The sequence below is a fragment of the Gavia stellata genome, chromosome 14, assembly GCF_030936135.1.
Source record: "Gavia stellata isolate bGavSte3 chromosome 14, bGavSte3.hap2, whole genome shotgun sequence".
Taxonomy (NCBI): domain Eukaryota; kingdom Metazoa; phylum Chordata; class Aves; order Gaviiformes; family Gaviidae; genus Gavia; species Gavia stellata.
Window position 1 is genome coordinate 4,033,587 of NC_082607.1, and position 144,179 is coordinate 4,177,765.

Below are 144,179 nucleotides of genomic sequence, written 5' to 3' on the forward strand. Positions count from 1 at the left end.
CATAGGGCTTCTTTCAGGTACATTTTGCTGTAAGTACAAGTTGTTCTGGAAATTAATAGATGATTAAAGTAGCACATTACCTACGTACAAGAATTTGAACTATTTTGCGTTATCTTTTCAAGGCAGTTAAGTGTATAACATGTACTCAGTACCTGCAATTCATTTCCTTTTCCTAATACTCCCTATACTGTCAGACAGCCTTAATAAAATCAAGGTCTCGTCAGGTAAATTACATACATATGCTGGGTAATCTGTTTTGGTTCTCCTTAACATTTAAAATGATTGGCTATTTCAATCACAGAGCCCTTATTGCAGTACTTTTCCTTTTTATTATTAAAAGTTTAATTCCAAGTCTTTAAGCAACCTAAACTGGTAGACAAGGATATTGTTACCATTTAGAAGTTTTCCAGTTTTCTTTCATAAAAATGCTTATGGCTTCACTAAGCAAATAGAAAAAAAACTCACTTAGGAATTTGTTTCTCTTTTCCAGAAACACAGTGTGAGATAATTAGCAAGCTACCCTTAATGTCTCTTAAAAGAAAAATAGTTTTTTAATCAAAAGAGATTGCTTCTTTGTGACCATTTCCATGACATCACACACATTTGCACTTCCATGTTTATGACAGCCTCACTAGCATGATATGCAAGAATCCTTCAAGGTATCCAATATATTTTAAAGCATATAGAGGAAAGAAAGGACATCTCTCAAAATAAAAATTTCAACATTTATGATCTCATCTTTGACCTTTGTATGATACTGAGATGAATTCAGTATGATGGTGTTACTATGAAGTTCTACCAATGTATTTCTGAACACTTATAAAAGAGAAGGAAAAAAACCCAAACCCCCAAACCACTTTCCTAGAGCCTGGATATGGTAAGCAAGCCATGCACCGGGCATGGTAATCAAAGACCCCCTAGAAGACAGGGGAAGGACACGACTCCTTCCTGAGACCAAGACCTGGAGGAAAGAGGGACGAAACTTTCATAGCTGGGAAGTAAGAGGGACTGGTGCATTCCAGGTCAGGGCAGCTTGAAAGAAGGGTCATTACTTTTGCTGCACACATGTCTCTGCTTTCCTGTGAAAGAAGGAAGCAGCCGCTACTTTGAACGCTACAAATCTGAGAGAAGATTTAAGTTTAACCTGCAGTAAGGTGAGTACAAATAAACTGAGATGTGAAAGCAGCCACAGGGCGTCTTTCAGTCTAGCCTGTTAATGCATTTTCTCTTCTGTTATATTGTTTCATTATTGTAACCCCCCATTTTAAATAAATCTATACCTTCAATCTTAAAACTTGCCAGGTGATAGAAATGAGCATGAATTATTCTAGCATGCAACAAAGCACTCAGTTCTTACACAGGGGGGCATCCTTAAAACGTGGTTATAGGACTGCCTAACAGGTTTCTAGGCTTATGTTTTTAAAAACTGCATACTGGGTAAAACAAGACACGCTTCCAGAAGATTTGCAAAGGCCATTTAGGCAACATGTATCAAAGGGCTCCAAAGAGGAATAAGAATTTTCAGCAAACACCCTGTCACCTTTTGGCATGTTGCAATGGAGCTGGGGAGCACGCCTGAACTCTGAGACTCCCAACAGAGGGATGACACATGACAACAACTGAACAAATACTCGTTCTGCTCTGCTAAGCAATCTATTCCTTCACGCTGTGAGCCCCTCTAAGGATTCTGAGCATTTCGTGCTTTCTTTCTGTCTAGAGTTTCCCCAGGAGCAAAAATGCAGTATAAAAGAAAACCAAAATCTTCATGGAATGTTCCTTTATATTTATAGCACAGTTTTGATCACATTCTTTACTTACTTAGAAATTCATTAGCAGCATTTCAAGGTTGTTTGCCTAACTTGCCTGGTAAATCACTTCATGTCAGTAACAGCCAATGAAAGAAAACAAAATAAAAAAGCCAGCTGTGGGCACCAAAAAATTAGTGTTTGGTACTTTTAAGTCTGAGATTTAGTCTGAATTTTAATCACTCTCAGTACAAGATATTGGTCCACAAGCAAGACCATCTTCTGACCTGTAATGTTTCTAATTCACAGCCTATACTATGATCTGAGAAGGGGAAAGGAAGTAGAAAAGGAGAGGAGTTTTTTGCAAGCAGTTAAACTCGCTGCCTGTGTTGATGCCCAGCCCTGCGAGAAGTGGCAGGCCAGTGAATTTCTGCTTCAATGACTTTGCCGTGAATAAGCAGGATCAGATGATGCTTCTGCACAGGATGTAAATAATGGCTTCTTTTAGGTCTGTATCATTTAACTGCCGGATGCCCTGACTGTCTTCCTTGAGGGCTGAAGATTAATTACAGAAGTTTTAGGAGAGCCATATATATTTACCCAAGGCTTCATTGGGATTAAGGCCAAGATGACAGCAAATGAAGGTATCAGGTAAACCAAGCCAGCAGAACTGGTCACTGGGCAGTCCTAGAGGCAAGGCAATGTTTCAAGAGTATCTGCCAGCTTTTAAACTCTCATACCTTTTATTGCTTCTTATAACGGTGCAAATTTCAGTCAACTGTGCTGCTATTCCAAATGATCCAACTAATCATTTGACGAAAGACTTCATTCTTCAAATTTGATCCTTTTAAACAGAAGGGCTTTGCAGACTGAGCCTACTTAATCAATTGCATACTTAAAACTTTAATTGTGTGAATACTACTAATTTAATTCCAAAATTACTAGTGAACAATTATCTTCTTATTGACTGTCACTTATATGCAAACCACCCACACATCCTGATCAACTTTACAGTGCAGTTTCCTGTCAAGGGTCGTTAACACTATTTCAATGTACTCTGTGATATCTCTATTTTTATTGTAGCCATAATGATTGCTTAAATTCATAGTAATGAAGCAAGGTTTTGGGTTTTTTTTCCAGTATACCTTGATGACTTTTTCCGAAAATATCCTTGGACTTGACCTAGTGATTAAAAAAACCTACAACCTTCTGTATTCTATATTTCATTTTCTTAGAAAGAAAGTTAAAAAAAAAAGAGACATTATTTTCAAGTCATGAATCAGTGAACAGTCTTTTTTTTAAAAAAAAACAAAAAACGCTGTACATGGGGCTGGCAGCTTTGTGCCTGTGAAAATGCCGTATCATAATCCACACCAGTAGATCAATGAGCTGTTGGACAGAACCACTCCAAATCACCTCCCTAACCATTATCATGCTTTCTGGTCTTCCAAGCACAAATTACCCATCAACCTCCTTGACCTAGTTCCAGAAACGCTGCCGTAAAGAGCACCTGTCAGAGTGATGCATGTGCAAGCCCGGTGCAATGACAAATAGGAAGCAATAGCAGTTATCACAAGGAATAACAATTTAGCTACAAATCGGGCTCAGCATCAGACTGGTTTGATTTCCCGCTGCAAAATCTCAAAATTGCTACAGGATAGGACGTTATCATGCCAAATCTTCGTGATTCACCATAGGACAAATTGCTAGCGAGGTGTGTGACTGCAGGAATATCCTCCAGTCCTTTAAACACCTGACACCAGGTTGTTTTCTCCCTCAGCAAAGCCTGCAAAACACAGCACAGAGGAAATACTGCCCCCCCCTTATCAGATCAACTTGTAGAGTCGAATTCACAGCCTGACATCCTAAGGGTACTCACCACTGCAGCCCTTAGTATTTTCTGTCTGTTAAAAAATAGTGCTTAATTAAAAGCATATGTGCTTCCAAATTGTAATTAGTCATATGTGAAATCTCTGGAGATGTAATGTTTGGCTTAGATTTTACGCTTATCTACTGATTCTAGGCTAGAGGGACAAAACCGAAGATTTTCCTACTTGACATTTAGTTTTGGCATTAGTAAAGCTACGCAAGGAGAAAGGAGAGACAGGAAATTAATTGGCTGTGTCCATTACCATGGAGCCCTGAAGTTATCGCTATAGAAACTATTATGGGGAGCCTGCCACAGTGATAACAGGCTTGTGCATTGCCGTCACTTTATAAATTGCCAGGGCACAGGCCAAGGGATGGAGCTGAGAGAGGCGAATGAGCTACTCATGCATAGTAGTGAATGGACTCTCACATACTCATTTGTGGTTTTCGCAATATGGAAATTTAAAGTCCGTAATAAAGGCTTCCATTTCCTTTAATGAATTACTGACTTAAGTTCAAGGGGGTCTTCTGAAGTCAGAGTGGTTCTGTCTACGGTGACAATTTAACCCACTCTTGAACTCAAATGAGTGCTGTAAAGTGGCTTACATCCTCCCATGTGAAAGGAAGGATTTGTTTCAAACTCAAGCCTGGAGCTTAAACTCTGAGCCTACAGGAATATCAGAGCCTACAGGAGAAATGTCCCAGGCTGTACACAGAGAGAAATAGTACCCAGGACTGGTGCCTGGGGAAAGAACATCCTCTGATCATGCTGAACCCATTAAAAGGTACGGCAGGATGGCAATTTTTACAGAGAAATTCCTGCCACAATTCCTACCTTATTCTGGCCAACACTTTAAAGTGACAAACTGCTTTGCTGGTGGAGATTTTCCAAAAGGCTGGTTACTGGTTTTGTTCTGCCTCTCCTTCTGTAAAAGGAAAGTCTGTCTCTGGAAGGGGGTGGAAAAGGAAAGGCAGTAACAACCAGAGCTGGGGAAGTCTCTCTAGGTAAGCGGTCGAAAGGATGAAGTGACATCACATCACAGGCACTTAGAGGCTTTGGGGTGGTGGGGGAGTGTGTGTGTGTGTATGTAAGCTTCAGAGCTCTCAAGAAATACATCCATACATCAGCAGAATTACCTAATTCCCTCCACAGTCATGCAGAACTCAGTACTGTATCATCCAATTTCTCACAGGCAGCGAGTGAAAATGATTGCCAAACCCAGAAATTCGTAGTAAGTGATTGTAAATTCTGCAGAAATTTGTCTAAAGTCTTGGCATTTTAAGATATACATTTTGGCACTTCCCTATTTCAATTTAGTGAAAAAACAGAAGGTGAGGGTAAAATAGATTGGTTTTTAGATGTGGCACATGCAGTATGTGAATTTATGCCAAGGAATAATAATTCTACGAATTATCAACTGAGCAAGTGCCACAGTGAACCTGCAATACATACTTAGGTCATTAATTAAAACTTTTAACATTTCCATCAAAGTTTCTACCAACAGGTGATGATTGCCAGCTCCCAAAGTGCATATGGAAATACTAGCGGCTGAAGTTTTCAAAAGCATCTGCCTGATCAAGGAACAATTTTTACCACAATACCCAGTTTTTGCTTTTATGCCAATGCAAAATGACACTTTAAAAATCTATTCCTAAAGCACAGGTCAAGAGCAGAAATCTCTGCAAAAACCTTATGGACTTTGTCGCATTGCTTAAAAGATTTTGAAGTTTTACTAGTGGATCTGTGGGAGAGGGAGATGAACACTTTCATCTGGTGTCCAGTAGATGGTGGCATAAGCTAAAAAACTAAAATATTTGGTAAGATGGCAACAGTGATAAAATGACAGCTTTTGTTTTTACTAAGACTTCAGATTTTTTATCTGGTACTGGGATTCTTTCTAATTGGTTCTCCTTATTCCAGTTGCTATCTTTGTTTAATTTTTTTTAAAGTTGGAGAAAAAGGTGTATTTCATTGTCTTCATTCAAAACTTAATTTTCATATTCTTTGATATCATGTTTTATGTTGCAATTCTACTGAATCAAAAGGCTTTCACTTTTACCACTCCTAATCATTCTGTTTGTTACTTATTTAAAGTATATAATGCAGAAATAATAATAAAAAAGAGCAATACCACTGCTAGCTTGATTCACCCAGAGTCATGCATGAGCAGAACGGGACATGATAGACCCGCAGACCATAGCAGCATCACCATTGCCTTAGCACAGGCCAAAGAAACAACAACAACAACAGCAACAACAACAGGACTTTTCTGCAGGTATTTGCTGCGGTTCATAAATCATTCCTCTTCTGATACCAAGAAATGGTGAGAGAAACAAAAGCAATTTACGGTTCTTCATTTCAGACTATTAGCAATTGGGTAGCAACTGACAGATTTGGTGAGACTGGAGCAACAGCAATGCTCAGTCAACACCCAGCCCAGCAGCTCTCTATTAGGTAAAAAGCACATATAATCCTTTAAGTTTTTTCCCAATATTAAGCCAAAATTGGCTCTTGAATTAAATAACTGCTGCCTAGGTGGATCAAGGCAAGATGAAAGTAGAGATAAAATGAGCTTTCAGAACTTGCCACCGTTACTCGGAGTATCTATCAGAAAGGAACAGAATGATCTAATAACTGGAGGGCCCCTTTGTGCTCTCTACTATTACTTGGTGGCCAGATAGGAACAGTAACAAAACCCATCCATTTTCTCTCTACTCAGAGTGAAGATAGTGCTCAAGCTTAACTATGTAGAGCATTGCAGCAAAAAGGCGAGATGAACAAGCACTAAAAAACTTGGCCCTTTCAGCAAGGCAAGGCACTGGGAAACTGCACAAGAAGGGCTTATTCTAACAGTATTTGGTTCAAGATTTCTTAATACCCAATATTTCCAAAGTTTCAAGCATCTCCAGTTCCTCTTTCCATAATGTTACCTACAAAATTTACCTACAACCAGGAAAGAAAGAAGTTTCACAGAGTCAGACCTACAGTACAGAATTCGCTTCCATGAAAGAGGTGATGACTGCAGAATTACTCAAATTCTGATTCAAAATTCTTTACTCAATTATGTCTATATACACAAATTAAGATATATGACACATACGCTCACAAACATAAATAAGTATCCCTATAGGCAAGGCTGCTTTACAGTTCCACAAAATAATCTCACAGGAGTATTTATAATGATTTTCAGGGTATAAAATCTGAACATGAGCTGTCATTGGCATTGTTCTTTGATGCTTCGTGCTACAAAGTTGATGCACACACACATGTTTCAAGTTTGCCCTTGTGATGCAGTCCCATTTTCATCGTCTCTAAACAGATACTTGCACAATTAGAGAATCTGACTTTGAACGTTGTGGTCTTCATTAAGAAATTAAGTTTCACAGTCTCTGTCATTGGGATGCAACAGGCAGAAAACACATATGTACAATGCGTTTAAGTCAGGAAGAAGGGTTAAAATAAATGGGGAAACTAAGATCTCTCATGGGTAGCAATTCACCTAAACAAACACATTTAAACAGAAGGTCTTCTTCTCTAAGGAATAAAACAGGCAAAGAAGATATAGGCAAATTAGGAAGAAACAAGCTAGGTGAAGAATCAAAATCCACTGAAATGAAATCAGACTGCTCTCAATGCTACTGTGCAGAACACCATTCCTACAGGTACCAAACTGGTTACCACTGAGGTAATCTGACAGACAACTAAGTAGCAATATGACTATTAATTTTTATTTGGAAAACTAACAATGGAAACATTTTCCCCAAATTGCCTCTATTTCCAGGGCTGAACTCTAAGTATTGTTACTACATAAGTATGTAATAAAAACATGAAAGGAAAGGTATGTCCATTCAGAAGGGACCAAATCAGTGATATTTATTTAGTTTTTAAAATTTCTTCCAAACACCCTCATTTACCAGTGTATACATGTAAATGAATGCAAGTCTGCATTTCTATTCTGATTAACAGCCTTGAGAGAAATAATTATAATGTCAATATTATAGAGAAGGATGATGGTGGATTTTTTTTTCAGTAGTCTTAAGGGAAATTTGTATTATGTATTTAAATAACTAAGTATCATACAGGGGAAAAATATGCTCTGGGAAGAACGGTAAAAAAATATGCTCTGGGAAGAACGGGAAAAAACATCATGAGGAAAGATCATCACAAAAGAAAGTACTGAACTCATTTAAAATGCTCAGCCAACAATGAATAAAGAGTGCAATAACAACAGCAGAAGTGTTCTGAAGTCTTTTCAAGCTGGGGAAGATTTATAGCCCATAGTTCATGTATTCGATGACATTAGACAAAAAGGGGACATTAGACTTTCTACACTGTGGAATTCTTCCTCAAAAGTCCATGAGGGAAAATGTTCCATTGAGTTATTTGAAGTTAGACCTAACAAAACTCTAGCAAGTTTCTGATGAAATACCTGGGTGTTGACAGGGAACTAGACATGGTTATTATCAATAATCATCTTTTACCATCCCCGAAGTTTGACTACTTCTTTGACTCTAATAAGAATCACAGATATTCACTCTGTATAACTTTAGGCAATGAGATTTCCTCAAAGCAAGTTGCTGAATAATGGCATAATTAAAGGATTTAATCTCTGTTTATTTTTAAATGATTAAAAAAAATGGAGATGGAATAGGTTAGTTTAGGCCATGCTTACAAGAGTTCAAAACTGCAAATTTTTTTCCTGTAATAGGTTTGCAGAAAAAGGCTTACCTTCAACTCCCTTCCTCAGCTCTCATTTGGATATTTAGACTGTTAATGTACTTCAGCACTTACACATTTCTATACAGTTTTGTCACCAGCAATGTTTTGTTGTTTAGTACAGAGAAATACTGCATCTACCATAGGACAGAAGCTATCTTGCTAAGATTGAAAAAAAAAAAAACCCAACCCATTTTTATCTGTGCCAGATTGGCTTCACACATCTTCCAGGTTAGAAGTGAAAGGTACCATCCCATAGTACCACCTGCAGTGGGGATGGCCATTTGGGTGGGAAGGTCAGCAGGAGGAAAGGTGGGGAAGGGAACGGGTCCCGACAAGAGCAGCATTTGACACTCAGCACATCCAACCGCACAAACTACAGCCCGCATTGGGTGGTGGCCGACACACAGAAGCCCAAAAAACCAGGAGTGGAAGCTAGTGGGGTAGCGAGGAGAAGGCCAAATCTGCCTTTGTTTCTCTGATAAAGCTATGCTAGAGAAGCTCATTTAAAAACAGCACATAACTACTGACCACAAGTACTTCTTCAACATACAAGTCCTTGTAACAAGCAGAGTAATGGAATAATTTCTCCAGTAGCAGCATCTGCTGCATAACAGATTATTTTTAATTGTGTCTGTGTGTTAATGGATGCACACGCACACAAACGAATGTCTATATTTCATTTTGCTACTTTGTCACTGGAAAAAACAGCTTTTTTTCTTTTTTTTTTCTTTATCTAGGATAGTTCTGCATTTCAGAAACCTGTCTCACAAAACAAAGCAGTGTGAATATTTGTCAGCTATAAGACCTTCCCAGGTAAGTCCCAAACCACTGAAGTTATCAAAAAGATTTAAAAAATGGAATGTTATTTGCCAGTGTCTTCTTTCGTTTTAAAGCTCTGCAGTACCTGGATTTATTTCTTCTTGTCCTGAAATCAGAAGCTTTTGCCTAGTTATATTTTGAGCAAGTAAGCCTTGCTATTTTACTCTTAAAACAACTAGATTCCTATCTTCAGTAAATGACTAATCTCATACTTCTATTTTGATATCTAATATTTCTCCAAGTTGAAAAAATACCATCTTTGTCTTCCCTGATGCTGCAGCTATTAAACTCTGCCGTTCCCGTTTAATTTTGCAGGGGATGCTGTTTCCCCCCCACCCCGCACTGGATGATGCTCTTTTCCCAGGTCAATCTGCACACTCTGCAGCATCTGTAGGAGTGCCAGCAAAAGTGCATAATCCGTCAACTTTACTTAAATGCTGATAGTTTATTATCCCTTAATGTTTTGACACAAGGGCTACAGTAAAATAAAAGGTGGCTACGTCTCCCTGTATATTCCAATGATCCTCTCCTCCTGAGCGAGTAACCACTGCCATTTTCTTTCTCCCTTTTTTTTTGTTGTTGTTAGTCATGGGATAATCACAGCAACCACTTTTCACCATTAATTCAAGTGGTACAACACAGTTTCTGGACAAAGAATGCACAATTCATTTTAAATGGCAATATTTCCATTTGACTACTTTAGAGCAAAAAAAATTTCTAATCTTTGGAAGCTACCTACTGGAAAGGATTACAAAAATTGCTAATGTAGAGCAATAGAGAAACAAGAGGTGATGACCATTAGAAATGAGGCAGCATGAAGCTAGTGCCTCTCTGTCATCCAGTGCACTCTTTTTAATACACGACTGAATTTCATACTATATATAAAATCATATAGTGAATATATAGAGGGTGTCGTGTTAAAAGCAACATGTAAATTTGAAACCACTAAAGCAAGAAAGAACTGCAAATGAGACAAAAGGCAACTAGGAGAACTGGTTATTCTAAATGGAATAGATAGTCCATCATCCCTTTTCTTAATCAGAATAAAATTGATTATTAAAATACTATTCAAATTTTTACTTGAGCTTCCTTTTCAATCTTGAATATGCTTTATGTTCATTAAATGTTTATTTAGGGCATAATTATACATTTTACTGAATCCTTGACACCAAAGCCTGCAAAGGAAGTAAGAATTATCTTCAGTCAAGACGCAGGAGGTAATTGGTGTCTGCTGTCAGAAAGGAGGAGGAGGCGGCAGGCCCTGAGGGTGCAGAGGGGACTAATCCTTGGGACTAGACAGACAATTCTTGGGGCAGAAGGAGCATCATTAGCATCTGAGAATCAAGGCACCGCATTTTGGGTAAAATAATTCACCACACAATCTGGTTAGGCTAAATGCCTCCATGATGCAAATCAGAGATGGCCTTTGACTACATCTGCAGTCTGGATCGCCACCAAAACTCCATCTGTTTCTGCTTGTATTACAATAGTCTTGATCAGAATGAAAATGCGATTCAGGATGGTATAAAAGCTACAAAATAATTAAAACCTGCTCACTGAATAGTTTTTGTTTGTTTGTTTTTCAAAAGGAGGTACTTTGTTTCTTTGTTTTATCCCATACTAGCATGCTTTTAACAAGCTTAAACATAACCAGCATGAGCGTAGGTGCTGGCCTTGAACTTTGGAGCCGTTGCCCAGAGTACCATTTGTGCAGCTGTAGGATGCCAATCGGGACTAGTAACCAGAACAAGAATGCAGGTCCAGAATCACTGCCACGATGCACAAGGTCGTATGGGACTCCATGATAAAACACAAGCAGGAAAACCACATCAGAGCAGAGTACCCTTTTTTTTGAGCAGTAGGGAGCCAGGGCAAGCAGCCAGCGCGCCATCCCTCCATGGTATAACTCTATCTGCTTGACTGATCCTTGTGTTTAATGTGTCAGCAGGTAAGAACATGTCTGTGCTACTGCAACCCGCAGCTGCAGGATGGAAATGAGCATCTGCATACAATGCTGTCAAATTTTACAGACTCACCAGCCGGCCTCCTACTTGTAGGAATCTTGTACATTCCAGTGCTGGCAGTAAATTACATGAAATCATTACGAAATGTTAGAGACCTATCAAATTAATGTAGATATAAGCTGGGTATGAATTGTTTTTCAGTGGTTGTCTCACTCCAAATCTCATCTGGCTCCCGTATTGCAGAGGTACTATGGATACAGAAAAGGAACGGAGCGATGATTACACTACATCGAGTCAGCAGTCACCATACTTGAGCCCAGGAAAAGACTGCAAGGGGCCAGAGGACAGAGTTGTTTAGGATTGCTGGTATTTTCATGTTTCTATAATTGAGTATATTATTCTAAATTCAGCCTTGTTTTTCCTTGTTGTTACCTTAGTTTCTTCCATGTGACCCAATTAGCATATAAAAAGAGAATGAATTTAAACGGTGATGTATATTGACCTAGCCTTAAGGTTGAACAGGAAGGCAGATGAAATCTCAACTAAATGAACATATTTTATTTCACAGTAATATGTTTAGTGATAATTTATTGCATCTGCGAAATACAGGATGTATCATGGAAGCCTACATGAGCTGGCCACAAAGTTGCAGTTTTCACAGATAATATCTAAAGGTTTCTAAGTATTGCCTGAAAAGCTCCAGAATTAATGATTTGAAGTTTTAGATATTCACATAGAGTAAATCACATTAAAAATGGAAAACTCCACTATCTAATCAAGAAAATCCACAAAAACAGGTGTTGAATGCTTATAAATAAATAAAACAAAATTCAGAGAAACTAATCACTATTTCTGATCTGCATTATAATTTCCTTTTCTTATTTAAACCTCCTTCTACAGCTAAGCAGTCATAAGTATTTAGTTGTTTTTCATTAGCGTACTTTAGGAGTTGAGATTTTTTTAATTTGAACATTAACACAATTTAACTGTTACATCTTTCAGTACTTGGTACCAAAGTAGATGTATGTAAGACGGAAGCTCTTTTAGCTGCTGTCAGTCATTGGCATCAGTTAGTTTGTTTTTCTAGTATCTTTCTCATTAGAAGCTTTTTCCAACTCCCATTCAAGTCACAGAATCTAGCTAATAGTGCTCATCAAAAGGTACTATGCTGTACTTTGTATTACAGGTATTTTTAAAAATAATCTTATGTAAATCTAAGTTCTAGTTGATTATAAGCCCTTCACAAAGATAAATTATTGCAAACCAATCTTCTGCAAATGAAAATGATTGCAAAGCTGATTTTATGCATACTACATATTCTACTACTAACTCTTACAGTCTAAAAGAAAATAACTTGTTCTTTTCCATTAAAATATAATTGAAAACATACGGCATTCTTTCCCAGTTAATTTACATAGAGCAACTAATGAAAGTACTGCAGTGAGGCTGGGCTTCACTTGGAAGTAATATCAGAGAAGTAATGTCATCGCAGCATGGGTCTAATTACTCAATTTTTAAACTAATTCTGAGGGTTTTTTAGTAAACGCTTAATTTAATAGTTTTAACATGCTTTGGTTAATATATGACTCCGATAAAAAAGAGCAATTGTTTTTAAACATTATAACAAAGACTCCCTCCAGAAATGTGTCCACCCAGTCATTTTGAGATGCTTTTCAGAGACAGTTCTCTTTCCTAAAGGATCTACATACAGGTCAGCTGCAGCCTAATCTGCAAGAGTTTTTGAAGAGAGGCTGGGCAAATACCGAGGTCTACATGATACTCTAAGAGTTTAGGCATAAATGATTCCCGAGGCTTCTCTCGGCCCTACGTTTCTATGGTTAAACAACCTCTACATTTCCACTTTCATTTTGAGAAAAGCACGTATCATAAATAGGATGTAATACAGCAGGTCCACAACAGTTAGACGCTAAATAAGGTTACCTGTTAATTACGCTGAAAGCATGACATGTTAGGAGATGACTGTTTTAAAACACATTAAAAAAAGAATTACATAAGGAAATTACATTTCACTTTGTAAATCTGTTTTTATGGAAGTGAGACTGCTATAAAGTAATGGATGTTGCAGCTCTTTGAAAGTGCTCTTATGGGGATTACTGCCTGCCCTTACTCTGTGAAGAAGTTTAATGTGCTTTAGCTTATACAATGACTTCATGCCTTTAGTTGAAATCCCCTGGATATACCATAACTCACTCTCACTTGGAGATAACAACCATATTTAAAAAGAGAATACTTTTTATTTCCTGGTCAGTATATGTCTTGCTCCCATGTGCAGATTTACGCATGGTTTCAAGCGACAATTAAACACTGGAATCAAGCTTTATTTCAGTGTAGTACGTTCCCTGATGGACACATTTACCACGTATACAAACTCTTCAGTTCATCGCATCTTTTTCTGACAACAAAGCTCTAAGTTTTCTGAAATTCTAGCAATAGGAATAGCTATAAAATCAAATATTTGCAACAGCCTCTGAACGTATCATCTCTCACCTTTCCCTCAACAAATTTAACTGATATCTGATGCCTATTTAGATTTTTCCTTGAGACAGAGTGTTCTCTAATTATTTAAATGTATATTCTATTAGTAAGCGATAAACAGGCTTATTCGAGACATTTTCTGCTAGAATGCTGTGTGGCAACAATCCTAGCTACCTTTAAGAGCAGGAAATTGATATTGTAATTTTCAATAATCTTGAATAGTCACAATCTCAAATGCCTACCCACATAACTGCTCCCGTTCCATTCCTCATGTCTCTGCACCTAAGCAGTTGCTTCCTCCGAATATATGCTTGTACATGAGTGTTTCCCTGTTTTCCTTTATCATATCTAATTTTCTTGCAATATTGTATAGAGGATAGGATTTCCCTGCTTTCTCTTTTAGCATTCTGAGGCAAAAAGCCCAGATAAAAATTCTTTAAAATAACTTCAGACTCGTTTTAGACAACTGTATAACAATTGCTGTAATATCAGTGCTGTTGGCATCATGACAAGCAGTAGAAGCTCTTTGGGATCTACCTACAAGGCCACTGACCTAGAATGAGAGTTCAGTGAATTGAGATGATCACGTATTCCGTGAGTAGATAACCGAGTCATTCACATTTACTCCTAATAAATTCAGATCACCTCCACGGTGGTCATAAATTGCTGAAGCTGCATTGAACAATGGATCAAGCCTTAAACTTTATATGCAGAACTTGCATATGAGATGCAGTTGGCATGTAAGCACCTTCCCAGGAGTCAGCTTTCCTCTTATACTGAATGTGCCAGAGTGATGTTAATTTCAGTCAAATGTAACAAATAACTAATTTAACCAAACATGCAGTAAGTTAATAAAAGCTGTAATCATGGTGATTTCAGTGACAGAAAATGCTTAGGATGCGCCTATTTCACATTCAGTAGGCAACCCAGAAGATAATTTCTAATTTGCTTAAGTCTGAAACTAGTTATCTTTAGGAAGTACTATGAAGAAATCATTATAGTGCTTTCTGAGCTATTATGGTTTCTCTCTGAATACACAGTGATTATCTATACAGACAGTGAAAACTGCAGACAATTTAAAATGGTTGAACTTTTCAAGTGCCTCTGGTAATTGCATAACAACTACAAAATCAAAAAGAATTGACAAATTAAAATCAAAACGTTGAAAATAATCTCTGGGAATTCTGGACATTATTCTTTGGTTCTAGCACTGCCTTTTCTTTCCACTCTTCCAGCACTAAAACACACAACAGCAATCCCTTTTCAGATGATTCCCTTGCCTATCCTTCTTTTCTCTTTATTGGGAACCAGTGATAAAACCTTGAAGCACAGCACAGGGACTATGCACCATAATCCTTCTAACAATCCTTTCTGGGAGATTTAGCAAAGAGAGACAGCTGCAGATTGTTACATCGGGGTTGGAAGAAGCAAAAAACCCAGCCTTGACTGTTTAAGCTGAAGTCCAAGAACTGTGGAAGCCCCAAATGAAGTGAATGGGGAAAGTCAGGAATCTCTGTCAGCAAAGCACCAGATCATAGATTATTCTCTGATCATGTTTTCAGTGTTGTCCGTGTAACCATACAGAACCAATGCCTCTCAGAAACCATAAGCCTGGGGTAAAAATAATAATAATAATCTTTCTAAAGTAGACATAAAAGCCCATTCTGAACCACAGTTTTGCTAGAGTAGCCATTTCTGCTGGATATGGAAGTTTCTTGTACCTATAGCTATCTTTTGCATGATGCCTTTGAAAAATGACTATAAATACACACTTTTTTTTCTTCAGAATGTATTTTCCCTGATGTTTAGACAGTGAATCTTCCCATTATCACACAATTTACTTCCTGACTAAAACATGTTTTTCCTCCACATTTTATAACATTTGCATTTATATGCACAGGGCTTCTGCCTATGAGTAGAATCCACTGTTGAAAGTTCTTCTGACCTTTTAAAATTACTATAGAAATACTGGCTTGTGCTTCTTTCTCTTCATTTCCTATAATACATTACTAATTCCTAGTACCTTTTACTGTCAATTACGTGATGGAATTAGAAAAATAAAACCCTAATTGTGGAGTGAAAGTTGATGCAGCTATAGCACTCCACAAATAACCACAGCTACTTGGAGTCTATTCACGCAGCAGAATACATTAAGCCGTGCTCTGTGCATGCTGGAGTGTACTACAATGCTTGCTGATTATGGTATAATCGACACGAGCCTTCCCCACACTCCACAGTCTCCAGTTAACATTTGAGTTTTATATCACATAAAATGGAACATGAGTACATTATGCATGTATAAAAGCAACTCAAATAATAGTAGTTGTTACAATTGTGTATCCCTCAGTGCCTTAAAACATTCCCTACCAAGAAATGTGCTGTGAAGAGATGTAATGCAGCCCATTTCTTCCTCCTTCCTCAACTGCCTTAATTATTGTAGAATCAGAATTGGAGGAAATATACTTGCATACCGTCTATTTCACCAAATATTTTTACTATCAAAAATAGCAAGCAAAGACTGAACTTGAGTAGAAAGTATGGGTAAATCAGAGGATTTTTTAAAAATTATTTTTTACAAATTTGGATTTCTACAAACTGTAGATTTCTTAAATTTAAAAGTTCAAATAAATAGCTTATATCCTTAGCAAATAATAAAGTTTCAAATGACTCACATCAAACTCTTCAGCACAGGGTGTTTTGATTGCATTATGCTTAAAGAAAGGCCTTGTTCCATGGATATGATAAAGAGTAAGTTTGTTAGTGAGCAAAAGCTCTTAAACTACTTCAAGAAATAAAGCATCAAAAATTCTATTATGCATCATAAAAATTTATCTATACATTCTATGATTTTCCCAAAACATGAGGAAATTGGTAGTCCTTATGTGTACCAATTTACAAATTAAACTTCATGCCAAAGAGCACCGGCCTATTGGTGACAATGCAGATCTAACAGTGTGAGCGTATGAGCCCTAACACATGCTGAAGTGTCAGCTCAAATAAAAATACAGATCTTTTTTTTTCCCCCTTCAGTAAACAAAGAACACTTATAAAGGGCAGCATTAACACAGAGGTAGAAGAATGTCTTCCTTTAATGGTGCTGTCAGAAAAAGGGAGAAGGGACTGATTAAAATCTAAACGCCAGGAACCCAGACATTCCCAGGACATGCAACAATTTGTAACAACTAGAAGAAAAGAATATTGAAGGAGAAAATAAGTCAGACCTGTCAGATAAAGTCAGTGAGTTCATGATTCAGCAATGGTTCATTGTTAGCCCAAAGGTCAAATATGCAAGAAAAGATATTGGAACACTTTATATTCCAGCAAAATGCTAAATACACATTCACAAAACCATTAAACTTAAAAGCCATAAATTAAAGCAAGATATCACAGCCTCCTTACATGTTGTTGCCTGAGTGCACTGTGACCAAAGGCAGAGGCTTTTTCTTTCTTTTTTCTTTTTTTCATTTTATAGCTAAACTGGCTATGAAAACCAGCCTGTAGCTCTCAGAGGCATCTGGGTATCCAAGTACCGATTCCCACTGCATCTTGACTTTTGTATGAGATGATTGTCAGTTGAAGATTCTTTCCGCTCCCTACCACAAAGAATATAAAATTACTTTATCATTTTCTCTCAGGATTTTGAAATTATTTCTGAATTATAAAGGGTTAAGGGTTTTATCCTCAAATTACAGTTTGCAGAAACAATCACCTTGATAAGAACCTAACAGTCAATACTAGTTTATACTGAGGTTCTCATAATCATGCCATTAAAAAAAAGAGTAAGCAAGATCCCGGCATTTGACTTGGCGACTTTATTGGCACGTTGTATTTTGTCATTCTGATGTAGACCTGATTTCCCTGTTAGTGAGTGGAAGGGTCACACTGAATTTCCAGCTGGTTGGTGAGGACCTTATGACTACTACAAGCAGCAGATAGCATTTGGCCCTGTGTCGAATACATATATGTATCGTATCTTACCTTACAGATACTGTAACATTTATAAATGAATTGAGACGCACAACAAACTGCAGCAGTATCTGGCAGCCCTGGACATAGGACATTACAAGTAAGCGGCCAATCAAGCATCTACTCATTTGAATACAACAATTTTTGATTAGAAAAGGATAAGTTCACCCAATGTAACTACTCAAATCAGTTTCTCTTTTGTAATCTTAAGTAGATGTATGCTTCACATAGTTGAATAATGTGAAGTTATAGAACTACAAATTATTTTATTGTGACTGGGTAAAAGATAGAAAAAGAAAAGAAACCAGAGGATAACCTACGCTTGCTTCTCAATGTTTGCGAAGAAAAATGAATCATGGCTTACATGGGGTAGTTAAGAGCTTTGCTACATAGCAGTCCAGACATTAAGCATTTTAATGTTAAGGGCATTAACAGCATAAACAGCCTAGTATATTGAAACTACTTATTTAAAAAATTAATCACCATACAGAAATGTAATTTGTGCAGGATAAACCAGAGAGGAAAGTTATAGGTACAGCAATAATCAGGATACGGCTGCAGCAGGTTTGGTTTTTTTCAGTTTGTTTTGTTTTGAACTAAACCATCTTGGTGCAGCATTCTCACTCAAAGCACGAGTAATTAAAAGCGGCAGCCTTTCAGAACTGCCATTTGAAATTGCCAAGTTGCTACAGACTAATAGTAGAGATCAATGTAAAAGTAAAAATAACAGTGTATTTCAGTGTCATTTGGTGACAGCAGGTCTTTTCAGGGAACCTATCAAGGCTGTAAATGATGTTGGAGTCAAACTAAGTTTTCTGAGCTGGATTCATATGGAAGAATTATTTTTTTTAATTTTAGACTAAACAAATTACATTTCTAAGGCAATAATAAGTGTCAACCATTTTTAAAATCTAGAGATCTAAAAAGACCTTTAAAATAGCTCCAGAAGTCATTTAGGTCATTAGTGAAATTTACTGGCTCGGTAGTGTGGAAGACAGTAGTTAAAAATAACTTTGCGTTTAAGTAAGCAACGGTTTTGGTGGACATTAGCACCCGTCCACCAACTTAATGGGAATTCTTTTGGTTTTATTTACTTATAAATACTTCAGGTTGGAAGGGGTCCTCTACGTGCTTAAGCAGTTAGATCCAAAGTCAGACCGTGTTTTTCAGGGTCATGTCCAGCTGAGTTTTGAATATCTCCAAGGATTTAGATTCTGATCGTACCTTCAATGATGTATATTTCTGTAATTGCTCCAGATATTACATTTTACTCTATGAATGACACAGCACTAGTTACAACAGAATGTAATTCATATAGTGAAAGTATTTTATCTAGTGCCAAACAATTGATATTTGTAAACTTCAAGTAATACTGCTTGACAGCTAAATGAAGAGCATGACTATAGGCAGTCCCACTGGTTATTGGTGAACCCATGCAGGGATCAGACTACCATATTTACAAAGTCTTCACCAAACTACATAAAAACTTCTAATCTTCTGCTTGATCACAGCTAATAATGTCATTCCTTTTGGTTTCACAATATAATCAGATGACATCCAGATGAGGCATGATCAAAAGCAAAGTAACATTAATTTAATTGGGAGACAGACTCACTTGAGTAGCCTCAGAACATTGAAAATAACATGTTTAAAAAGACTTGACTAATATTTGGTTGCAGAATTTAGCTGTAGGCTATGGGCTCAGAGATAATTATAATGGAACCGTAATAAAAATTCTGTGCAGTTCTGTTCTTTTTGTGCATTTTAAAATTTAAAATGCACTGCAAATGAATTAGTATGTGTAAGCACACATGGCAAAAATTGCACATTTTTTTCCTAATGTGGAATGTAAGTTCTTTCTTGTGGACAAAAGTAGTGTCTAGATTTAGGGCAATAAAGACAAACAGTTCCTCAACTACTATTCACAAAAAACTTATCATACGTTTGCTTCTATTTCAGAATTATGCATAATAACGATACTTCCATCATCTGTTGTAATAAAAGTTTTAACAAAACCTCAGTTATTTCTATCATTTTCAACATATCTCCTTGGTAAAGTGAATTGAAGAGCTGAATTCAGTCCTTACTTGCCGAAAAAGCCATATGATAGGGTAGCTTCAAAGAGAAATTTGTTTATCTAAAAATAGAAGTTGCTGAAATCCCCAATTTTGCAAAGCAGGTAATGGAACCCATATTTTGTACATGTTTACTTAGTATCTGATATAGAATGGGTTCTATTCCTAGATTTTTTATTAAAAGCAAACAAACAGCCCCCCCGGCCACAGCCCCAGCTCAGCTCACGCTGGTTTGTGACCGGATACACACAAGCTGAAGCTGAAATTAACCTAAATTGCATTTGGTTTTCACTGCTTTAATTAAAATGGGTTAAAACCAATTTTATTCTAAAATGAGCAGTGCTATGTTTATATTGGACATTAATAGAGGTTTTTCTAAAACTGACTATACTAAAAAAGTGCAAGGGTGCTTATCACTTTATTCCAGTTTAATGGTATCATAGAATCATTAAGGTTGAGAAAGACCTCGAAGATCATCAAGTCCAACCAAGTTGGTAGAGCACAACTAAATTGGACACATGTAAAGAGATGAGAGCTAAAGTATTCTAGCAAAGAAGCAGATCCATTCAGGGCTGAAACACAGAAACTATGGTTTGGGTTTTTATTTTCCTTTTGTAGATAGACCGTTGGACTGTATTTTTCCCAGGGTCAGGTAAACAGACACTGCGTCTTCTGAATTTCACAAAGGAAAAGAAGGAGTTGTTGTCTTCTTGTAGCTGTCAGAGGGAGGGCACAAAGATGATACTCTTACTTAGTTTTGGCCAAAGATAAATTATCATTCAGTTATTCACCACTTAAAACAGCTCTTCCAATGGTGTGACACATTTTTTAACTATATCATCATGAATAGCAACACTGTAATTACATATAGGAATTCACTGAAGTAAACATCTAATTTCTGAAGTGTCAGACAACAGGCAGTATCACGCAGACTACAGCTCCACATTTTAGTAGTAATCAACTCAGCTAACAAAAGAGCTGATTGACAGGAAGCTCTATGCTATTAAAAGCCAAACATAACAAAAACCAGATTTTGTCTAAGCAATGAAAAATGTATGGACCATCTACACTCTCTCCTCATGTTGTCTTCCTGCAGGAAAAAAATAGTAACACAGCTGAAAGCTGAAGCAGGCTTATTGCACCATCTTTAATTCACCTCCAAGGCTGAACTGCTGCACAAAAGAGAGTAACCATTAGCCAATTTCTATACTACATTTTCTGTGAGCCAATATTCCTGGGTCCAGGAGAAACTGCAAAGTAATCTCCACATCCAGAATTTCCTACTTGGTTAATACCAGCTAATAATTACTATTAGTTTGATTTCTAGAGTTAAGAAGCTAGCTGTAATCATCACCTAGGATGTGCAACTGTGAGAACAGCAGCAGAAACAGGCACTAATTGTTACTACCACCATAAATGCTGTTCTTTAAAAAAATACTTGTGGTTTGTTGTGATTCTGGTACACAAAGGCTAGGAAACAGCAAATAGACAAACTGCTATGGAAACACAGTTAAATTAAACCACAAACTCCTTTTCAAACCGAGTTGTGGGGTGTGTTTTTCCCTATTCACTATGTGTTCACACACTGCAAAGTACACCAGACAAAACCTGCTATGGCAGCATGAGGATCAGCTATAAAAAAACAATCGTAATAACCTGTAACTATTGTCTTCTCCTCTTGACCTTAAAGGTTCGCTGCCATTTCTCCATGCAGCAAGAATAACCTGAGACATTCCATCTTTCTATGACATGATGAATGAGCTTCGATTAAAAGTAGCTTAAAGAAGAAAAGCTACTAATGTGTTTTATACAGTCACTGATCAGTTCCTGACACGTAATATTTCATTTGCTTTAGGACATTAAGAAATGTTGTGTACCTAAAAACAACAGCTTGTATGATAGTACATCTATCATTACATGCATCATAAAAACAAGAAGGACATAAATTTGTTTCTGCCTGTTAAAGTCTAATTACCTGTAAAATCATTACTTGGCACTTTAACAAATTGACACAATCAACTTAATGATCCTTAACATATTAAAATTTGCAACGTGTTTCTGCTTGCTGCCTGTCCAAACCACAGTAAATGTTTGCTGGTTCAGATGACATCATAGCAAGGGTCAGATCTTAAATTTTTCTGCTAAGTAGAAGTAATTGGAATATTGTCACTTGCTATAGTACCTGTATTATCTCATCAGTCCTACAGCTCGGGATGATGCTATAGGGAGGACTCTGTAGCATTCTGTCTTTACAATTATACCAAATGCTATTGTCCTATGTAGTGTTCTTCCTTAATACTTGGAATGACATGTGACAATCATGTTCAGAATATGGCCTTCAGGTAATGCTATGTGACAGTATCATCCACAATAATTTACTATCACTTTTTTTTTTTAATACCTAAGTAAAGATATCCATGTTATAAAACTCATGTGGTGAGCAAGACTATTCCTTCTGACCACACACCTTTAGCTCTGTACACCGGTTTATTTTCTTCACAGCCTCTTTTAGCAGTCCAAGAAACATGACTAGACAAAGTTTATGTTTTTCCGCTGAAATCAAAATGTGAAAATTACAGTAGCCAGATGCATGGGAAAAAACCAAACCACCTTAGAACAAATATATAAGTTGAAAATCTTGTGAGTCAGCATACGCTATTGTACCTAGGAGATAGTAACTTTCTACAGCTGTTGATTTTAACTCTCAAAAGTCCTGTGTTCAATGCCGGAATATTTTCAGGCATGGAAGACTACTTAAAAGTAATGAAGTGACTTCAAATACAGTTTTCTACTCCAAAGTCACATAGAGATAAACTCATTAGATATTGAAGGAATGTAACTTTGCAGGTGCTCCACTGCTATTAATTTCATGCACCATCTCTTCGGAATTCCAAAAACTGTGCAGAGCCTTTAAGTAAAGTCTTAAAACTTTGGTATTGCCTGGGAAAAAAACCAAACCCAAGAACAGATAAATAGACTGTTTCTGTGAAAGAGATCAGGATACAATATCAGATGCTAATTCCTTGAAAAATAGGGCTTTTGTAAAGAATAGCCCTATCAGAAATAGGTACCAAGAATGACTATTCGATGTCGGTATTAATTACAAGTATGCTACCGTATGACCTTGTAAGTCTTCCCCTTCTTGGTATTATTATATTACAATTGACCACAGATGGTCACATTCTTCCATAAATACCTTTACAGAGTATTATAGTGTGTCATGTGTGAAATTAAAAATAAAATATTAATAAAAGATAAAGAAAAATCAGAATATATTTTAGTTAGCCTGTAACACGATGGATGTTTACTCTGTAGACAGACTAAACATCAAGAAGAGATTATGTATAAATTGGGACATACTAAGCAGTCATTCCCTCTTATTTTTCTATTGACTCTGAATAGGAAGAATTACCCCTTAAAAAGAAAAATGAACTAAGAAATGGAGGTTCATCACACACTCGTGTGCTCTCACCCAACACTTTCACTAACTGAACAGACTGCAGTTGTGTTAACAATGCTACTATAAAACATATGATATGGTACCATGTGTGAAAAGTGATGTGAAAATATGACCCGAAAGAGGCGTAAATGAATACAAACAATATCAAAACTATAAATTTAAAAATTGCTAGTAAATCAGCCTTTCTTGACAATTTGCACACTTCCTTTTCTCAGGTCTTAGATAAACAGACACTGAATGCATCTTTCTCATTCCTGTTCAGAATGGAAAACTTACATTTACAGTTCTGTGGATTATATCCTTCAAATCTATGCTTTCCTTCAGAAGAACTTAAGTCTCTGATTATTACCTGGGACCAGACTCTCAAGGAAAAAAGAAAAATCTCTAAGTTTTTTTGTGCATTCCTCGTCTTTCCAGAAATAACATGCCCCATGAGAGACCAGAACCGCCTTACTAGATAGGTGACAACTACACAGAGTAAACAATAGATTTCCAATAAAATACACTAGCTCTCACTAACCTCAACCTATGTGTTGAAATGCTTCCAGGGGAAATGACAAGGGCTATTTGCAGTACCTTCACTGTGCTGAACTCTTTAATAGGCATTAGCAATATCTCTTCAGGACTAACGTTGAAAACACCTGCAGGAAAACTAATTTCAGGCTGATACCCACCTCCAGTCTGACCAATCACACAAAAATTGTCTGCATTTCTTATCCCAGCATAAATTTCTAATTAGCTTGGAAAGATATACCTGAAGAAGCACCAGCATTTTATGGTTTTACAGTGTGGAATTGCAGCAGTCTTTCATACGTTACCTGTCAAAAGCATAACATGAAACTTGCAGGCAAAGGACAGTCCTCAGTCCCAGGCTATGTTGTAAGCAAGAGTTCTCTCAAGAAGAAAGGGTTAAAAGAAAGAAAATTAAGGAAAATCTACGAAAATATCCAGGTACCCAGTATTCCAAGACATCAATCCTCCCTTGGGCGCTACTACAGTTTGAAAGAAGGGGAGGAATAATGCCATGAACATGAGTGCAGGCACTTTTGTTTACAGTTTTCTGATTAGCAAAAAAGCTTCCTTGAAATTACAGACTAGTACCAGAACGACGGTACAGAGCAGACAGACTCTGAAATTCTATTTATTTAGTTTTCACGCTCCTTTCCAAGTGGCAGTGATTGCAGCTTTAAAAACAAGATTTGGATCCCCACAGCAGAGACCTTGATTCTGCTCCCAACTCCATCTTAAATGAGATACTGCACTGAGTCACAGTTTTGGAGACGGAAGATGCTTTCTAAATTAGGATAGTGTGATCATTGCTGATAAACAAACATGTCTTGAGAAAAAAAATCTTTGACTGTATTAGAGGATACACGCAGAGAACCAGTACTTCACTCCCGGGAAATTCTCTGCAGTAGTAAGTGATTACCGGCATAAGGATTATACAATTTAGCCATCCTTATTTAGCCCCCTTTCAAGAGTTCTAAAGCTACCTTCCCAATATTTTTATTCCACTTACATATGGTTTAAAATTATGATTTTTAGGGTACTTTAATGGTCCTTTTCCTCATATTTAGAAACTACAACAGAACACAAAACTTTATCATTTTCTTTTGTTTGTCTCTTTATAGTACTTCCTTGATTTCTCCCCATAGAAGAATTTTCTTTCCATTTTCATGACCATTCTCTGAATCTTATCTATTTCTAATATATATTTATATCAAAAGACATAATTAAAACCAAAATTAATGGAAGACACTGAAGATCAAATAGCTGCTTAATGAAGGCACCAGAGAAACCCCTTAACATTTCAAAAAAATGAAAGCTGACAATACAGCATATAACCTTCTAAGGTTTCTGTGATCTTTGTTTAGTCGTATACAAATGAAAGGGAGAGAAAAATTGTACTATATTAGCTTGAATAACTCTTCCTTTTTTTGAGTTATTTTGAAGTTACCACACGACAATAGTAATCTTCAAATTAGAAAAAGAAAAGTGAAATATTTTGAAAGACTGAGTTTAAGATAGTAATTCTGGTATTTAATCAGTCCTTCCACTGACATATTACCAACTTATCTTCCAATTAAAACAAGACAGTATCTTGATCAACAATTAATCACAGGCAGAAACATCAATACAAGAGGGTCATTATATGATTGGATTTGTAACCTTCATAATTTTTCATTTCTTCTTTATCTCTATAATAAAAGTCATCTATTAGATTATACAATTTGACTAAAATATTAAAATACTTTTACCCTTTCCATGCTAACTATATTCTTCCTACATCTGTAATACTGGAAATATCTCTACAAAATTCTACAGGTAAGAAAATTACCTATTTACCAAGTTCATCCTTAAAAGAACATCCCAGGTCAAAAAAAAAAATAGGTGTGCGTGCACGCTTCCCATGCCGTAGACTCGTCCGGAAGATGAACTAAACTGAGAGGTGCACTTCTACCACTAACTACATTATTCAGACTGGACTAGAGACAGACCAAAGTTCCCCAAAACATATATGAGGACATTTGCACTACCTGTTTTTCTCTAAAGATGTGCTCCTCTTAGGAAGCGCTGCTTGCTAACATAGACGTAAAAGTTCAGTCTGCTAATATCTTAGCCAAAGATGCTGTAGAATCCCTTTCCTAAAGGTCAACTATAACTCAAGGTAGCTTTTTTCCCCTCTCTATTTTTCTAGAAGACCGATCCGTCAGTCAGCCAAAACAAATATATTAATAGCCAGTTTACAGCCAGTTGTTCTTAACCTAACATCATACTTCATAAATCTCTTTCCTCCATTTCTACTAATTATCCTCATTGTATTATGACAGATATTTGGAGAGAATGATTTATATTTTTTTTGACAGAACAGCTTTTTCACATTTTGCTTTTTGTTCCATACGTCTAGCAGTTTGTATTGTGTTTTAGGAAGGATTATTTCTCACCTAATGTATTTCTAGACATGGTAGAGCATTTGTTCCTACGACTGTACACATTCATCTTAGAATTAGGACAAAATAATTTAAATTCGGAGAAGAGGCTGACATTTTTCTTGGAGCATTCTGCTTTAATCCTATTCGCGCTTTCATAAGAAGCCAGTTCCTGCTGAACAATGAGATGAGACTGGTACAGGGTCTCCTAAGGGGCTCTTTCTGTACCCGCTCACAGAAAAACTCACTCATGGGAAAGGCAAAATATTATAATGGATTTAAAACACTCAAAATAGGAAAGCAACAAATGTGCATGTAATGCTTAATGAAATAGTGTACTTTATGAAAATTTCAGAAAGAGAAGTAATTTGTCCTCATTCCTGCCTGAACTGTAAAAAACTGTATTGGAGGTGAATCCCAGGAGTAGTGCAAATTCTGGCAGTATTTCTTAAAATGCTGGGGAAAAGGAAGGAGGAACCTGGAGTCTGGAAGACTCAAACATGAGAGCAAGGAAGAGATTTTCTGACTGGGAATTCTCTTGCAGTTGAGAGAAGCTTTATCCTCTTTTATGCATAGACAGATCTTAATACAAGTACCCAAAAGAAACTCAGTAAATTTAAATTAAGTACTTGTTTATTAGTAAGAATTTAGTCATTACTTTTTAAATTGCAAACTACTAGGTAATTTGCAAAAGTCAAAATGTCCTCACCTATTTCTAAGAGGAAGTACTCTTTGGTACGTTAAGGAAGGATCATGAAATTAATTAGAGGTCTTTTCTCTAGATAAGTGCATGTGCCTCATTAACATTAACAAGAAACAGCCTTTCACAGTGATGGGAGAATAAATATACCCCATATGCAATTAGACATACATGGCTCAGAGACCAAACAAAACGAGTTGTTTGTTGCCTCAGTTAGGGTCAGTGATAGTTACAAGGAATAGGAGCGACAATTTACTTCCTAGAAAAATGTAGAGCCGGTAAAACTGCTGTCCAAGCACACAGGTACAGTTCCTTGCTATTTCATTTATATTTTGCTGTAACAATGAGTTCAGGCCTGCAGGCTTTAAAACATATAATAAAGAAGCTGAAATTTGCAAGTCACTGCTTTCTAGTGGGGAGTCTGACACAGAAGGCCACAAAGAAGCAAAATCAGGAGGTTGAGGATGAAGTCATACTAATAGTGCACTAAAAGCTAGAGGCAGACTATTTCCTCTTGCATTTCGAGTCAGAAAGGTCCCATTGCTATTATTTCTGTCATTACCCCTGTTTTTCTCTAGCAATTTAGAGCTAACACGATAGATTGATGCCTGGGTATTTTTCCTTCATTTCATTTCGTTCTCTTACTGTCCATTGTGTTTGAGCTCTCCTTCACTTGTCATTCACTGCTTTTTTCCCTATGTTTAGAATTATTCTCTACAGAGCATTTCACTAGATATTAATCCAATCATTGCTTCTCAAACACATATCCACAATCTTAAAACCAAAAGAGCATGCGTGCTACACTGGAAAAGCTGATCACAGGTACCTGCATTAATTCAGATAGGTAATACTTCGTCAGCAACTGTGCATTTAAACTTGCTTTCAGCTAGCTAGAATTTAAGACTAGAGATCCAAGGGGAACTTATACAACCAGTAGAGGCTGTGGCTCCTGAAACTAGAAATGTAAGCTTCAGGCTGCTTCTGGAAAAATATCAAAATGAACACACTGGGAAAAACACTTATCTTCAATGACCGATTTTCCTAATGCATCGAATGTTGCCACACTGCTGACTCTAGGACTATTACCAACGATGAAAAAGAACACAAAACAACAGTTCTGACCTTCATTGTATCTCAAACGCATGCTGCATTGCGCTATGTATCTCTTCTCACATTTTTCAGAAGAAAAAGTAGAAACCATATGTTAAAGGAAAAGGAAAGAGCTGTGTCGTCACAACCACTTTTAATACTTTGGAAGAACAATGTAAAGATCAGGAACTATCACAATACAGGAGAAAATAGAGGCTGAGAGGAAATCCACTCCAAAAGTGATAGCAAGATTGCACATGGCACTGAGGAAGGAGTATGGCACTAAGGAAAGAATATGACCCCTGCTTTATAGAAGTATTTCAGTGCATGCCAAATTTCAAAGTCTTTCTTTGATATCACTGCAGTGATTATCATAACCTGCATCCCTATCATAAGAGCTCCATATGTGACGTTTCTTAATTTGCATAAATTTACACTGAGATTTCAGCTTATATGTTTCCTCACAATTGGTTCAGTGTGGATCACCAAGACGGAGTGTTACAGAAGCTGTTTTAAGTGTAATAACTTTCATATTCATCTGTATTTCATTCACATCAAGTACTTCGTTTCTTCGCCGGATGCGAACTATCAGGCTTTTGGTCTTGCCACTGAAGGTTCATTAGATGCCTAAAGAAAAGCTCGAGCAGTATAAATGGTGTTGCATTTAATTTGACACCATCCCTGTTCACCATTGTTACTTGTTAGTAAGATAAACACATTTTATAGTTCTAGAACTGAGGAAGTTGCTCCGATTTCAAACACATGAGCAGGAATAACAGTAATAAAATCCTTTAACTAATTCACATCAGTAGCGGTTAAACTTATTAATCTTTATTTACAATGTTTTCGCTATTTTTTTCATATACGTTAGAAAAAAAGTATTAATTGGAATCTGAGGTACCCATATTCATTAAAAGTAGTAATACTATATATACATATGAATGTGTGTGTATATATTGTAATCATATCTTGACTACAAACCTCCATCTACGTGTGAAATACTATCTTCTTCCATGCTGGCTGCTCTGTGCTACTTCCCTGAGCTGAGTGCCCCAGAGCGAGTGCAGTAATTTTGTGTACTGCCAGGTTTGGAATGGCAACACGTAAAATGGCATATTGGCAATAGCCATATTGCTGTATTTCACATTGGCAATAGATAAACTGACAGCGGTAAGTCATCCCCTGACCTAATTGAAAATTACATTTGAATTTACACATTTAGAACTGTGTACTCAAAAAAGAACCATTGTTTCCCCTTAATTTGTTGTCTGTATAGATACAGTGACTTCCTGCACCCCGTTTTTCTTAGCTATCATTTTCTCAGTGAGGAACCAAGCAAAAGTTGCATACCTTTTGCTCTTCTTATCTTTGCCTTGGTATAGAAAGGCACAGAAGATATATGCAGCTCTACTAGAATTTGTAGATCAAGAAAAAAAAATCCATGCCTCCAACCTGTCAGATGTACTGTAGGTTTCACATTCACTAAAACGGTCATTATAGATTAAAAACCCCCAAAACTATGTGATGTCTTTCCCAAAAGAAATATCACTTCAGAAAACACTCATTTAAAATACAGATATGTATACATTAAGCAAATTATATTCTATCAGCTTTTTTTGATTAAATGTTCTTTTGAAGGAAAGACTGTATATAAAATAATTCATACTATCAGATACAATATTTAACATCATTTTATCAAGAAAAGCTGGACTTCCACGAGGAAGCTTCCTAGATTATACCACAGAAATTACACCAGACTTCTTTCAGAATTTGATTAGGCAAAGAGATAAATCATAATCAGTGCTTGTTATCACTGTAGTCTATTTTTATTAACAATAACCTTCCTGATATGAGCAGTAAGCCAGAAATCTGAATTTAAATTCAGTTATTTTTAATCTAACGAAAACACTGTCTTTTAAAGCATCATGACTCAACACAGCAGTTTTTCTATGTCTTTTTGGTTTAGACTGAAGTCATTACTTCTCAGAGGACAGATTCTTGTAACAATGCTTTATTCTGCAAAGTACTGCAGATGATGATGATCTGTACAAAATGTATTCTTGCTTTCCAACAAATAAAACCAACGGAATGGATTTTTGAATCCAGATGTTTAGTGTTACTCATAAACCACAAAGACCAGCATACATGTTAAATCCCAATCATTCCAGTTCAATGTAACCATTTTGGTGCCTACTACATGCTCCAAGAAACAACCAAGATTTGTTTTAGACCAATTTTCTCTTTATACACTACTACTAATAATGAATAGAATAATAAAACCCCCAACTCATTCAGCTGTTAAAATGAACCAGATTTCTAATACTGGAATTTGCTGAAAGTCTGTCCTTTCTACAAATACAGTTGAAAACTATTAAAAAAAGAAAAATCATATCTATTAAATTATAAAGAATTACCTAGCTAATGTAAATTTAATTAAGCATACGCTCCTAACACAATATTTTAATGTTCCACATTGTTTATTCCAGTGTAGAGAGACTTTGTTTTAATAAATTGACAGAGATTTCTCTTGTCATGAGTTCTGCTAGTCCTTAATTGGAAATCATTTATTATACTTACCAGAAGTTGCAGTTATAAAGAGGGGAACAACCAAGTAGCTCACTAATCATAATAACTAAGTAAACACAGGAGCACGGGGTTGTGGGGTTGGTTTTTTTTTTTTTTTTTTTTTTTTTAAGTGCCATTTTTACATTAATTTCTTTACATTAAAATAAAAGTTTTTGGAATTGTTTTAAAATAAGCAATGATAAAATAAAATATTGGGACAAAGATTCTATTCTATTACCCTTTTCAATACACATGTCCACGTCTTATTTCATGAAGAGAAAATAAAGTGTTTTCAGCAAGAGAAGCCAAATACCAGATTAATTTCAGATTTGTATTTCTCTAAATAGATCATTCAAGACAATACTCTTAAAACAATACTCCAGACCTCTGAGTATTCCTGTTGCCCTAGTCTGCCAGCATTTTCTTCCAGTCCTACCATCTCGAGACACAGACGTGTACTCTTAAGGATATCGGCAAGCCAGAATTCCTGCGGGGACACAGTATCTCAGTTACACTCTCAATTTCTGCTGGATATCTTTTTTTAGTTTGCTTTTCTGACTGCTGTTCAGCTTTGAGCTTATGTTCTTATTATCGTAACCGTAAGACTGCTCTCTACACTAAGAGGTTCATAAGTATTTTTCCTCTGTGCACCCTTTTGCATTCACTGACACCGTGTTCCTCTGCCATTGTTTTGCTTTGTCAGTGGGAAACTTGTAAAGTCCTTTTGTAGTTCCTCTCACCCGTCCCTTGGCGATGCTGTGCTGTGAAAGAGGGTGGAAAAGCTCTCGGTTGCACCAGGCTGCCACAAGCATGTTTGCATGTGGACACTGTTGCAGAGGTCAATTTGAATCAGATGCTTTATCTCTTTGGGAGAGCATTCCCGGTCTCCTTTCGTAAGCCAGGCTGTCCAGCCACTGCTTCCAGGCACAGAGTTATTCTATAATATTGTTTAATTTTTTTGGATGCTGTCTCTAATTACACAATCTATTTAGTCATGACTTTATGAGATTTAGAGAGTTTATTACTGAGTTACATTAAGGCCATGTATGTTGCTAATCAGAAAACAGAATACAACTAAATTAAGAAAAATAAAAAAGAATTGATCTGGAACTCTAATGTAGGTTTTTTTTTTTTAAATCTTTATCCACTTCAAAAAAAGCTCTTAACAGGTTGAGGATACGCTTCACTAATAATGAATATAGAACCTAAAACAACAGAAAGAACAAAAAGTTCACTATTAATTGCTGCATGCAGTATCTGCAGCATTAACTATGACAGATGCCGCTTTAATATTAAATAGCCATGTTTAAGCATCCAAATGCTTTTGTCCTTTTTTCCTCATAAACAAGCAAGCTACATGGGAAAAAATAGCACACAACTCTCAGCCTTACAGGGGGGAAAAAATCTTTCACATTTTTAGACACCTGTGTAGTGGCAAATATTATTATGAAAACATCACCAGTGGACAAAACGTAAAGATTAAGTATTCATGGAAACAAAGACAACACTAGGAAGAGCCAGTGGCTTGCCAAAGCCAAATGGATCAAGTGTTCTGAATTAGCACATGCCACTTAAGGGAACGTGCCTAGTTAACTCTTCCCGTACCGATCATCCTGGTAGCAGGTGGCTGCTCCCAAACAGTTTGTCCTTTGTGTTCAAAATAAATGGTCTGGGAACACCTGGAGTCTTGCGTCACCTCATAGCAGAATGAAGAATCTACTTTGGTTTTAGTTGTTGATCTACCTAAATTGATGCAACCTAAATAAACAAGCTGAATTTCCTGGCAGGGATATGGCCTTAATTGGTATTTTAGCTGCTACTAAAGCAGCATGCATTTCACTTTTTTTTTTGTAATTACAAATGAAAAATTCAAGTTTTAATTAGAAGTGAAAGAAGAAATGGAAAAAGCATCTCTAAAATTGATATTAAGGTGTCTTACACCTTGCGTATTCAAAGCCCACAGCTTGGTAGGCAGGAAACAGAACTGATACACAGATCTTGAGAACGCACCACCAACAAACATACAAGACACAAGGGAAACAGCTAATAATAAATGTCTGGTGGTTCCTACCATGGTCATCGTGCCACCACCTCACCCCCCACTGCGCCCCCAGTATTTAAACTATAAACACAAAGGGACAAAAGAGACATTTTCAGATATGAAACAAATTAACAAAGCAGAGCGGATCAAGAGAGAAGGAAAAAGATCAGACCTTCAATTGCTGGGTTTGGCTTACAGACCCAGGGCGTTGTCCGTGTGCTTGCTGCAAACAAGCTCTTCAAAAAGAAAAAACGATCTCTGTGCTCTCTCATTTCCTTAGACAGAAGGAATATGAAGATGAACACATTGTTTCTACTTTACTTTATGCATTTTACTGAGGAAATAAAATGTCACATCCAAATTAAAATCTGTAAGCAAATGCATTGGATTGCTGAGAAGATGTACAGAATTTACAAAGGTCTTTTTTCAGTTTTGCTTGGCTCTGTCTATGTTTAATCAGACTAGATACAAAGCAGCAAATCTATTGGTGCTAAGGACTTGATGTCCATACTACATGTAATTTGGGGGTTTTATTCTAGCATATTTCTGTGATATTCTGATTTAGATAGAATTTTATTTCCATTCTGTGATATTCTAATTTAGATAGACATTTTATTTCCATTCTATTGCAATACTCTATCCATCCTGTTGACTGAACACTGGAGTGCATCAGCTATGTCCCTGGACCATATCTTTAGTTTCATCCTAAAAAATCCAGTTAAGCACAGCAAGTGAGGATGATGGAGAAATTCACTGCCAAAACATATTTCCAATCCAGACTAAAGTGCACATATAGGGACTATAACTCTGTTAATAAATAGTGTGGAGCAATAAATGTGAATATGTGTAAGGAAACGGAGAAAAGGACCTGTGGATTTCACTTTGTGGATTTTAATTTACTTTGGACAAGCTCTAGTCCAGCTCCCATCAGCAGTTGGAGCACATTACCAGATCCTTGGGCATTTTTTTCCAGTCTAGTTTCAGGGAAGAGGAATTTAGGTTTTTTTTCCTGAGGCTACTCCATGATGGATGTCAAAGCACGGTACCTGGGAACACTCTGAAAGACTGCTTCAAAAGGGCAATCCTACTTGGAATGAAAATGGTAGGTAGATATGGCCTCGTATCATCTGTACTTGTAGCACGTGGCAGCAGCAATCAAACTGTAGTTTCAATTTATTAAGATTTTACATATCTGCATAAAAGAAAGAGCTGTAATAATTACTACAACCTTTGTAAAGGTCTTAAACAATGATAAAACCCCATGAATTTTATAAAACACTAAACCTTCTTTAGGTAATATCTTGATTTAAGGATATCTCTCTGATACTGGAGATATACACAGAAATGATCTTTGTTTTTCATGTCACTTTGAAACTTCAGTTGTCCTCTTGTGGTTTTGTGTGTCTTGGTTTTTTTGAGGGTTTTTTGTTTGTTTTTTCCCCCCAAAAATGCACAAAATAAAAATGACTGTAGCCATGCAGTTTTTTCAGAGTGTTATATTAAAAAATAAACCCAGAAGATCCTTTTTGCTCATCTTAAGGTGAAAGCAATTTGGATCATATACACATACAGTAATAACATCCTTATAGTCCAGTGTTTCTGCTCCAGCCTATTTTGCTGGTCATTAGGATTTCAATTTATTTGATATCCTAAAATAGCACACCAGTTTTGTTTCACACAGAAAATTCTACTGACGAAAAGCAATGATAAAAGTCACCAGTCCCACTACCTGAGTGGTCAGTGCTATTTTTATCTTTAAAGCAACAGCTCTTCATAACTTATTCAAATAGTTTTAATGGCTATTTCTAACTTCAAAGGAAAGATAGTTCTGATCGGGAGTGCATGTCTCCAGTTTAGCTTCTGAATGTGAACTCTTCATGGCCATGCCCAGCCCTCAGGGGGTGAACAGCAAGTTCACATCCAACTCCTGGCAAAAAGGTCATCCAGAACTCAGCTTACGTTAGGATGGAAACTGGCACCCAAAAGAGATCCGCTCTTCAAGGTACAACTCTTAAATCTGCCCCATTCATAAACTTGTCCTATTACATAACTGCCTGTTAGTTTTCAAAAAATGAAATGACCAGTTTGATAAATACTGCAGAGTGTAAGCTCAGCCTTGTCACGAAAAGATCCCTGGAGTTGAACTTGTGTATCAAATACAAAACAATTTTCCTCATTGTTCACACTCAGTCCATGCCACAAAACACAGATCACTGAACCAAGCCATAAGTTATTTGAAATTCCAGAACACAATTCAAATTGGAGAGAACAATAGCTAACATAATTCTTGCATTGATTCACTTCTATGGTAATTATATGAAATTCAGTATATTTTCCTTCAGCAGTACTCCATTTAATATATTTGCAACAAGTATTTTTCTTATTTATGAATGTAAGTGCATGGACTCAATATCTTGGCCGTCCTTTCAAAGAAGTCTCCAGAAAAGCATTAACTGCCGAGATTTAATACAGAACATGATTTATGTTAAGTCTGTTTGATAATTGCTCTGTCTGAATTAAAAGCTCAATTTCCTGTCTGTACTTTGAGAATTACTGGAGCGTTTTATATTGTACTGTTACACTATTTTTTTGCTGAAATTAGAAAAGATGACTGGACCATACCTTTGTTTCTTGTGTATGCTTCATTATGACTGTAGTCCATTTTTAATTTAAACGTGAGGATATATTGATTTTTCTCTTAATAAATTTTCTTCAAGATTACAGCCAAAGTTATACATTTTAGCATGAAGTACTTGTCTTGCACATAGAGTCTGGATCCAGCATACTGGGGTTAAAGCATGGGCCTGAGAAGGTGGGGCAAGATATAAGAAAAAGTGCTGAAAACCAAGATTTGTTAATGATGTACTTCAGGTAAATTAACACAAAGCTGTTTAATGGAAAAGTTAGGAAAGCAGGAGTGCCACTCAGTCCTCCTCTTCTGTTCATTTATTTGCTTTTCATTATTACCTTTCTATCTTGAGTATCTTTTAGTCACAGAAGTCTCTCTGTAGCTTTAATTACGAGTTTCTATAGCAAGTTATAGTGCAAATCTGCTGCCTTTGCTTGTGAACACAGAAAGTAACAGAAGTACTCTATTTTTGCTTGTAAGATCTCAGTCTTTGAGCTCTTTCTGTGAGAATTTGAAAGTGTAACTAAACAGGTAAACTCCAACCAAGTTTCCCAAATGGGGGATGCTTAAATTTAGCAGAGGAGGCACACAAAGAACTAGCATCTTCTCATGACCTTAAAACAAAAAGTTGGTAATTTCCTTTATTTGCATGTAAGTGTGAGAGATGTAAGAACTTAATCTTTGCTTTAAGGGAAAATATTCAACAAACCACTACCTGTGGAGCTGATGGGCCCTTTGTCGATTGGGTCAAGCTAACCTTGAAATACTGATTAGATAAAATTAATAATGTATTTCTTGTAATCCTAGTTTTTCATACTTCAGTGTAGGAAAGGCCATCTTCAGGGTTTTTATAGACTCACCAAGAACACGTATTAGCACAGCAGTATGTCTGGTTGCAGCAGAAATACAATTATGTAAATGAGATATGTGTTCCCTGAAGACTGCTAATAGAATGATTGACCTATATACCGTTTAATTTGTTCTCATGCTTTCTCTTTATTGTCTTCCAGCTGCACCAGAAATTAAAACTTGTTAAACTGCATCACTCCCCAATTATATATCAAAGGTGCTTGTGTCACTTTGTGTCAAAAACAATTAATAGTTTGCATGCTCTTTATCGCCAGGCAATACACCGAGGTTTTGTTAGGGTTTGGTTTTTTTTGTTTTGTTTTTGCTATAAAAATGAACAACCAGTGCCTCTATAGACCCTGTATATTAAATACCATGGAAACAATCTCAATTTATAGTTGCTGCTGTTAATAATAACCTAAATAAAATTGGTTTTAGAAATATACCAAGGAACAGGTAATAAGTTAAAAAGAGAAATTTTTCTTTAAAAAAAAAGTAGGAAAGTTTTTTGTAACTATTTCATGAACTGAGCTGGACAGTTGTTTTTCTTTAAGAACTAGGCTTCAAAAAATAGTCTCTGTTAATGCATTGGGGGCACTATAACATTATCTATCCAGGATATTGTCTGGAATCAAAGTCCAAGTAACACAAGAAAAAATTTTCAGCAGGTGTCAGTGGGCTGTAGGTTAAGCCCTCTCTAATTGCGAACAAGTCTTATTTTGCTACACCTTAGCAATTTGTCAAAACCAAGTTTTTTCAGTTGATCTCAAACATTTGCAGCCACGTAAAATGCAAGTGCTAAATGAAATACTAAATTAAACACACACTTTACACTAGCTCCTAGCCAGAAAATGGATTTTCCTTTAAAACAGGTCAAATTATCTCAGTAGTGGGGGTGTGCATATCCAGGGAAGAGGCGAGTTTCTTTAGGGATGCATTGGTATAGGTTTCAGCTGGAGCTTCTGTCAGTCTTAAGTGATAGAACAAAGCTTCTTCTAAAGGACAGGATGCTTCTAGTTTGTCTAAGAAAAAGTACAACAAAAAACATTTCCACAAAGCCAGCAGTTCTATGAAGATTGTACTACTAAGCGCAATCAGTATCTGACAGCTTTTTGATGTGCTTTGCACCACCTCCCAGAAGACCGGGGACAGTGAAGGATTACTTAGTGAAATAGACTCAGTGCTGAGCACACGCTAGATAGGGTTGTGAGTAATCAGACACGTTTATGCTGCTTACAACCGTAGACTCACCAAGAAGAGACAAGAGAGAAAGTAGAAATGCTATGCAAAGGTATTGCAATTTTTCTGTTAACTTTGCTTAGCATTAAATAACAAATTCTGGATAAAAATGAACAGAACAACCGTGCAAAGGTGATAAGGTATATGGTAGGATACATGACAACGTAAGGAGAGCAAAAGTGTATTTCTTTTACTTCATCATTTCCCATGTCTATAGCAGTAATGTTTAGGACCACATCTCTCTCGAGGGCTCTCAAACCTCATTCAGCCCTTCAGAATCCTAAATAAGGCTTCAAAAAGTTGCCTGCATTACACCTATCTTTTGAGGTTGAACAGGTCAAGAAATCAAAGCAGCAAAGTAGGTGCAAAATTCTTTTGTATTCTGGGGAGCTACAACAAAGAGCACCCAATTAGTTTTCAAAGGGTGTTTGCACTTTGACATTTTAAATCTGCTGTCACTGAAATTAGTGCCTAAGATCAATTGTCAGTTTCTGGACCACACTTTGTGGGATTATTTGCCGAAAGTATTTTTCAACCAGCTTTATTTTTGTGTGTTTGTTTATAGCAAATTTGCTTTTCTTAAGCTGTAAATATTTGATGGGGAACAAAGCAAAAAGTGAAAAGGACATGTAAACGCTTATACTAAGCTGGAACATTCAGCATACATCAGAAGGTGAAGAAACGTGGCACTGAGGTCTGACAGCAATGCAAACTGGTACACTGCAATGACAATATTCAAGTTAGATAATTACAAAAGTTTTCCAAGGACATCTACATGTGTGGGTTTTTTGTTTTTTTCCAAGCTATATTTTTTAATGCAACTCTGAGAGTCTTTTCTCTGCATCAGGCAATATAACAAACACAGCAGAGCCTCTGGAGCCTACAGGGAAACTCAATGTGCATGTAATAAGAAATGGAAGTGTTTCACCTTGATTGAGCTATGTTTTGCTGTAGATAGTCTTTAATTGAGTATGACAAGTTTCTCCCCAACTGCAAGTGCTTTGATTCATGTTTCAAAGCTGTTGTGCCAGGTGAGCTTTGTGATCTCTCACTGAAGTTTACTGAGACTCTTAGCTGAGGTCTTCTATTTATTTAAATTACATTATTCTCTTCCTAATTACGTTTAGAAGCAAAGATAGTGAAGAAGGCTTCCAGAGTCAGGACAGGGCTGGTGCAGAAAAGATAACACATTTCATGATCTCAGAAGAGTAGAGTCAGATGCAGGTTCTCAACAAAATACTTTTTTTTTTTTTTGGGGGTGGGGGGTGGGGGGGGTGCTTTTTATTGTTTCTGTGTTCATATTTGGACTAAACTTGTGCTCTATTACACAGCTATGACACTGATTGATAAATCTTAGTAAATACGAGTCATATGGGGTCAGGCTCATGACCTGACACATCCCGCTTTTCATTCTGTCTTTTGTTTACAGTTTAAAAACTAAACATTAATTTGAACTCAACCTCTCTATTTCTATCAAAGGAAAATATTTAATCTGCAAAGTAAAACGTAATCTGCTTGGATTCAGTCCTTAATTGCCTACTTCCAGGAAAACAGAAATACAATCAAGGAGAAAATACCAAGGTTCCCCCTCCCCGCCCAATATCTATGGGAAAAACAGGTATTATCCAGTCAGCTTCCTGCCATTTATTTTCCATAAGGTAAATAGAAGGTGTCTCCAGTTTCTTTCAGATGCAAGGATAGACATTCCTTCAATTAAAATTTTTACATTTAAATGCAGAAATATAAAATGTTGGTTCAAACTGTAGATGGTATACAACTGAGACTTACTTGTTAGATAAGGTCTCTTCCTATTCAGCCTGTGCTCTATGATCTGTCCCATTTATTTAACAGATTCTGAAGACTCAAATGGACATTGATTTAATTTGTAAACCTTTCCCAACACCTGCATACCCTACTGGCCATTCTGTGTGTTGCACATTCAGGGAAGAAACCTAAGTAATCTCAAAAGCGAATCACATTTGATACTGCAAGAGAAACTTGAGAGGTCTGAAAATTAAAAGTATACTGTCACAACTATAAGGTAAATAAAACGTCATACATTAAGCAAACTGTTTCATATGTCTTCAGTAGGTGTAGCAGAGAATCTGTTGTGAAGCAGTATTTTTCATCCATTTGAAATTCTAGTTTCTCTTTCCTATCTGATTGTACTTTTTATCTGCTTACTTACTACAACAAAACAATGAACAGTTCAAACATAGAACATAGTTGATAGAAAGGTGTATTTCCTCTTATTCTGAAATATTTAATGAAATGCAGCAGGTCTACAAAAAAAAAGAAGTATGCAAAATAGGTAAAGGAGATTTAACTTCAGAGGTCAGTGACAGATAGCCATGTGGAGATCTTAAACTATTAACTTTAGGTACTTCAGAGAGAACCTAGTATCCTAACCTTGCAGCCTTGGCAGTAGAGAGATGAGCTCCTCTGCTGGGCACCTATGTTTAGGACATCAACTTCAATTTACCCTCTAGAAGAGGCTGTTGCTTTCTCACATCTGAATTCCCCCACTGAACTATGACATTTATTTCTCTCTCATATGTATTGAAAAAACATTCTTGATATGAACTCCTAGCTCAGACTAAAAAGTATTTGTATTGGGAGAGAGTAATTTCAGATATTGAAATTGTAAATGGAGATAAACAGAGGAAAATGTCAGATGGATCTGAAAGAAAAAATCATTTGACAAGATAGATTCATTAACTCTTCATTCTTCTTCAATAAAATGATTTTCTGTCCTGTTTCTCAGGCATTCACACTTCTCAGTCTGGCAAAGATGTAGTTTTCAAATATTGACACTTTTTAGGTTTTTTTTTTTTTGGCCCCCCAAGAAAACAACATTGACAGAAATGCAGCTGTTAACTCACACGCTGGGTCTCAGGCATCCTGAGACACCTGGCACAAAAAGTATGTTCATATTAACATGTACTGAATAGTCAGCGACATGTTACCAGCAAATCACAGAAGCAAATACTGCAGGCATTTCTGCAAATGGTCATCTGCATGTAGAGATTTGTAATGGAAATATCAGAGCTGGTGTGAATGAAGCATGAGTGGAAATCCAGGTTTAAGCACCAGAAGAAAACAGCTGAATAAGGAGTTATAAGAACAGCTATTAATAATAATGAAGGACATGGCTCTTAGGACACCACTTCCGTGACACTGTTCTCAGAAATAACATTGCAGATATTTCTATGTCATGGCCTCCATTCTGTCAACACCAACGGAACGGAAGGCGCAGGAGGACCTCAAAAAGGCTCCTCAACAGGAAAGCAGATGATAGATGTATCATTCAAACAAGGGAAAGCCAGACAGTGCATAGCAGCCTGCCCTAAGATTCATGAAACGTGAAGTAAGCAAGCTTCTGAGGCAAAGGACCACCCATCACAAACGATGACTCCAACAATCTGTCCAAGCATTAGTTTGTTGTTGCCAGCGAAGAGGAACTGAAAAGACACAGGCAGTGCTTGCAAGCTGGTATCCCTTGTTCACTGTGTTGTGAACAAATTATCCTTGCTAGACTACTCATATGCATACACCACCCTGGAGCTTGTGGGTTCATACATGTAAGTATGGAGTGGGTAAAATCAACTTGCCTAAGGATTTTGTATAATAGGATCACCTTCCCCTTTCGTAAGATCTTGCATTTAATTTATCACAGTAATTTCCCTGCAAGGAAGTTCAAAATATGTTAATTTTTGCTGTATTTTCTCACTTCCTAAGCACACCGCAGCAATTGAGATTTGTTAGTGGCAATACTTGTAAAAAGTGAAATTTAGGCCAAATAGTTAAGTTTATTAACTGCGATGTCATATAGTGTAGTTACACAATTGTGTGAATTGTCAGTGTGGAATTCAGGCCATTCTCTTTATTACAGTATAAGTCTTCTTAAGAAAAAGCATCAATCCCACATGATTTATGCAACTCGTACTTAAAGTTTTGAATATTCATAACAATCCCCACAATCTGTAGGCAAAATATATCCATAATAATTCACAAATCACTTAAAATAATTAGTACATTGGAGGATTTTCATTCTGTGATCAATAATTGAACAGTTAAAGGGGTAAAATCTGTCAAATGAATTATTCATGGTAAATGTCTCACACAGTGCAAGCACGAACTTCAAAGAACACAGTCACGTTCTGCTCCTTCAGAAAAGGAACAGTGGATTAACAGCACCAGTGTTTCAGACCCCACAACAAGGAGCTCATATTTAGTGTGTTGTGGGAATCATATGGAAAGTAATATATGGTTCAGCATAAGCCACATAAGCCAGGGTTAAATTGACAATAGCAACTTTATCGATAAACCTGATTTTGATAGCTTCAGTGCTAATATTCTACATTTCCACTAATATAATCAAATCAGAGTCAAATCTAATAATACCACTTAACAGCAGGCATAGGTGATGCTACACAAACACTCAAACACGCAACATACAAACAGTCCACAAGATACAGATCAGCTTCTGATGCTCACTTCTAAAGGGAAAAAAAAAAGCATTTTTTAATACTTTGGCAAGCAATATAAAGTGCAATGCCTTCAGACAACAGAACTAAGGATATTTTCAGTAACAGACAGCCTCTCTTTCTCTTTTTTCAAAGGATCTTTTTGCTATAGAAATGTAGCAGAGTTTTTGAATCATTGCTTTTAAATCAATGAACTGGTTTATTCTCTCCCCCCCCCGCCTTTTTCCTCTTCCAAGTGCTATTAAGTATCATTATCTACTGATAAGATTAAGAGTACAGAAGTCTGGAACCCAATGCTAGGGGCTCCAGATTTTTTTTAAACTGATTTTGGCAATAGTTGCAAATATCACAATTTCTCAACTTAAAATTACATTTCAAAATAATATTATTAATAGAAAAAATAACTTGTCAATGAAGATTAATGGAATACCATTAGAAGACATGGATTTTCTAGCTTTATTAGATCAGTCTCCTAGGAGCAAATTGCGTTAGAAGAAGATCATCTCACAGAATATTCCTGTGCATGTGTTGAAGATTATTTTTTTTTATTAGCTCAATATATTAAGGCTACAGTAATACGCAAACATTACTATCCTGATTTCTTATCGCAAGTGGTACAGAGCACTCAAGCGCTACTCTTTAATGAGTGCTTTGCTAAGAAATATCTTATTCATGGTTTAGAGAAGAGGAAAGATTATTGCCATTTCTAAGTTGCTAAACTCATTTTAGAAAATAAGCAACACAGAACAGAAAGCAGAATTGAAAAATATGGAAGACCTGTACCTGTAGCACAAGCTACAAATAAATCACTACACCTCTGTAGCAGAGAAATTTCCCCTCACCTGACCTCCATCTAGTCACTCTGATGAGTAAGAGATAGAAGAAAATGATGGATCTTCTCTCATTCTTACTATTTTCTATTTCGTAGTCTGGAACTAAAAGATTAAAATCTCATGTGACGAGATTTTAATGTCATGAAATACAGTTAAGATAGGAATCCTGATCTTCTGAGTATCTGAAAACAGTAATGTACAGCACTATTCTCCAAAGCTTACTGTAATGTAAGATTTTAAAACATTTGTACGTAATTGGCACCTGTATTTTTGTTTTGGAGAGAATAGGGCTTACTCTTAGTTTAGTAAATTCACTTAAAGGGTAAAAGGAAGCACTAGAATGAGAAGTGTTAAAGGAGTATTGGGAATAGCTGCTTACAACAACATAGCTAAAATAAAAACACTGTGAGGTGCTGAAATGCAGACTATTTTCTCAGGGCTTAACCAATACTTAAGAGCTGGCATCTGTGACAAATTGGTTCTGGACTATTAGTCAGACTTCAGGCTATCGTTGAGGCATCAATCTTTCATTCCATGGCATCTGCTCATTCACTAACCTCTGTAACTTTGTGTCAGATAGTCAATTTTTGTCCAGGGATTTGATAGATGTTAATGCGATTGTTTCAGCTACCATCCTTTTGTTCTAGTGATGATGGTTCAAGTTTTACTTTTTGAATCTTTTAAGACTGAAGCTTGATTGGATAATAAGATGGAAGTTTTGAATTCATCTCCCCCTCTCTTCTGCCAAAGAACAGAATTCCCTGCTTAAGATATATTCAGTTTCTTTGGGTTTTTTTCCCTGAATTGTAATGTTTCCCTATGCCAAGCTAGAACATTCCAGTGTTGACTGGAGATGTTGCTCCAGGCTACAGAAGGAAAGCATCTTGATTCCATAACAGTAATACAGTGTCTGTATCATGACCAGAAGTAGGCTTTTACTAATCTCTCAAAATTAATGAAAAAAAGATTTATTTTTATCTTACTATTTATAGAATCATTTAGGTTGGAAAAGACCTTTAAGAACATCAAGTCCAACTGTAGAATGGTAGGTTCTAAACAGCCAGCCTTAATCAGAGCAGGTTGGGAAAGAGAGATAGGCAAAGCAGCTCTATCAAGCAACTTACAATCCGGGGGGGGTGGGGGGGGGGTGTGGGGTGGTGGAGAGGGGCAAGAATAAAAATACATAAAATCTCAAAGAAAAAAAACTCCCTCACTTGGGAAGGCAAATCTTGACAGATTGGTAGCTCTGTGAAATACAAGTATGCCAGACAGGCAGGCCATGTTCTTACGCCCATCCCTTTGGTAAAGGCTGAAAGGACTATTCAAAGCTAGTTGCACCCTTCATCTGACCTAGTATAACCATGCTTATATTCTCTCTCCATGCCTTTGAAAAACCCTTTTCCCATTAGCTAATTATGAATTAATTAATAAATTTAATTCTCTGTATTTGGTACCTGATGGCTGGATTGCTTGTTTGATTCTTATGCAACATTGGTGGATGCTAGCCTGACTTGCTTACCATAAAGCTCCAGATGAAACCTTAGCAAGTATTTAACCAGAGCTATTCCTTAGGTATGTAGTATGAGAAAGCGTTCTTAGTGTTCCTGTTAAAGTACCTGATGCAATTGAATAACCATTATAAAACCTACAAATACCATGGCTGAACAAACTCTAATCATTTCAGTAATGACATTTATTCATTCGGGTCTATAACATTCAGCACCCCTAAAATTAAGACACCTGAGCCAACCTAAAGGAAAAACAACCCAAAAAAGCTTCTGTATGGCAGTTGTAACTAAGCGCTTGCTAACAAATAGGCACAAGCACAGCTGTATGGCAAATCTACCGTACTATGAACTCGAAAAAATTTTCCATGCTAATTATCCTTAGAGTCAAAGCTATTTTCACTCTAAAAGATGATGGTATCCAAGGATACGAACGCTGAATGGCACTACCATCAATTCTTTGCCAGCTTCCCAAATCTGTTGTCCTATGGACATAGACAGTATTTTGTGATCACAGTCCCATAGTGCAATAACGTAACACAAAAACCTGAAAATTTGGATATTTGTTTTCAGTGTAGGTGTGTTGTATCATTTATCTCAAAAAAACCCACCAAACCCAATGCCTAAAGGAGACATTTCTCCTACACGTTATAGCTATTTAAAGGCCCAAAAGATTGTTTCTGGAAATCTTTAAATAGCACCAAACTCTACAGTCTTTGCATTCACCTATTGCCTTTTAGAGAGCAGAGACACCACTATTCCCTGAAACATGAGGCTGCTTTTAGATTTCCTTTGCCTTTCTCAAAACTCTGCCCCCATTAAAACGAACAAACGCACGCACGCCTGTTGTACTGGTCAATAGTATTCCTTTCATTTCCCAGTGGCTTCTTACATATTAGGTTTTTTTAGTGTCATAGTTTGGTGCCACAGGACTTTTAGGGCATCTGGCATGAAATACCCTGCAGACTACTACAGCACACAGAAGTTAGTTGTCCAACACAAGAAGATTAGAAGTAAAAGCATCTGGAAACAGAAGCGTCCAAGAAAAAGTACCTTTGGGTAGACGATGTAATTCCTGACTATGGCCAATTTCTCCTCCCACAGTCAGAAGAGAGAGATACTGTTTTATTGACTTAATATTCAAGGGTTGTTTTCTGACAACATATGCATAACTGTTTTGAAGTTTTGTTTGTAGAAAAGTGCTCCAAAACCATTTTCTTCTTCCTGAGATCAGATTGGGAAGCTTTAAGCTACCATGCCCAGCTAAGCTACCAGAGCCACTGACCAATTCTGCACCGAGCAGAACCTCCCAAAATGCAGAGGGACAGGGATAGCATCTCCTATGCACAGCCTTATCACAGAGGTACCAGCTCAAGGTAGAACCCTAATGTACTGGGAGTAAGGGTAAGGTGAGCTGGAGGCAGTGAAAAAATATGGATTTACTCTCATACACTGGAAGCCAAGTATCAGAATCTTACTTCATCTGGGCCACTGGCAAATAAACTAAAACAACATCAGAAACTGTGGATTCATGTTAGAAGTTCTTGTTGCAGTGCAGGGATTGGTACAAACATCAATCAGTCCATCATTTGTCTTTTATCTCAAGAAGAGTGCAGAGATTCATAAATCATTTATTATCAAACAGATGAAAACTACTGACCCTAAGATGAGTCCAGGCATTAAAAAACAAAACCAAAACCCTAGCCCCCACCACCATGCTTAATAACTAGTTAAAAGCTGCATATAGCTCCTATGTTAAAAGAACAGGGTGAAGGCAACTGACCTCAGAAGCTGAGAGTAAGACTATCTATGTGGAATTTAATCAACGATTGTAACTATTGCATGCGTGTTTGGTAGCGGAGCGTAAGGCTTACGGATCCCACCTTAACGTCTCCTGGTCTGAAATGAGCCTGTGATCCAGGACAGTGCCTGCTGACAATGCTTCTGGATTTAGATTTATTTTATTTTATTAAATATTGTGTTATCTTAACTTGGACAATTATAGTAAGAGGGATAATACAAGTTTTGGAAATGTTTTATTTTAAATAGGATTTACATGCTTTTACTTGGGCTTCCCTAACCATAACATAATTTTTCTTTTTAAACCATATTCTTATATTTCCCATTCTTTTCCATTGTCACTCAGTGAAGTAATTTCTGGTTTTAACTATAAATATCAGTTGACAGCTATTTGATTGAATGACTAACCAAGCATTAATGCCAATTTATATTACTATCAACAATTACCATATCAGATAAATTACATATTAATATAAGTTTGTTTAATCATACCTGATCCCCAGACCCTAACCAAATCATTTTTCAAACCAGTATCGTAAATAATAACTAATTTTAGTGATCGTATTCAGCATTGTGAAATAAAAATCAAAAATACATAATAGAAAAAGAAACCTCACCTAAAAGAAAGATTAGATTTGAACAGTTAGGTAAACTACGTGTCTGATGGAATCCTTTTCTAAAACCTAAGAACTGATCTTACATTTTTAAGGAGTTGAGACGTATTTCATGTAAAATGATGTTCAGTGTGAAACTATACCACATGGAATCTTTTTAGTTTGAAAACTATCTCAAACAGGGTTACGTGAGTCCTGTAGAAGTGTGTGGTGCAAAACTGTAGTTCCATAATAAGAACAAATATCTGTTTGGTGCTATGGTTTCTCTAATTAGTATTGCTGCTATTACATATCTGTCAAACATAGGATGGACCAACAAAACCTAATTAGCTGTTTAAACTCATTTATGTGCCACATTTAATCTTGTGCTTGTCACATTTAAATTTGTTTAAACCTTAATAATATTCAAGATCATGCACTTGTATTAAAGGCAACATGTGTTTGAGCCATAATGAATTGCTGATATTAAAATATTCATTATGGCTCTGACAACTTTTTTTCTGTATTTATCTAGGTGAGTCATTTATCTTTCCTATAAGATTTATGAGGTGGTTTTACTCAAACCAGTGAAAAGCAAAATCTAATAATTTGTTTTGCATTTCTTATGCTGTTAGTTCAGCCATATTCCTGATTAATAAGCCTCCATAATTTTAATATAGAACATGAATCCAGCTGAAAACAAGTGCTTAACTTAATACAGATACTTAATTCGTATTTCACATAAAGCATATATACTAGCTTTATTGTACTCAAAGATTCTAAAATATCTGGGAAACAACTTACTGGAGTTTCTTAACTTCTTTATAAATATTTTGCTAAGGATCTGTAAGAGATATGGAGCTACTTTAGCTGTCAATATCAACATATAATAATTTCCTGTGATAAAAAGATATGTTAAGAAATGCTATCATTTAACCTATGCATCTTTGAGTTCACATTCTGAAAAGCAGCAGCGTATGTTCACTATTCTGAGATGTTCTACCAGTCCTTTTTAGGCATTGGCAATTTAATATATATATGTTATTAGGAAGCAATAGAAAGTTATACCAAAAATAGAGCAGTGGTTACCATACGAGTATAATGCTTGCATTAAAGTTTTATACATAAAGAGGATGTAGGACTTCCTACAAGAGGTCAGTTAAGCAATTAATTTTTAAGGCTTCTTAATGCTTTTGTCAAACAAAGCCGGCTACAGGAAACAGGTAACAAGGGCCTTCCCAGAGCTTTCTGTAGGAAACTAATAACGAGCTATGACAGACATGTCTAACTCCGTATCTGACACAAGAACCAGTCTAGTGGATTTTCAGAGGCTTGGACCAGATCCCGAGAATAATTTCTGCGCATAACACCATTGATACATCCAAAAGCTTTTGAAGACCTGAGCCTTAGGCTAGATTCACAGAGGCAATGTTTGCGCATACTGACAAATGCCAAACTTCACTTCATAATGCCGCATTGCAAAAGGAGTTTACATGAAATGCAATCACGCTCCTAAGACTTGTCCTGGTAAGAAGCAGCAGTGGTAGGAGGCAATTGTCTTGTGCAAAACCTTGATGAATCCAAAAATCAAAGACTTCATACCCTGTCTCCTGACTCTTGGAAGAGTTTCATAACTACTGCCTACGGTCAGGGCAGGATCATTCATCAGAGCTGTTGTATTCACCTCTGTGTAGTCAAGAATGCAAAAAAAAAAAAAAAAAAGAATCTAAGTCAATGGTTAAATATCTCACCTGGAAAGAGAAGGAAATCCTCAATCCCATATTATAAGGACTGCTATAGTATTTTAAAATCAAAATATTCATTAGTTAAAATACAGTATTCTCAACTAAAGTGTTTTAAAAAAAACAAGACACTAACTTTACACAGTAGATCTGATCTACACGGCTTGGGTAAGCCTGTACTGACTCAATAGTTATCAACGTCTGGAATCAAAATACAGCCAAAACGTTTTTCTTACAATAATATTAAGGAGAAAAAAAAATAAGCCTCATCTTGGAAAGAGTAACAGGTTTTGAGTGCAATAGTTTCAGTGTGTACACTGTAATAACCTTGTACACTAGTGCTAGTAACAGGAAATTGTGCTAACATATTGTAAAAAGGCTATTTCCTCTTTTCCTAGACAGCTCCTAAATAAATATACAGCTGCAAAAATTTCAAGCTCCAAACAATAAATACCATTAGCACTTTTTGGGGAACTGCGCAAACAGAAATAAATTCTAGGTAAATATTTTTGTTTATCCACTAGCCTCACACACCTTCTGTCATCTGTCACATAAAGCCATTAAAAGACATGTGTAAGTGGCTGTCTAAAAGGGGATCTTTTTCTCCGTTTCTGGATAGGTAATATTATTGTACATCGTTCCGGACGAGGATATCTACAGGAAAGAAGTCAAATAATATTTGTGTCCCACACAGGGGCATGTATAATAAATTTTTGAGTACATGCATTGACAAGGGACGGTGAGAAAGTAGTAGTATTACACTAATTGCAATCAATTGGTAGAGGGTTTTGCCTTAATGAAATTACTTCATGCATCCTACTTCAAGATCTTCAAAGGAAAGAAAAATAATATGAAAATCAAAGATAAGCAAGGAGTATCTACTCACAGGAGGTGAGAGGCATGCAATAAGATTTCCTCTGATGAGCTAAGAATACATACTCAAAATGAAAAATCAGGGAATATATCTATCTTGGTGTGATATTATTAACTATTTGTTTTTGTTGATGTTTAATAAATAAGACAACAGTTTAAATATTTTTTTTTCTTCTTCAGTTCTCTGACATGAATGGGAATTTGCCACACAAAGTGTCCCCACAAAGCCTCTAAAATCCTAGACTGAGTTTTCCCCAATATATCTAATATTGTGAATTTGAACAACAGAAAATTACACTCAGTATTAGTGATATTCATGTTATGACAAAAGCCTAATTTTTGCTTTAGACACTACTAAACTTCTGTCAGGGAGGAAGACACTTACTTCCATGTCTGTGTTAACTACTTGTTTTTTTTCCCCTCTCCTTTTCATTATCGGCCCTGATTAAAGAGGTTGATTCTTATCCTACATTTGGTGCACAGAGAATAAACTCATAACTGGCCTTGTCAATACAATTCTTTGTAGGTGGCAAGTTGCAAGTCCTTTTGCACTGCTTTGCTGTCCAGACTAAAGTAGCCCAATTTATTCAGGTTATCACATTTTCTAAGCTGTTACCCCTCTGGCAGCTATCACTCTCCATCAGAATCATAGGCCTAAACCAGCAGCTTATTATTTCTACGTCTTTAGACAACAGTCCTGGTGATACGCTTGCTAATGAGATTCATTCCTTGCAACAGAAACCCAGCGTTGACTCATTCAACTTTATGGTCCTACAGGCAGCAGGAAACAGCTATCAGGTAGTCCCCATTTATTTTAACCTGGACTGACTAGGCTCAGGTCATGCCTCTCTTCACTGAATACAACAAATACCTGAGGTGAATAGGTTTCCTAGATTTGTGCCCCATTTAAATGCTTACAGGTAGATAAGATGAAGGCTTTAAGTACGGCTTTAAATGCAGTCTATGCTAAATATATTGAGACACTTCTCCAGTTTGCTTTTAAGATTTTTATATAGACTGTTTAAAAGTCTGATTAACATACAAAATAAAGTAATTGGAAAGTTTGTATCATGTCACATGCTGTCAAGTCTCCTCCTTTTAGTCAGGAACAGACTAAGTAACAACAATAATGTAACATTTTTCATAAATGTTTCTCTGAGCTTAAGTCCATTCACACATCTGCCTTCTGCCAGTTAAACTACAAAACTTGTATACTTAGTGTAAAAAGCCGTTATTCTGCTATATTTAGAACACAAAAAGTTATGAAATAGTCTGTTTCCCCCAAAGGTAGCGAGCTCATACCCACTGATGCTGAGCTGGATACTTGGCTGGTTTCACCAATAGAAATATTTTGGAGAAAGCAACCACAACGGTACCACATGCCTTGTGTTTACGGCTCGTGCAGCTGCTCCAAGGAGAATGCAGGTTTTTTCAGCTTATGTGTGATGCAGTTACTAACAGGTCAAAGAGGTGTTCCAGAAATACAACAAATCGGAAAATGAAGCAGAAACTAAAAAAAAAAAAAAAAAAAAAAAGAGAGAGCGAGCAAGTAGTCACAACTATGACTATGAGAGAAAGCGGCAAACAAGGGTGTATAATTTCTTTGGAGCCAGCATAACCATGACACTGTATGAGTTTCCTGCCTTAAATCAGATAAATCAGGCTTTCAGTGCACTCCCTCTATAAAAGAGCTTGCTGCATTTTTTTTTTTTTATGAACTATATATTCTTTCTCAGGTCATACTTATAAATCAAGTAGCAGAAACCTAATCGGAACACTTGTGATGATCACGTCATTTTGTCATCTAAGCCTTCTTGAACAGAGAGCTGGAAACACTAACCCATCTCCTAAAACATGCTATTGCAGTAATGCAGTTTTGAAAGTCATATGAATATTGCATCTCACATTTATCTTATCTGCGCAGACCAGTGGCATGATGATGCGCTGCATATGGAACAAAGAAACAGCGTAGTAAATCTGCATAGCAATGTTCTGTTCCCACATTTAGACTTCTAAAATTGTCACAAAATAAAATAGCACGAGCATTAGAATACACCATGCTTCTTAGACAATTTCATCATAATTTGTCATTCATTCTGAGATATTCATTTGTCTAAAAGCAATTAAAGCTTAATTGCTGCATAACCTGAATAATTTAGAAATGCAAATTAGGATAGCAGGCAAGCAAGTATGTGTTCATTAATTTCTTTGTTATCACCATCTGTTTAATTAAAAAAATGAGTTTTACTGAATGACAGCTTGCTAACTATATAAACGTTTTCCTTAATTGAAAATGTCTTTTGCAATTGAGGTCAGCATCTGACAAAAATTGTTTGAGCTTGTGCAAAAACATTTTATCTAAACAAATTGTAGTATTTTTAAATTCACATTAAAAAAACATTGCCAACATATGCAATGTAATTCAAGAAACTACATCTTCATTTCTTAGTGCAAAGTCATAATTTTAGAAAAAAATCATTGCTATGGAAAAGTGATGGTTATTACAGTTGATTTGTCTTTTCTCTCGATAAGTATATGCAATTTGTCATCTTTATTATAGATTATTTTGAAAATTTTTATAAAATCCAGACTCAAAATGTGAGTACTTCTGGGGAAAAGGAATCATCTTAAGAAAGAAGGAATGCTTGAAAATATGGATTATACGATGTGGTCTTTGTATTAGGGAACTAAGGTAGTTTTTCAAGTAGAATCTTCTTTATAAGGAAGCTAATTCTTTGCATAAATACACAACTCTTCATACCTGATATATATCAGACTCCCTTTATTCATTCGGAAAAAAAAAAAAAAAGTCATGCTACTACGTTAATGCACTTTTCAACATCCTAGGAATACCGGATCTTACATTTACCTTGTCTGTTTAGACCAACTCAAAACTGCATACCTGAAAGGCAGATCTATGAATAAATAATTAATGTGCCTGCAAGCCCACTATGTTTCAACCAAGATTTAAGCTAACAGTACCATACTTCCTAAGAGATCGGTAAAGTAATTATCTAGGACTGAAATCTTGGAGAAGTGAAGAAGGGCAATGTTATACTACTTACTACAAACTCGACAATTATTCACCTAATATTGTTTACACAATTAATTATATTACTTTGTTATACTTTAAGTTATACTTGGCTTTTACTTTCTCTTACTAGATTTAAGAGAAACTTTATATTAGGGCCTCTGCATCAGTACAAACATATTTACAGAGTGCAGCAAAAGGCCTTTCTCAATTGAAGGCAACAGTGGTTACAGAGGTAGGTGGTGATAAAGATGACAAAGCTTCAGTGATTTGCATTGAAAAAAGTCCCCAAGAATGCACTTTCTCTCATGCTAGTACTTGCTGCATCCCCTTTTGTAGTAAATTACTGGGGCAACTGTGAGCTATGTATTGCCTTTTTAATATTTTGTTACTGGACTAAAAAAAAACCCAACCAAAAATCATGTAAGATCAGGGCTGTATCCCTCCCCCCAAAAATAAAAAAGTTAACTGACCCATCTCACTGCGTAACAACATAAGAATACAAAATTAGGGCTAGACTGCATGCTCGGTCATGAGATTTGGCAATTCCCTTGCGTGTAGTCTCTCTACACTCAGTTAAATGATCTTTAGATTTTCTAAGTGTTGTATAAACATCATCTGACATTTGCAGGCTTTTCCTAACATATGGAAACAAACATTATGATTCTCACTGAATACTTTGGGTAACACACAAAGATTAAGCATCTTTTCCACAACAGAAGAACCCAATCGGCATGCACAGTAAGAACCCCAAACCTGTATCTGTTAGAGAGACGAACTTCCAAGGTGACTCAGGTGAACATTGTTATTGTGGGCAGATCCATAGCTTTATCAAACAAGCAAATTCATTATGAGTCAAAAGATTCCTGGTAAATAACTGCAAGACATTTTTATTTTCTTATGATTTGGAGCCCTTTTAAAATATGTGTGGAAATCTTTATGAATGTGTTCTCACGGAATTACAGTGAAACAACATTGAAGACTTAGCAGGTAACGCAATACAAACACCTATGCAGGAAATACAGGAGTGTGAAAAATAGTGGAGAAAAGAAACAGATAATCCTACTGAATAGGATTTGGGGAAAATTCATAGTTTTCCCTGGTTCTATAGGAGACCGGCACTGAACACCTATTTGGAAAACTAAGATCACCCCCCCTATCACAAGGGCATATTAAAGATAGGTACCTAAGGATGATGAAACACTTTGGCACTATAATTGAATTATAAAAATAATTTCCATAGAAACAGATAACGAAATATAGGAAAACATAGCTTAAAAATAGAAACCAGAGATGCTGGTTTGATTCTAAACCAGACACTTTTAATTTGCAATAAAAGATTAAAACTCAACAGTTGTTATAAATGTGTTATAAAACAGAACGTGACAGTACTAAAGCCGCATTAAATATTTGTAAATAACCAATGGGAACATAATACACCTTTACAGAAGAACATATTTTAAATCATCAACATTTGTTTGTCCAGCATACCTGACTATTAGGTGGCATCATTGGAGTTTTTCATTCCTCCTGTACCAGCCAGTACCAGGAATACAATCATGGGCCATGACACAAAAATCAGACATCTCAGCAATATAAGAGGCTATGCAAACAGAACAGTTTCACCTTGAATAACTTCTACTATCCCCCAGCCCCTGCTTCTATGGAAGATCTGTGGCAATATACACAGTAAATACCTTTAAAAAACAAAACAAAAAGCAAACAACAAAACCGAACCACAAGTTAAAAGTCCTTATCAGCATTGGTTTATCAAAGTTGCACACTCCCAATGTTCAGAAGTATTCATTTGTAAGTACCATGTTTATATTTTTATACATCAAAGGATCAAACAGTTTGGCTAGATATTTTTCATCCTTTCACTAGATGGCAATATTGCATTACATTCCAGTATATAAGTAATGTTTAAATAAACAAGGCACAAAGAAAGCCAAGTAAACTATATCAGGGTATTGAAAAAGAATTAAGGGATGATTTAATTAAAAATTAACTTCAATATCTTGTATTTCCACAAATTCTCTCACTAAGAATATGGCTTCATTATTCTCTTTGATAAAGCATGCCCCCGTTCTTTGACTGTATAGTGAGATTCTGCTTTTTTCCCCCCCTTGAATATGATAGCAATGCTACCTTTACTAGTTCCCATTGAGAAGGATTGTCAGTTCCTATTTCTATATACATGGTAACTAAAGGGAAACTGAAGTCTAAGTTAAAAAAAAACCCTTAATGTTATTATTCAAAATCTTTAGCACAGTTTCTTCATGACTCCTGCTTCTGTGGTGGCATTGCTTGGGATCTTTACCGTGTGACCTTTCTAACCCATATAGCTTGCTGAATTTCCCCCCTGCCCTCAACCATAAATCACATGGAACTAATTCTCTTGATCCTCAGTTTAAAAATGTGTTTGTTTGCACTCTCTTCTGTATCTTTACAGCAAGAAATAAGCGAAGCAGGAAATATTAGATGAGGCAGAGAACAATTTAATGGTTAAAGTGAAGGAAAAGGTATTTATAGAAGAAGAATGAGAAAGTTACAGTGACAGGACTTGCTTCTGAGGTGTGTTCTAAACATTGATTGTACCACGAAACAGAACCTCAGTCAAGCCTGCGTGCTCAGGTCATTAGGCAAAAGATTTATTTTTAGTTTTTTCAGATTCACTAGCTGTATAACCTCAACAGGAAAGATTGAAAGAGCTTGATCTCAGATGACTGAACACCCGTATGCTTCAGGCATATTTCCGGTTGGTAGGGAATAAGGTATTTAAGAATCAGTTTTCGAGAACTGATAGGAACTAGTGCTAGTGCACACCACCTGCAGAGCCTAGAGAAATTATTTTAATGATGAAAGGTGATTAAGAACCATTCCTGATGACAGTAGCTTTATTTTCCTTACACAAAGCTACTCCTCTCCACTGGAAAACTTTTACAGGTTGGCAAATCAAAGTGTGAAAAACAGTTTCCTACCTACTGGGCCACTGGCTATCAAAAGGACTCGATAATTCTCTCTTTGGCTTTTAAAAAGTCATCTTGTGTGATCCGGATAGGATTGAGTGCTAGGTGTTCCAGCTGTAGCATTTACTGTAATAAGATACCTAACTTTTTACAGGGAGAGGAAACACTTCCTCAGAATTAGCAGCAGCTTATTAGAAACCACAACCCAAGGTACATACATCTCCCTTGGGCATATTTAAAAGATAGCCAAACAGTTAATTCCAGTAGGCATCCAAGAACTTACAGTCCAGCATTGACTTACTAATGACTATGTATGTAACAGCTGTAAACCAAGGCAATAAACCATGTATTAGAGCTTATTGTAAGCTATTCGTTTCCTGACTGAACTAGAAGATCATTATGCTCTAACAGAGATGATAATTTCAGATGTGAATCTTTTAGGACTATAAGTAGCTCCTTCTAGGTACATATCATTGAAAGCAATCTGTCGTTGTAACAGGCAACCATACCATATAATCCATTTAATATCTTTTATTGACCTTTCCTCCTATTTGAGTCTTTACTTAGATCATCACTGCTTTCAACACGTTTACTCTAATTGATTTTAAAATTCTGATTTACAAGCTAAAAATTTTTTTCTTTTTAACTCTATGTTCTTCAGCAACACAGACGCATTAGTCCTTTTTCTTCTCCAGTGTTTAATTTCTGAATATATTTTGCACCAACAATTGAATCTACTCTAACTCAAGTTCTTTCTCTCCCTCTGTTTTTTTGGTGGATTTTTTGTGGGGGCAGGCAGGGGGAGCAACCCAAATTGTTTCCAAAGAAAACTCTTCCCCCCGAGCATCAGTCAGCTGCTGACTGATGTCGGTGAAAGTAAAATGGAATTTATCAGCATGACTTCTAATCATGTTGCTTGGGAATGATTTCCATATGGAAGAAGTAAGGAAGTATGAAGAATTATTAATTACCTTTACCACATATCGTATATGTAAGATATAAGCAAATTTTTTCACCTAGATAGGAAATAAAAAAATTTAGTATTCATGACCCCTCTAAGTATCCTTAACCATGGGGTGGTTTTGTTTGTTTGTTTTTGGAAAACTAGTTATGGCCAGTTTCAAATACGAGAGTCTACAAACTGTAATTTTTCTAATCCATGAACAATCACACCCGCCTTCATTATAATATCCAAAATACACCACCAAAATTATAACATATAGTCAAGCTCTTGGTTTGAGGAAAAATTTGCTATCCCAATAATTTAAAGATGTTTATACAACAACTACACTCCTCTAGGAAAACAGAGGACATTTTTGAAAGAGCTGTAATGCAATTTCATTTCAGTCAAAAAAGAAAATTCATGTTATTTGACATTCTTGATTTCCACATAGCCTTAGACTTGTATAGATCAATACAGAAAAAAAAATAAATCATTTAACAGTTAGTAGAAGAAGATTATACCTTCAAAGAAATCTTCTCTGAGTCATCCATCCTAGTTTTCAAACATCCCATCAAACATACACTCATCGCCTCCTCCGGGTAACCAACATAATTTCCTTTGGTTCACCCGTTCTTACTAGTTTTCTTTCAGGTGTGGCCTAGCAATTAGTCTCAGCTTACATTTAGCATTGGAATATGCTGTTTTAACTCCATTTAAAATCCAACAGAGAGCCGTTTATGCTGGAGATGTCTGCGTTTGGTTTTAGCATTTCTTTTTTCCCCTCTCCAATCGCATCGGGTGGCATAATAAAAGACATTAGCTCTGCCTGAAAACCTTGTCCTACTAAAGATCCTTTGTAACAGCAGAATACCACTGATATCTTTCCCTGGAAAGTGATATAGTGAAAATTCATGGAAAGACAATATATCTAATCTAGTTCCTTACTGCCTTATGCAATAACATCATCCATTTGACCACAGACAAACACAAAGGTAATGGGATTTTTACTCTCACTAATTCCAGTGAAAGGCGGTAGAACCTTACTACTAATCAATTAGAAACATCATTTGGCTTCTAGTGAGATATGGACAATCCAGTTATTTTTCTTATTTCATCAGTAACATTTTTTCTGAGCTTATGAGGTATTTGGAAAAAGCAGTCATATCCTACAAGGCTAAAGAAATTGTTGGTTTCTAGACTGTTTGCATAAGATTGCTCCATTCCATTTTATGTATGTTCTAGTTTGCATTCATCCGTATTGAGCATGGGAGACAAGTTATAAACTGTGTTCAAGGTCCTCTCTGCACTTACTGTGCAATGAAATCAATTCTTCCATATTTCTGGTAGGAATACTTTAACTAATATGGCTTCATATCTCCACAATACACTGAAGAAACAATGTTGAAATAAAGATTTTTAGGAACTACTCGTTTGCCTCAGAGACCTTGGGCATATTATCTACTACTGGATTGTACCTCTGTGACAAGCACCAAGAAAAAGCATAGCAAATAGTTGTACCATTCAAGAAATAGTTCAATGACTGTATTCCGGTTTTCGGTTCTAATGCATCATCACATCAGGTTCGGTTGTGGAGGCTTATTTCATTTTAACACATCTATTTTCCTCACTGCTTCCTATTTCCTTATGGGAGGGAGAGAGAAAAGAAAGAAAAAAAGTCTCATGAATTTAAAGGCTAAGAATATGTTTTGCTCTTTTGGAGAGGTTAGAAGAAGGTGAGGTTAAGAAGTAAGCTTAATGTATCATTTTTAGTATTCTATTTGAATAAAATTTAAATTAGATAAGATGTATGCCAGAGTATTTTTGAAGTGCAAGATGCAGGATACTATCGAACTTCTCCCTTTGCTTATTAAATTGGTAACAGAATAACAAAGGACAAATGCATCCTCATTTAAAACCATATTTAGTATGCAAATCACTAATAAGGAGGGTTTGCAAAAGCTCTGATGCAAATTGTGTATCAACTTAAAGGGTAAAGTAGTCAGAGGAAAAATGGTTTGGGTTTTAAGTACTTTAAAGCCTTTTACCAAACTTAGACATGCTATTTATTATAGCTATATAACATCATCTTTACACCTACAAGTGCTTTTAGTGAACACTGAAAAATGTTTTCTGCATATCAAACATTTACACATCAAATAGAAATGGTGAATGGGCATTCTGGTTGCAATATACATCAAGAGAGCACTGTGAAACTCCAGCGGCAGCCTCATTATTTCAGAATCCTGACTTGTGGCTCAGAAGACTAAAGGAACTGAGAATGCACCCGACAACTTATGTTGTTATATATGGATATTTGGTTTTAGAAAGTTACAGTAATTCAAAGCAGGCTCTAAGCAGAGTTCTCAAACATGTCATGTTAGCTGTAAATAAATAGAAGGTAATAGACCAAACAACATGCATCTTGTTGATGTAAAAGTAGTATGCTAATATTCTCTGGAGAGACCGTCATGACCAGATGGTTGAGCTACAATCTGAAAGCAATTCTCCTTCCTCTGCTCCAGAAGTAAGGAACAACCGCCCTTTTTCTTGACAGTGCCGCCACCAATTACACTGCAAGGTACAGTTTTATGCACACTCTTATAGGCAAATCAAAAAGAGAAATCTGAAAACTTCACATTTCAAAGAACAGTCAATCTACCATCTCAAGACTTAAATTTAACAATTACCTGGCAGAAAATAGTGAAAAAAGGACTGAATTTTTTATTATAGGTTGGATTTATAATGAATTCTTGAAAACTCTCTGTAATCCACAATAAGTGGGGGGAAAAAAAAAAATAATTAAAAAAATCACATTGCAGTCAGCTGATCCCATGACATTTCTTTCATTTAAGATCAAAACCTCATTATTTCAATATAATGAAATCTGAAACTAGACATTGGTTTCGATTTGCCTCTAGCCTAAAATTCAGCTTGGAACATAGAATGAAGTCACAGCTTCATAGCTGTACCTCATACAAACGCCAGAAAACATGGATGTCCAGGGAAGCAAATGCTATGTCTGATTTTTAGAATACTCAGAAAACATTGGTTAGATTCTGAACCGAGTTTGATTTATTCTAGTGAACTCTACACCGTTTCCTTATCAAACATCAGTTCCTTTACTACATTGATAACTGCTATTCACAATCTGTTCACAGGTTTTATGCATACACTGAACCTTCGAGGAGTTTTTCAGGACAGAAAATATTGTATCATAATTTTTTTCTCATTAGAGAAACAATTACAAAATTGCAATAAGAAGTAACTATTTAAGATGAGATTAATCAATCTTAGACCTCAAACTACATATTTGATTTCAATTGTATGTGACTGATCTGTAGAACTAGATCTATTTACTGCTTCCTTCCTGTATTTATCTGTCCCTGAATCAGGATACAAATTTATAATTTCTCGGACAATATGGACTATATATACACACAAATGTAAGAGAAACTTAGAGAGACAATAGTTATTAACCATTTCCAGAAATAGACACTTAATAGACATGATTGATTATTTAACTACTTCTAATAACAATGAAGTATAAACTAATGTTGTATTTCTTAATGTCATTTTACTCAGTTACTAACTTCCACTCAAGAGTGGCAACACATGAGATAACACATGAGCCTGATAGGACAGTGACAAAAGAAATACTTTGTTTTTCTGGCAACTGATCTAAGCATTTAGGAAGAACTCATGCAACTCTGATGCCATCTGAGAAATATGTATTATTAAAAAAAAAAAAAACAAACCCAAAAACCCAAAAAAAACCCCACACCACACAGCCCTACTTGTGGTAGTGGTTAGGTTTTTTTTTGTTTTTAAGGTAAGAATCCTTTTGGTGCAGCCAGTCAACATTTGCATTCTTTCCCATAGAGTAATAAGAATTTTTGGAGGAGGGTAATGAATACAATGTATCTGCTGATCTTTTAAAGCCTTTGTTGACAAAGAATATTTAAATAATGCTTCAAGCAGCAACTTTTTTGTGTGCTAAGAATGACTTCTCCAGCCTATGTATTCAATTATTTTACTAGCATCAAAGGGATGATTCAAGAAACCACCAGCTACTCTAACCAGCCCCCCAGAGCCCTCGCTGTTCCCTTACTCCTCAGTCTTTGGCTGATGGTGTCCCCCAAGCCCATGCTGTTTCTGCATTTGCAAGCCTCATAAAAAGGCTTCAGACAATCACTATGTTCCTGAGCTCCCTAGGAATGGTACAGGAGAGCAAATGGAGCCAAGGAGGCAGAGTTCACAAATTAAATTAACAGGTATTTTAAAGCAGCAATGTAATTATATATTATTGAACTTCAAAGCTCAATACTCAAGTAATCTTTCCCACTTTCCTATAAAACTTATTTAACATTAAAAAAAGTCAGGGAGATCTAATCCCAAGTCTGCTAGATTTTAAATAACCTATTGATATAGGATGACTAAGGCATTTCAGTGTCTGTAGTGACGTAGTGCAGAAGGGGATTGTATCAGCATGACCCAACCAAACACACACCCCTGCCTCATGCCGAGTTGCCCGTTCATGTCTGGTTCATCTTGGGCAGCTTTCATCATTGTTGAGGGAAAATTCTGCACACTCAAAGCTGCATTCCCCCTCTGCCCTCTCCAAATCACAGCACTTCTGTTACCTCTCTCAACTGCAACTCCTTCCGCATTAGAAATTAATGGGGCCAAGGTAATATGAAAATCAAAGATTTAACTATGTATTTAAGTGAGAACTCTTCATAGGAGGAGTTTGGGGTATGGGGTTTCATTTTTAGTATTCCTAGCAGTAGTTAGGTTTTACAGATGGAAAGATGGTGCTACAAAGTACAGCACATATTTGTCTCCATGTATTTCTGTTGTTACATCTCTGGCTGAATATTCATTATGAATTGATCAGCGTATTTTATTGGTATGTCTCATTTACACAGATTGGCTCTGGCTCTTACTGTCTATCAATATGTTGATTCACCAACTGGTAGATCATTTTATTTAACAGCTTTTTTCAGGGCTAATATATAGGAAAAAAATGCATAAAACATGAAAATAACTAAAAAAATTGAAATCAGGAAAATAAAAGAAAGCCCTTATCAAATATGGGATTCCATTCAATTCTATTCAGTAACTGTACAGAAGTGCATCGTTGTCCAAGCTCAGCCTAATTAGTACCCTGCAGTATTGGTATTTCCACATTACTGCAAACAGCTTCAACCCACCCAGGCAAAAGCTTACTGAGGCAGCACCTCCTATCTTCCTTCCCCAGACATGCGTAATGGGAACAATGCTTATTTGTTTCTAAAAAGTCTGTTAACTTAACATCCAAAGTGTCCTGCGCTATACGGGGAAGCTGCTGCCATATCACAGAATCGCACAGAATCACTAAGGTATGTCAGAACATACACTGGGCCAGAGCGATGAGGCTCAGCTCACTGAGTTTCAAGCATTACTGATGGCATTTTTGAATAAAACTGTATGTAACAGTATGTCTCAAAGTCCGTTTTTGAACCATTTTGATAACTGCCTTATTATTTTTACCTTGTTTCCTGCAAAGACAGAATAATACTGACTAGCAAAGGTATCGCTGTGTGTTACACTACTTTTCAGCCACTGATCTGTGGCCCTTTACCATTTTTCAGTGGCAAATTACAGTCACAGAATCATTAAAGTTGGAAAAGACCTACAAGATCATCAAGTCCAACCATCAACCCAACCCCACCATGCCCACTAAACCACGTCCCACAGTGCCACGTCCACACGTTCCTTGAACGCCTCCAGCGATGGTGACTCCACCACCTCCCTGGGCAGCCTCTTCCAGTGCTTCAGCATTATATAGAGATCATAGATCACTCGATATTTTGTTACATTTGTCTCTGATTCATACTAACACTTCCAAACCAATTCTTCAATATAGTCAAACAATTTGACATTAGGGGCCTCCCAAATGAACCTTGACTGGAAACCTGCAATTTCAACATACTTCAGATGTATTAACCTACCCCAGAATCAGACAGCAGATGAACAGCACTGAGTGTGTCAGACCAGTTGTTCAAGTGAAGCTGTTACAAGTCTGGTCAGAACTACAAAGTTCCATACAAATCTTCAAATTAATCTTTTCCAGATGGAAAAAGAAAATGTTTGGAAAAAAACTGGAGTGAGTTTAGCCCTGTGCCTAGTAAAGTTGGTATCTCCCTTTTTGTCGTAAACCCGTAAGACGTGTCTGGGGAGATACCTATTTGTATACTCCCATCTGACTGCACTTAACCTGGCTGACCTACATGAGCTCAGCAGCCAGCCCCAAATGTATTTGCTTGGGCATAATAAGACATAAAGAAGTGCTATACAGACTCACTATTCACATTCTTTGAATACAGACAATTCTCATTTTCACAGAATACAGTGAACATACATAGAGGGAATCTAGCTGCTCTTATAGTACCAGCGAAATACCATGGGCTGAACCCTGTTTTATCTAGGGATTAATTAGTGAGGTATTTAATTCATACTGGAGAGTCTTTTCGAATTTGAAGGAAGAGGGTAGAGGCCTTGCATAAACGAGAATGAGATACTTCAAACGAGTTGTGATGTGTCATTTAAGAACTTAAATTTTAGGGACCATTTTTTCTTTTTAGTGACACACACTGAAATTTATTATCACTTGCAATACGGATAACCTTCCACAAAAAGAATATGAGACTGATAAAGGGAAGATAAAGGCCACTCTCAAAAAACTGCCAGTCTTACTCTGATGAACTTTGTACTGCAGGATGTACAAACAGAATTATACAGGGAGAGTCAATACACTGTCACAATGATTAAAGGAAGTTTGAATGATAAATTAGAGGAACTGGAAAGCCACTTCCATGAGAAAATGAGCAGCTCTTTATTCAAATTTTACTAGTTTCCTGTTCTTCTCATGCACCACAGCCCATCAAGCACATTCTTAAAAGGCGGGTCATTTTCAGTACTGAAAACACTATGTCATTGTTTCAGACCAATTAAAAAAATAAATAATACTTAGATTATATTCACAGACATGCTACTTTAATGGCTCCTTAAAGAGCATATATTTTCACTCTTGGTGATAATAATTTGAAATTTTGTTTAATTTGTTTCAGCTTAGATCCATGTTTCATGTGAGAACTTTTATAACTGCTTTGCTGAAACATTTATATAAAATCAGCTTCATGGAACAATAACTAAGATTTTTTTAAAAATAAATGCTATGATTTGACATTTTATGAGCGAGCAGCACTTAAAGGGAGAGCAGTAGAAGTTTATGCCCAGAGTGCTAAAATTGCTTGCGTGTCCAGCATATAATTCAGGTTTAAGAATTGATTACTATAGCAAACGATGAAAATCCAATATTTAATTTACTTACAAGGAATAAGTCACAAAAGTTGATACACTCTGAAAGGACATGTCTCTTGCGCTCATAGACAAATCAACATTTTTGTATGGAAATAAGAACAACATTTATTCATCACACTAGTGAATGAAATCCTCAAAATACCTGATGGTTTAGTTCTCAAACATTTCACTGCTCCTAGTTCTATGTATTATCTTGCAATCAAAGTGAACACACTATGCATTTTGCTACGTCCGTCGCACACGTTCAGATCCACATGGTCATACGCTGTAGTCAGTCTAAATTGTATATGTAATTCAGCATATGTTAGCAATTGTTTCAACCTATTTTTTTAATTACTAAACCAGTAAAATTTGAAATAATAAAATAAGTATGATTATTTTTATTTAATACAGAACTGTTTCCACATTAAATGGGCAAAGGGGATGGAAAGATTTTGCTTTCCTTGAAGAAAGGCTAAGGGATAGAAGGCAAAGCTCAGACTTAGAGTGCTAGCACAGCAAATAACCCACATTCACCTGGAAAGTGGGCTTTAGTAATGCAGAAGTAACAGTCAGCCATTCACTTTCCAATAACTGAAATTTTATGAAGATCAGATTGCACACAGTGCAGTGACATTGTAGCATCAGCAATACTTCTGCCAGCAACATTTTGTCCTTCTGTTACAGCAGCATATTTTAGAAGTGTGTTTCACCAAGTGTCAAGATTACGAGGACTACTTCAAATCCCCATTGGGCATGTTATTTCAGCACAGAAGAGCTGTGAAATAAACGTCATATTGAAAGCTTTAACTAGGGAACCTGCTCAAATAGCATGCTCAAAGACAGCTTTTGGTTTCAAATCTTGGAATCTGGTCCTGATGATGTTCCTTTCATCAACAGTACTCAATAGCATAAAAATACACAGAGCAACTCAAACATTAAATGGAAATTCAGTGATTTTCCTGAAGTGAGTCTTGCAAATACTTTTAAGCTGTACCTCACATTCTGTACACACTCAATCTGCTCTGGAGGAGAACATACAGAATCACTATCAGAAGCCTCACTTGTTGCTTCAACATAAGTTCCAAGCAATGAGGTGTTCCCCAGGTAGTGAGAGACATGAATACCTGGTGTCAACTCAATTAGACATATGACAAACATTTAACGATGTTATGGAAAAAAGTTTTGACTGCTTTATTTATTTTTTGATTGGCAGAAATATTCAACATGCCAGCTGCACAAGTTACATTTTACCAATACTTCCATTATGCACCTGAAAATAAAATAAATTGTGCACAGCAATGTTTCAAAACTGGATGAACCCAATCACATCATTCTGGGAACATAATTTCTGGATAGTTGAGATGATTCTCACTAGATAAGTAGACATAAAAATTTAATACCTTGCAGCACTTGTTTCTGCACAGGAAAAAAATTCAGAATCTGCTGTAGCTAAATATGGGATACATTTGTAATAATATGACCACTATACCATCACTTTAAATGTCAGTATTGATATTCAGCATGATTTCCTATGTATGATGGCTCAAGTCAATTATAATGACAGATAGCATCCTACTGGCTTATCTGATTACCTCTGACCTTTTAACAGCTGCGGAAAGCCAAAACAGCCTGAAAGAACTCCTCATGCATATATGACACAAAGCTGGAATTTCATATCTGAGCCACAGTCAAGAACACACTGAATGTCAGCAGATTTCTGACAAAGCCTATAGCAAATAATTTCTTGGATGGTTTGGCACCACAACAGCCTGTCATCTATTATAGCCGAGTACTGACAGGAGACATAAACTTGATTAATTTTATATCAATACATGATATAAAAGTCATTACAACACATAGTTCATTTTAAAAACTTGGAATCCACTACCCAAAGTAACCATTCATTTTGATTATTATTTCTTTTATCAGAAGCTTGGTTAGATGATTTAAGGCTGCATGGACTTCACAGGGAAACAAAAGTCAATATTAAGTGCAATTGTGTATATTCAAAAATAAAGCACATACTTTTTGAACAACAGTTTACTAACCAATGACTCAGAGAGGTCTCTCACTGCTCCGGTGTCCTTGCTCATTCCTCAGAGATAACTAGTCAGGTGTTAGTCTGATAACTAATCAAAACCCATAACCATCCAACCCAAATCCTTTTACCTACAGGAATTAACAAACTAGATCTCAAATATTTTCCTCTGTTTTAACCAATAGTAGGTAGTAAAAAGGTAGAAGTAGAATGAAATAAAGTGTGTTTCATTTTGTATTTCCAGTGTAGTATTATCTTCAGTATCTTAGCACTTGGAAGTAGCAGCGGTATGTTGACATGTATATTTGTAACAGACCTTATCTTTACACCATAACATTGTATGACAAAAATCAGAGAATATATTCACTTCCTAAGGTAAGGAAGCTGTACAGCCCCAACGCATCCCCATCACCCATGCTCCCAGCCATTATTCTGAAAAAGCCATCCAAAATGAAGCTGCATCTGCTTTTGATAGTCAGCCGGTATTAATTTAAATTATTTTTGTAACCTTCAATTAATTTTCATGGAATTCTTCAAACTGGTAATATGGGTTAGGAACTGTTTTAAATCCTCTCTACAGAAACGCTCTTAACTCACCACCAGTAATAGAATGATAGAATAGCACTTCCACAGTTCTACAATTAAGATGAAATCTCAGTCGTACTTGAGCAAACACCACAATTGCCATTGTCTTTATCTGGACCACAGTTTCACCCTTAGAAATCAATGATACTATAAGTTACCTTTATTGGGAGTAACCTGAGAGAATGAACAGTACAATACAACTCAATGGTTACATTTATCGACAAACGAACTTTAAAGAACAAAAAATAAGATTAATTAACTTCTAAAATTTATGAACAACTACATTTGTAATATCCGGCTAACTGGAAACAATAAAGAGAAAAGTAAAATATCTACAGATTTTGGAAAGAGAATGTGTGTTTTATCTACACAGGAACTATTACAAAAGAAATTTAATGTAGACGGTTGCAAAGGTCAGACTAAGAGGGTAGAAACCTTTTGGGGCCTGTCAACACTTTTGGCAAATTTAGTTATCCCAAGAATAGAGACGTTTGTGATTCTATGGAAAAGTTAAGGAAGAGCACAAGGCTTATGTTGAATTTATGAGTGGGAGACAGAAGAGGGGAAAGGACAGATGCTGTGCTTCCCCATCATCTGTGGTAACAAGCCTCAGCGTGATGGACAGCATGTTTGATGTCTTTTGCCCAATGTGTATGTCTGTTCTAAGAGAGGGGAGTCAGTGCAAGAAGGTGGGGTTGCCTACAGCTTGAGGCAAAAGACTGTTGAAAGGAGGGAGCCTGAAAAGGCAAGAGGAAAGAAGGCCTCTTCCTTGGGCTCAGAGGGGGCTGTGCAGCGCAAGCCAGAAAGCCGTTGAACTGAGTCAACCTGAGCTGAGGGCAAGGGTCTTGTCAAGGACTGGGAAAAATCGGGATTCAAAAACCTTTTTACTTATATTTTGTTTTACCTATTGACTTCTAGTTGCCCCTAAAAACTAATTATGCTAGTTCATACTCTAAAATGAAAGCTGTTATTTCTTGGTTGCTTGCTTTAATTTAAAAACCTTTCTGATCTCTTTGGGAGCTCATTTCAAAAAGGGTCTGCCCAGGTCCTCTTAATGGTCCCATCACACCCACACATCATGATCTCACCCTCACTAGCACCAGCTGCATGTTTCCTAGGGCTCTGGCAACCCAAGTGCATAATCATTCCCTTACCCTGAGGACTCTGCCCTGGCCTACAATGTTCCCACAGTAAAAATAATGACACCTGATTCAATGGAATGGGGACCTTCTCTCCAATGAGTTTCAGAAAACTAAATATTTAAGAGATGAAAAAATGCAATTAGGATAGTAATACATATCAAACAATGTTAATAACCTTTATAAGCAGAGAGAATACCCAGTTTATTCAGCTATCATAAAACAAATATTAAACATACTCTGGGAAAAAGAAAAGACATGTTATTTCTGTACAGAAAAGTAATTAAAAAGTGAACGGAATGGCTTGGCAGCTGCACAATAATCCCCTCCAGTAACTCAAACAGCCCATACTGGTGCAAGATGCTCCACCCACCATCACCAGATAAGAATATTGCTGTAATCAATTAACCACATCCAATTTACTTGAGGTGTTTCTACTACAGAGGAATCAAAACGGTAATAACAAAATTTGCAAGTGAAAATTTGAAATATTCACGTATTACACCTAAAAACCTTGACTGAGAGGAACGTGCCAGAACCCATTGTTGTGTTCCTTCAATAAGCAACACAAGAACTTACTGATTCTGAGACCCAATGCAGTCAATACATGTCTGCAACAGTACGGCAGTCTCTGCTCTGAAATATGCTACAGGAAAGGACTGCTATTTGTAAAGCTCTGTATACATGCTGTAACATCTATTACAACAGAAAAGTCAATTAATGTGCCATCCAAACCTTGCTTTGGAGTATTATCTGCATGCAAAATAAAGTCAGTAGCAGTAAGAGCATGCTATTTCCTTGAACAGTGGAGAAAATGAGGATGGTTTAATCAATACTATGACAATTTAAATTTTGCTGTCCTACTAGTCAACTCAGTAAACATTTATTGTGCAGGAAGGTAATGTATTGGAAACAGGGTAGTCAGAGGAGAAAAGACCAGTTAGTGGCTTCCTAGGAAGCCCATCCTATTGCATATTCCAAGAGATGCTTTACAAAAGAAATGCTCCTTGAAAGCTTGGCTATCAGATAACCTATATAGCACAATTGTTATGCTTATGTTTACCTTTGAACTTTAATTTAAAACCCTCAAGCCTTTTCCCTTCCATTCTGTATGTGTTAACCCTCTCCTCAAGTAAACGCCTAACCAGTGGGTGTTTTACCAGTCTTTTATAAAAAAAGTTGAAGGTGGAGAGAAGAGAGAGAAGATCACAGCGCTATCACAGTGCAGCTGACTGCTTCTATACTTAATGCGAGGTGAAGCCAACTGACATGGTCTGATAACTAACTTGCCAGAGAAAGGAATGCTCTGTATTTGCTGTGGTGCAGCGCGCTTTGTACCAGTCAAATCCCACATGTTTCCCCTCCAGTTTAGAAACCAAAATTGTGTATTAGATAACTTCTATGAAAAATTTGGGATCCAGCTATTTTTTGAGGATAGCTGAAACAAGGAGTTGAGCATAAAAGTTTTGAACTGTAATGCTAAGGCCTGCCAGCTTCATTTTCACATCGAATGCTGAGGTGTTCGGAACAGGGGATAAATCCTAAAACTACGTCTAAGGTGGAAAACAGGAAATGGGTCCCAAAGTGCCTAAACTAACCTCATCCTCTTTAATAAACTGGTCTTAGCTGCCAATAACCTCTCTAAGCTTCCACAGAAGACACCTACTCTTGTGCTTTTAAAACAGAAACCACAAGCCAACTAATGCTTTGTGAAAAAGTTATTGTTAAGGTTGTTTTTCAAACTCAGATGGTGATACTTTACAGTAAGTGGACTTTATTTAATGCTCAATTAAATTTTAATTGCTTGGTGACACTATTCATAATCATCAAACTAGCTAATGTTTATTAATAGCCATTTCTGATAGAGTATAGCACCTCAGATTTCTATGTGCATTTGCGAAGACAAAAATAAAGTCAATACAGTTGCCAGCTGAACAATCACATTAAACACACCTCCTTTTCTTTAATGCTCAGGTGACTTTAAGGTATTTGATATTTTAGAACAAATAAAGTACATGTAATATACTGCAGAGGTTAGGATAGAAACAGCTCACAGAACTTGAAATCATTGACACAGCATTAGTAGGGCTGCAGACAGCTTCACGTTAGTTACTGCTATCTCAAGACAAAGACGTAAATCACCAGATACACAGGATTTCAGTTCTCTTACAGAGGAACAGAGATCAGCGTTCAGATACTATACTATTTCTTATTCAACCAGACACTTTTAACTTTTTTAATCAGATGTGTGGTTACTCCACTGATTCATTGCAACAGAAATGAAGGTTTGATCTTTACAGAGAGCTAGTTATTTCATCATACCTTTCCCCATTCTCATTCCTATCCTAATATAAGCATAGGGAAATTTAAGAAATAAGGGTCATAAAAATTGGTAATAAGGAAAAAATATTGGAATTCACTTCAGTGCAAATGCTATAAATCATCAAGCAATTACTACCTCACAGTAACTTCTTAATATTATCAGATGCTTATAACATCCTCATCTTAAATTAACAAAGTTATTCTGCGACAGCCAGACATTTTAATGCTCACCTCACTATCAGCAGCCTTTCCTCATACATTTCTCCTATAGCAAACCCAAATCCTCCACAGTAACTTCTTCTCTTGCTGTCCTCTGGGCATTAGGTTTTCACAGCAGCTGCTTCTAATCAGTAGTTTGATGCTAACTGGTGGAAGTAATTAAGCCCTTCATCATTCCCTCTTGACCTGCTGCTTTGTGGGTCATGCATTTCCCACTATGGAGATCAGGTATCACTAGACAACCAGAATATAGTGTATAAACATTTGAAAAGTGGATTTTGTATGTGGACATAACCAGCATCATAGAAAATTCAAGCTACTGCCACATAGAACAAGTTTTTAACTCTAGGCCGTAAGAGTGGGCTGAGTTTCTTTTTCATTTTTTCATTTTGGTCGGGGGGACTGAGATGATGACCTTCCTGTTTTCTACTATCAGAACCTCACAGAAAGCTAACTGTGGCTTTGAGCAATTCAGTTCCTCTAGGAGTGTTTATATTTATAATGGATAGGTATGAGAGGAGGTCATGAATTACTCTCTGGAGAGAAAACAAAGAACTCAACAGAGCAGCAAGAGGAAACCCTAGGGAAAGTCTTATTCTGTCACAGGTTTTTCAGGTTTACACAAACATCAGCTGCTCTATTCATTCTAATGCATAGCTTTGTCAAGAGCAGGGGTTTGTTTTTTTTTTCCATTCCTGTTTCACCACCCAGATGAGTAACAAGTCTAATACTTTCAGTCACCAAGAAGCTTGTTTTCTGACTGTGCTCTCCTCTGACTCTACTACACTTAGGAAGAGAGTCCCTGTAGAGACCACTGTGTGCAGTTGTTTTAAGTGACCCATGCATTTGCTTTCTTATTCTGATGACCCAAACAGTGTGTACCGCTAGTATCACCTGTAGCCAGTTCCCATGGGGGTTTCCAGGTGCAGATCAACAGGACTAAAACAATGCAGGGTAAGAAGGTACAAGTTAGATGGCCATAAAAGAATCTGTTTGGCAGATGAAAGGGAAAAGTCCATGCCTCTGCCCACAGCATATACGTGCTTTAGTGCATGAACAGTTACCATGATTGTACTTTTCATCTCTGTGGTATGGTACTATAGCAGCCTATGGCATTATAATGAGAATGAGAAGGATACATTTCCTGTTGGAATCCTTTTCTATGTCCTTTTCTGAGCCATGTTTTCTCTGGTCCTTCTAGTAATTAAAATAACCCCTCTTTCATGTTCTACTGTGAGCAACCTTTCTTCAGTTTCAATTACTGGCTTTAAATCGCTTCCAAAAGGCAAAATGAAATTTTATGCAATATTTTATGTAATAAATCAGTTATTTGATGAAATTCACATCTAACCCCATAAATCATCTTCAAACTTTTCCAGAATTCATTTGGTAAAGTTTACTTATGAAATTATATTCTCCTCTCTTTTTGGTATACATACTGTGAACACTTAATTTTACACACTTGAACAGTCTCACTTGTATCAAGTATACTTCTTATGCATTATTTATACCACCATGTAGATAAGTCTCAACATGAAATTATCATCTAAATGTTCATTCCCAAATGTATTTTCTTAATTGTTTAATATGTGCTAATTCTCCTAAAATTACCTCTTTAATCATTAAAAATAGTTAAAAAAACTTAATCTTTTCCAATCCTTGGCATACAATTTAAAGAAACCAAAACTTTTCTCTAGTCAATGATTTCTTGTCGCTAGTCAGAAGACTGGACTCCTTGTTGGGACGGGAATTAGAGAGGCACCATCCTCTCGGATGTAAACCCAGGTAAGAGCTCTGAAAGGTGCATTAGATTGGAGGTACAGAGGAAGGCACAGGACTGAATAATTCACCAGGAAGGCTACCTGCTGTACTGTCTAGATGTATCTTAAGGAGCTGTTGCATTATCTTGATTAAAACACACAAGTTGCAAGGGGAATGGAAATGCCTGAATCCTTATTTTCAGCTGACTTGACTGGGAGTTACCTCCCTGCCCCTGGAGTACATTAATACCTTAGATACTCTGATACCTAAGCTACTGTCACACGAACTCAACAGCACGTAACATAGTTCCCAGCTATATTTAATTAGCAAAGCAAGTGTATCTTTTTTTCCGTTCTGTTAATACATTACGATTGAATACTTGTCAACCTACAACACATTTCCAACAGTGACTAAAGGTTATTGTTGTAACAGAACAGCAAGTAATATGATAGTCTTCCATAGAGCTTGTTAACATTATCAGAATTACTGGTGAACAGGAAAAGTTATCCCTTGAGTATAGGATAAAGGAGTGTAAAATGCTATTACGTTACTTTTGGTAACTCTTTCAATAAAGCTCTTTTTAAATAAAGCCAAGAAAACAACATAGCTTTTTTCAGTTTTTCTGTGAAGTAATTACAGCTGTACATCCTTTACTTTCATGTAATTTCAAATGAAAATTAACCAGTATTAAATATTGATTGCTTCTCTCTATCATTAGACTTAATGAACTAAGCATTTATACTGTCAAAAATGGCATCTTTTTATTTTAAAAGATGCTGTCAGTAAGCATCATCAGTTATTACACAGGATATTTTATTACAATTTATGAAAAATGTAAATACCGGATTATTTTCAAACCCAGCATCTTTCTGTAACTTTTTAGAATGAAATAATGGCTCGCTCTTTTAAAAAATTAAGAATTGAGTCTGTAGGTGGCACTGTTTCTCTTCAGGAGAAAAGACAATCACGCACAATGAGATCAAGAGTCCAGCACATCCTGGTGAAACTGCTCAATTCATGCAAGGGACACATCTCTTAAGGAACGCAATTAAACTAAACATATGTATGATATACACTCTAAATCTACTAATATAGTCTCTCTATGTAGTATAGCATATGCCATACCGTTTCTATTTGGACTGCAAGTAATTAAGAACTTGAAGATCAAGAATCTTCAACAGATTTACATCGAATTAAGGTTTAATGAATTAATGAATTTAACAACCTTAACTGACAAAAATTAGTTTAAAAGGTACAAGAGAGTGTAGAATTCAGCAAACAATACTCACTAAATCCCATGCAAGGGTTCATGCAGGTAGCTTGATTTAGGGTACACCATATAATTCAGCATATTTCTATTGTCTTGGCATGTGATTCCAGTATGCGTTCATCTTTACCTCAGACCAGCTTTTGAATAGTCAAGATAACTGGAATTTTAATAGCATTTTTTGACTCTCATAATGCAGACATTGTAGATGTAACAAAGTATCTAATAAGGGAATTCTGATAATGTATTTAGTGTTGGTACTGGCAAGTGCATATCACGTATGTATGGATTTCCGGTTGGTGACAACACAAAGTGAAGGCCAAATAATCAGCTTTAATCTTCAATCTGCTGTGCATTTGAAATTGCAGAACTGTGCATTAATTTGCTGTTTAACAGCATTTAAATAGGACACAATCACCTTTTTGCAAAGGAACAGAACAGTTTAAGCTATCGTTACTTATAAAGTCCTTTTACGTATTCACAAGACCAGAAGATACTAAAAAAGACACACTTCTAACAACAGACCTGCTAATTACCCTGCAATGCAATAAAATATGAAGGACAGGAGTGAAATATACGCACCTTTATTTTGTCACTGCTCTGTGACAGCACTGAACGCTTAAGACACAGGTTGATCACAAGCCCCCTATTCCAAGAAGCAGCAGCCTCAGACACCCAAACTTTGATATTCTTCATGTTTTTGGTCTGAAATTTAAACTGTAGTCTTAGTCATGGCAATAAGTATCTCTTCAGAACAATACTATACATAAACATACTGTATATTAAATGGTTGAGCACCATCTCCTGCATATAAAACCCAAACATGCAATGTCTGACAATATGTATGAGGTCCTGAAAACATTTCCTAGAGATCTGTTGTCAGGAAACCTTCATTTCAATGCTAAATGTAAAAAGATTTATTGGAATCTAAATATAATACTCAGAAGCACATGGCTCTATGAGACGGGACTTACAAACCTGGAGGCGACATGGCAGGTCATTAGCTATGGTAGGTAAAAGGTGTTATCAACTAGTAGAATTATTATTTGCCTCAAAAGCAGTCAAAATCTCATCCACATTTCAAAAAAAAATAATAGTTACATAATATTTTTTGCTTCTCTATATTATGAAAGATGCCACATAAATGTGCCTGTATTGTAAAAGTCCATTTATTATAAGAATTCTGTATTAGAAGAATTATAACTTCATTATGTGGAAGAGCTCAACACACTTTATAACCTATCACTGAAACCTTACAGCATCGATATGAGTAATAAATTCACTACATTGTTTAATTTTGAAAATAGATAGGGCAATTTCTCTACCATCAGGCACCGGACAAGCTAAGTCCTAGGAGGTTTCATCTTCATTCCTATGCTCTGGCAACAAGACCCTCAGAACATAAATAATCATTTGTGTGTATAAATACAAATATTTTTACTTTCAGTTTCCCTCTCCATAGTTTTTCTGTTCCTTTCTCAAAGTATTTATATGTGGTTTACATGAAAGAATAAAGGTTTCTGCATATCAAAAATAGAGACTGACTATGGATTTGTACAACTTAAGCAGTTCAAATTTCAGGTGGAAACTTAAAAATGTGTTTTTAAAGTATCCAAAAGGAAACCATGTTCTTCTTGATGTCACAAGAGCATCACTGAGCAAATGCAAAATTAGATAAATAGACAGAGCAGCAGCAGAAGAAAAGGAGTGTTAGCCTCAGGGGAAATTAAAGGAGACGTGCTATTCTCTAGCTGCACGGATCCTCATTAAAGACACTGAAAAATGCATTTAAGGACATGTCTCAGTCTGTTACTTTTTCAATGTCTATCTCTTGCCTGCTGTTGCTGTTGTTGTTGTTTTTCTAGAGGCCCCAGTGAAAAATATCCTACAGTTTATGATGCTTTGGGGCCATTTCCTCCTTGGTTCCACTCCTGAGCGAGTACTTCTGTTTCAATAGCTGCTGAAATAAGATTCCATTTTACACATTTCACTTCCCTCATTTTGTAAGTAGCCACCAAAGAAAAGGAGAGCAGAGTAACAAAGGTAGGACAATGGGAACCTTCACTCTCATTGTTGAGAGTGGCTGAAGGGGCAGGGAAGGGGACAGAAACAAGTCCCAGCCACTCCAGCAAGAACCTACCGTTAGATCATTTACATCTTGTTACAGTTCCATGCTACGACAGTTTTTGTGATTAGAAAATCTGCAAAGGACCTTTCTCCAAATCTGGCATGCCATACTGAGACCTTGGTCCATTACGTAAACACTTCAGTCTGATCTAGGGCTGAAGGAGCTGACCTGACATCTGGTAGTGCATCACCTGCCGTTTCACAGCTGGACTCTCCCTTGTGTGGCCTTTGCGGGCTTAGACAGCGGCAAATCTGCCCCTCTGCACTTACTGGGCAATTTGCTAACCCCACACCTGTAAGGTAAAGTAAAAATAAAGATTATTTTCACTACACAAACACCACAGGTAAATATTTTGTGTAGATAGAATCAAAGGTTCATGCAAAAAAAAAAATTAGTTTCAAACTGAAAAAAAGGAAAGTAAAAACATTTCAATATTACCGTGCTTTCATCAAGTAGGAAAGGTCTCACACTTTCTTAACAGCTGTTTCAGTTGTGTTTCTTGCTGCAGTTTATTGAGCGAATGCATTCTGAGAGCTTTAAATTGAGATTTATTTGTCCTTTTGCTAATTATGAATCAACCTTCTTTTAGATCAATTAACTAAATCACTTTGGAGGCAGCTCAGTGCATTCTTTATGGATGAAAACCTTTGTTCTTTATTGCCCATAATATCTCTCCACCCCAATAAATACAATTAATAACGTACTTGTTCACTAGTGTTTGAAACTTCCAATGTTTCACAGCAATTCATTTCTTATGACTTGCTAACAAAAATAGATTTGAGTAAAACATCAATATTAATATGTGCTTACGTTCTCCCTTCTGTTCTTCAAAAGTACTTAGTTTTCACAAAGAACTTTATAAAGGTATTACTCATGTCACTATAAAACCTCAATGATTTTTTAAAAAACTCTTTACAAGTAAAAATATGTTACTACCGCAATACATACTAGTGGTTCTTTTTTTCATGTAGCATACATAAAACCCAAATAAATTTAAAGTTTCCACTCTGAAAATCCCAACTAGAAAACCTATTTAATTATGGTATTTATTAGCACAGGAAAGTATCTGGTCCTAATTTCTTCCGCAGTTTCAGCAGGACAGGGCCCTTGATATATTACATTTCCTGTAATAGTACCTATATCCTTCCTTTTGTTAAAAATCATCCTGAGATGATAATTATTCTAGCTGAGGGCCAGAGATTCAATAACAGCTGAGACAAACTGCGGCCTGCCAAGAATTGGACTGCTTTGCTCAGAGTGCATTTGAGTCAATTTACATTTAATGAAACAGGGCAAAGGCTCTCTGGCCATTTCGAAACGGGATCCAGCAGCCCCACGATCCGTGCTGTCATGTTAGCTCAGTTTTGAACTCGTGTGTGAGCCCAAATCCCTCATTGCACACACTGTGTTGATTTGTACTTGAGTTTGATTCTGGGAGGGAGCCAGCCCTGCCCCGGCAGCGAAGCTGTGGCTGTTAATGAGGCCAGCTCACTGTCCTGCCCCGTGAGCCTGCCTGACTGGCAGGTAACTCTGTAAGCCGTGGCCTCCCAAACCGCAGCTTCAGTGGTTCCCCCAGGCCCTGAGTCAACCTGCCCCACTCCATTCCTAGCATTTCTGCACGATGCCGGGCCCAGCAGAGCCCCTGGCCTGCTCCGGGGAGCCTTGCTGGCCTCAGCCACTCTGGCAGCTGCTTGGACGGGGCACTGGGCCTTGGCGGTGTCACACAGAGACGGGTCCTGCAGCTCTGTCAGGACTAATGTCTGCTGTGTGTACAGGCAGCACGCAGGCAGGGAGCCGAGGGTTGAGTTTCTTAGCTTGTCAAGGCTCTTGGCCTTCTTTTTGGAGGCTCGGTTTGAGGCGTGTTGGACGCGAAACTGCTGACGGCTGAAGATCCAGACGCGTTTCTCAGTGATGGGCACTCCAGAAAGCCTCACTCACCCTCTAACACCCACAGCAGAACTCCAGGCAGCAGGTGCTGACACTGTCAGGAGCACGTGCGAGGTCTGACCCCGATGTGGAAGGCGGTATTGGGTCTAGAGGTCCCGTTTTGGTAGGGTGGGAGCTGCAGGCTCCCCCCTGCAGGCGTCTGTGAGGAGCGGCTGGGGCTGCCCCGTGCCGGACGCAGCCGGTTCCAGCCGGCTCTGCAAGGGCGCCTCCGCACGCAGGCCGCAGCTGCCTCAGCAAAGGTGGCGCCTCTGCGAAAATGTATTTGGGGAAGGACGAAAGGCTGCCGGGCAGCGAGGTGCGAGGGGAAAATGTGTGACAAAGGGCCCTGGGAACAGCAAAGCTTGGGGACAAGGAGGTGCTCCATGCTCAGAGCAGAGTCCTCTGCAGCCCGTGGAGACACTGTGGAGGAGCAGATATTTCCCTGCACCCATGGAGGGGACTGGTGAAAGTCATTGAGAAGTGATTGCCTTGTCTTCATCTTGATGGTGTTTTCTCCCCCTGTGCTGTTGAGGAGGGGGAACATGAGAGAAGCTGGGTGGGCATCTGACAGCCAGCCAAGGACAACCCACTACAAAGGAGAATCTAAAAATTCACAATATGCCTGTTCCATCGTGGAGGATGATCAGGAGTCTAAGAGAGTACTACATGGCACAAAAGCCCCTCTGCCGTGACGTGACCAAGGCCTGCTGACTGGCGTGACACTGGTACCCTCTACATCATCACCAAACGGGGATAGTGGAGCATGTCTTCCTGGCACACGTGCCATTTTCCCCAGTGCAGGTGCCTCCCAGACACGAGTCACTCATCTTGCTCGTCAGCAAGAGACAGCACGCTTGTGCAGTAAACTCACGGCAGATCAAGAACAGCCAACGTATTTGGATTTGTTCTATAAACCTCATCGTAGAGGAATAGGCTGACTATGGTAGACTAGGTGACAGCTAGCAAGTCCAATTTATTTCATTCCTGCCAAAATGCCGCACAAATGTGGCTTGGCCTGTAAGCTACCGCAGGTAAAGGACCAGGCAAACAAGGTAGATCCAGTGCAGTATGAAAGAGAAAAGCTGCTCCCCTCAAATATTGCTAAAAATATTTTGCCAGGCTAAGTGTTCATATACGTTACTCCACATCATCATCACTGCCCAAATTCTTTCTTCATTTGAAGTTCAATGCCTTTCTTATGATCCTTACTAAGGCTGCACTGAAAACTGAAGTGAATGTGGATGGTTATTTGTTTTAGGAATAAAACTAATGTTTCCATTTCAAATAACCACACTCTGAGGGCCTAACAATATTTTTTATGTTAAGAATCTTCCAGGTTGGAAAAAGTTACGATTCTAATTCTCCATTCTACCAGTGAAATGAAAATAGAAAGTTATATGTTTGTTTTGCAAAATTTTATGGGATTTTTTAAATTCCTACAGCATTGGAAAACAAAATTATTCATCAAAATATATGTACAACACATTTTATTCCTTATAACAAAACAACCTGCTAAAAACATCAGCACATGTTAAACAGCAGCACTCAAAGATATTGGTAGGGTTCCACTCAAAATTGCCTACATACTCCTGGGAAGAACAGACTACAAGACTGTTCCTATGCATAATCTAACTGCATGTTAAAACTGCTGTGAATTAAAATCTGAACAAAAAAGTAGTTTAAAGTTTTTTCCTAAATAATAATAATAATAATAATAATAATAATAATAATAATAATAATAATAATAATAATAATAATAATAATAATAATAATATAGGGTAGTGTTGGAAAACCAGCCCAAACACAGAACTCTCTCTATTGGCTCTATTGAGACATCTGCATGAATAAAAAATTGTACTTTTTCAGCTATTCTTTGTCTTCTCCCTTTCCCAAAGCTATAGGGCTCTGGAGATTGCTAACTTTTCCAGTTAATTAACCTAATTCATCATGCAATTTTAATGTCAAATGTTACACTATTCTTAACTCCCATTTCAAAGACTCATCCAGGAATATATTAATTTTCTCATTTAACCTGTGTATTTTACTGTTTTACTATTTCTTGGTATTCTTAAGATTATTTTTTCATACGGCTAAAACATTAACTCTGTCTAAGAAATATCAAATAACAGAGATCACTTTACTGATTCCCATAGGAACAAAGAAGCTTGTATGCATTTATGCACTGGTCAATGCCCCAGATTGTATTTAATGTTGGCCTTTATTGTCTTGTTTATAGAGTTCTACCCAACACCAATGAAACATTTTCTTCAGGGTTTTTTTTAAATCAATAATGATAAAATCAGTCCATTTAATGTAAATATCCTACTCTAATAATCCCACTGTCATCAACAGAAATACAGTAGGATTATTACTTTTTTTAATTTTCAATTTGAATTTGTCTGTTTACTTCAGTGGCTTTGCTTGAAAATGGATCATATCTATTTATTTAAATCATTTGAAGAATCTTTTCTGCCTGAGATAGATTTTAGTGTTTTTATTATCATTAAGGGCATAATCTCAAGCTAACTGCACTGTGCACTGCTTAGCTGAGTAATACTGAAAGAAATACTGGAAAACAAAACATTCATCTCTTGCTTCATTGGTTTGTACAAACACTACAGAAAGAAATATCAAAGGTAACGTTAGATGGATTTCAAACTGATCGTGCAATTGGAAAGTTCAGGAATATTCTGTAAACTTCTAAGATGGCTCTGGGGCACCACTGCAGAACTAAGATAAAAGAACAGAGATGATTATCTATTCCCCTGAAAGAATACTCTACCTGTAAGATGTCAGAAGGTTTTTGATCATGATCAGTATTTTGCAGCTTAGATAGTAATTATCGATAGTAGATAAGACCTTTTTTTTCAAATGAAGCTCTCTTCTTTTGTTTTTCTTGTGGAATTCCTTTTTAACTCTATTGGTAGTTATACCATTAATAAAATTTGTAACGTATTTGCGTTCAGTAGTTGTTAATTTGTTTTGCTGAAAAACGCCAGGAAGTAGTCATTTATTGACTCCTCCTACCAAAAGCACTCATTTTGTAAATATTATTTTCTTTTTTCTACATCTCTTTTTTTCCTTCTTTAATAATTTCTCTAACATACAAAATAGGGAATCTCTGGGCAGATATTTCACTGAATAGACTGGACAGTAGTTGAAGCATGAATCTTTTATGAGTAAGAGCGATATATAGGTTCAGCTAGTGATGCAGTGGTATTAAACACTGTGGTACCACACGTTCAGTCCTAAGAGGGCTTTCCAGCTTATAAACTTGAGCATGATAAAAGGACAATGTTGTCAGACCCAAGGAGCAATTTGCTGCTTCTCTGAAGACCTACCTCCTAGTTAGGCAGTCTCGCGATACCTGTCTGCTGGAAAATTTGCCTTTTCACCCGCTTCTAATTGACTGCTGCATGCTGACCAGAAGCAGCAGGGAGCTCCCGAAGGGAGGTAAGGTGGGCAGTGCTGTCTGGCTGCTGATGGAGGCTAACAGAGAGCCGACATCGCTCTGCAGGCACCTTTCCTAGAATTGTTAATGCTGAGAGGAGATGGTTCTATTTGCAGGAAAATAGTTCTGGAGAGAGAGAAGCAGAGTTTAATCACCCTTTAATCTGTGAATCTCATAATTGTTTACAGTAAGTTTTCTTCTGTCTGTGACAAACCCCAAGAGTATGGCACTGTCACTTAAATTGTATTGAAAGCTGTGCACAAGGCTGTTTACAGGGATTTTTTTAATTCAGATCATTATGACCTAATGATCGAGCCATTACAGCAAAGTGCTAAAAGCAGAGACGTACCAACAGTAAATATAGCTTGCATCTATGCCAGATTTGGTTATCTCCTGCACTCTGTGTTATTGCTAGAGAGAGCAATAATGTGTATCATCTGATTAGAGCCACTAACAAAATTCTCAACATCAAAACTGATGAAGTCAATGAAAGCTGTGCCAGGATTTTACCTACTGTATTCAGCACATTGCATTTGCATTTTTACACAATGTAGCATGTAATAGCTGCTTTTTAACCTTATGTTTTTAAAAAGCAAGCAAGCCCCTTTTTAGCAAAATGTGTTTGGATTTACAGAAGTTTCAGACTGAGTCTCTTTTCTACTTGGGAAATATGTTTCCTGTTACGATTTCATAAAGCTCTATAAAAAGTTTGAACAACAGTTGTATCCCTTGAACTACACATTGATTCAATGTGTTTATAGTTAAAACTCCATTAGGGAACCAAGTACAGAAACACTAGGTGGAGCTTTTTATTTTTATTTGTTCTTATTATTTATTTCTATATTTTACAATTAAATTACTTGTTCAACCACATCAACAATTACAAAACATCAGATATCTGTGGTTTTATTGTCAGTCACCCACTGTTTTCCTGCTTGTGGAAGTCTCTTAGCTCTGGCACTGATAAATACCACAGAATAAACTGTTTCTATATTTAAATCTATAAGCACTACATGGTTAGCAATAACTGTTACAAGTATTGATTTTATCTTTCTCAGTTCAGGATAGTAATTCCATTTTCTGATTGCAACTTTGCTCAAACATTAAATTAGAAGATGTAGAAATGCAGCCCATTGTTGAAAAGTAATTTGGTATGTTTTTAGGCTTTTTTTTCATTTGAGAACTATTAGCAGTATAACAACTTCTTGCTTAGTGCTTGTAAATCAACAGCCACACTGAAAAGCAACATACTCCTGTGATGGAAACAAAACCAAGCGATTAAGGTTAAACTACTTCCATGTCGGCCCGCTAACTGAATTGAAATTGGAAAATATGTAGCAAAAGTTGCAAAGAAAAGCAAATAAACAAACAAATATGGGTTCAATTTGTTGCATAGCCTATGTGACAGCATTAGTGAAACCTACCCTGCAATTTTCAGGAGTATTTCTGTTTGCAGATCCTGTTTCCTTAGTGACCTATCTGCCTTATCAAAAAGCTTCTAAAAATTATTTACCATAATTGTATGTCGGAAGAACTTTGAGGTCTTTGAGTAAAAAATGCTCTAAAAGTGCACGTCTTGGAACCAATATAGAAAAGAGCTGTTGCAATAAATATCTTACAAGACACAAACAAATATCTCCAACTAACGGTGATGTATTGATAGATTTGGAAATATTTATGGTAATCTGAAAAAGCATTCTTCTAATCCTGATGTGAAGATAGTATTTCCAGTTTAAGTACCATAGACCACATTCATATATGCCCTTAAATGACAATAAGCAATCTAAAAGCTTATTACCCTACAGCAGTGATGTCTTTAATTTTAATAAAAATATAACTGTGACATGCCTGACCTTATAAATAATATTGATGTAATAATTTTAAATATTATTTGAATGTCATAGTGGTAATAGCAGCCTAACTGGACTCATAATTAATATAAACTATGAAATTCTGCTATTTTACACAGTGCCTGGAAGAACACTGAAGAAAGAGTAAGAAAGTGTCCTCTTTGACCCTAGCTTTGCACCAGCCTATGACAAATTAGGGTTGTAAAAGGTTTAAATAATGTATAGGGTACACAGAGTACTTCTCCAAAAATAACAGGGGAAAAATTAACTTTTCTGCATTGTGAATCCAGAATTATATGTTACGTTATGTTAAGGAATCAAGATGTGCTCCCATTGACTTTAGTAATACAGAATCTGTACTTCAGCCAAGTAATTTATAACTCTTTTTATTAATAATGACAACTGACAGTATATCAGCTCCATTGCAATAAGAATCACTGGTTGCTCACAGAAACTCAGTGCTTATAAAACCTCTGACAGAAATCCACTTATTCTGCTCACTACTACCTTCTGCTTGCTCCTTTCTCTCATTAACCATACTCCCTTCTCTGCTTCAAACATGATTCTTCTTTCAGGGGCTTGTCTTATTTGAATGCAAAAATGGTATAAAGAAAGAGAAAAAGACTCAAATATCCACTCCATCAAAATCTCTGTATGCAAATCTCCTATGTTGTAGGTTTTAGTAAGATGAAAAAACAAGAGGCTTCCTTAGTTTGCGTTCACTTTTCTTTAACCAGGTCCTAGACCATCCCTATTTGCAATAACCACATGTTCTGGAAACAAAAAAGCCACAAGCTGTCTGGTAGTGTTCATGGAACTCCATACTGGCTGTTATATTCACTGTAAAATCCAGATAACAACAGAATGAAAAAAAGAAGCAAATAAATAACATTTATGAGAAATAAAAAGGTAAAGGCATTCTACATTTGCAAACTTAGAAGAATGAAAGAGATACAGCCTGTCTGATACATTGCATTTTAAAGGCTATGGGAGAATGGCAGCAACGAAAAGAAATACATTAGGAAAGATGTATTTTCATTAGTGTTTGATACATACTTGTTGTTTGACAAAGAGTTTGACAATGTAACAGATTGTAAGGTTGTATGGTAAATGTGTCAATGAATCCAGGGTCCTTAGGAATCATATCCGACACACTTTGTCCCGCCCTTAAGGACATGATTTACTATGCTGCATTTGCAGATATGGTTTATAGCACAGGTCTACAGTCTCTTCCTCTTTCTTTTTGTTAATGTGGATAGTATTATCTAATAATAAACAGCTGCACATGTATTGACTATACTAGTGCAAATGAGACACTCAAATGTCTCCAAACATCCTCAATGTTCCTGACCCCGAATCTTGGTATATGGACATCCGACACAGCACTACATAAGGCTGATTTGGGTTTATCAGTGCAGGCTCTGAGCTGCAAAAATCCAGTTATATTAGTTCTGTACCGTAAAGTATTTTGGTCGTGCTTTATGAATAAATGCATAATAATTCCTCTGTACCTTCAATGTTTCCGAGTTCTAAAGAAACCAATACAGGTAGGGTCCAGAAGAGGGTAAGTAAGGACACTGTGGCTTTGTCTTTGCTGCTAATGAGATACTCACATGTTTTTCCCCCCAGTCATTTAACTAATACCTAACAGCATGTCACTGTCAAATCCTAGTGAAGACATCAGTATTTTTTGCCTCTGTACAGAGTCAAAGTCAGCATTGCCCTTGCTTAAGTTACCTCATGTTTAAGCTACTGTTTCTCCTTAATATTTACCTGTGCACTTTAAAGAACAGCTTTCTGTAAACAGTGACTACAAAGCTCACCTATCTAAAACCAGAAGATGAGATAGAAACTTACTTTACTCAAATCATCTTTAATATGAAGATATTTGAACACTGTTGATTTTCCCAAGTAAATTGCTTGAGAAGAGTTACATAAAAAAGTGCCAAAGGTGCTTTAAGTACTCAGGCTTAAAATTTGACTTTTCAATTAGCATGACAATAGTGTCAGTGTTAATAATCACTAACCAGTATTAAAGAGGACATCCTGAGGCTCTGGGAAAACAAAATGTCTTGATGCATAAGATTTTCAAGCATAGCACATACACATCTAAAAATATAAAAAATAAACAAAAAAATGCCTGGAACACACAAGGTTTTCTAAACACTTTGGTCTAGCTTTTCACATTGATTATCCACTTTTCTTTTTATTCTTTCTAAACCATTATCTATTGTCCTTCCATTACCTATTCTTCCTCCTTCCTCACTGACTTGGTGGCCTAACTCACCTATTCTTCCTCCTTCCTCACTGACTTGGTGGCCTAACTCACTTCTTTTTCATTCAATCACTATCCCTTGGTGTCCGTGTCTTTTTCACTTTAAGATTGTCCAAATGCAAGATCTTCTCCACCCTTCTCTAAATGTTTAAATAGATCTTCATTAGTAACTGTTTTAATTACTTTCTTCTGTATGAACTGCTTTCCTGTGGCCAACATTTGCCAGAATGTTATAAATGCCTCTTTCCCCTTTTCTCTCCCCAACAAAATCTCTGGTCTCTGCTTTTTTTATTGCTTCCGTACACTCAACTTGTTAATTCAATTGTTCTTCAGATTGCCAATATCTCAACCCAGCATACAACATAGCATCTTTGGGAAAAAACGAGTGCTTCTTAGTGTATTTGTTTAACTATTTTTATCTTATCTTCCTAAGAAAACAAGATAAGTGCATTTATCAGATCTATCCTCTAAATAATTTTGAAAATTTTCACCAATATCGAACAAATTAGAATTTGGAAAAGAAGATGTCTCAAGGACAAAAACGTCCTATGAGTTTTATAGAAATCAGTGGCTACAAGCAGTAGGAGATACAAATTAGTCTTTGCAATGAAGGAAGACAAGTGGATCTTAAACAATCAGCTCATCAGTCCACCTAAATATATTAGCCAGCCAGTTGCATGCAACCTCCATCCTTGTCATAGTGCATGCTGTCATTTTGCCAGTGAGAGTGCTGGGAAGTTGGAAAAACTGAGGCTATTTCAATGGGCAAAAAGGAAAAGATAAGACTTTCTTGGCACAGGTCACCTACTGTCTAGTGTTTCGTTTAGAAAGCTGTTTATACATGTGTATATATGTATCTGTCTAGCCATCAGTCTAACAAAAAATTATTCCCGGCAAAAAGATTCTCTGATCAAAACAAAATGAAATGAATTTTAAGAAGGTAACATACAAAAGACTGTGTGCAAAACTTATAAAGAATCCCTGAGTTAAGCCCAACAATTCCCAGCTGATAACTTCATTGATTTTAGGAGATGAAAGGCTTTTAATAAGGTGGAAAGAGAGAAAAAAAACATTTCACACAAAACCAATAGGGAGAGAGTAATAAATAGGCATTTTTCCCACAGCCATGACTGAATTAACTTGAACTGAGTCCAGGTACCTGAACTCATAGAGTGATAAACAAATTACTGAGAACTCCTTCTCCAATTAATTGCCTTGTTGTTTTAGGGGCAATGCTTGTTTTTGCTGTGCTGGAACTATTGTGAAATTAGGTATTTTTTTTCACTGACTCCATATAATTATAGTACTAATGTTCCTCTTATTTTGGGTTAAATGTCTTGGATGGATTTGCATGCAGAACTTCTCTGTAAAATATCATCTAACTGTACAAAGATACTTCTCTCTGGGGGATATGTGTCCTATTTAGACAAATAACCTATGTGTAAACACTGTGACTGTATTATAACTGCCTGCTTGGAATTATTAAGGATCGGAGAGGGTCAAGATATTTACTTCTGCCTCCAGAAGTCTAACTCCATTTCTCTCCATTCCAAAATTCAAAACGGAGCTACCAGCAGCCTTGGCTGCCCTATTTCCACTGCTTATCATAGACTTATACCAGTACAAATTCAAATCCCTTCACAAGAAGTCTACCTTTAAATATTCTTTCTTATGAAAAGGCTAGAAGAAGTGTAGCAGCACAGCATGAGGGGTAATTATTATAACAGAAGAAATTGCTAACTCACTCTTCTTGCAACAATTCTGCATTTTGTCTAGTGGCAGCAACGTACCTTGTCAAAAACTATGGAAGGCCGTGTTCCTATCTGTGTCTAGAAGAACTGTTTCATACCCAAATACCTGCTCTTGAATATCTTTTTTCCTCTAAAATTCCCACCAAAACATTCCCTCACTTAGATAATTCTGACTACAAATATTTAACTACTATCAGCAGCTGATATCAGCTCTCCCATCTATACGTTACCCGAAATTATTTATTTTTATGCAGTACTAGGTACGTTAGTCCTGACTTTACCCTGAGTGTCAGGATTGAGAAATACATTAATTTTGTTGCAAAGATTATTTTTCAAGTAACATCGATAATTGATAGACAGCTGGATCACTGAAACATTTAAGTCCCTTTTGGAACACAGAACAGCTGGAAGGAAAAGAAATTGCCAGTCTTGTAGGATCTTTGTTCAAAGCCAGCTACTCAGCTTGGTGACACTGCATAGCTAGAACGCTTTGCCTGAAAGCTGACATTTTGCTTGTGCCAGCTGAGAAGAAAAGAAGATTCTTGTTGAAAGGATATACAGAAAGGTCATACCTCAGTGTGAAAGAGTCATATGGAAACACCTGGTATGGCAGAGATATTGGAAAACTGAAACTTAACCAAGGGACATGTAAAATAGCTTTAAGGAAGGAATATGAAATTTGATGGGCCCAAGACATGCTTAAATATGGGCTTTACAGAGTTGCTTCCTATATCTAGGATATAAACCATTTACAGTCTATTTTTGTCCAGCTTACTGAGATCACACGCATTCATAATCAAGCCTTTTCTTTATTTACTATTTCCCAAGCTGTCTACCAAGAAATTTCAATAGCGATATTTTCAGTTTCGTATAACATAAACATGTTACAGAAGAGACAGTCCCCTTGAGACCTATGAAGCACACCTGCTCAGCAATTTCTTTTCATATTCAAACTTGTCAGTTGTCTTCTTTCCAATCCATTCAATATGTGTCATGTTAATTTTATATCATTTGAGTGTCTTGGAATCTCATGTGGTACCAAGCCAATATATACTTTACAGAATATGTGCATTATAGCATTACAGCTGTGGTCATTACCAAAGGAAACTTTATCAAAGAACTTTATAAAAGTTGAAAAGCTGTGGGGCATTGGGTTGAACACTCATGATTTAGGACTTGTAAATATTCAAGTATTAAATAGAATATGACAATTCAGAAGCACAAAGGAAAAAAAAGATTCACATGAATAAAAAAACTGCTACTGGAGATGACATAGCAAGTAAAACTCTGAAAGACCTATGTTCATCAAATTTGCCTGTCTCCCCTACTTCAAAACAACCACGTCCTCTGGAACTGCTTCATCAAAATCAGAATCATTGCCAACTATAACCAAACGCGAGATGGGAAAAGATTCCTGGGCTTTCTGACATCATGAAAAAAACATCCTAACTCTATATCAACCAAGTTTCCCTTGATTGTTGCCAGCTTAGCTGGTGAGACACCAGCTCTCTGCAATGAAGAGAAAATTAATGTTATCTCACATTTCACATATGACTGTAGGCCAGGGTAGATACAGTTCCAAAATTTTCCTAGAGTCCTTTTTCCTCAGATTATTTATTTTCAGCTTCATAGATATTTATTTGCTAACAGGGCTGGTATTGAAGGACGAAGCACTGTCAATGAGTCCATACAATGACTTTGCCCCTCCAGTGAACTTTCAGTTCTCGTTATTAAAAAATGTATTTACATGATTTTTTCTTGTGCCTTTAATCCCTTGTATTCCTTGAACAGGAATTCAAGTTAAGTTATGTAGAATCCAAACCAGGAAAAACAAACATATTGCATTGTATGAATAAATATGAGACCTTTTAATTTTCTCACAGTATTTTTTTCTTTTTCATGGTATGGACTCACGTCAGATATGGTCACGATGTATCTAGTCTTGCAAGTAGAAGACAGTCCTATTTTCATGATTTCTGATCTTCTGTCTGTGTTTCTGTTTACACAGATCAAGTTAATAGTCATTAAAGAAGCTAATCAAAAGAGATCTTCAGAGAAATTAAAAAAAATTGGCTAAATCTAGCTGTTAATATTTGATTATTTATTAAAAATAAATAAGCATATTTGTAAGCTACATATGAGACTCAAATTGTTCTTAACATTGACTTTCCAGTCTATCTTAAAATATTTGGACATTATATAAACTTTAATTCAAAGATCAATAGCTTCAGTTTAGGCAGAAATGTCACTATGTCTTAAGGGACTAGGAGTGTATTTCAGCAAACGTGAAAGTAAACACTGAAGCAGGACATCTACTTTGTTTCTCATAAATATTTTACTTTGTTTCATCAGCTGTGCCAGAGAGATTAATTGTTAGCACTGTTAATTCTTCTACTGTACTTCTTCTACAGTGTAGATATTACACCGTAATTATTAATGGTCAGCCAAAACCAGCTTATACTAGTCTGTTCCATCTAACTTCATAATTATTTACAGAACTCTAATCAGGATGGAAAACTTTGTGAAGACTGTTGTGTGTATTTTATTTTTTGTCACCAAAATATCAGTGAGACAGTAATAACAATAAGAAAACTAACCAATAAAAGTCTGGATGTGAGGTACCTTGGCACTAAACTGCCAATTCCTGTCTTTTAAAGTGAATGTGATCAAGAACAAGTGATTGCTGAATGTATGGTTTAAGTATAGTTCTTCACCTGAAATATTCTACTGATTTTATCATGCTGGTCCCCTATATTAATAAAGTTGAAAAATATTTTTAAAAAATCTAAATTTGAACCTTTATAGTAAAAAGAAATTATGCTAAAAATAAACAGAAAAATGTATATTTAATTATCTAAACATGAACTGAAATGCCATGCTGGTTGTTTGACAACCTTATCTTCTGTGATTATTGTCAAGAGTATGAATTCTGCTTTATCCACATCAACTAGAAGAAGAAAAGTAAGTCTGAGAAAGGTTTATAGGATTTTCACTACTCATGTGAAATACATATATAATGTTAGTCTACAAGGCCACACTTTTGTTTTTGAACTTAATGACATTTCACCATTGACTTGCTGAAAAAGTAGCACTTAATGCCATTAAAATGCTACTTTTCTCCTAGCAGGATCTCGAGTTTCAGTCAATTGTATGCTTTTGTCTCACAAAAAAAAGAAAAAAAACAGAGGAGGCTTCAGGGAAACTTATCTTCAAATAAACACTGCTGTTCTGAGTACTTTCCACTTAAAGCATAATGTTAAAACACCACACTGAATTACCTTCAGCTCTTTTTACGTGTTCTTAAAAGGAGAAAAGTTTATGACATTGTAAGGTGAGGAAAAACTTTTGTATTTTAGGCAAAAAGCATGAACATTTCTTAGAGCTATCTTTAATGAAAAGTACATTTAAACAGTCAACAAAAATTACTGCACTGTCTGTTCATTCAGCATGTAGTAGCAGTAGTGCAGCATACGCAGAAATATCACCATCGATTTGCCCATCTGTCCAACAGATGCAATATGCCATCTCTCTCTTTCTTTCTCTGACTGCCTACCTACAGATAGTACATGACTGAAAAAAAAGGTAGCTTATCAAATGGCGGTTTTTTTCTATACTTCAGTCGAGAACTACCATTTGTAGCAGACACACAGCATTATTTCTCTCTTGCCCTTCTCAAAGCCTGCAGAGAAATGTACTCCAAAGTGCATGCTGCCTGCAGTTGCATCTGTTTCCCTTTTGGAGCCTTCGTTATGATGTCAAATCCACTATAGGAAGTTCAGAACAGCATTGTTTGCTAACAGTGCTGTCAAGGAGACAATAAGCAAGTAACGAGACCTCAAAAGCTAAAGCTATGTTAGAAATATTTCAACTGAATAGAGTTTTATAAGAAAACTGTGCTTCTGGAGGCAGTGTTTTGAGAAGGTGATTTCTGTTGAATTCCTGATCCTACACCTTGGAGGCCTAAGAATTTGACATTTGGATCCAAGCACTCAGATTACTTTCTAGAGTAGGGAAAGCATTCCAATATTTAACATAATCTTCACATTTGGCTCACGACTTGACGGTTTAGAAAGAGAAAGAAAAAAGAAGTGAAGGTCATTTTTTTGTACATAACATTTTATCCATACTCATTCCTCTGTTCTCAGAGTATCACAGAAGTTAATGAGGTATGAAACATTATCAGGCTTGGGTTATATTTTCAAGGCAGGCATGAATAATTTTTCCCACGAACTATTGTTTCAGGAAGAGGTTGAGATTTTTATCTACCAGCATTTGGTGTTTCCTGTTAGTTATACCATATAGCTCCCAAAATAAACTCTTGTGAGTACTATTAGTCCTTTTAGCTAATGGCAATTTGTATTTTCCAGACACTTCAAGAACTTTATTTTAGTAGATTCATAATTCTACTTCTGCCTATAACTCAGATATATGTAAGACAATGCATTATTGTCTTATACTATTTTTATTCTCAGGAAGGAAACTGAATTGAATACTGCACCATAATAAGCACAAAATGATTTAACTGATGTGTGACAAATTCTACACAATTAAAAAAGAATATGTAGAGCAATAGGAACCGACCAAAAGGGGAGCTAGGAAAGCATACTAAACCAAATAGTTTTTATGGTTCTTCATTACTGAAAATCTTGCTTTGCTACACAGCATCATCAGTAAGATGAAGTAAATTAGCACTCACAACTCTAATGCAGATAATTTTGTCAAGGTCATTAGGTGTTCAATAGTGTTTAGTAAAGCTGTAAAAGAATTGCACCTGGATGACTCTGTAATGGTTTGTATATCGGGAAATGGGAAATGTCGTGCAGATTGGTTACAGATTATTTTAGGGGATTAGTTACAGTGCTTGCAGATGTATTTGCTAGGGGTAAAACTAGGCAGACAACAGGTTCAGAATCATCTGTTATAAATTCTAATTTTGTACCAGGCACAGGCCTATCAATTTGTGTCTAATTATATTCTTCCATGTGAGATATAAAATACCTCAGGGTTTCTATAATAAAGGCTCATTAATGTGGACGAGAAATAATTCTGAAACTCTTTCTGCCAGGGCTAATGTTAATACAGATTTTAATTGCTCATACAGGATATTAAAACACAGATTTTTTTAAAAAATCAGTTTTAATCTAATCATTAAATGGAGCCATTTTTGTAACCCTATATTTTCAAGTATTGCATCTTACACTGCTAGGTAGTTGCATCATTACCAGTCGTGTTGAACCAGAGAATAAAAGATGAATGCATAAAGTATAAAAGGCAATATTATCAAAGACATATGAGAGTCGACGCCCTTCAAGTCCTTGTAATTCCCTTTTTCTACCTTTAAAATATCCTCTTCCTGCTTAGGTAAGTACATATTCTAAATATACTTATAAAAGTACTTATAAAAATAAAGCAATAAATATTGTGAATAAAAAAGAATTAGTATCACATTATCATTCAAAGGAAGTCAGGTTTTTTCTCCAAGGTAAAAGCCAAAAGCAAAATCCCTCCAGCAAAGACTTTTACTTTAAGAACTCAAATTGCTAACCTTTGATCTCAAGGATATAATTCTTCTGAAGCTAGTCTGGTCGGGTCACTAGAGGGTGAAAAACAAGAGCAGAATAGTATTCCAGACTGATATTATTTGACTTCGAGGGCAGATAACTTAACATCTCTGTTCCTCAGTTTCCCATGTTTTATGGATGAAGAAAAATATTATTTTTACCCACAGTAAAAAGCAAATCCTCTGTTGTCAAATTCCAAAAATACCACTGTATTTCAATAGCTTTGGAAATAGCATTCAAGTAAATATTCTGTACTGAAAAAGAATAATATTCCTGGACTTTGTGGTGATGGAAGAGACACTTTTATGCACACCTTGTCAAACTGCAAAGTACCACTAGCCTCAGGGCTGCTATCATTTGAATAGATGACAGGTGCATTTGTCACAGGATGCATACTATATAGCCACCTAGATAAATAAAATATATGATGGGCAAAAGGGCCTTCATGTTTTAAGTTTTGTCAGGAGAAGGGGGAAAAGACAAAAAGTGAAAGGTTCTCACTTGGCATTCTAAAACACGAGCAGATTGAAAAATAAAGCTGATTTGAAGAAGCAGTTCTTCTGACAGAACTGACAGTTCCTTTATAAAAGGGAGCTGAGCTAACAATAAACGGATAAATAGATTCATAAAACCAGTATGTGGGTTCAGTAAAGTGAGAAAGGGACTGACAAATGTACTATGGTTTTGATACCATGGATAAGAAGTAGCAGCAGTGAAAGACAAGAGTTTTCTGTACGTTCATGTACTTAGCAACCTGAGGAATACATTAAGGTATCTTAAGAGAGAGTTCAACTTAAAAACGTAAATATCTTACTTAGAATTTCTTCCTCCCCTGGCAGTTCCATGAAAATATCCTGAGAATGATATTTATAAAAAATTAATAGGGAAAAACTCTACTAGAAGTCTTTTGGGAATTTACTCCATCTTTTTGCAGAATATAATAGAACACAAATCCGACAACAGATCTGAGTAATGTCTATTCAACATTGAATAGATCAGGTAAGAGAAACAAAAAAAAAGTTGTAAAAGAAAGGAATTGTTCAGCTATTTCATAAACCAGAATGAATAACCAATAGCCTTTCTATCCAGGGGATATACGCTTTAAGATTTAACAGTTGACTTTCGGTAGAAGACTCTTTCAGTGATGCCATAAACTGATTCCACTTAAGAACTGTAAAACTTATATTTGTCCTAGTAAGTGAACTAGAGGGACAATACTGTTGAGTTTTTCCCCTTCAGGAAATGGTTTCAGACTACTTCTAGAAAAATAGTTGCTATTCACAAATGTCAGTGCCTTAATTACCAGTTAAATTCATTTCATCATTAACATGCCGTTTAGTTGTATGCACCATTAGCTTTTCAGGTTTCACTTTAGAAATAAATTGTGACTGAAAATTAGGTGACCTAAATATCCTCCACATAAATAGAAATGACCAGTACTGGGAGGTAACCGGCCAAACGTAAGAACTGAAAAGACTGCTTCTGCAATGAAGTGCTCCCAGAAATGTCTTAGTACAGACTTGCCACTGCGAGAGTGTGCTAGCAACCTGACAGACAGATTTCTTTCTCTCCCTAGACACCAAAGGCCTTCCCTAAGCACCTAGTTGCTTTCCCATTTAAGATTCATCATATTTATAACTTTTAACCTTAGGTTTATGCTATAATCTTTGGAGACCTCAAGAGAGAGAAAGGAGGATTTATATAAACATTCACATGAAAGCAATGCATTCTTTAAAACTATTTGGATAATTTCCAAGCTTGATTTTTATTATAAGAACTAAATATCTATTTGGGGATGCAGTTTTTCCTTCTTTTCCTCCTTCCTTCTAAATGTTGTTACTAAAAAAAAAAACCCAAATAAAAATGTGTAGACTTCAGCATATCTATTTTTATGAGTTCCCATAAATAATTGATACAATTCATGTTAAAATGATTTACAGAAATTAAAAACTCACCTCACCATAATTCCATCTCTTTTGCTAAATGTGTAGTCCGTTGCTGCCTGCCTGAGTTTTGCTTTCTTCTCTCCAGTGTTTTCCAAAGCAGCTTTTCTGAGGGTACAGTGGATCTTCCTTCCCAATTTGTTTAGCCATCATCACATCACCACGTCTGACCGATCTGTTGGAAATCCTACAGAATTCATAGGTCAGAAATGATAACCAGGTTAGCTAAGGAAGAGACTTTCCAGAAGCTAACAGTTTGGCCTAAAGTAGAGTTAACTTTCCCTGGGTTAGGGAAAAAAACCCTCCAAAACCAAAAAAAGAGAATTCCTTTACAGTGCAATTTCTTTTGTCAGATTTCAGGCTCCTTCTCAGGATTTCCCTATATCTCTTCTTTAGAAATGATTACAGGTTTTATCAGATACTTCCCCCAAAAGTAGAAACAGCTTGCACAGAAATTTTCAACCTGAACTGTTAGTATATGATAAAGTTATAAGCATCTGACACAAACGTACAGCAGAAAGCACTAGGCAACTTTAACTCTAGGCAGCACTACAAACTTCAAGCACAGAACAATGTATAATTGTGCAGGAAACAGGAGCATGGCACTTTGTAAAAGTATGGAAATTAAAAGAGAGCTGGCTGTGAGGGAGAATTGTAACTTTACTGTGGACATTTTATATAATTGTATTAGTAACCTGTAAAAATGAGAACAGCAACTGCTGCGTAACTTATGTGGAACTTCCTTCTTAAATAGCAAAAGGTACAGCAAAATCTCTCACTTAATATGAATGAGAAATATGGCTTCATGAAGCTAAACCACTTAAAATTAAGACGATAATATTTGTATTTGTGTTTCTCTACCATTTTATGTTTCTACAAATATATAAAACATTATTTCTAATAGTTTGCAAAACCAGGAATAATAGAATAAGATAAATGAAACGGCAAATATTAAATGCTGGTCATTTCTGCAAAATGATAATAACCTTTGTATTTTCCTTAAAAATCTTGGGTTTATATTTTTGTTTGGTATTTGTATTTTCAAATGGCTTGGCATCTTTTTTCTGTCGTCCTAAATACTTGCAAGATTCTGAAAAGCAAATTAATAATGATTTTTCAGACAAACTAAAAACATGAATGTATTAAAAGTCATTCTACAGGATTTAATCAGTTCCAAATACATTATTTTTTGTGCAATGTGGAGAACAGGTATATGCACTGAATCAATAACAAACAGCCTTTAAGAAGCAATAAAATTGTTAAACAAGGAGCCATTTCTAATAAATATCTCAGTCCTATAAAGAGATGTGACTTTATGATATTTATATTTGATTCAAGGCTCACAGACTACATAAAGATTCTGTGTGGGTGTCACACCTGCATCCAGGCATCACTTCATAGAGTAGGTTAGATTTCCTGTTACTAAAAGTTGAAAATATTTAAAAGTACTGGATTAAATTGTTGCTGTTACTCTTAACCTGAACATTTTCAGGCCTTTCCTCTGCCTGAGAGCTCTGCTCTTACCATCAGCTGCTGACCACAACAAGGTGGTCTTTCCACCAGGAACTGAAGACTCAGAGCCTGAAAAAGAAACAAACAAACAGCATGTGTGTCTTCATCAGAAAAGCCTGCGCTAAAAACTCCTGTGCCTGAAATATCACGCCTGAACAAGAGACCAAGTTGCCACTTCCCACTAAGTATCCCTTCAAAAGGTATTTTTCAGAGAATTTTTGACCACTTAAAAACTTCCATCAGTTGACAATTCCTTTATTTATTTTTTTTGTCAGACTCATTCTAAATTTAGATTTATTAGAAACAAAATAAGGAACTACCTTTGAGCTACACAGCTGAGCCAACAGAGCTGCGCAATCCCTTTTGGTTGTTCCTGCCTTTGTGCTGGAAACTTTTCCTTTCCTATAGCTGGTAGCGGTATGCATACCTGGCGCGCTACAATTGATGGCACCTTTTAGTTAATCACTAGAAAAAACCCTAGGTTTCAGGGTGATAACCATTTTCCTTTGACATTTATTATGATCCCTACCTATAGGAGAATGCAGGCACATTTCTTTCCAGCCAGTAGCACATCGGGCATGCTACATACCGGCTAATGAATTTGAATAGGATCCATTTTTGCTTTGGGTTGGTTTTTTGGTTCTTTGTTTGTTTTTTTTTCTATGAGAATGTTTGTATTTATATTACATGTTTTTTCCTTACGATCTCTTTAATCTTTGCAAGTGCACTACGAAATGAATAAAAAATCAGAAACTTGTGCTGTAGTCAGAGATTGAACAAATACAGCCATAAAATACTGATACCCATTTTTCCAATGTGAATTTTTACATGAATTAAAAATGGTTCAGCATTAATCCACTAATTTAAACTGTAACAAAAAAAATACTACTGAATGTGGTATTTTTTACCATGCATTCGCTACATGTCCCTATTAATTACAAAAAGGCTGAAACAAGTCAGGGTTTCTTTTTTCTCTTAAAAAACCACAATGCATGAAGTAGCAGACATCAGTCACTAGTTATATTTGTAAACCTTCAGGGTAAAATATTTAATAGGATAGATATGGTAATACAAAGTTTTATACTAAATTTTAATGAAATTAAACTGAATTATATGAACTGTAACAGATTTTGTACAACATGAAAGGTAAATAATGAGGCAAAGAGTCATTGCTTATTGCCTATGTTGATGTATTTATGTAATTGTCGTCTGGTTTATTATTCACATAGGAAAGATCTGAATTTTTTAATAGATTTTTTTAATAGATTTTAAGTTCTAAAACAGCTGTCCTACAATCCAGTGGTACTTAAAAGAGTTTATACATTTTCATAACCGAAGAAGATATTAGGCTAGATGCGAAACACAGAACACCACTCTGAAATACATTCTGTACAAAATGAATGCCGTTTTTTATTTAGACACAGTTTTCTTCCTAATTATTTTCATTTTGATTTAAGAAACAAATAGTCAAATAGAAGTGATTTAGATTTATGCACATGCTTTACGCACTGTGTGCATTTTAGCTTCTGCTTTTTTTTTTTGTGAACTGCTCAGTGCATAAAGATAAGACGATGGCTCAGGCCTTAGATTGTTTTGAAATTAAGTAGCTATGGTTCGCTCGAATATACTACTCCAGTCTCTTAAGACCAGAAAATATGTCAAATTAGCATGTAGATTTTTACCTGAATTCAGAAAATGGAGAAAATCAGTGGACTGTGATTCAAGAAGTAAGGATTGAAATTACGCCTGTTCAAAAGTACTTCGGACCATGCAGGTCCTACAGGTAAGTGTCTAAACAAGCCACATAACCAAAATAAATGTTTCAAAATCAAGATTACTATGCTCATACTTTATTCTGAAACAATTTAAATTTTATTTCTCTTTTGGCAGACTTTTATTAAACAAATAGTACATGCAGTAGGTATCTGTCATTTCTGCTTCTCCTAACGCATTTAGAGTCATAAGGACATGCTGGTTAACAATATGAATTTTCTTTAGCCATTAGATGAGAAACGTGAAGGACATAAGTGAATCATTTATAGTTTCTTAATTCTCTGTGATGGATTCAGGTCATGTTTTCTGTTACATCAAATCTGATTGCCAAATTGTCAGCTCTAATGCAAATCTCTGTTTTAATCTCCCCTGCAGCCCAATTACAAAACTACTTTTTGATCAAGTTCCTAGATTTTAGAATTATCTTTTCCTTATAAATTGAAAAACTGGTGTTTAAGCTTGGTTTTTGTTATGTAAAAATGATAAAAACTACTTTATGGGGTACTAATAAAAATTGCAACAAATTCTTAGAAAAGAAGTAAAAACCTTCCCATGCCCAGAATCTGAAGACGACTACAAAGTTACACAGTGCATGTAAGGAATGGAAGAAATAAAAACTTCAGTAATCTTATTGAAGCAGTGAACATACAACTAACAAAGAATACTGTTACAACTTTGTTTGCAGATACTGTCTGGACATAGCCTATAATTTTATCACAAAAATTAAGCGTATCCATTCTGTGAACAGACCCGAGTTGGAATTAGGTTTTCTTTCTCTGGGTAAAACCCCTTTTCTTGCTACAGTTTCTTAAACCAAGCAAGTTTTTAAATCTAAGCTCAGAAAACATATATTTTCATATAGTACACGTCATCAAAACCATACAAATGATAGTTGTATGATTGCCTACATTTATCTTGAGACTGCACATGAGTTGGCCAGAATTTCAGTTGACTCTGCCAACACTTTTTCCATTCTATGAACACGCCAAAACCCCAAAAAACAGGCTTCTAAATGCTAAAGCTGAGTTTAATTCAAATTCAAAATAGAACAATGGATTTCATAAATAGAGAAGCTCATTTCTGTTGGTAATGGCAGCGTAAAATGGTCTTGCAATCAAAATGCGCAAACATTAAAAGAAAAGAAAAGAAACAAAAGTAAAAAACAAGAGTTCAATGCATACTCCAGGTATGCATTAGTTATTCATACCACTCCTCTGGCAAACCACCCTGCCTGATGGGTGTGTGAAAGGGACACAAAAAATGTAGAGGAAAAACTCGATGTTGATAATAAAGGGGGCATTCCTTTTGAAAAGCAAAATACTGCCATGCAGTCATTAGAGAATCAGAAGACATAGGAACGTCAACTTGCCCAAGAAAAGCTGATAGCATTAAAATGTTTATTTTATTCATAATAGCATTTGGTTTTATCACTAACATTCATTCCTAATGTGCTTACTCCGGCCCTAGCACAGCCTGTCTTCCATACACCTACCAACACCACCTTTATTTTATGTATGTCACCGTCAAAAATTGGTTGACAGCAGGATGGGGCAAATTTAACTGTGTGCTTTGCAAACCCTATACCTGCTCACAGATACTCACTGGATTTGCACAGTCTACACAACACAATCTATTCCGTTTCTATATAATCAATGGCCACATCAAGAATGTTAGAAATAGAGAACATTCACACTGCATTATGAAACAATAAACAAAAAACGCACACCAAATCGGCAGGCAATTTTAACATTACACTCCTATTAAATGCTTGGGGCTTCTTGGCTTTAGATCTATTTCAGAAATGAGTTATGTGATGAACAAAGAAATTGATGTATGCTTCCCAAATCTTCAAAATAGTAGAAAGAAATTAATCACATTTTTGCCTTTCAGTTGTTGTAACAATGATGAATTATATACTCCGTGAGAAATATTGCTGAATCATCCAGTAAATTGTTTGCTCTACAGTAGGTCTCATCCACAGATCTGCTGACCTTCCGGGTGTTCCTGAAAGGCTCAGTTACCAAAATCTGGTTTTCCGGCACAAATTCTACTCTTCCAAAACTGTAACTTGTTCACTTGTGAAAAAAGGCTGCCAGTAATTGTGCCTGTTTATAACCTTTCTGTCAATTTTTTTGTATAACTCACAAAACAGAAGAATGTTACACTGAATTGTAATGATGCATTTAGTGAAGTAACCCATTCTCAATGTCATAAACACATTAATAACCTAATTTGAAATGAGGGAAAAATGCAACTCTGTTCAGCATACTGAAAGCTGATAATTCAGGAGAGTTAAGCTCTTCATCATTTACATAACTGACTAAAAAGAAACTAAAAATAAAAATGAATACCGAGTGTTTACCAGCTGATATGCAATTTTTTCTCTGAAGAGGTTTTCTAACTGTCTCTCCTGACTACCAGCAATACAACTTTAGAAAGGATGACAGTCACCCTGCGTCAGGACTCCACAGAAATGGCCACACAAACGACCATACAAATTCTGCACTATGGCACAGTTCTACAGTTACACAGGAGGATGGCTCCTACTAAGATGAGCATTCAAATGCTCATTGAATTTTTAAGCCTATCAACAGCTCTACTAAATTCAGAAAAATCACGTATGCTCTTAGCTGTAGCTACATACTCCCTCTTTACCACTACAGCCCCTGGATCGTCATGAAGAAATGTTGATTGTAAGCAGCACCAGGGTGCATTATTGCCTGCAGGCTGAGCAATCTCAAATTCATTTGGTCCCACTTACAAGGTGAGCCAATCATGGCTATTCCAGTGTTATTTCTCTCAAGGGAATGGATAAAGAGTTGAATCTGTAATAACATCCTACAGCTTGAAAGAATTTAGACGTTTTAATTTTACCTGAAGTAGTGTTCCTGACGTATCTGTAATTACTATAAGCTGGTCTTTAGTTTTAATTTTGACTAGTGTGGAACTCAACAGGCACTGTAAGACAAGACAGGCAAAGCTTCCAGGAAAGACTCAACCTGACGTATGACATTTTAATTCTCTACAACTCCCAGAAGAAGACTTTCCAGTACTCAGGTGGGAAAACCATGATCTGTGGAGAAATTCTATCATACATGCAAGTTCTAAACAAGCCAAAGAGAAAGAATATCAAAGGACAATGGGTCAAAGACACCAGCTAGAAGGTTTACTGCTTTTCTGCATCAGCACAAGCAAGCTTGTGATACAAGCAAGCCATGATACAAGGGCTAACTGAAAATATAAAACAAAAAAACCCCCAGGAAAATACTGAAATTACACTGAAATTATGTGAAATCGGGATTCAGCAAATATAAGATTAGCAGCTTAACCTCAGAGTTTTTCACTACAGGAAATGTCTTAGGACACATTACCTTAACAACCTAGATAGATGTATTAACTGCATGGTTGGAATAGGAAGCATATTTACCACATGTGAAAGGTTATATTGTAGATACAAATTTAAGGGACATGTTTCGCTAATCCATATAGTTATAATGTGAATTAAACAAAGTCCTTATCATTTATCATTGCTTATCATCAGTAACACATTATCATTTGCAGACAATTATTTCCTTTTTTTTTTTTAACAACCACTTTTAATGGTATGACAAATTAACAAGTTTTTCAGAGCATTAACTCTGTAATTGTTTCCTTTTTTTGTGTAGTAACAGATGGGCGTATATCTCTTGGGATAAGAGAATCAAGAATCCTTTATTTGCAAAGCAATTTTCTCTCTCGTTGTAATCAATACTTTTTATTTTGTATGTATTAAAATCTAGTTAAATGGAAAAAACAAATGCATCTCTACAGAAACATACAAATTAAACTAAATAGTTAGGTGAAATGGTCAGCTGAACTTTTTTCTTTAATGCAAGACAATGCAATCCTTACACAAAGAATAAAACTCTTAAAAAAAATAAATCTTGTATTTCAATTCTCTACAACGTTTCACTGAAGGGGTTAGGGGAGAGACTACAATATTCCTAACTTAGTAGGGATGCAAACATCATCAGTTTCCAAAATGTACTTGTATGACCATGCTTAAACAATTTTTCTAGAATGTGGAGTATTCTCGCTGACTGATTGAAGAGCACAACTTTTTGAACTTCACTGCTGATACACGTACATTTGAACAGGAATGACTACTTCTTTGTCTTTTCTTTTCCAGTCCAGAATTGTGCACTATGAGAAGCTTTCCAGATGAAATTTTTAACAAATCTGAGCAATTGTGACATTTTACTTTGTCCATGAACAAATCTTTTTCATGGTGGTAACAGCGATTATTCTGTTTGGGGCAAAATTAGTTTTCCACAGCTTGAAATCACCTCAGAATTTAGGTTGACTTTCTAGAGGAAATCTTACTTTTTAAATAGAAGTTTATCTTTTTTTCTTCATTGGGTCCCAGGTGTGATTTTTATTTTAGCTAGATCGTTTTTCCATGCTGAGCAAAATTGCTTTCCTTGTGAATAAAGTTAATATATAAATAACTATAAATTATTACTTGTTAATATGCTGAATACTATGGGACAGGAGTTCTTTTCACAAAACAAAAGGATAAGGTTCCTTTCTGTGCTCTCTTGTAAAACTGAAGTGATGAAACAGATAACTACCCTAATGGGAAATGTTGCTCCTTGAAGAGAGCAGGCCATCCTTTTGTTCAACCTCAAAAATAGTTGAAGGCAAAGAGAGACTTTTCAAAGAAGCAATTTCATTCTAAGACTTTTTCCCCTACCTGGGACAGACTCCAAGACACTCTTCAAGTGTAGCTGCTTCTATTTCAACATTCAGTAAACGTGACTCAGGCTTTGGACCCAATCTCACTGCCTTTAATACAATGAAATAGAAATTGCCCTAGTAGTGTTGTATAGGCAAGTAGCATAAATTGTTGGAGGAAACTAAAGACCATGGAAATGGGAAGTGAAGTACTTACTCCCTTTTCTTTTTTAAAACCACCCTAAATCCACCTGTCATATTCTGATGTGTAGTGGGTTCTTGTTCTTCTCTTGGAGTACAAACTGCATTTTTTTCTGTGCTTTGAGCGTTTCACCTCTGAGTAATTGACCTAACTATTCAGATCCAATTTTAAGCAAACATTCTTCTCAAAGTAAATAATATCCTCTCAGTTTAATAATTCCTGGTACATATTTCATAATACAGCTTATTTATTTTTATTTCTAAGTAGAAAAAAAATTGCTTTATTTCCAATGAAAATAGGTTGAAAAAACCACAACTCTAAATTTGAGTAGATCATCTTTAACAACCTAATGCTCTTTTTCCTTAAGAAAATGCTACTTTCCAACCCTCACGTTTTAGGGAAAACAAAGACTTGTATACTTACTATTAGATATTTTATTTATTATCTTTAATAAAGACCATAAAAATCACTAAGTGACTCAGTAAAGAAAGACTGCAGTGATATAAAGACTTAATTTTGTTTAAGTATATTGCTATATTGACATTTAATTCACTGTTACTGAACATTTCCATGAATACTTCTGCAAGTGACTCCAAAGATGAAATGTGGAAAATTACTTACTGTTAGGTCCATTTTTGCTTTTGCAGTCTCAGAGGGCTTGCCTATGAACAACAATGTATCTATTTGAAAGACATTCAGCAATGATAATCATAGGTAAGATCATTTTACTGAAGAAAGAAATTATTTCCTATTCAACACACAGTCCACTGCAATGATATCCCATTCTTGTTATTGCTGTATTCAGGTAATTGTTTGCTCAAAATGCAAATAAACTTTTGTAATGGCAAAACCACAGATTCTCAATAGATGCAAGAACAATCATGTACAAGCGAAAGATTTGTGATAAAATTATAGCTGCATACCTAATATTTTTAGAAGCCTATCTTAGCTAAGCACATGCACACTTGCACTAATATGCATTTCTATAGCGAATAACAAATAGCCCATATTCTTTATTTAAGAGGGCATATTGATTTTTGGAACAGCTGTAGTTAAGCAGCTACATTAAGAATGCATGCATCTTAATTACAACCAGCTCAAACGTGCAATACTTTTTAATGACAGTAAATAAATCAATCAGCATAAATTAACAATGACAGAGTCTCAGAACGAGAGATGCTGTACCTGACACTTTCAGTCTACAAGTGGTTAATATAATAATAATAAAAAATTGTTGGAATACAGTGTCTGTTAACTTGAAGTTACATACTCTACTGCTACAACATCCCCCCAAAATATAACCATATTTATTGCTAGGACGATTTTGCCCCTCTTTTGTTAGAATGAGCTTTGACAGAAGTTAACTTAATGTAATTTTCCTAATTCAATTCAAGTTACAATTGTTACTTGTCTCATTGCTACATGATCTGACTAGGACAGAAAGAATAATGTTTTAAATATGGATTAGGAATGTATGAGTGAAATAGCATTTACACTTGTCCCCTGGTGACAGTAAAAAAGACAAGAATTACCATTCTTATAAAGAGAGTATTTGACTAAAAGTACCTTTGTTTTGTTTGAAATGACAGGTCTTATGTCCATGATCTAGATTTTGTAATAGCAGTCAATGTTTTGAAGAGAACTTTTATGAAGAACATTTCCAGTTCTGCCCCATTTTAGTATTTCCTGCCAAGATTTTATGTTATGTTCTGTAACTCATTTAATTTTGTTTTCATTCCAGCAGCAGTATTGCTTACATTAAAACAAGGTTTCAAGGATTTTACCAAACCTTCATGAAATGAATTAATATTTATTTAATTAACATTCATACCCAATCATTTTTCTTGATATAACAACTTCTTCAGTAGTTGTAGTGCCTTAATTCAAAGCGTTAGTGCGAGGAGCAGTTATTACATTTGACCTAACATTAGAAGCATTTTCAACTTCTCTGTTATACTGCTAGAATATAAACTACACCAGACAAAACATATTTGGAAAGACTCCCTTTCTACAACTGCATTTTTCTTATCCTAAATGGTATGGCAGTGGGGTACCAAACGTACAGCCTGGGTGCCAGCTGTGCTTACACAATAGTCCAAATTATTTCCATGGCCAGTACCCAAAGACCTGAAACCAGATATTCTGAGAAAAAGAAGGTACACTGACAGTCCGAAGAAATTTAATCTCTTAATCACCTCTTTAATCAGCTAATTGCCTGCATGATTAATCCTGTTCCTCAAGACATCAGCGTTAGAGCCCTAACACAGAAAGAAAAAATGTACATCTCTAATGCTTGTTGCCTTTGTCAGATTTTGCTCTAAGCCAGGCAGAATATAACAGGCAAAAAAAAAAAAATCTTTGAATAAACAGGTATCATCATGAGATAAAAATGTTTAAAAAAGAATACAAAACACCCAACTGAAAAAAGCCCTTTTTGTGTGATAATACATGGTGTTTGTTTCACCCACCCGTACTCCTACATCCCTCCTGGCAGTGCGCAGAGAGGGCCGGCTGCTCCCTAAGCGTGGGGAGCCCCACGGGGCTGAGGCCCCGCTGGGAGGTCAGCTCGCAGGTGGTGGGCAGGATCGGGCCCGGGGAGGAGAACCGGAGCCAGGGACAGCCCCGGGACAGCGGGGCAGGGCTGTGGGGACAGGGGCGGGTGCAGGAGGTCAGCCTGCGGGTCACGCCCGGGTCAGCAGGGCCCGTGGCTGGGCAGGGCCTGGTGGGGCAGATCTGGAGACCAGTAACGTAGGGTGTCACGGGGGAGGCCTGAGGAGCCCAGCCGGAGTCACAGGGGCTCCAGGGCCGCGGGGCTGGGGGAGGCCCCTGGGGAGGCTGCTCTGGGCCACTGAGGCCCGTAAATGCTCTCAGGGCCCTGACATTTTTTGTATTAACAGCGTATTGACAGTTAATGTTATCATAACTTGGCCATATAAATACCTTGTCAAATTAAGTAAGTAATCTAATTTACTTAAGCATTCAGCTTGACCGTTACGCTGCGATTTGAAGCCACAGGTCGAACAGGCTGGCTGTACGGGTTCGGGGAGCGGAGTGCAGCCGTGTGCCAGCAAGTTTGCACCGTCACTTTGGTCACCCTCCCTTTTGCTCATGGCTGTTGGACTACAAATTGTGAACACAGTGTGCATATTTGTTCACACCTGAGTTCCCCTTTGGAGCAAACCAGCTGCGGCCCGGGAGAGCCAGATAGCCACAGACAGACTTACGCATGATGCTGACTGAGCGGCAGAGAAACTTCAGTATTACGTAGAGATAACGAACATTTTTCAGAATGCAAGTCCTTCTTTGCACTGAAAACCGAATATATGTTAGCAGAAATGTATGCTTTTCTGTAAATATATTGTGATTTCAACATTTGTAACATGCTCAGGTGCTCTGTTGCGTCACTGTATTTTTTGTTAATAGCTTTAATTTGGAAAAAGTGTATGGGCACAATTACATTTCCATCAACAGAGAATTTTTCAGCTGGATCGCAGAAATAAACTGCCAGCTGGCAAATTGAAAAATACACTGCAAGGCGGATTGAATTATAAATAGCTATGATTTTGGATCCACCTAGACTTCCTTAAAACAGCAGGATTGAACCAACAAACAATGCCAAGGCATGCAAAGTAGAAAACTGCTACAAATCCACTTTCATTTCTTGCTATGTTTTCAATCGGTTGAAATTAAATGTTAAATTCATTCCAACATTACATTCCTTGAGATTTATATACAAAGTTCTTTTGAAGCATCTCCCCTCTCATAGCATTTCACAATAATTTTGATTGCAGAAAAGCTTCCAGAAAGTCATAATGTTGGGAGGAAATTGCAGGAAAAAATAAAACCAGAAGTTGTTAACATTAAGGAAGATAAAATGGGAAAGGTAAATGAAACAAGCAATTATGCATAAACGTTCAATACTTGGATTCAATTGTTATACACATGACAACAGTATTAAGGGCAAATCAATATAAGAATGATATTATGTAATAATATATTAACAGTTGGGTGATTCCTGCAATAATTTTCTAGCAAAGCCAAAAACATCGATGCTTACTTTGTAAGAACAAGTGATTATCCTTAATTTCAGAAGAAACACAAAACAAGTTTCACACATAGGAAATGTGACGTATAAAATTTCCTTTAAGCCAATATCATTATGAAATGGGTTCACTGGCCATGTAGAGTGAAAAGGTTAATATGAAGATAATATTTCTCAACCTTTTTAAATTGAAGGACAATTTAAACTTTTTACAAAAAAAACCCCAGACCCCAAAAATCCTACATAGTATTAACTATAAAAAGAAAACATTGCAAATAAAAGCTATCAGTAACAAATTAATAGGTAAATTGTAACTTATTTTCATCTTCTTTGTTTATTTTTCCCTTATGTGCATGAGAATGTACTTATGCAGGTTACCAGCATAATGACAATTTATTTTTCTTCCATTTCCTGATGTCTTACAATCATGAAGTGGATGAAATTGCAACACGTGAAAAAATAAGCTGCAATTTTTACAAGAAAAGGAAGTTAAAATTCTAAAGTAAAACTCAGAAAAATAAATAATGGGATAAGAGACAAAATTTCAAATATTTAGGCTTGCTAAAATGTAAGCATTAAGTTGTAGACCAACTAGCCTCTAGTTGGTGGGAGCAAAAGTTAGCATAAGTAACCCTAGATTGAACCTAAAGCAAAACAATGAGGCGAACAGCTTCCACTGAATAATTTAAATCACCTTAAACAGCACATAAGTAGAAAAGGAATGCAAGAGATGGGGAAGATCAACTAATGAAACAAGCTAGTCCCAAATTAAAAAAAAAAAAAACGGAAAAATAAATTGAATGGGATTGGAACAGAGACTCTTGGAACAAGTAATACCTCGCTCTCTCTTTCCAGTATAGAGTCTTCAGGTTCCCAAAACTGCCAGGTTGTCTGGCCAAGGGACTGCTGAGATTTTTTTAAGATGGGACAGCATATTACTACTTCACTTTGAACAACTTTGTATGTCTTCAAATAAGCATTTTGTACTGAGATTTACACTTTTCGTGCCAAAAAAATACCCCAAATTCTTAATCATAGAGCACCTTACAATCACGATGTACTAGCATCAAGACATTATGATAATAGAAACTTTTTTAATCTGTAAGAATAGTGCACCCACACACTATCTTGCTACGCAGTGTTGTGCAGCGTTGCCCCTGAGAGTTATACAGGTCATCTTTACAGGAGGACAGACAGGTATCAACAGTTCATTGATCACAACCGTGTATTACTTTGAAATTCATATGGTATTACAAGACCTACTGCTGAAAATTATTCTTTTGTCACAAAATATTGTACTTTAATTGTATGAGATTTTAACCAAAATGAGCAGGATTTGCTTCCTGTCTTTTATTATTATTTTTTAATCTGAGATGAACTGGATGAGCACTGGAAAGCAATTCTGATTACAATCCAAAAATATTAATTTCATAGATGAGAAGATGCAATTTATTCAGCTGTTTCTTTCCAGGAAATATATGCAGATTATGAAAAAGGTTTCAGTTCATTCATAATCCTTGCAGTATTCATCATCCACCAGTTTTTGTCCAGACTTCATTGTTTTGGAAGAAATAGCATCGCTTTGTAGGAATAAGGCTTATACTAATTTTAAAGCTCTTTTCCTGCATGTTCAAATGGGAACACTACTAAAAATTTAGTATTTTTAAAGGACATTGCAAGAAATTGAATTTGTCCAATAGATGTAGCAGCAAGAATGGAAAATGTAAATCTTGCCTCCTGCCTTAAGATAAGGTGTCCAAGCGTAATGGCACATGCCTGGCTTAGCTACAAAATAGATTCTCTTATTTTTTTCTAAAAGTACTGGAGCCCTGAATATATATTACTGCGTTCTGCACTTCCATATATACTTGCATTCTCTTGCAGTTTAGTGTAACTAACCAATATATCTTATTTTGTATAATTAATTTTATATATTATTGTAAGAATATATATTAATATTCTTATATAACAATATTTTTAATATATTACATAGTTTGTTGCAAAACTGTATACTGGGTGGAACTTGAATTCAGTGGATCAGAGACAAGAATAAAATACTTAGAGTTAAACCAGTTTGAGTCATTCTCTAAATCTCTCTTGAGTTAGTGGTCCCAGGAAGCCCTGTGGCTGACCACCTTGTTAAGACTGGTATATGTGGAAAAATTGTTAACTTGCAAGGAACCGAGCCTTTCAGAATGAAGAAGTACAATTTTTTAACAGCACCTAGAAATTATTTTGTGGACATATGGGAATATTCTTCGCATGTACTCCCACTTACACACTGCTGACCAACATGATACTGCCCTCTGCATCAGCATCTGGGCTGGTGAAGCGAGCTGCCCGGATATTGATTCAGTAAGGCACGATGTTGAGTATTCACTCACCTGCTTCAGAAAATCTAGTTTCTAATATTTGATATCTTTCAGGAAAGTGTTGTTTTCTTAAACTCCTCATACCTTTTATACACATATTATTCTGCAGTCCACAACTGAAATAGTAAGAATAAATGTCACGTAACACAACTTTCATATATGCCATGTTACTGCACATAACTACAGTCTGGGGGGGAAAAGAAATGTACCCTATAGATGGCAGTGTAAGCATACTGAAGAAACTTTGGTGAGACGTCAGGTAGAACCACTTAAAAACATTTATGATAAACAATAAATTCATAAAAACAATTATTACAAAAGAAATTTAAAAAATGGCACAAACTGCTCTCAGCCAGCAGCACTTTTAAAATGCGTTTCAGTCAATTTAATCTTCTCAGTGGTTTTTTATCGGTACTGGTAACAACCTATGGGCTAGTCTTCCATCAGGAGGGTTTGCTCTTCTACAGCTCCTCTAACAGAGTTTATAGATTATTAGAAAAGACTGAGAGACTTCTCTGAGTTAAGTTAGAGTGAGTTTAAGCATATCATACTTTAAGGTTGGACTCCTATTAAAATACATTTTAGTATTTCAATGCCTTAGAAAAAGATTAAGTATTTGAGCAGCTGAAGAGACAAAATAGAATAATTTGATGGCTTTACATTTAAATCAGCTGAATAACGTATTTAAATAAAAAAGTCTTTTTAAAGTTGCTTGCATTCCATATACTCTGCGTATTTGAAAACCTCATCTGTAGACAGAGAAGTGTGTGTAAATATAGACAGTATGAGCAGCCATGTTGAAGAAGGTTACTCACTGAGGAGTTATATCATTTGCATGAAGTTTTAAGCATCTCCAAACATATGTTTTTTTAAGACATACAGTAATCCTAAATACCATTTAACTGAATTAATGAAGATTACAGTATAAGGAAGTATCTAACGCTTGGGGATATGGTGCTAGAAAGGTTTAGGGGGTATTTTTACATACATTTTATAAGCCCACTGAGTAAATCTTGGAATTCAACCATTGTTTTTGGACATGAAAGAGTTTGAAAAGCCTATTAACATCTTTGTGGAAGTGGTCTAGCCGTACGGCTGCTACACTATAATGTATTTTACATTATCACTTATTACAGCAAAATCCTAACTTGTGAATCCAAGGGAGTTCCTGAAATCACTTCTGCAAAATTATTCTCCTTTTCTTGCAATATTTTCAATCTTATGTATTACCTTATTGTGAAAATATAATGGAGTGCATGACACCTGTCTACCTCCTTTTCTTAAAATAACATACTTTTGTGCAGATAAGACAGTATCAAATTTACTTTTTACATAGTTGCTCTGCAATCTCCCTGAATCACACTATTTTTTTTTCCCTGGAGTTACTTAGCATCTCCACTTTAAATGAAATGGCCTTTGAGGAAGTTAAAGTTTTAGTCTCAATCACCAAAAGACTTTACTACTAGAAGTAATGGATTTAGAGAGCAGTTTCAACAGTTTTCTTATGTAGCCTGTGATTTTTTTGCACTATAGCCATTTAACAAAATAAATCTCAAGTCTGTGCATATTTAGCAACCTACGGAAGACAGCGTGTTTATGATTTTCAGATTTAAATCCTACTAGCATACTCCTATCCATTTTGAGGTGGACCTATTTATAATTTGTCTGCAAGTAAAACTAAACCACTTTTAATCCTAATCAGAGAATAACAAAGGTTTTAATGGAAAACAAACTAGGAGGATAACGTTTTTTAAAAACACAGAAAATTCAAAGAGACTAGGAAAACATCCAAGTAAAAGGGAGATACACAATGCTCTCAAAGCCCCTTGTGTCCCTGCAGGCAATTCTTGCTTTCAGGCTTGGCTGCAGTCAACTCAGTGACTTTCTGAGATGAGCAAACTCTGCACAGTCCCCAGGAAATTCTTCTCGTAACTTCTGTGGCCTGACTGCCTTTTCCCAGCTCCTAAAGCACTCTCAGTCTCAGCATGAGCTGCAAGCAGGGTCCCAGCTCTCTACTGTGAGTATTTGCCTGCCCAAACCTGTAGTCTTTTAATTTTTCTCTCCCTTGAGCTTGTTCCCTAGCTCCCACACACATATAAGCAACCTTTCCTCCCTCTAGAGATTTCCACATAACCAGACTTCTTAAAAGAACATAATAATTGAGAACAAAGGAGGAAAAAGCACCATGACACAGATATACTCTCACATTTAAACATCATGCTATGTTTATGCATATATAATATTTCTCCTTCAGCTAAAGGAATGATATGTTCTCTTCTATTCAGACCAAACTTCCTTTCTGGCAATCCCCGAATGTTGCAGGTATCTGAAATTCAAATAGGAACACCCTTTCCAGAATAGCTTACCACTCCTTTGAGCAAAGCCTCTTGCCCCCTGCACCTTAAAAAAGTGGGTCTTATATTTCCTGCACACAGAAATTTCTCTGTGGCAGCACGAACTCATCTGTGTCTAGGAGAGGCAGAATGAATGGGTCAAATTACAGAAACATTTAAAATCCAGCAGGATTTTCACAAGTAGCATAATCAAGCATATCATGCATTAGATACTCTGTCTTCTGTTACACCTTGAACATCTCACAGAGAAGAAGCTTCATGGTTGCACTCAAACGGTAGTAACATGGAGCATCAAAGAGACCTGAGTTTCAGGAAGCAGAGCAGAAGCCTTGGTTTCCATGAAGCTCCAGGGATAACCTAATGTAAACTAAGGTATCGTAAGTGAATCCCCAAATTTGGAATTAATTTTAATTTACCTTCCTCAAGAACTTACCATGAATATTAGCAGACAGCAATGCAGGCCAGCCCAGGGGCTCACCACATCAGCATAACTCAGGGTTTTCCAGTAGGGATTGCAAGACTGGGGTGCTGTGATTATAGATGTATATAATTTGTAAAAATTGGGAAACAGTAATTTAATATCAACAATCTTGGGTGCCTTCTTTTGTGTTTAAAATAATTATATTACTTCAGTCCAGACAAAAAGAGAAAAGACAAAAAAAGCCACTGGAAAAATGCATAATGGTTTGGAAATATTAACTTTACCTGTGTTCTGTAGAATGGTAAGAGCAACTTCTGTTTATGCAAATGTAAGCAACAATGAATATGAATTAACTTCCACAAATGAAATCCATCATATGATTTCATTTTAATCTTATGCTTTTGTTTTTTCTCCCAGATTAGCAATTAACTTTTACATTTCAGTGCCAGCAATAATCAATTTCAAATTTGGAAATTGTAGAAAATTTTGTAGGAATTTGAATGTTAAAAGCAGATTAGAACAGAAAAGATTTAATATCAGGTTGGAAGTGTAAAACACAGCTGGAGAGTAAGGTCTTTTAAAAATAATCTACTAACTCATGTAGTATAAGTGAAACATAATTAAGATGATGGTACTTTACAGTGTAGCTGTTTCTATTCCAGGTCTGAATCCAACTGATATATCCTTCGTGGGTTTTGGTGGCTTCCACTCCTTCAGAAAACTTTCACTGAGGTAGGTGGAGAAAGGGGGCAAAAATACAGTAAATACTTCATCAGCCAAAGTGATATTTGACATGTCTGGCTTAAGCGTGAAAATAAATAACAAAAATTTTAAAATAATGTCAAAATTAATTTATTCATTTTAATCAAGAGTAAAAAGTAAGATCTCTTTTATGTACATGTTATGATCTAATTGATTTATTTTCATTGCTAGTTTCTTAGATTTCAATTGTAATTTTTTTAGTGTAGAAAGAAAAATAACCCTTGTACGTTGAAAAATTGTGCTGTGGCTAATACACAAGCAGCGTGATGAAAGGCAAGAGTTTCATTGTTACTGTAATAGATGATGTGAAATCACCTGTAAACATGTGCTTTGTTAGTTTTTGATGACTGAATGTCAAAAACCTTTCTTGTCAAGGCCATCATCCCAGACACCACAGCTGAGTGGCTTGTCCTATTTGTTGAGGGAAAAGAGAAAAAGTTTAACAAAGTTAACGATACTACACAGCATAATTTTCTAAGATCTTTCTGAATATAGAGAGGCAAGTAGTTGACAACCTGTAGGAGCAGATATTATGGTTCAGTTGCAAGATTATTCTGTTTTATTCAACAACCGTGCCTGACAATACTGCTGATTCTCACATGCTGTTCAGCAAAATGAGCTGCTCCACAAAGCAAAGGAGGAAAACAAACAGCAGCACGTTCTACACGCAATTTTATTTGATGAACTAGAAGAAACTCCTTGTGACACTGGGACTCAAAGCCAAGCATAAGCAAATGGAAGATGTTGCCAGTGTTTATATGCACTGCTGCTAGTGTGATCAATAATTCTTATTGTGGTCTAACTATAAAGCTCTGAGTACTGGGAAAGCCTATACCTACAGACACAAACACAAAGACACACGGAGCGTTTTTGAACAACGTGTAGTAGATTGAAGCAATCTAGATGTAGCTATTCCTTGACATCTAGTGTTGCCACATTGGACCATCTGGTCCTGTTCTGTTTCTGCCTCATGAACTAGGAAAATGAGTATTCCTTTTCCAAATCACAAGCCACAAGACTTAAATATTCTGTGATGAATTACTACAGAAAAAATTAATTAATAGAACATCTGCCTGCCAAGAAGATAGAGTGCAAGTCACTAATATGTTACAGTTACTGGGCCAGATTCTCCCATTATTCTGGCAGCTAACAAAGACCAGAAGGCAGATGGGTCAATCTGGCCAACAATTTTTTCGTTATGGTGTAACTGTCACCTGGCAAATCTAACTCAAGTAACAACCTCTTTCTCTCTGTGCCTAGCCTACAGCAAGCTGGATGCTCTTCAGAATCCTTCTCAGCATCTATCACTGTCTTTAGGAGATTATGTGACTTTGAAAGTCTGGTAATAAACTACAGAAGTACGCAAGTCCTATTCTGTTATAACGTGTTTAGACCGACTAAGCTACCATTGAAAACAGTTCTCGCATACCATAAATTGGTAATTCTGATGTCAAGCAAAAATGACTATTTTTATACATATGGACTGGTGACTTCAGTAGAATAATTTGCAGAAGTAAAGTGAATGTTATTCCTAAGAATAATTAGCTTCAAATTACTTTTTTTTTAATTGAGTATTTGGAATTCTTTTATTCAAATTGAGTATGCAATGTTTTTATTCCACTTCATCTTTGCATTTGCTTTGAGATGTCAAGTGTCATTTTTACTTTGGCAAGAGGTCTTTTGATTATCAAGATAAAAGAAAATGTTTGTTCTGAATAAATTCTTATTTTTTATTTTACAAATGAAGTGAATGGAAAACTTCTACTAATTATATGCTTCTCGTTAGCAAACGGATCCCTTTACTGTGGTAATCAAATAAATCCTTTCTTCAAGTCAGTCTTCACCCATTTTTGTAATTATCATCACTGTCCCTATTTTTTTTTCCTCCTCTGAAGTATAACTTGAAATCTATGTCTGTGAAAGCTTTCCAATTGGTTAACTCTAAGGAAACTGATGTACAGGACTTCTAAAGGGGTAACAAAGTTTCTTCCAATACATTCCACAACCAGACATAAAATCATGTAAAGCTGTTTTCTTTCTCTGACTTCTTAATTTATCAGTAATTAAAAAGTGATACCTCAGTACAAGAAATAGTGCAGTGAAATGGCTGTTTTGATACAGGGTATGCAATCAAGCCCACTGCCTGAAGGGAAGAAAAATAAACTACTGATCAGGAGTAGTCAGCAACAGCTACTGCTTTGTGCCCTGTGTTATATTAAAGTAATTCACTATTGACATCATATAAGCATTGCTCAATCACTGTAAATGAATTCTCACTAGTGTTCTTGAGGGCACAGCCTCAAGACAATTCAATGGCAAATGTATGTATGAGGCCATAATTTGGCCTATTATGTATAAAATGAAAAGAAACAGCTGAAATGTGAGAGCCTGCAGTGAAAGAGAAATATTTTGCAAACTGGAATGGCACTGGAAATCAATATGACACAATGAATAAGAAATCTTTGAGTGCCATTTCTACGAGATTGTAAAGAATAACTGTTGAGGACTAACATTTTCTGTTCTGCCAGGTAACCCTTTTAAAATGTCTCATTTAGCTATACTTGAGAGATGAGGTTTTTAAAATATTGGATTTTTAAACACAAAAGGTACAGCATCTCAGCTGAAATCTAAGGTCAAATCTTTTTCTAGAATTGTTCGGAACACATTTGCACTGTAAAATGAAAGAAACTACGGCATGAAATATCCTGATATGACACTTGCAATGAAGTTCAGAAATCAGGTTATGACCAAAATCAGTGTTTATTTCATTGGCTTCTGTTTTGTTCAATAACCATTGTCACGGGACTAAAGCATACCCAGCTGTAAATTTCTCCAAACTCAGGGGTGAAAACACTAATCCCCTTCCTCCATCCCCCCCAAACCCCGTATCCAAACAACTCTTATGTCAAAGCTGAAATTTAACATGATACTCTGTCCAAACCAGCCTGGTCAGAACTTACAACACTTGAACATAACCTAGCCACTTGCAAAACAGCAAATGTGTTGACAGATGCCAAAACAACCTACCGTTAAAGTATCGTGGGAAAAGTCAATGGTTAAGAATGTTTGAAACTGTCTGGCTGTATCAATTAAACAAACAGAATCACTGGCTTTGGTGAGCTGGGTCAAAAGAGAGCAAAAAAGATTTTTCTCAAAGGAGAGTGAAAATTTTTTTTACCTTATTTTAGTTTTTGTTAATTAGTATTACTTACTAAATTCTGCTTTTAACAAAATGTAACAAAATCTTAAAAAGGTGTACATTTGTTCTGTTATTCCTTCAAAAAAAATAAACTGCAAAAAGTCTAGTAGTTAATTTTGCTACTAAAAATATTGCTATCTTGAAAAAAAATGAAGAATTTCACCAGTCCAGAGGGGCACTGAACCTCCCAAGAAGAGAACAGTCAGAATGCAAACACTCTGAGCAAACTGCAACTTCATCAGTGTAAAAGATCAAAGAAGACCTAGAAGGCAATTGGATACTTTGTTTACAAAGAAGTTAATGCTTCTTTTTTTTTTTTTTTGTGCAGAGAATTGCCTCCCTGTTCACAATAATATTTTTCAAATCCGTGAACAGAACCTATTCAAGCAGTTTATAAGATAAAGAAAAACATTGCGTTTTCTCCAATTGCATAGGCTGGGGTTTTGACCTAAAAGCATTTTTATTTAGCTTTCTTCAAAATTGCTAAAAGGGACTTTAAAGAGGATTATAAAGCGTCAGAGATTAACTACAGTGACCAACAGAGTCTCACATCACATGTCATATCTCGTTAGTCCTCAGAAAACAACTGTTCTAGCAGATTCACCTTATTTACTTCATGGAAGTAGCCTCACTCACTTCATGGGAAACTCTGATGTTTTCTTTTTAATTAGTATGTTAAACAAATAATATAAAACTTTATTGGCAAGGAAGTAACATTTCCTCAACATTTGTGTCAACTCTTGCACACCTCTCAAGATATATTTTTGTATCTACCATCAAGAAGCAACAGCAAAATATCTGAAAATGTCAAATCCTTTTTAGTTCAACCTTGCAAAACCCAAATATGTTTAAGATTTCCCCTTTGGCTTGTTTACAGCAGGGATGGAATAGAAGAACATGTTTTGTCCTTTCTGTTTCTTTACAGGAACCCTTAAAATTTCAAGTTCAGAAGTCCGAACACATTGTGTTCATTGACCTTTCGCTACGGCACATCTTTTCAGTCTCCTGTGCAAAGAATTCCTGTTTTTTTGCTGGGAAGTCTGGGGACAAAGTTTTTCTTTTAATCACAGTAGTGACTTGTGATTCCACACAAGCTAAAATAAGTTAATGGAAAAAGTCATTACAACTTTCCTTTCACTCCCTCTGAATTACTGGCCCTCTTGAGCCAAGTACAGAAGGAAATTTCCATGTGAAGATCTTCTCCAATATGAAGAGCTGATTTGTGACAGTTATGGAAATAATTATTTTCATATGTTGAGGAGAAAGCACTTTGTTAAACAGTGATTAGTTTGCTGTTATCACATAAATGAGTTATTTCTATAAGCAACTGTCCTGCACTCATCAAACCATGTTAGATAATGTTAAGTAATTAAAGAGGAAAGAACAAATCATTCCATCGGTCCTCGCTTGGCATCTTGAAGCTCTCATTGTTTACGCTGCAAGTGAATTGTGGTTTGTCCATATGAGCAGTTGCCGTAAAGCAGAAAATAGCAGTTAGTCTTATAGCAGGAAATCATGGTTCAGTGAATCAGGGAAGGCATCACAGACATCAGTGTGGATTATCAGTACACACCAGATCTCTTTTTACGTGCTGAGCAATGAAATTTTTATATGACTTTGACTTTTGACACTCATATAATATGCTTCCAGACTAATCAGGATAGTGAAAACTATGGATATTCATTTCTAGAGGATGTTTTTTCCCTTTGGGTTCTGGCAGAAACTACTCTGTTTGCACACTAAGTGAAGAAGAAAAGATTTGTAGTGTTTGGAGAATCAGAGAGGCAAAACATGAAAATAACCTGAGAAGACAAGTAGTGGTATGTGGTACGCTACATGCTGTTCCCAGACAGAAATATTTTCAGTAGCTAGGTGAAGGACATTAACATTTTAAAAACTTTTTGTGTCTTCCATTTCAAAATGATACCAAATGAAAGTTTATTACCTTTAATTTGTAATAACCTGTTGCTTAAGTTCTGTAACACAGAAGCCAATTTAAGCTTAAATGGTAATCCATAATTTTTCTTACTTGAGACACTTTTTCTTGGAATTTGGAAACATCTAGAAAATGTTTTGAAGATTGCTTTTAAGCAGAATATTGACATTTTCCTGATATGTTGGGTCCAGGCTATATGCCTTTTGTGAGATACAGGAAGCTACCCTTCTGCAGCAATGGGTGAACAGGTCTCGACAAAATTTGAACCTCAACTTTCTCAAAACTAAATTGAGTCAGAATCAGAGATGAAATTCAGATGACTTTTCAAGTTCTTTTAAAGATACAGTTATTTACAAATGACAAAAATGAGGAAATTGGGAGTGTCACTAATAAAGTGAGAAAAACCACTTAGGCTACTTTATTCTCTGCTAAAATGTAGACTAATTAGTCTGGTTAGATAAAAAAGGTGGTCACCTGCATAAAGTTCAGATATCAGTAAGGTGTAACAGATCAGCCTAAAAAAGAAATTTTTGGAACATCATGCAGACGGAGGGTACTCAGCTGATACTGATTAAAATTCTGTGGGCAACAGAATTAAATACCTCCTCTGTTCACAGAGCAACTTGGTTTTCAAGTGTTCTAAAAGGGAACCAAAATGGTTTGTCAATACATCTAAAGACTTAGAAAACTCTTCAGAACGGTAGTTTGTGCCAATTCTTTAGGACGATTCTTCACATATAGTTCTACATCTATTATCATATTCTACCAACAAAATCACACAAGCAGTCTGGTAACAGAAATAAATTTAGAATATATTAGCTTGTGCACATACATAAGCACCTTATACCCTATTAGTGTGCTTATGAAAATAGCCTTGGTGTTAGAGCATAAACCCTGGAATCAGCAGATAAACATTTTGTTCTTTTCTTTGCCATACACTTTTTAGGACATTATACAAATTGCATTACATCTTCATGTCTTGTTTTATTCACAAGTACATCACAATAATGATAATTTCCAGCTCACTGACATGGACAACCTGAAGTATTTTACAGGCATTAGGGAATTTGAGAATCTAGAGACAACTGTTATGGGGATGTAAATTACTGTTACACCATGCATATATTCTCATTTTTTACAGTATTATCTGATGCGTTGCATATGTTGAGCTAAATTCCATGTTCCAGGATATTTTTGAATGCCACACTTTCCATTATGCAGGCAGAGCTAAAAAAGTTATCTTCAAAGGAAATATTTTTTTTTGTTCTTTTCTAGCTATCTCATTTATATTTATAAGCAAATGATATTTTGGGATGCAGAGCTGTCTATTTTCTCCCTGCTTATAGGATCTCCTCATTCATGATGCCCAGAATATATTACAGCTTTATCCAAAACCCTCTGAAGCCCATGATGAGAAAGAGTGGTATATCTCCAGTATTTGTCACTGCTTTGCCACCTCAAAACCAAATATAACCAATTATAGAAAAGACGGAAAGTCTAATAGATCATTCTCAAAATCAGAAGATACTGATAATTAGATGCAAATGTACTAGAAAGTCTTAAATAAAAAGTTTCCACATTTAGCTATGTCAGGGTGCCTCCCCTCTTTACATTCTGTTGGGGCTGACAGTTACTGACGTTAAGTCAAACTATACAAAAAAAGCTGAAAAGAAGATGCTGGGAAGATTGACTTCATTAAATGGCATCTACATTCAACACAGACTACTGCTTTTGCTTGAAAGCAACATACAAAGGTGTTTTTGTGTACTGCTGGTATTTCACTGACATTTGAAGAGACTTCTGAGGTGTACTAAGTTGGCAGCTATTGTAGTAGAAGAGTTTGTTTTTCTAAGTTAAAGCAAACCAGCCCTAAACATTTCTCTGCTTAAAAAAGGAAGCATGTGAAATAGGAAAAAAACCTATATATACACAAGTGAAAAAAAAAAATCACTTCAGGTAGCTCCCTTCTTTCTGCAACTCCTCTTAAAAAAAAAGCAAAAAAAAAAAAGCAGTATTATTTAGAAAAGCTTGCCTAAGCATATTCTGGCTGCAAAAGTGATTGATTCTTGTCCTTGGTCAGCCTAGGATATTTCTTTTCTAACAGACAGCAATATTCTGTTACGTGACAATAGTAGCAAGAGGCTGCATCCCTCACTACCTCAGATCTTTATCTTGGCATACAAGAGGCAACAAACATTCTCCCATCCTGGCTGAAACAATTCAACTTGGGACGTGTGACCAATCTATTCCAAAGGACCTGGGCTTTCTCAGCCTCCAGATTTCATCTCATTTTCCAAACTCCCACCACCTTCGATAGTGTGAATGGAGATTTTTCTTAGATGCAGGTCACACAGCTGAAAGAAAAAGATTGCTATAACTTGTACACATACAGGTCACAGAAAATGAAAAATTCAGTCAAAGCAGTGTCAAAGGCATAACTTTTGAGTGAACTGAAAAATACCAAGTCTTCTGATCTTTCTGACAAGACTGTTCTGTGAAAATACAAAGTCTTTTGTTTTTCCGAAGTGTAAAGTGCAGACGATGACAGGTAACACACCCAGAACAAGCCTCCAAGCTCTACCCCCAGAAAGAACACTTACTTAAGAATACCTTAAAAATTTGATTGTTTAACAAAACTAAGCAATATAAAGGTTTCTAGAAATTGGAAGTAAAAGCACTTTCTGTCATCACATCACACACAGAATATTAAAGGTCTTTTACCAGACATTTTTAATATTGTGTAGACTCCATTCACAGTCATCTTGGGTGGTCTAGGTTTGCTTATACCTTGACACTAGAGAATTTAATTTCTGTGAGAATAACCAAAATGCCCTTTTCTTTGAAAGCAAAAGTCAGTACGTACTTAAAGATTCAAAGAGAAGATCTGTAGGAAGATACAACAGTACCATTCCCAAATTGGTACTGTGGATCTTTGACAGAGGAAAATATCCTAATGAGCTCATAAGAAAATTGAAATCCCTAGGAAGAGACCTACATGGATGCTGCAATGACCATGATGAAGCAAATGAGAGACTGGATTCCTTCAAATAGTTATCCCAAAAAACTTTGGGATGATAAATTTGCCAGAGGGAAAAAATAAGAATAAACTGCTAAGTAGCTTGTGCGCCTTTGAAAGCGTGACCTGAAGCTGAAAAGAGTCATAGGCATTTTCTGACTGTTGTCTGCTTATTCTTGGAGATACCAAAGGTGAAGTTAGGGTGATCATCTAATTAGGAGAGAAAACATGGAATGCAGTGCATCTAGGATAATCTGCTGAAATATTCTGGATAACCCCTGGTGTTACTAAGGACAGAAAAAAGTCCTCACTAATATCAGGGACTTCAACAGGCCTCACTTCAGTGTTTGAAGAGCAGGATGAATAAGGTGAAATGTTCTTGAGAGCACCTTCTTAAGAGATGTACCTCTGGATTGATAGATGCCAGAGGCCTTTGTCAGGGGCAAATACTCTTGTCTTCATCAGTTCATCACCTTTTCAAGCAGAAAATTTTGAAACTTAAATATTGAATGCTTCCCCTAACAGCATGAACACTTTCACATAGGTTAATCTCCTCCCATGAATAGGCAAATGAAATCTCATCACATAAATCATCTAAACGTGAGAAGGCCATTTGGAAAGACCAGATGATCATTTGTCACCATTATATAATTTATCATAAGATCATACCTCTTTTTAATTTTTGACATAGCCTAAAGTTTGAAATTAAGCTAATTAAACACTTCCTTTTTACTCTGCAGAACCCTGCATTTGCATCTTGAACTTATGTATTATTTTATGAATTGTATAGATTATATAAAATCCAGTCTCCAAACTTGGACCGTGAAGGGGAAAAGATCCTTTAAGTTTTCATAAAACCTTGATGAAAATATTATTTTAGTACTTTCCAAAGGAAATCTAATTTTTTATTGATTATAACAAAAATGTTTCCATATATTTAAAAGCCATTTTAGTATGTCAAGGGATCCTTTCGTCACTGTAACCAAAAGACGTACTTCTGTATGCAAACAAATCAGACCTGCAATTTTAAGGGGTACCATATCCATTATTGTACAAGATACAAACAAAGCCATATACAATTATAAATACAATTTTAAAAGATGAGATTCAAGTTCTAGAATACTGAGGGTAACATATAATATAACATATGGTTCTGACGGAGAGGAATCTTAAATGAAGCCAGGTGCAGTAGGTTTTCTGGTGAGGAAGACTGGGAAGAAGACATCAAATGACTCATACCTGCTTCTGCCTATACACCTTATTCTGACAGCATTTTGTTTTATCAATAATGGGGTATGGACCCAAAGACTGTTCGTAGGAGAGAAATGAGTAGTGCTTCTATTTTGTTTTTCTGCTCACAATTCTATGGAAAAAACAAAACCAAGAATATCCAACTGCAACTATTATCTTTGCTGTGTATATATGTTATTTTTACAAAAATGTAAGGTTCTTGCATTTAAATGAACTATTTAAAAGAGGACATGTTAATGGGCTATCATAGTTTGCTTTCTAACATCAGGGATTCTCCATGGGTATGAAGAAAACATAATCACGCATATGGTGGAACTAAAATGTACCATTTTTCCTGAATGAAATTCCCTTGTTAACTCAGCATGCACTGCATGAGATCACATATCATTTTTCAACCATCTGTACATCTCACAGTATTATGGACAGAAAATTTCTATTATTCAGCCACTAAGATTTTATGTTGGGTGACTTGTAAGTGTGGATTCACTATAATAGCTTTCATCACTGGTGGTAAATTTGGCTTCTATGCAGATACTGCCTGTATTTCTATAGATTTCAATTTGAAGAATAAACTTCAGTTCAAGTCTGTCCTCTGCCACTCTTCTTTCTAATACCTTACGGAATACACATTCTGGGTAATTTCGACATGTAAGCTTTTATATTATAGACTAAGTTAGGAAAATGCATTGCTCAAATTTCAAAGTTAAAGACACTTTAAGAAACATCAAGGGTCCTTGATTGTGACTAGCTGTTTGATAAAAGAAGAACAAAATCAACCAAACAAAAACCCAAACCCACCACCCTCCACAACAATACCTTTGCTGTCAACAGATCAGAAGCCAACATGTTAATGAGCTCTTTTTTATGAAATTGAATCACTGCTGTTAGTGTTCACTGACTTCTGATTAATTCATAGATAGCTTATCATAATATAGTGCTTCACGAATTACCAAATTTAAGGACTGTATTAGGAATTTTAAACCATGCCCCTCTTTTGGTATTGCTATCAAGGGGAATCCAATCACAAGGCACTCTGTTACCAGTCAATTTATGACAGTCTCTATTTTCAAATTAGAAGTCTCAATATATACAACAACGACAGGACATTTTTCAGGACTCTCTGACATGATATTCTTGTTTGTAGAAGATATTGTGGAGATTAAATTCATTTTAATTTCCTGAGCCTGTGCAGGTCTGCTTTCCTCCTTGAGATAGAGCACATCATCTTTGAATATCCTGAAATTAAGAATGTGATGAGTTTTACATGAAAAGGGTTTTTTAACCTGTTCCTTAGCTTTCATTATTTTAACCTGTTCCTTAGTATTCACAGCTCACCCATTTGGGAGTCACTTTTTTTAAAAACATATTCTGAAAGTTCTGTTTAAAAAAGAATATTTATATCTAGCTGCAGCTAAGTAATTGAACAAATTAAAATCAGGAATGGAGGGAAACAGCCATTTTTTCACCAGAACTTAGCTAGTGGGTTTTGCAGCTAGCCCTGCAAGGTTCCCTTTGTACTTTCATTCTATATGCATATACAGGATTAATGCAAAGAATAGAAAACAGTGGACTTCAAGCAGACAAATAATGTAACACCAAAATGATACAACATCAAAACAAGTAAGAAGGAAAAAAATGCTACCTCAGCTCTGAGAACAATCTAATTTTTTTTCTTTTCATGAAAAAAGCATGCTAGTGAAGCAATCAATGCTTTTTGCTGTTCTGTCATAGGACTGTATTAAACTTAAAGAGTTAAACGTCAGAGCCAACAGCAGAAACTACTAGATTCTGATGAAGCCCATAGTTTGATAAAGGCTGATACTACTATTTTTTTTTTAACACCCACCTCCCCAATATTGCATACTAAGTAATGAGATAAGGGGCAATGCTTTTCTAAAATTAACCTGATTTTTAACCAAGAGAGATACTGCAACGCATGAGCTGGGTAAGTGCTTACAGTTAAAATCCCATATTTTTTCACTTGCTCTCTCTTTCTGTAAGCTGGGTACTTCGCATCAGATTTCATGTAAACGATACTTTTTTCTGTCAGTTTTTTTTTTTTTTGCGCAGCGTACTGCGGTAGAGGAAGGGATTAACGGAGCCTTGATTTGCCTGCGACCTGCTTGATGATATTCAAACACAGTGATTTTCAAACCAGGTTTTCGCTTGTGTGGGTGGAAGAATATTTTCTCCCTGCATAACACTACCTCTGTTTTGTTAGTGACATTTTATTTGTCCTTTATTTCATGTACCTTATTTTTATCTCACTTTCATCTGGCCAGATCGTAGTGTTCTATCCAAGTTTCTGTAGACTTTGGCCTCATCTGCTTATGGAAGACACGATCAGGTGTTACTCTGCAGATGTCTGTCTTCATTCTTGCTCCAGTGCTGTCCTGAGTTTGTATCTATTTCATATATAATGCCATCTGCATCTTGGAAAAGTGCCTTTGACGCTACCTCATCTGCCTTTTTCACAGCTCTAGACAGACTTAATTATGAATGCATAGCAGCCGCAGGTCTTTGCCTCTGTGGTAACAGATTGTGTTATTTTGATGATCTTTTAACTGAAACTTGCCATCACTGAACTGCCTACAAAGTACAGCCTGGGTCATGCAAGCTAGTGACTCCTTTACTGGGGTGTATTATTAATTATTACATCATCTGTAATTATGATATGAAACTATAATGGCTGATTATTTGGAAATCTAATTTAGTGACCTCATACTGTCAGGAACCATATTTTTTATTATTTTTCATTAGCCAGGAGTTGCAGCTGGTTGTTTTGACTGCAGGCTCTACCTGCAGAACAATGCAGAGGTAGACGTCTGTGCAGATTCACATTTGGCTACTGAACCATTTGAATTCTTTGCAGTATACTGGGATCCATTCCTTCAGTATTACGCATGAAGAATCCCTGGAAAATTGTGCCCTTGTTTTCCAAATTTATTTTCTGCTTGGGTCTTTTCCAGATAGCTTACTTTTAAAGTTATGGCTAATTTTGTAAAAGGTGGCTATGCGTCGTTTTCATAAATAGCGAAAGATTAGTTCTAGAGGTCTTGCAGGACAGTTAAAGATTCTGTGCGTTATAAAAACCAAGGTATATCACTTGTTAACCTTTTTGCACTTTACGTGTGAGTTTTCTTTCCCTTCAAGTAGATACAATCCCTGGTTCACATTAGCTTTTCAAGTAAGTTTTTCCCTTTACCAGTACAGTTCAACAACTTCGAAGATGGCGTACTGATTATTACCCATTTCCTTATGTACAATAGATCTTCTGTAGTAGAGGATCTTCTATTCTGGCTAAAACTGAAACATTAAAATTTGGGGGCTAGAGACATCCTAAATAGATAGTAACCAAGAGTCTTTGTGCAGCTAATTACAGTTTTAGAATATATTCCATGAGTCATATTATCTTCTGAATATAACACAAATTCTATAATGTAGGATTATAAAGATAATGTTAGAGAACATTATTTTTTCTAAAGGACTACTTTCTAAAAATGCAATACCACCTTTGAAGAAAAAATATGTCTTTAAAATAACATATGTATTAGGAGCTTATGAGTTATTCTAATTAAGAATTTTATTAGCATAGATATTAACAGCATCAAATATTTGAATGTAAAAAATGCTGTGAAGATATAAGTATTTTTTAAAAAACACATCTGTCTAATAGGTTGTGCAGAAGCCCTCCACCTGTTTACAGGTGAAATACAGTGTGTTTACACTATTTATTGACATTTCCTTTTGTTGCTGTTACTAAAAAACATTATCTTTTATTATGTTCTTCATTTCCCTGCACAACATTTTTAGTATTACCAAATACTGTTGTTTAATTGTTTCTAAGTGATAGTGAAAAGATAAAATGGGGAGTAATTATCTGTGTGGCAGAACAGTACTGGGAGATTTCACTCATCAATTCATCACAAAACAAATACAAGGCAATGGTGTGACACCAGATTAAAGGGGAAAGTTTCCTGGGATATGTTATCCCAGAACGATGTTGGATTTAGGACACAAGAGGTAATTGCTCTGGTAAACACAACACTACTGACAGATCCAGAATACCATATCCGGTCTTGAGAACCAGATCTTAAGAAAGATACTGGCTAGTGGAAAGAAAGTGGAAGAGAGCAGAAAGGGCAATAAGAATTTTAGAAAATACAGCTGAGGAACATATGGAGCTCAGTTTCCTTATGTGGGAAGATAAGGACACTAAGGATCGTATGAAAGCCATGATAACCTGCCATCCATAATAAGAAAGCTGTGGACCTTTTCAGTGGTTCTGAACAGAAGACCAAAAATAGCTGTAGCATTTGCAGAATCAACCTGACTAATGCTTTGCTTTATAAGAGCATGCACTACTTTCTGCAGTTTACATATTTAATTAAGCTCATTTGGGGATGAAATTATGCATCAGGAATGAGGATAAAGTTGAAACTAAATATGACTTTGAACTACACTAAAATCTGAACTTGTATTTATAATACACTCTGCTGGTAATGTTGCACTACGATAAATTTCTGTGTTATTGCCGTGATATATAAACTTTCAGGTACCTGAAGAATGTGCTTTAAATTCATGTTTATACTAATTTGCCTACCCTCTGGTGTTTAATAATGCAGCAACCCTTGCTTAGCATTAGTAAAATAATGTAAGTAAGTGTTTTGCAATGTTCCATGAAGTGCATTAAAGCAATAATACATTCTAAGTACTTAAAAAAAGGAAACCAATAATATGGTGATATAGCTAAAAGCTCCATTAAATGAATGTAGAAGTAGCAGCCATCATAGATGGCTTGCTTTAATGTTTTTAAATTAAAGTTCCACCAGCTGATACATTTGAAAACCATCCTTCTCTGAAAAACAAACGATCATGACTGAAACCAGTGAAAACACAAAACTGCAAAACATTCATCATGAGAATTCAGTGATTTTCTTTTTTAAATATACAACTGAAGTGACGTAGCAGGTTACACACATATTAAACCAGTGTTTAGTAACAAATAATGAGTACATTGATCTGTAATAATGCTGGATATGCAGATAAAATAGTTTTGCCATCAAAACCCATGACAACCTGATTCATCATCACTGCTACTGTGGATTTAAAAGAGCACCAGGATATCGTGAACGTGGTGGTACAATTAGAAGTTTCCTATGTCCAGATTTTTATATTTAGGAGAAAGGACTAATGCATTTCAAATCAGACAAATAATGGCACAGTCCAAAGTTAGGCGTTGTAGCCTTGAATCTCAAAGAATATGTGGGTTCCTAACTTAATTTGATTTCAGATTGACAGGGATTGATGTAGAAGAGACATCTTTCCTTCTGCTCAGGCCAGTCTCAATAATTTGAAAGGACATCAAATTAGTCCCTAGACCTGTATCATCAATGCATTTGAATTCAAGTAAAATTCCTATTAGCGTTGGCAGCTTCTAATGCATTTCCATACATTAAACATTCACCATTAAACAAACTCAGCAGTTCAGCCAGGAAATTGGTGGATTCATTATTCTTTCTAGTTATACAATCACAATTAATAAGTAGTGACCATTTTTTTTTCTCTGTCCCATGTCCAGTAACACTCTCTCCTTAGCACCAGGGCTTAAAATGAAACAAAATGAAGCAATCACTGTATGCATAAGACATAGTAATCTCTTTAGATTTTCTATGGTCTATTGGAACTGCCCTTTTACTTATTAACACACATTTGCGTGATATGGGTATGCATACTTTGTAATCTACAATTCTAATATGAGTAAGTCATTACTTTATAACCCTGTTTGTGTTATACAATGAAAACTATATATACTATTTTATAGAGAAGCCCAAAAGAACTGTGTGAGTATATGACGGGAAAGAAAAGACTGGAATAAGAAGTAAGCACAGAAAGAAGAAAGGACAAAAGTAGAAATAGTTTCACCAAAGAACAGAATGAAGGAGGTAATGAAAGGAATAAAAAAGAAAGTGGATTACCTGGAATGCAATAGGTTAAGAAGGAAGGAAATGAGAATAACATACAGCAGAGAGCATTAAGTTATGTAAAACATTCAGTAGTAATGTAAGACCCAGACTATGATGCTCAAGATATGGAAAGTTAACAGACTTTTCCTGAAGATGCATAGTGAAAATATATGAAAAAATAAAAACACGAAAGTTATTTTAGCGGAAGAATTTTCATTTTCAGCAGTGTCAAATATAAGAAGAGGAGCGTGATAGAAAGAAAAGAACGGGACAAAAATGGGTATTGTGAAAGAATAAATAAATTAATCTGTGAAGATAAAAAAAAAAGTAAAATTAATTAGGAAAAAAGAATAGGAAGACGTATGCATTGTTCAAGAACTTAGGCAGTCCTTTCAGAGACAGATCAAGCCAAAAGTGTAACATGCAGTGGAGACATTTCTGGTTTTAATCTGCAGACACATTCTCCAAAAATGGATTCACTGATAATGGGAGAGGGGACACGATGAGAACCACTGTGACACCTCAGTAACACTGGATGCCATAAGGATATATTAATGTAGAACCACAAATTTTCACTGACACGTACAGTAATTGCGATACCCTTAAAGATAGTTTCCAGGCATTTTTTATAAGGTCAATTTACCTTTTCTACCATCCTCCAAAAACCCCAGGCTATTATTTATTCTCAGTCTGTACTGAAACAAGTATGCATTTTATAATGCTGAGCACTAACTTTATCAGCAATCCAATCATATACTACCAAAATTACAAAGTACAAAGAAAGGAAATAAGCAGTAAGATAAAAATAAACTTTTTGTACTAACTACAGACAAAGATTTGGATTGTATTGTTGCTGGATACTGATTTTTAACTTGTTTGTCAATGAATCAACCTTTGTTTCTATGTAGAAATTATATAAAGGGAAAGTATGTGAGTTTCCAAAGTAAGAATCTGAATAAAAAATTAAATATATTGGCAAACAGATTTAACACGACCACATAGAAAGGTTCTTGTTATCACTTACTAAAATATGGAGCTTCATATAGGAATAATATTCCCTCCAAGCTATCTCACCACGTTGGTATTTTCCTTTTAGAAAGAAATAACTACTCCTAAAATAAGTTTATTTTCTCAAGTAGAATGAAATGGATGTTTTCATTTTAGAAACATTCATTATGCAAGGGGGGGAAAATCTTGAGACCGCTGTCACAGAAATTCATTCTTTATATACATTCTTGTCAAATATTAGCATAATCTGCAAATGCGAACAGGATGAAAGACAATGAAAGGTGTTATTATTCTAGGATGTTGATACACAAGCTTTCCAAATTTGAAATTCAGTCACATAGGTACAGAGGATTATGAAACATCTGGTCCTCAGTATTTGACTGAGGAATTACGGAGCAAGGACTAGGTCATTCTGCTTTTGCCTCAAAATGGTACATTCACAAATGTATGCATTGCACCACTGTAGCTCTTATCAATTCTCCTAAATTTCCAATTGAAAGGCAACTTGCATGATTTTCTTAAGTAGCACGGGAACCTACTTCAAATTATGCTCTTCCACATCTCATATTCTGCTTATACAAGCATCGTATCATAAATATACAAAATGCGACATTTTTCTGATGAGCAACCAAGAAATAATAATTTAAGCATTTTTTAAAATTACTGCTGTCAGAATTTTGATGAGACTATTCCTATGAAACAGCTGCTGTTATATGACTATGAAGTAGGCTATTTATCCAGAAAAACAGTGAATAAACTATAACTTTAAGCTGTTTTTAGTGTTAGCTAAGCTTGAAGCATATTGTATTTGTATCATATTTTAACGCTGGATTATCTAGAGACAACTCCTATTTCTTCTATCTTGTTTCTCCCTAATTATAAGTGTTTTGTATTTAATTACAGCGAGAGTGCTAATGACATCATAGAATCATAGAATCATTTAGGTTGGAAAAGACCTTTAAGATCATCGAGTCCAACCGTTAACCTAACCCTGTTAAGTCCACCACTAAACCATGTCCCCAAGCGCCTCATCCACACGTCTTTTAAATACTTCCAGGGATGGGGACTCCACCACCTCCCTGGACAGCCTGTCCCAATGTCTGACAACCCTTTCAGTGAAGAAATTTTTCCTTCCTGATATCCAGCATAAACTTCCCCTGATGCAACCTGTGGCTGTTTCCTCCTGTCCTATCGCTTGTCCCTTGGGAGAAGAGACCAGCAGCTAAGTCTCTACAACCTCCTTTCAGGTAGCTGTAGAGAGCGATAAGGTCTCCCCTCAGCCTCCTCTTCTCCAGGCTAAACAACCCCAGCTCTCTCAAATGCTCCTCATAAGGCTTGCATTATATTAGAGACATAATTACATATTATATTAGAGCCATCTATACAGAGAGACATATATATCATCTTGCATTATATTAGAGACAATAAATTCTGCCTTGTGTTTCAGAGTGATATCTAACCAACCAGTAGAGAGTTGGTTAGATGCTCCATCTCAAGCAACCTAGGTTCACCAACTCCTTTCTATTCTTTCTTTAGGTAAACCGCAGAGTTACTGTTTCCTACCAAAGTGTTATTCTAGTTACTCAATAATTATGATGACTTTATTCATATTACCAAAAAGCTACAGGGACATAAAGCCAAAAAAAGAAAAAGTATAAGGTTTTTGTTTCACTGAATCCATTGAATCCCCCTCCACAGCATTCACATTACATTCCCCCCCCCAAATAAATAAAAAAAAAAACAAACAGAAAAGCTTGTTCTGAATATAATTGTCAGAATCATTGAAATAGATGAAAGAAAACTTTCCTGGGAACTACAGACCAGGACAGTAATGGGCACATGGTTGATCAGTTAACATTAGCTCACTCATACTCAAATAATAGTAATACATCTGAGTCTGCATTCCTAGTAAATTTTACCACGTTCCTACACACGCAATGGTTTTTATATTACAGAAGAACCACCCTCTTATCTCACCCCTCTCCCAGCCAGTGGGCTTGCTGTCCTTAGAAGCCTGGATCTGGCATGCAACTTCCCACTGTGCTAACTCCAATACGGGAGACTTCATTGACATTAATTTTTTCTATTCAATAACATGGCAATAACTTTCAAATTCTCTTGATATTTTCATAAAGTTTAATGAGTTTGTGTTAAATGTTAAAGTGCTGCTATAATGCCCCCAGAATTATCTTCATTCAGATGGCTGGACAAATATCCTTTGCATAATCAGTAGTTTTGTATGATATAATATTTCTAGATGGTTTATTATAAATATTTGTACTGTGAAATTTTGTGGGAATATTAAGTTACTACTAAAATGAAGATCAACTAAATTTTAGGAAAAATGCAACTCTCAAATTTAAGGACATAAGTCGTGTAAACTCAAGAGGAAAGTTTACTTTTATGTCTTTTGGCTTGATAGTTCCTTATGACAGTGAGATCTTAATGTCAGTACCTGCATTCAAAGACAGAGCTTTCTGCTAGTTCAAACTGAGTAAGAATAAGAACATGGTCTAAGTTCGTAATGAAGCAACAAAATCAAAATACTAGTCTAAAACCAGAAGTAACAGGAACATTTTTCAACTCTTCAGCCTACAGATACAAGCTTTGCAAAGCTAACAAGAATACTTCGCTAGAATAGATTATTTTATTTAAAATAGCTTAAATGAATTATCTTGACAGCTTTTAAGAACCTTTTCTGGAATAAGTGGTAGTCACATGAATTCTAAAAGAAAACTTACACCAATCATTGAGCAAAGTGTCTGAAAACAGAGTGAAGGAGGTCCCACCAAATCACTGCAAATGGGTACCTCCAGTAAAGAAATCGAGATACTCACCTCCACACAAAAGAAGTAAAAAAAAGATTGCATTGTGGATAAAGAAATCAGAAAGGGACAATAAATCAATTAGGGTATCCTTCAAAAAGTTGACGTCATCTCTAAGTGAAGAAAACGGAAAAGAAAAACTCTGGCATGTTAAATGGAAGCAGGGAACACAATGAATACCTGCCTTAAATTGAAGTCCTGGTAGAAGAGGCTACAGAGCAAATTCAGCAGAATTTTGAAGAGTAATCTCCAAATCTGGATAGTATTTTACCCAGGAGTTCTAAAAGAATTCAAGCATGAAACAGTTGAAGTATTCACTGCAATTTAACTCAAAACACTCTCAATAACAGACAAAGTTACTTCAGTGCCATGGGCAAATATGACACCAATTTTCCACAAGACAACTGTGGCAGAGATATGGAAAATTACAGCAAATAAGCCTGGCTTCCTTATCATGCAAACTAGCAGAATTTGTAATAAAAACCACATGTAAGAAGACACCTGAATAAATAAGGTAACTTTAATGAGTCAACACAGCTTCTGTTAAGAAAAGTAATGCTTTCTTTGAAAAAGTCAGCATATATGCAGGTAAAAAAGATTGACTGATATCCCACACTCCAAAAGACCTTGTCCAGAAATGTGTCTAATACTTGGAAATATTGATAGCTGTCAGCAGTTATTGAAAAATATGGCTTTGGGGAAAGAAGGTCTTTTGGGTAGAGAAAAAAAATAAAGTTTTACAAAAAAACCTACTTTAAAATTAAAAGACAACATGGCAATACATGCTACACAGAGGCAGCTGAATTTTTAGCATAGTATTGCTTTTATGCATTAAACAGCAAAAATAATTTGAGGGCAGTGTCCCAAAATATTAAAGAATGGCAATATATAAATCCAAAAAATATTAAGTGGCTGATCATTTTCTTGAACATAGAGTAATTGTATTTTGCAAGTTTAATGTTGGTTCACCTAGCTTTTCAGAAAAACAGGAGAGAGGTCTTACACATTTGTGCATATATAAATATATACATACATAATATACATGCACTGCATTATCTTTGCATATAATCACAAGAAAGATATAAAAAAAAAGGGATTGACTTCAACCCAACATTTCTTTATATACATATATGAGAACATATATATATTTCTGTATATTGTTTTGAATTAGATTTGTCAAATTCTGTATAAATTACAACCTCACATTGATTTCTTCATAAATCATAACTTCAACCTCAGCTACAGAGTGCTTTTAAACAAAACCAAACTGCTTCTATTCAAAAAACAGCACTTAAAGGAAACTGAAAATATCTTGCAACCATTTAAAAACAAAAAGGAAAATTGAAAACTAGTTTATGGTCCAGTCCCAGAACTTAGCCATAGACATCTTTAACAGTGATTATTTTTATGAAAGTAGTTTCTGCACCAGTTAGGTTCAGATCCTCCTTTCTTCACTTACCACGTGCCTCAAGCCAGGTTTAGCTCCTTTCCTTGGTCCTGTGGGCTTTGGCAGCTTCCTTTTCCAGACAAACCAGCTCACTGACAGCCATGAGTGTCATCAGCTCTGGATCCTGCTCTCTGCATGGCAGACGATTGTTTTCAACTACATTAAAAGAAAACACGTGCCCATAGTGAGGTGCATTGGATTCATACCAAACTCAGCCAACACTTTTCCCCAATGTTATCAGTTGCTTTGCTGACAAGTTTCCAAGTCACTCTATTCAAACTCTTCTTTTAGACTGGATATTAGGGAAAATTTCTTTACTGAGAGAGTGGTGAAGCACTGGCAGAGGCTGCCCAGGGAGGTGGTGGAGTCACCAGCACTGGAGGTGTTCAAGGAACATGCGGACATGGCACTGTGGGACATGGTTTAATGGGCATGGGGGGGTTGGGTTGATGGTTGGACTTGATGATCTTACAGGTCTTTTCCAACCTTAATCATTCTGTGATTCTATGATTCTTGCTCTTCAGTAATTGCTATTACTGACAAAACAGAGGGCCTACAGTTTTATTTGCCCAGGCCTTTATATTTTTTTGCTGAACTCTGAACAAGACTAAAAAAACATGGCACATAACCAAAGGGAGACTTTTCTGCTGGTCGGAAAGCCCCTAAGACAATTTCCGGCAGAGTTGCGAGCAGGCTGCCTCTCAGGTTTGCTACACTTACATGCAAACTCCAGATAGATACCTGCTTAATCTTTTAAAACTAAACTTTAATCCGTCCAGGGAAATGGCAGGCCCAGAGGGGATTCCTGGCAGCTGCTCGCTGCCCTGTTGGCTGGGACCAACTGGGAAAGACAGTCACAAGAAAACAAAATGAAACTGGATGTTGTCTAAACCCAAAACACAACAAAACGAAACAGACCTGAGAAATACAGAGGAGAGCGTTCGCAGTCCTTTTGAGATGCCATTTGTTTCATTCATTGTGCTGACCTGGCAACACACTGGTATTTTGCTCAAATGAGAAAAATGGTGCACCTACGCATCACACACACACACACACGCCTCCCCCTCCCCATTTCAAGAATGATGTTTTGCTTTTCCTGCAGGGCCTTGCCGTATGCCAGTAAGGCATTCAGCTTATAGAGGGCTGAATTAGGCTGGAGGCAACAGAAACTGCAACACAGAAATGATAGAAGATAATTTTCAGTTTTTCCTAACAATAAAAGGAATCGAATATTTCATTAACAGTATTTTCTTTCTGATCATAAAGCTTTGGAAACTGTTACAACATGTTTATGCTTGTATTTAAATCTATTTCAAATAAATATATAGTTGTATATAAAAGGCAATTTAAATACATATAATGATAAAATTAAGTTCCATTAATGTACTATTCCTTATTTTCTACAATAACAATTCACCGAGATTGTTATCCCTTTCATCTTAATTGGGTAATGTATTTTCGTCAACGCAACTGCTTGCGAAAAAAAGACTACGCTTCTCTTACTCAATTTGCAGACATTGTTAATCTATGTAGCAGTTATGATGCATATTTTCCTCCACCACTTCCCAGAGTATTTTATTATTGGGCCATACAATCCTCATTTTGTATGTGAAATAGACCACTGCAATTTCATTTGCCTGAGCAATAGTGGCTCTTTATTCCCGGTAACAAATAAACAAACGGACAGCCAGAAAGTAAAGGGAAGACTTGAGGATTTCTCTGACCTGCTCCCCCTTCCTTGCCACTGATGTGTGCTGAAGTCTGAGGAACTTCAGCGCTACTGTGACTAGGATGAAATATTTACGGTATCAGAAAAAGTAAAAAGACTCCAGAAACGCAGAAGTTATTTGTACGTGATCTGTTTCATGCAAGCACACAAACAGGGTTCAAAAGGGCAGCTCACACAACCAAGTCAGAAAATAAGTGATGCAAAAGCATCTTGGAAGCTGTGTTGTCTCTGTGGCCACTTCCTTCTTCTGATATTGTTAGTTTTATGTATATTGCTCTTGCAACGGGGTTACTCGGACTTTTATTTAGTGTTGTGTTTGCTTCTTACTCTTTCCCACAAGTGCAATGGTACTTTCAAACCAGTGAAGCTTTAGAGGGGTGGATGCAAACTAAAAGTGAGGATGGGGATGGCTGCACCGCTGTCACTCCTGGCACCACAGCATCGTAGCGCCATTCAGTGCCTTTTGCTCCCCCCTTTGCCTGATCTTAATTCACTTTCAGATGTTGTGGTTTCTCCAGTGATGAACTGAGTGCTCCCAGGAGAGGAGCCAACAATTCCAATGCCAAGACAGGTCAGCCTTTATAGGCACATCTCTGGAGCTAATACAAGAAGTTAAAGAACAGTACATCCCAGTTTCTATCCTAGACCTTTGCTAAACTGCCTTTTGAATTTTTTTCGCTTTTTCATAAAGAAAGGTCTTGGCAACAGCTTTCCGCAGTTGGAGGCTCTTTACTAAATAGCAGATGGACTATAATTTAGTTCCTTTACTTTCCAAATAGGATAGGGTGTCACCTATATAATCTTTCGAAACTCCTGTTTAGCTGTATAAATAATGCATTATTCTTCAGAAGGATTTTGTGTTGTGGAAAAATAAGACTTGGATTTAATGAAAACTAATTTAAACAATTCAAACAGAAGCAAATAGAGAGTTAAGAGACAACCAGACATGGTATACAGAAGAGTCTAATGCCTAGAAACACCGTACATACACCTAAGTTTCCTTAGTGTATCTTCATAGAGCACTGGAGATCTCTGACATTACAGTGGCAAAACCAGACTTCATTTATCTATTTGAAAGCAATATTTTGATTTAAAAAAAAAAAAAAAAAGCCTCATGGGATAATTAGGATTAAGATCAAATTTAAATCAAAATAACATAACTGGAATAAAAGTTGGATAGGAATGGATGATTTATAATGTTTTGGTTCAGTGACCTAGGTGCAAAGTCAGCCAAGGCTAAAATCAAAGTAGGTTTTTCAGTCTGAATAATATAAATGTTATGTGAAAAGATTTACATTCTGAATGCTATCCAAGCAATTAATCCACAGGGAATTATTTATAATTGCTAATCAGTTAGACAACTACAAATGATATAAAATGGAATTATATATCAATTCTCTTCTAAAATCTTGTGGGCTAATGTAATTGTGTTGCATTAGTATAAATCCCTTTACAATGAAGATTAAAATAAATGGGACTGAAACTTCCTTGGCTTTTGTTTCCAGTACTGCTCTAATGCATGCTTTAAACCCAAATCCACTAACAGGATGATGCTATCCAGTTGAGGGACTGACAGAGCTCATAGACCATTACCAAAGTTCATGCTCTTTTCGACGCTGGTTATTTACACCTATTTTTTTTAACATTTACTTTATTGTTTATTTTTTACTTACAAAAAGTGGAAGCAAACTTCTACTTTGTTTGCTCTCTCCAACTCCGTTATATAAAGCTCCATATAAAACTTATTAAAAGGCTTCAATTGGAAAAGGCCTTTATAGTTTTCCCATAGGAACACAAAAGCCATAAGTAAACCTGGGACTTGGTTTATTCTTTCACCTAATACTCACCTTTCCTTGCTTTCCTCTAAGTACACACAAAACTTCACACTTTTGCAGTTTCTAAAAAGGCACAAAAGTAGATGTAGGCAACTACTATTATAGTATTGACCACAATACAACATTTTACATTTACATTTAACTTAAAGAACCATCTGGATCAGTAATATTCTTTACTCAAAAAAAATCTATACAAATTATTACCACGGAAAATGTATAGTGTGGAAAATTTTCACAGATATTTCAATTAACAGCAATAAAAATTGATACTTTACTTTTGCAGCTCTTGGAAAGTTTGTTGAATTAGAAATGATTTATCCTGGTAGGATGAAGTCTCCTTCCCAGACAAGGCTTCTGAATTTTCCACAGTTCAAAGGATTTGTGGTTTGTAAAACGAAATGACCCTATTACTCCAAGTAATGTTGGAAGAATTTACTATCAATTTATGTAGAATAACTCTTCTGTATTAAGAGCGGTAAGAACTTTTTTTACATGCTGCTACTCGTAAAGCAAGAGGTTAACATTTTCTTTTCCAAAAATGTGTAGAATTTCCTTAGGGTGATGGAACACTCAGCAGTGATGCAGTCAAGAAGTTTTTTGTGCCCAAAAAGGTTGATTGTATAAAATGGTCCCCTATCCAGAACCTGTTCAGTTACAGGTGCTCCTAATAAGTTTAGGAAAATGGTGTTGAAAGAGAGCTTAGCTGTAACTCTGAGATCTCAAACACCAGCTGTACCTCCTAGGTAACGGTTATGTTCACCGGGACAAAAGGATAGCCCATTCAGTAGACTCTGTAAATGTAATAGATTGCTAAGCGAGAAGTTAAAATCTAAACAGGTTACTGGTCTTGATCTGTGATCAAGAACCTCAGGTTCCAATGTTTTTAATGTATTTAATTAGAAAATTCCACATACATACAAACATTGATCACTTGCATTTAACTGTAGTATAATACTGCCTACTGTCCTGAAAAAGTAGGCAGGTGCCATGAAGATACTCTCAAACAAGACATAATGTTACTCCAAATAAAGCAAAAATAGAAAATTCCTTTTGGAAAACTGGCTGAGAAGTTCAAAAGAAGGTCAGAGCCAGCAACCATACAAACGAAGGTAAAGTATTACTGTATTAATTAGCAGTTTAATATGCAGAGTAATTCTGAGGGAGAGACAACTAAGAAGGGTCAAATAAAAATCCCAGTAACCACTATTAGTAGCTCATTGATTTGTTTCCCCAATTAATTTTAAACCTAACAAATTACTGTCTGCCATGTGACAGATCTCTGACAAATTAACAGTACAGAGTGAATGTAAGTATTTACACAGATTGGATACCAATAAAGCAGGCCATCAAAGTATGTGGTTTTAGATTTGTTTTACTGGAATTTCAACAAAATTAAATTAAAAAATAAGGTCAAAGTAAACTAGTTCTGTTTATTGATATAAATTTCTTGTCAGTTCAGGAAGATATTGAAGCAATGTATTTCAATCTAAAGTTGTGATTCATTGTTAGATATTTAATTAAGTTTATTTTCTAGAAGCTTTACTAATACTTAAATCTTCATGTGAATAATACTGACACCACCAGGATTCTTTCATGTATGTGAAACAGGAAACATGGTCCACAAATTCATCTCAGTTACATCAGTGTTAATCCAAAATAACTTCTATCATCTCTTCCAGATTTGTTAAAATGTAAATGGGATCAGAATCCGGCCTTGCAATGTAGTTAATCAAATAAAATCGTCATCTAAGACATTTATTCAATGCAAATATTCCCATTATCCTGTAAACTAAGCCATAGTTATGCATCTGGTGCTATATGTAACTACAAAGTTAAGAGCAGACAATAAATTTATCCAAACATCTTCTGTGACAGAACAGATACTGCAATAGACAGAAAGCAATAGACAGTTTGGTATGACATGCTTATGAAAGTAGTGTATTGTACAGTGAAATTTTTGGACTTCCTACATGTAAGACCTATTTAAAACCTTAGGGTTACACAAAGGAGAGAAATAACTTTCCATTTTGTCAAATGCTTGGAGTAGACTATGCCTTCACTCCACTGGTGACTCTTTAAAAGGTTCTAGTTGCTTTAGATCGTTAACTAATTTTCTAGCTACCAGAGCTAGCTGCAGAAGCACACCAAAATGTGCAAAACCAAGTGCATATACAGAGAAAAAGAGACCAGAAATAAGAAGATGCCTGGGCGTCTTGAAGAAGACAAGTCAAAAGGCAATACCATGAAATACAACAGCTGACAGATCAAGTCAAAGCATTTCCTGTAGTATATCATATTAATATACATAAAACAACAAATAAAGGGAAAAAAAAATTGTTGTGGTCAGAATAGTAATAGCTGCAAAGTCAAAGTGTACAAGACACAAACAGACCAAATAGCAAATAGACACCGAGACACAAATGAATGTTAAACTATAAAAATTTCTCCATGACTGTGGAAGAGAACCAAGCAGAGGTGAGACCTAGAGGAACTGTGTTCCTTTCTGTATTCCAGTTCTGAATGGCACAGATAACACAGGAGGGAATGCTTTTGGTTAGAACATATGGAAACATCAAGTCTCATAATCCCTCAGACGATCAATTTATCCTAGTGAGAAAAAAAAGCTATGCAGACTATCATAACCATAGCAGATAATGCACTGTGCTAGCTGTGCGTGTAAGAGATTAGCGTGGTATTACTCAGGGACTGCAACATATGGCATGTCCTGTTTAAAGACAGCTTGTACAATTCAGCTGGCTCAGCACCACTGTAATGCCTGGAAAAGATCAAAAACCATCAGAAAGTGCTTTCAGGAAGCACTTTGCAATGGGTGACAGCGCAGAGCCTATTGAACAGCAGCGCAGCCTGAACTCCGATTTATCTTGCCCTTTTCCTTGGTCAAGAATCAAACAACTACAGTAGCAAAATATTACCTCAGTAACAGAAGAGTTTAAACAAAGCAAAATCCTACAGTTATCTTTTGGATTTACCTTTCTTCCTTTGGGAATCCTATTCTATTATTCTACTATTTCTATTCTACTATTCTTCTTACTCCTATTCTACTGTTCTACTATTTCTACACATTGAAGATATTTCCAAAATCTAGAAAATTAGAACTTAGTTTCCATCCTTAGTTAGGTGGGAACTAAGTAAATCAAAAAGATGAAAACGTCCATCCCTCATTAGGCCAGACCTACAGACAGCGTGGAGACCTGCAATGCTGCTGTGAGGGATCCATCTCCCCAAATTCACTGTAACCCCAAATGGTGAGCTAAAAGCCAGTGACCTACATACCTGTGTCAGTTACTGTCTTTAGATGTTTACACAAAGTATATTTAGTTGTATATAGATTATGTAATCCATGTAGTAAAAGAGATTACTCATGAAAACAAGCCTGTTGCAGCTAATGTATTGAGGTAAGCCACCGAAAAAAAGTGGGAGTTTTATTCCCATTGAGGCAAATTAAGCTGGGGTTGAGATTAATTAAGCGGGAAAGTACAGCACATGACACCTAGTCTAATAAAGACATTTGCATATTTAAAGAAAGTGAAACAATATCTGTTTTAATTAAGTAGGCTGCTCCTTCAGGTTAATGCATTCAGGGGAAAAATTAAATCTGTCTACAATCACTGGAAGAAATGGAGACTGGCTGTAGGAAATTGGCCTCCTGAAACGTGATTAATGGACTTGGATGATGAGGACTGACTCCTGCTAAACCATCAGGACTTGCTATGAGACAGGTGTTGACATTCGGAGCAGGGCTTTTGCGTTCTCTAGGCAAAAAGCAACGTGTTCTCTGTGAGGCCCCCCTGCAACTACAAATCAGCTCTCAAGTGTCACCTGTATACAGAGGCTTTTCTCTAGCTGTCTCCTATGTTGATGTCAAAATATTTGACATCTAATTTGCTCCAACAGCCGAAGAGTTTCACATTTCCTCGGCTTTCTTGTATACATCAGAATGAAATGCTTTTGCATTTCGCAAGGTATCTTACCAAAAGGACAGGTATTTATTGCTGCTGTGCAGGTTAGGACTGCCCGCTATCTGTTCAGTAGACCTTTTTCTCTCATTCAGTGCCAGTGATCAGTAGAAGCAATTAAAATTGCATTCTGCATTTCCATAACTGTTGATTAAATGTGTCAGTTTCTAATGCGTTCTCTTTGAAATGCTTTATATCCTTTGACTTATTCATGGGAGCCCAAGAGTAGTGCGAAGAAATGTGTTGAAGCGATCAGAAACTCCACTCTCAGGAGTGTTTTAAGGCAAGGATCCAAAGTTCCTTTATGCTCTAGCAGAGAACAGTACAAAGCAAGAGCAGAAAGCTGCTTTTCTACACCGAGCTGTCCTCATGTGGAGCATCACAACATCCTTCAGAAAGAGTGCCAGTCAGAAGGAAAAGGGAAAAGGAAGTTTTAAGCTGAGATTGCCAGAGAAAAAAGCTGAAGGTAAAGGGAGTCTCCAGCAAGATCAAAAGGGAATGAAATGCCTGTACTGTAGACACAAATTTATGCATTTTCCACGTTTTCAAAGAAGCAATTTGGTGTCATTTCACTTTATGTCTAGCATATTGTGTAAATACTTTCTGCAAAAATCTGGCTTTTCCATGGTATTCCTCATGTACAATCTGACCAAGGAATACAGCAGAAGTCTAGCTCACCAAAAAGCACTGAAGACATCACTGTAAGGCACATGGATTTTTCAAGTGAAAAGAGTTCTGGATGTCAAAGCTTTGTAAATGGAACTTACAAATATCAACAGCTCTGCAAATTTCTGCTTGAACCTTCAAAGGAGAATCATGAAACAACGTGTACAAAAGCCTAACTTATTAGTATTTAGAACAGTAAAAGTTACCACAAGGGATAAATATAAGGGCTGGATAAATCAATATTAAATTCAAGCTTATTAAGTGAGTCATGCTTGATAGAAGCACAGCTTCCTATTTTTTATTGCCTAGCATTGTTCAGGATGCATCTCACAATTAAAAGCATTACTGTTGTACAATAAAAATTGCCAAAGCTATTAAAAAATAATATAAATGAAAACTTTTACTCCTTGCATTTTCCATTCTAGTAATGCACTTACTGTACAGTCAACATGCTTTGGATGCTTCAGGTTTCCAGTAATTTACAATCATTACACCTTTGCTTTTTGGATGTCAATCCACTTAGTCCAAAAAAGATTAAAAAACACATAACACAGCCTACAGCCTATGTTCTTCCAAAGGACTTTCACTGAAAATAAACAGGCAATAATGAGATCAGTTTTAACAGGCTGTATATTGTTTCTGTCTGGTAAATAATGAGAAATAATCATTTTCCTTCAAAATCAGACAAAAGTACTGTAGGTTGTTTGCACTTACACCCAAGAAAACCTGGTATTCTTTTTTCAAAGTGAGACTGCAGATTAAGAGTCTGAATCAGAGCTGGACATGTAGTTCCAGAAAGTAAAACCACTGCTTCATTTGAGAGACTACCCACAGTCACCACGCTGCTTTGCAAAGTGCATTGTAGGCAAAAAGTAATTTAGTGTACTTAGCGTAATCATACTATATAGGGTCCATGAAAACTAGAAGTTGCAGTCCTGTGTTTCATTTATGCTCACACTGTCACATTTTTGCTAGATATTTTCATTTTTAATGTAATGAGAAAAATTTAAGAGACTCTTTAGAAGTTCAGTTAATATGGAGAACTACTGATCATCTTTCATGTCTATCAAACTAATTTGTATCAAAGTGTAAGGTCACCCATTCAGGAGATATTGTGACCTTGCATTATTTTATGGAGGATTGTGTGTCTGTTTTGAGTAGACCTCACTCTTCCCTATATCTGGTTATTGCTCATGAATAGGGTTAAGATATCGATAATCTTCATACAATGAGACAAGTATTCTTCAGATAAATATATACTTAGTTTAAATCTAATCTGAAGTAACAGTTATGTACATTAGGACAGTTAAGCATGTTATGACAGCAAATATGAGAGCACAGCACAGTGCAAAAATAAAACCACAAGCAGTACTAGATTCTTTTGTGATGTATGACATGTCTCTTGTTGAAGAGAAAGATGTGACATAGTTCAATTTCTGACAATACAGCTGACCAGAAGTGGCAGATTCTGAAACACTTCTGTTCACTGGAAGGCATCTTATGTGTCAAGATATTACTGAAAAGTTGTGTAATATGAAATTGTATACATTTACAACTTTTCTTGTATGTACGTGAATGAGACTTGCATATATTTTACTAAGATAAAATTCTTCATTTGTTAAATCAACACTATTATAATTAGCTATTCCTCTATACATAGAAGCCATGCTTTAATGGTCCAAGCAGTCACTATTTCTAAATTCAAGTCTGAACTGTGCTTGCCAATCTAATTTATTACTTTGGTTTGGCTTTTTTTTCCCTGCCAAAAGTAATTGCCTGAGAAGTGGGGAAAGAAACCTGAGCAGCAAACAGGAACAGCCCCCACCACCTCCAGCATCAAGGATCTACGCACACGGATCTGCACAAAACACGGCTCACACCTGTGAAGCTGACAGCCAGATGCCACCTGTACTCAGATTTATCTCTCTAGCTCTGTCCAAGGAATTCAACTTGTTCCAAGGAACAAGTTAAGCTGTGCTCACTGCTTGAAGACACTCATCACAATTTTTTAACGTCTTTTTGTTTTGATTGAAGAAAAACAAAAATTGAGCCTTTAAACTACCGCAGCTGTTATATGGCATATTGTTTCAAAAAAAGGATGACATAGTAATGTGAAACACAAGGGCAGAAATATGGCCCATAACTGGAAAAGCAGACCCAAAGCTCTGTGTGCACATTCTGTCTCTTCAGTGAACTTAAACCAGCTGTGCTACCTGTCTTCAAGTTTATTACTGAATAGTGATGCCATTCTGAACTTGAAAAACACAGGTTCTACGGGTATATTTTGCAAGTTCTTGTCATACTGTGGTGTACAGACTAACAGGTAGTGGGCAGCCATAGCCAAAGTCTAATGAGACAAGTATTCTTCACGTAACAGAGGCACAGATTGCGTGTCTTCCAGAAAAAAATTAAAAAAGAAAAAAAGGTTACCAGTATTTTAAAAGGATCAAGGCATACAGGCATCTTAAATTCCACAGTCTATTAGATGAACCCTTCTCATTCTCTAGACATATTCAACCCCAGAATCATAAATGATTGAGCAAAAATTTAAAGCAAATATAACCCAACTGAGCATTAGAGATGTAAACACGTGTCTCTGCAATTGTCAATGAATAGACCTGCTGACATCCTTCTTCAAAAATCACATAATTTTTCTTCAAGTAATAAGCAAAAATATCTTTCACTGCTTTTTTACAGGACAGTGTTTTAACAGTGCTCGGTCTTTGGTGATGCTTTTCTGTTGCTGAAGGGTTTTACAGCTGACCCCGACTCACTGTTTTTAGGCTTATTTTCAGTGCAAGCCTCTGCCTAACAAAGTCTTTCAGCAGTTGAGCTATGTGCCAGTCTATAATACTACTGGTGATACTCCCAGCCTCTTAATTACTTAAATGCATGATTAACATCTTCAGTAGCTGTAACAGCTAAGCACATCTTAAAAAAAGTTCGACAAGGAACTCTGACCCTCTCTCCCCCTCAGGTTGCTGTTGAAGGGCCAGGGAATGCGTAAGTCATTTGAAAAGCAATAAAGACACTGAGAGGTTCCAAAGGTAAAAATGCAATAATAATGCAGTATACACTGTTATTAAGTGATGTGTACTTTAAATGTCTGCTGCATCACTTGCACCTATTTTGGGAAAACAAAATAATGAAATTGAAAATCATTATTAGCATTATTCTATTCATTGGTTTGAAAACTGATGGGGGGGGGGAAATGTAAAACTCTGTGACCTGTATAGGCCAAGGGCAAGAAAACGTCCTGAAACACTCTAGATGGTTTTCAAAAATGGAACTATATTTATAGTTTGGTTTTCAACATCATTTAAAAAATAATGAAACTTGAGAAGAGACTTCATTCTTGAAATGAAGTGCTACTCAGTGATTTAGACCTGTAAGAAACGTTAGCTGACTTACTGGAAGATATTTTGATGTTTAAAAAATGTTAGGGAGGGGATGTCCAAAGCTGTACATCAGAGTGATAAACTGCATTTTATGTTGTGGAATAAATATGGTCCTAGTAATAGTTGTCCCTTCTTATTAGCAGGACAAGGTTAAAATTTAATCTTTTTAATAGTTAGATGTTAAAAGCTATATCTGCAGTATTATACACAAATGTTACCATTGACTTTCATGGGGAGAGGTTAGGTCATTAGGCCCAGCTCCAGGAATGTACTTAAGCATATG